The following is a 144,179-nucleotide window of genomic DNA, read 5'->3' on the forward strand; positions in this document are numbered from 1 at the left end:
GAGAAACCTGTCGATGCCTGAGGCACCTCCCTGTAAGCAAAAAGCAGAAAGGGTAACCACTTATCCCAGTCTTTACCAGTGTCAGCCACAAACTTCCTCAGCATGTTCTTGAGCGTTTGATTGAATCTCTCTACGAGCCCATCCGTTTGGGGATGGTAGGGAGTAGTTCTCAAGCCTTTAATGCCCAGCTGTCGGTGGAGTTGAACCATCAGTCGCGAGGTGAAGTTTGTCCCTTGGTCCGTCAGGATTTCATCTGGGATTCCTACACGAGAGAAGAGCTGAACAAGAGCACTGATTATCTTTGGAGTGGTTATGGAACGGAGTGGGAAGGCTTCTGGGAACCGGGTGGCATAGTCACAGATCACCAATATATACTTGTAACCTGCACTACTCTTCTCCAAGGGTCCAACAATGTCCATTGCAATTCTCTTGAATGGGGTAGAGATAACTGGCAGTGAACATAGAGGAGCCCGTTCAGACCTACGGACAGCACTGGTTTTCTGGCACGTGGGGCATGATTTGCAGTATTTTTGTACATCAGTATACATGGAGGGCCAAAAGAAACGGGAGCCTAGCCTAAGATAGGTCTTATGTTGCCCTAAATGGCCTGCCCATGGAACTGTATGTGCAAGGTTGAGAACAAGTGGTCTACAGGTAGATGGCACCACCAACTTCCTGCTATCTGCCTCTGACCCAAGGTAGAGTATGTGGTTGTCTACTGTGTAAATCCCCCCACATGAAGATTGACTGTCCCCAGCTAAGGCCTTGTCAAACAAACATTTCAAGGTTGCGTCAGACTTCTGCAGTGTAGCAAAATTTTGTGGAACATCCCATTGCACCTCTAACCCAGACACATCAGCAACAGGTACAGGGGTTCCCACATACTTCTCAAGACGCCGCTGGCGGCGTGACTTTCTGGGCCCTTTGGTTCCCCCCTCGCACAGACTATCACACAAGTCAGGCAGAGGTTGTAAACCAGCTTTGGCCTGGGCACGAGTGACAACTGAACATGCCATCTGAACATCAGACTGGCAAACTGACTGCTCATATAGCTGACTCCCCACACTTCCCAACAGATCAGAGAGTACAGGCACATACTCCCCAAAATCATCTCAAAAGGTAGCTTCTCCATTACCCCAACTTTGAGGAGGTATTTCTGACCCTGAATCTCAACTGTGAGCTCAGCTGTGGGCTGCTGTGACTGGTCACCATGGACACATTGGATCAGTGTCTGATGACCATAATCAATGTCATTAACAGATACATTACCTTTTCTGATCAATGACAGGGAACTGCCGGTGTCAATCATTGCAGTAAGACTTTTACCATTCACTTTTACAGGTACCAAGCATGACCCTTCCCGAGTCTGTCTATTCTGAACACCATCCCCCTCTCTGGGTACATAACAGTAACCTGAGAGCTTGGATTTACGTAGCGGACACATTGAAGCTTTGTGCCCTGCTGCCGGCAGTAAAAACAGGTCAGACCCCTCCCATCAGAGCGAACTGCATGATCCCTTACCTCCCTCCCAGACACATAACCCCCAGAGTTACCTCCATCATCTCTGGCGTTTCTGATGTCCCTTGTGTCTCTGAGACTCCTTGGAGCGGGTGCTGCAGGTTGTGGTGGGCCCCCTTTACGTGCATTAAGATACTGCAGTGCAAGCTTGGCCGCCATAAGCCCGTCCTTGGGCTCGTGCTCTCGGACCCAGGTTCGAATGTCGTGTGGTAGAACTTGTAGAAGTTGCTCGAGGATAATGACCTCCCCGATTTCGTCCTGTGTCTTCTCCCCCGGTCGAACCCATCGTCGGTAGAGACCCTTGAGGCGGTGGTACGTCTCTGTCGGCGACTCACCCGATGGCGTTGATGCAGCTCTGAAGCGTTGACGGTAGGTTTCCGGTGAGATGTCAAACTTCACCAGCAGAGCTTCCTTCAAGCCCTTGTAGACATTGGCCAACCCCTCATCCATTGCTGTGTAAGCCTCTAAGGCCTTGCCCGTGAGCAATGGGACAAGCCTGCAGGCCCACTCTACCTCAGGCCACTGCCACGTCTTAGCCATGCGCTCAAACCTCAGCAGGTAGTTTTCAATGTCCTCCCCCTGCTGGTATGAGGGCATCTTTGGCTCCTTCCTCAGGAATGCTGGAAGATGGACATTCACACTGCTGGACTGGTCTCCTGGTGCTGGCCTCATTACTGCTTGGGGTGCCTGCTGTGGAGTTGAAGTCCCTGCTGCATCGAGCCTTTGTCGTCCTGGTGTTGGAAGACCCAATCTTGGGCTCTCACTGACGAGTTCCGCCTGGTGGGGAGCTGTGAGGATAGATTGGCGTAGGCCACGTAACTCCTGCTTGAGGTCCTCGTCCCTCCTCTCAAGGCAGGTGAAAAGTTGCTGAAAAAAGGTTACCATGGTTGGGTGTGGTTCTGGTCCCCCAACTGCTCCTTCAGTCAGCAGCTCACCCAGTTCTGGTTGTCTTTGGCCCTGCGGTCGGGCTCCTAGTTTCTCATAGTTGACCTCTTCTTCACCAGACGATTCCATGGTATTCCACCCCGGTTCAACTTCAGGTACCTTTTCTGACAGTTGATGCTGTTGCTGAGAACGCAATCCTGTACGCATTCCTTTACCTCTCTTGTTGGAATTCACTGATTTGCGGTACGCCATCCCACCACTGCCACCATATGTCACGTAGAGTAGGCCAGAAGGCTAAACTCAAATGTAAATAAGTGTGGGAAACAAACTTGGGTGAAAAAATTGTTTGTGCGTTATTTTATATAGGTATTGTTATTATTATTACTATTATTATTATTATTGGACTTTAGGAATGGTTTAAGAATGATTTACTAAACGATTCCCAGATATCTATGCTCCTGACGGTTTGCACTTCAAATTAGCAGACCTGCAGGATGGCAGATATCCAGGAAGATGGATGGACTACCCCGGTGTAAATACAGTACAAACCAAGTTGGTCCGATGACACAGATCAGGTCAAATAAAGGTTTACTAGGGAGATAAACAAGAATACAAGGTAGTCTCTAATCTCAAAATAACAGTGTAAGGAAAACATTCTGATGAAGTACTAAACTGGTAAAGGGGGATACCTAGTCAGTTGAACAACTGAATGCCTTCAACTGAAATGTGTCTTCCGCATTTAACCCAACCCATCTGAATCAGAGAGGTGCGGGGGGGCTGCCTTAAAATCAACATCTTCAGCGCCCTTGACTCAGGGGCAGGACAGATTTTTACCATGTCAGCTCAGGGATTCGATCTAGCTACCTTTCAGTTACTGGCCCAATGCTCTACCCACTAGAGTACTGAACTGATACCACCAAAATCTGTTAAATAACCTACATTAAAACCATGTGTTTAGGATCTGAACAGTACTTTTGTTTTTAAATAAACAAGCCAAGACTAACTAAACACGTTATGTTTCTTAAACGCGGCTAGGCATTTAGAATTTCAATGAAAACATGTTTAGATAGTAAACACCAAAACGTGTTTATTACCGCATAAAGCCAAGTGCTGCAGATGAAGGATCTTGAGGGGTTGACTCTAGGGTTTGGATTGGAGTCTCAGGTAGACCTTCAGTATTTAGGCTAGTGTGGTAGACACTGCAATGGAGATGTAACCAGACAGAATGTCGAGTTTGATGGTGGCGAGGGGGTGGTGGACTTATGTGCATTGGAGACCCTTAAGGAGAAGGGAGAATTGCACGTGAGAGGAGGAAGAACATGGAGACCCAGTAAGCAACTTGAAAAACTTAATCACAGCCAGGTACGTCCGGATGGAGGATGTCCACATGGAAAGGGATGAGCTGGCATGGGTGACAAAGGCAGACATGGTGACCAAGTCATTGGAGGGAAAAGGTAGTTGATAAAATGGTATGGAATTCCTGGAAGCATCTCCAGGTTGTCCAGTAAGAGAACAGGGACTTGGTGTAACGTGAATGGATGAAGTGGCGTAACGTGAATGGCAGGAATGGATGGTTCACAGGAAGGTTGTCATGGAATAAGGAGGAATCAGCGATAGCATTAAATTGGCCAGGTACTTGTGCAGCTCTGAGAAGGAACAAATGGGTGACTGATAGCCAGTTTATAAGTCTTAGAAAAGTCATATGGAGGGAGGCAGATTGTACACATCATTAACAAGGGCCATAAGGGTCGTATAGACCATTCACGCCCCCAGAGAGGCTGCTACGACATTTGGGTACAACTCATTAAAGGTTGAAGGAGGGGGCCGCAGGAGAGGAGGAGAGTTCGGGAGGCCATGTGGCAGCAAACCAACAACTGCTGTAGGAACCCCAGTAGCCGATGGAAGGGGCAGCATCGGTAAACAGCTGTAACTATTTAGGAGAAGAAACCGTCATCATAGAAAAAGGTGATACCGTTCCAATGACTGAGGAGAAAGCCTGTGCCAAAGCCGTAGCTCCGAGAGGCATGAGGGGTTGAAGACCACAGTGTGAAGCAAGGAAGGCACGGAGGAGGCCAGAGAGAGAAGGTAGGACAGGAAGGAGCGGCCTTAAGGGATGATCCTGATGGCATAACTCAGGTGGCCCAGCAGTGAAAGCAGTTGACGTTTAGTGCAGGGGGGAGATTCCAAGTAATTTGACAGGAGGGAAATGCACTGAAAGTTTGGTGAGAGGCAGGGAGCCCTGAAAGGAGACTGTGTCCAGCATGATCCCGAGAAATTTGAGGCGAGTGAAGGGGCCTTCTGTCTTCTTCTCAGTGAAAAGGTATGCCAAGATGGCTGAAGGTGGAGAGGCTCAGGGCAGGAGTGGATAAAGGGGAGCCAATAGTGAGAAAACCATCATTGAGCAAGATCCAACAGAGTGCCTCAGCTAAGGTGTCGAATATTTGAGGGCTGCTCTTGGATCTAAAAGTCAGGCGGACAGAGAAGTAGTACCGGCCCTCCCAGCAGACCCCAGAGAGATGTCGGCATTGAGGGGAAGCACCATGAAGGTGGATATAATGTCAGCCTTGGTAAGCCAGGCTACGGATAGCACGTTTCATGAAAATGATGGCATGATTGACAGTGTCATACTGCAAAAAGTCAGTACTTGGGATAAGGCTGTTGACACTGGAGACTGAAGATTTGTGGGGGGTTGGAGAGATGGATGATATGCTTCTTGCCAGAATTCTTAGGGAGGAGATGATTTCAGGCTTGTCATGTGCAGAACAAAGGTTGGAGCAGAAATAAGAAGTAGAGATGAGGCCGTGAGAAAAAAAACCAAATTCAGGGCATCATGCAAATATTGGACAAATTAGTGATCAGGGTGAAGATCCAAGTCCGCAGCCATGGCAGTGACGTTGATGGGGAGGTTGGCCAGCAATAATTTATTTTTAGGTGTTGAGTTGCGGGTGTGGGCACCTCTACAAAATGTGCTGAGCTTGCATGTGGAAGCAATGCATACGTAGTTATGGAAATGGTTGCAGATCATACATTCTCTGACGAAAAGCATAGATTGACTATGGCAGTCCTTCCTCCCGGGGGAGGTAGAACATTGTCTAGAGGGAGGACGTGGTGAGTGCGGAACAGCAAGCAGAGGCAGGGCAGATGAAGCTTCACGGGCCGCGGAGCACAGGGCAGACATGGTGCAGGGTGGGCAGCCACAGAAGTCGCAGGAGTGGGACACTTTGCCAGCGAAGATGCGACAGTAAGCTCCAAGTCTAGGGCGGCTACCGAGAACCTACGATGCTAGTCGTAAAAGATGTGTCCCTGAAACAGACAGCCAGATCCATGATGATGGATTGCTAGTCATCCAACTCCTGAAGGCGAGAAGGACGGGCTGACCAAATTATGTCTCTGTAGTGAGAGAAAGCCGAGCAAAATTCTGGGACAGTGAAAACCTTGGAGTGGTGAGGGTCAGTGGAGAGCAGGGGCACCTGGGAGAAGCCACAGTTGATGATGCGGTGTAATGCCTGTGGAGAAGAAGTAGTGAGGAGAACAGCAAGATTTACATCTGCACCTTGTAGGATCTGCTGACAGAGAGGGGAAGAGAAGGGAGGCAGATTGAAGATCCGGGCATTGGGTGGAGGATGAGCAGGGGTGGCCGTAGAGAGGGAGTGGTGGGCCGGAGGGCAGGGCTAGGATACCGTCGGCAGTGAAGACTGGGACAGGGTTGCAGCTTGGAGGGCAGCGGTCCCGTGGGAATGCTGTAGGTGGGAATGCTGGCAAAGAGACAAGGTGACATGAGAGAAAGAGTGGTGGCAGCGGGACCTGAAAGAGAGAGGTTGACACTGGCAGAGAGAGAGGGTGAGCTGCTACTGGACCAGTGGTCATGGGGCCAGCGGGATCTGTAGTGGGGAGGAGAACCAGAGGCTGTGAAGATAATGCAGGCAAGGTAGCCAGGAGGCCAGAGCGGGCATCCGGAAAATGAGTTGCGACGCTGGCAGAGACAGAGCGTGAGAGGTCGGGGGGGTATGCAGTTTACTGAGAGAGAGGTGGTGTCTGGCATAGAGAGTGGTTGAGACACTACCTAAGCAGTGGTCACAAGGCCAGTGAGGCTGGAGAGAAAAGTAGGAGCAAGAGGCAAGGAAGCCCAAGGGCCAGAGCAAACAAACAATGTGGGGATGGCACTACTGGCAGAGGAGGAGACAAGGGCAGGGAGGGAGGGAGGGGTGGAAAGTGGGAAAAGCTGACAATAAGGTAGAAAAGGAGATGACAAAGTGAGAGATGGAAGGCCAGAGCCACGACATCCAGGAGTTTACTGGCTGCTTCTGGGTGGAAGCCGTGTGCTTACCCCCCAAGGAACCCACATACCGGCGGAACAGCTCAGCCTTGTTGTCGTTACTTCTTCTGTAACCTGGAAATGGTACAGTATGACAGCACTGGACAACTGGATTTGGATGCCTTAGTGGTAGTAGCGGAAGCAGAGGGGAGAGCTTTTGTAGATGGGTAGGATGGTGGACGACCAAGCCTTCAACGCATGCAGAAAGGCTGGTGAGTTCCGGTGAGTAGGCAGTGGAGAGATCAGCCTGGCCACGGCATTTTCGTTCTTCGTGAGGCCTGGAACGGTGACGGAGGACTGAGACAACGGATCTCAACAATCTGGTTTGAGATTGTGTGTCCCTGATAATGGAGAATGTTGAACTTCGTCTGAAAACATCTCAGAATCTGAGGCAGTGAGCTCAAGTAAGTAAGCAAACTAAGTGAACTTTGAGTATACTTTGTTAAACTTCTTGGCGCACCGATCCCTTTAGCGGGATAATTTGTCAACATCCGCTGAATTGCAGAGCGCCAAATTCAAAATAAATTACTACAAATATTTAATTTTCATGAAATCACAAGTACAATATATACCAAAACACAGCTTAGCTTGTTAATAATCAAGCGATGCTTGACACACACACACACACACACACACACACACACACACACACACACACACACACACACACACACACACACAAACTTTCCAGCATGCCTTTCAAGTGAATGTGAGAGATACCCACCGCTGACTGAGACATGATTGTTGCATTCAATAATTTCTATTTCTGAATTCTTCACCAAGTGACTGCCTAAGTCACCTGTCAAACTCATGCCACGGAGGACCGAGTGTCTGCGCGTTTCCACTCTTCCCTTGTACCTGATTAAGGAATTAAGGTCACTGATTAGTAAGGAACACCCCTCACCTGGTTGTGTAGGTGTAAACTGAAAGGAGAAACCAAAAACCGCTAGAAACTAGGCATTGAATGAGTTTGACACCCACCTATTAATTGAATGTGTTTAAATTTAAAGTGCACCCTTTACGACCACATATTATGAACTCAGCAAAAAAGAAATGTCCCTTTTTCAGGACCCTGTCTTTCAAAGATAATTTGTAAAAATCCAAATAACTTCACAGGTCTTCATTGTAAAGGGTTTAAACACTGTTTCCCATGCTTGTTCAATGGGTGGGCCTATGCCGTCCCAGGCCCACCCATGGATGCCCGCCTGCCCAGTCATGTGAGATCCATAGATTAGGGCCTAATTAATTCATTTAAATTGACTGATTTCCTTCTATGAACTGTAACTCAGTGAAATCTTTGAAATTGTTGCATGTTGCGTTAATATTTTTGTTCAGTTTATGATTCAATGTCAACAGTTTTATTTGATTATTAACAACAATATTTCAAGTTGTAACCTATTTCATTCAACACTCAACTTACTTTTCCCCTTTAGTTAAACCTAATAAATACCATTAATTCAAACTAAACTCAGCAAAAAATAAATGTCCCTTTTTCAGGACCCTGTCTTTCAAAGATAATTCGTAAATATCCAAATAACTTCACAGATCATTGTAAAGGGTTGTTTCCCATGCTTGTTCAATGAACCATAACCCATTAATGAACATGCACCTGTGGAACGGTCGTTAAGACACTAACAGCTTACAGACGGTAGGCAATTAAGGTCACAGCTATGAAAACTTAGGCCAGTAAAGAGGCCTTTCAACTGAAAGATGCCCAGGGTCCCTGCTCATCTGCGTGAACGTGGCTTAGGCATGCTGCAAGGAGGCATGAGGACTGCAGATGTGGCCAGGGCAATAAATTGCAATGTCCGTACTGTGAGAAGCCTAAGACAGCGCGACAGGACGGCAGCTGATCATCCTTGCAGTGGCAGACCACGTGTAACAACACCTGCAGGACAGGTAAAGGATGGGAACAACAACTGCCCGAGTTACTTATTTTCATTCAACTTTTTCACTCCGGATGTTTTATCTGAACATCGTTCGTCAGGGATTCCAACAGCCGAAGCTAAGTAGTAACATTAACATGATGCCTTCCAATTGCAGTCGCTGTACCAATAATATACAGGAGAACGATCTTCTTACGGTGAGGAAGCTGTGCTGCAAGCCCAGCTTCAAATGCAATCGTTAGGCAAGGGTAATTTCAGTGTAGGAAAGGATGAAACAGCGTCTGTGCCACCAGTAATACAGATAGTAAAGTTAGTATAAATCCCCTCGCAAGGTCCCCGCAGCCGGACAACTTTCTCATGGCTTCTGGAGGGAAATGCTGTAGGAATGCTCAACCGGTGTCACTCATTCAGCCCGACAAACTTTCAACCGGTTCTCCCCATTTATGCAGCGGGTCTGAATCAGAGGCCGAGCCTTCTCTGGTCTCTACTCCTCCCGTTACGGGGTCTGAGACGCCGAAGGCTCCCACCATTAGCTCTGACAAATTGGCAGCTCATCACCCGCAGTATTAGACTTAAAACGAATCATCCAGCGATCATACACTGTTTACCAGTGGGCAGGGCTACAGACGTTAAGGCTAATCTGAAGATGATGCTGGCTAAAGATAAAACTGGCGAGTTTAGAGAGTATAGAGATATTGTTATCCACGTCGGCACCAACGATTTTAGGATGAAACAGTCAGAGATCACCAAGCGCAACATAGTTTCAGCGTGTAAATCAGCTAGAGAGATGTGTTGGCATCGAGTAATTGTCTCTGGCCCCCTCCCAGTTAGGGGAGTGATGAGCTCTACAGCAAAGTCTCACAACTCAATCGCTGGTTGAAAACTGTTTTCTGCCCCTCCCAAAAGATAGAATTTGTAGATAATTGGCCCTCTTTCTGGGATTCACCCACAAACAGGACCAAGCCTGGCCTGTTGAGGAGTGACAGACTCCATCCTAGCTGGAGGGGTGCTCTCATCTTATCTACGAACATAGACAGGCCTCTAACTACCCTATATACACAATGAAATAGGGTGCAGGCCAGGCAGCAGGCTGTTAGCCTGCCAGCTTAGTGGAGTCTGCCCCTAGCACAGTCAGTGTAGTCAGCTCAACTATCCCCATTGAGACCATATCTGTACCACGACCTAGGTTGGGCAAAACTAAACATGGTGGTGTTCGCCTTAGCATTCTCACTAGAATAAAGACCTCCTCCATTCCTGCCATTATTGAAAGAGATCGTGATACCTCACATCTCAAAATAGGGCTACTTAATGTTAGATCCTTCACTTAAAAGGCAGATCATAATCTTGATGTGATTGGCCTGACTGAAACATGGCTTAAGCCGGATGAGTTTACTGTGTTAAATGAGGCCTCAACTCCTGGTTACACTAGTGACCATATCCCCCGTGCATCCCGCAAAGGCGGAGGTGTTGCTAACATATAAGATAGCAAATTTCAATTTACAAAAAAAACAACGTATTCGTCTTTTGAGCTTCTAGTCATAAAATCTATGCAGCCTACCTAATGTCTCTAGACCTACTCACTGCCACAGTCATCTTAATCTTTTTACGGCTGCTAGAATCCTGACTAGAACCAAAAAATGTGATCATATTACTCCAGTGCTAGCCTCCCTACACTGGCTTCCTGTTAAGGCAAGGGCTGATTTAAAGTTTTACTGCTAACCTACAAAGCATTACATGGGTTTGCTCCTACCTATCTTTCTGATTTGGTCCTGCCGTACGTACCTATACGTACGCTACGGTCACAAGACGCAGGCCTCCTAATTGTCCTTAGAATTTCTAAGCAAACAGCTGGAGGCAGGGCTTTCTCCTATACAGCTCAATTTTTATGGAATGGTCTGCCTACTCATGTGAGAGATGGAAACTTTAAGTCTTTACTGAAGACTCATCTCTTCAGTAAGTCATATGATTGAGTGTAGTCTGGCCCAGGAGTGTGAAGGTGAACGGAAAGGCTCTGGAGCAACGAACCGCCCTTGCTGTCTGTGCCTGGCCGGTTCACCTCTCCACTGGGATTCTCTGCCTCTAACCCTATTACAATAGCTGAGTCACTGGCTTACTTGCGCTTTTCCATGCTGTCCATAGGAGGGGTGCGTCACTTGAGTGGGATGAGTCGGTGACGTGGTCTTCCTGCCCCCCCCTTGCCCCCTTGCCCCCTTGGGTTGTGCCGTGGCGGAGATCTTTGTGGGCTATACTCGGCCTCATCTCAGGATGGTTAGTTGGTGGTTGAAGATATCCCTCTAGTGGTGTGGGGACGTGCTTTGGCAAAGTGGGTGGGGTTATATCCTGCCTGTTTGGCCCTGTCCGGGGGTATCATCGGATGGGGCCACAGTGTCTCCTGACCCCTCCTGTCTCAGTCTCCGGTATTTATGCTGCAGTAGTTTATGTGTCGGGGGGCTAGGGTCAGTCTGTAATATCTGGAGTATTTCTCCTGTCTTATCCAGTGTCCTGTGTGAACTTAACCTCTAATGACTCCCCATCCCGCATGAGGGAGCGTAATCATCGACTGACACTAATTAGCATAACGCAACAGACATAAATATTCCTAGAAAATATTCATATTCATGAAAAGCACAAGTGAAATATATTGAGACACAGCTTAGCCTTTTGTTAATCACCCTGTCATCTCAGATTTTCAAAATATGCTTTACAGCCAAAGCTAGACAAGCATTTGTGTAAGTAAGCATTTTGTCCATTTAGCAGCAGGTAACTTGGTCACGGAAATCAGAAAAGCAATCAAATTAAATCGTTTACCTTTGATGCGCTTCGGATATTTTCACTCACGAGACTCCCAGTTAGATAGCCAATGTTCCTTTTTTCCAAAAATATTAATTTTGTAGGCGAAATAGCTCCGTTTGTTCTTCATGTTTGGCTGAGAAATCGCCCGGAAATTGCAGTCACGAAAACGCCGAAAAATATTCCAAATTAGCTCCGTAATATCGACAGAAACATGGCAAATGTTTATAATCAATCCTGAAGGTGTTTTTCAAATATCTATTCGATAATATATCCACCGGGACAATTGGTTTTTCAGTAGGACCGATTGGAATAATGGCTACCTCTGTATTTTACGCGAGAATCACTCTGGGAGCCATCAGGTGACCAGTTGCGCAATGTAGCAATTTACGGGCATTCTTCAACATAAATGCGTAAAACTACGTCACAATGCTGTAGACACCTTGGGGAATACGGAGAATAAGTAATCTGGTTGATAGCCCATTCACTGCTCAATAGGGACGCATTGGAACGCAGCACTTTCAAAACATGAGGCACTTCCGGATTGGATTTTTCTCAGGCTTTCGCCTGCAATATCAGTTCTGTTATACTCACAGACAATATTTTTACAGTTTTGAAAACTTTAGAGTGTTTTCTATCCTAAGCTGTCAATTATATGCATATTCTAGCATCTTGTCCTGACAAAATATCCCGTTTACTATGGTAACGTTATTTTTCCAAAAATGAAAATACTGCCCCCTAGTCACAAGGTTAGGTATGCTCTCTCTAATTCTCTCTTTCTTTCTTTCTCTCTCTCGGAGGACCTGAGCCCTAGGACCGTGCCTCAGGACTACCTGGCCTGATGACTCCTTGCTGTCCCCAGTCCACCTGGCCGTGCTGCTGCTCCAGTTCCAACTGTTCTTTCTGCAGCTATGGAACCCTGTCCTGTTCACTGGACATGCTACCTGTCCCAGACCTGCTGTTTTCAACTCTCTAGAGACAGCAGGAGCGGTAGAGATACTGTCAATCATTTGCTATGAAAAGCCAACTGACATTTACTCCTGAGGTGCTGACCTGTTGCACCCTCGACAACTACTGTGATTATTGTTATTTGACCATGCTGGACATTTATGAACATTTGAACATCTTGGCCATGTTCTGTTATAATCTCAACCCGGCACAGCCAAAAGAGGACTGGCCATCCCTCATAGCCTGTTTCCTCTCTAGGTTTCTTCCTAGGTTTTGGCCTTTCTAGGGAGTTTTTCCTAGCCATCGTGCCTCTACACCTGCATTGCTTGCTGTTTGGGGTTTTAGGCTGGGTTTCTGTACAGCACTTTGATATATCAGCCGGTGTAAGAATGGCTATATAAATACATTTGATTTGTTTTGAACGCACAATCCCTCCATCAGTGCTCAGACTGTCCGCAATAGGCTGAGAGAGGCTGGACTGAGAGCTTGTAGGCCTATTGTAACGCAGGTTCTCACCAGACCTCACCGGCAACAATGTCACCTATGGGCACAAACCAACTGTCTCTGGACCAGACAGGACTGGTAAAAGTGTTCTTCACTGACGAGTCGTGGTTTTGTCTCACGAGGTGTGATAGTCGGATTCACATTTATTGTTGAAGGAATGAGCGTTACACCGTGGCCTGTACTCTGGAGTGGGATTGATTTGGACGTGGAGGGTCCGTCATGGTCTGGGGTGGTGTGTTACAGCATCATCGGACTGAGCTTTTTGACATTGCAGGCAATCTCAACGCTGTACATTACAGGGAAGAATTCCTCCTACCTCATGTGGCACCCTTCCTGCAGGCTCATCCTTACATGACCCTCCAGTTTGACAATGCCACCAGCCATACAGCTCGTTCTGTGCTTGATTTCCTGCAAGACAGGAATACCAGTGTTCTGCCATGGCCAGCGAAGAGCCCGGATCGCAATCCCATTGAGGACGTCTGGGACCTGTTGGATCGGAGGGTGAAGGATAGGGCCATTCCCCCCAGAAATATCTGCAAACTTGCAGGTCCCTAGGTGGAAGAGAGTGGTAACATATCACAGCAAGAATTGGCAAATCTGGTGCAGTCCATGAGGAGGAGATGCACTGCAGTACTTAATGCAGCTGGTGGCCACACCAGATACTGACTGTTACTTTTGATTTTGACCCCTCCTTTTTTCAGGGACACATTATTCAATTTCTTTTAGTCACATGTTTGTAGAACTTGTTCAGTTTATGGCTCAGTTGTTGAATCTTGCTATGTTCATACAAATATTTACACATGTTAAATTTCCTGAAAATAAAAGCAGTTGACAGTGAGAGGACATTTAATTTATTTGCTGAGTTCAGAATTCATAATAACTTCAGTCATGGCATAGTTGTCCTCAACATTATAGTCTGAAAGTCCTGGTTCATGGGAAACAAACCTGCAAGTGATATTACAACTGGTACATGCAGTGAATAGTAATTCCTATCAGAACCCAGCCATTGGGAGGCTAGCCAACAATTTAAATAATTTATCTCCAACAGCACATACAATGCTTGGCTATTATGTTGAATTAATAAAATATGAGACTATCTTATCCACCTAAACTGGAACAACCATCAGTAACGGGTACAATAAATCCAACCCCTCGCAGATTGGATTAGTTTGCAATGACAAAAATATGATCAATTAATCTACCAATGTCTATAAGGAAAAATAGATATTAAAACAAACTATTCAAAAAATCTACTTGTGACACAGCATGCTGGGAAATACGATAATTTAGCCTCTCCCACATCCTTTTCACTCTATGAGGGTTAACGGAAATGAACTCTGCAAATCATATTGTGTGTTGTAAGGTGCGTGTGTTTTGGGATTTGTATTTAGCAGTCTCAACAGTTTAGAAGCAACATCATGGATTAAAAAGCTTTCATGAATTATATGTCCTGTTCATTTGTGCTGAAATGTAGGTAAGGTGACAAACGTTCCTAATGCTGATCTGAATAAAAGGCATGGAAAGTCACATACATTTCTAATAATTAAATGCACTCTAAAAAGGATGATGGGGAAGTAAACAAGTTTAAAATCTGAACATAGGAGATATATCGTAGGTGTTGTCCTGGTTGGAAACGGACTGGATAAAGATGACTTTCATGTGTAATCTTATAATCTTAAACACAGGTGTTTAGAATACATCACTTAATTGGCAAACCTAAATGCCTAAAGTTTAAGTTTTAAAACAATGACATTTGTTTAGGTTATAAAGATGTCACGTTTTATGGTTTTACAGTGTACTTACAAATGTCACGTTGGCATGAAGGATCGGGAGACAGACGCAGGAATGCATAATATTTAATTTTATTTCGCTCAAATTACAGTGTGCCGGGGACGAAGACCAAACAATCACTTAACAATAACACAGGGTTGAAACCCAAACAAAGGAGCGAGGAGTACCTTGAATAAATAACACACGCGCACGTTGATTAACACACGGGACGAGACCGTAATCATATACGCAATCCACAAGGGCACAAAATCCCAAAACATACATCACAGGTACTCACACACACCAACGGACATAGTAACGATAATCAACAGCACCATGGGGAACAAAGGGCACATACAGTGGGGCAAAAAAGTATTTAGTCAGCCACCAATTGTGCAAGTTCTCCCACTTAAAAAGATGAGAGAGGCCTGTAATTTCATCATATGTACACTTCAACTATGACAGACAAAATGAGGAAAAAAATCCTGAAAATCACATTGTAGGATTTTTAATGAATTTATTTGCAAATTATGGTGGAAAATAAGTATTTGGTCAATAACAATTGTTTATCTGAATACTGTTATATACCCTTTGTTGGCAATGACAGAGGTCAAACGTTTTCTATAAGTCTTCACAAGGTTTTCACACTGTTGCTGGTATTTTGGCCCATTCCTCCATGCAGATCTCCTCTAGAGCAGTGATGTTTTGGGGCTGTTGCTGGGCAACATGGAGTTTCAACTCCCTCCAAAGATTTTCTATGGGGTTGAGATCTGGAGACTGGCTAGGCCACTCCAGGACCTTGAAATGCTTCTTACAAAGCCACTCCTTCGTTGCTCGGGCGGTGTGTTTGGGATCATTGTCATGCTGAAAGACCCAGCCACATTTCATCTTCAATGCCCTTGCTGATGGAAGGAGGTTTTCACTCAAAATCTCACGATACATGCTCCCATTCATTTTTTCCTTTACACGGATCAGTTGCCTGGTCCCTTTGGAGAAAAACAGCCCCAAAGCATGATGTTTCCACCCCCATGCTTCACAGTAGGTATGGTGTTCTTTGGATGCAACTCAGCATTCTTTGTCCTCCAAACACGACGAGTTGAGTTTTTACCAAAAAGTTATATTTTGGTTTCATCTGACCATATGACATTCTCCCAATCTTCTTCTGGATCATCCAAATGTTCCCTAGCAATCTTCAGACGGGCCTGGACAGGGGGACACGTCTGGCACTGCAGGATTTGAGTCCCTGGCAGCGTAGTGTGTTACTGATGGTAGGCTTTGTTACTTTGGTCCCAGCTCTCTGCAGGTCATTCACTAGGTCCCCCCGTGTGGTTCTGGGATATTTGCTCACTCTTCTTGTGATCATTTTGACCCCATCTTGCGTGGAGCCCCAAATCGAGGGAGATTATCAGTGGTCTTGTATGTCTTCCATTTCCTAATAATTGCTCCCAATGTTGATTTCTTCAAACCACGCTTACCTATTGCAGATTGTCTTCCCAGTCCTGGTGCAGGTCTACAATTGTGTTTCTGGTGTCCTTTGACAGCTCTTTGGTCTTGGCCATAGTGGAGTTTGGAGTGTGACTGTTTGAGGTTGTGGACAGGTGTCTTTTATACTGATAACAAGTTCAAACAGGTGCCATTAATACAGGTAACGAGTGGAGGACAGACGAGCCTCTTAAAGAAGAAGTTACAGGTCTGTGAGAGCCAGAAATCTTGCTTGTTTGTAGGTGACCAAATACTTATTTTCCACCATAATTTGCAAATAAATTCATAAAAAATGCTACAATGTTATTTTCTGGATTATTTTTCCTAATTTTGTCTGTCATAGTTGAAGTGTACCTATGATGAAAATTACAGGCGGGAGAACTTGCACAATTGGTGGCTGACTAAATACTTTTTTGCCCCACTGTATATATAAATACAATCAGTGGGAATGGGGGCCAGATGTGTGCAATGAAAGTTCCAGAGGGATCCGTGACAACCAAATTGAATATTTTTTTCCTAATTGGGATCCGAATGAAGAATAAAGTACAGTGTAGTCATGGAAAGTCTTCAACTGTTATGTAAATGTACTTGGTGGTGAAATGGCAGCAGAACTTGGAGCTGTCTCTGGTGGTCCTGCTGGAAAGTAAATGCTATTGTCCATGTTGTTATAAGCTTTCTTGTGAAAGTGCCAGAAGTTATTTTTATTGCCACATACAGCAGATAGCTGCAGTGAAATGTGTTATTTCACAGGTTCAATCAAACTAGTATCCCTGGAGCAAATTGGGGTTAAGCGCTTTGCTCAAGGCCACATCGACTGATTTTTCACCTTGTCAGCTCGGGTATTTGAAAAAGTGACCTTTCGGGTACTGGCCCAAAGCTCTAACCGCTAGGCTACCTGCCACCCTATACTGTGCTGTGCTGTCTTCTATGCTGTACTGTGCTGTCATCTGGAGTGAGGACATCAGAGCTCTACAGCCTATTAGGAATGAAGCCTTTGTATTGCCCTACAGGATCTGGATACTTGTCTCGAACGTGCCAGTCACAACAGATAGGAATCACCACTCTGTTCTTGTGCCAGTGTTCCATACTGCCAACCAACATACTGTCTTTATGCTGCATGGCTGTACTCCTTGTGATCGGTGCCTGGATCCTGCAGATCAGCCAAACGCCAAAATGTCATTTCTGGTAGACCGGACAAGCTGCAAGATTCCTTCCTACCAGCAAAAAGTTTCCATGCACCTCAGCACTTCCTCTCAAGGTCAGTGGCCATCTCCTGGCAATTCAGGCAGGTGCACCAATGGGGCTGTCCTCGGTCTGGGATGTCTGGAGATCCTGTGATAGCTTCCCCTGAATGAGGACTGCGACTCTTCAAAACTGGAATCCTACAGTGAATACACATGTAAACAACATTGTTACTTAGGAATGTAATTGTAATTTTCTGTCCATGGTCTATTAGAGAATGTATGACTGATAATGGTTTTCATGCAGAAGGGTCAAGTATTGTACTTCTACAATCAATAGGCTACATAACATCTTGATAAACAATGGAGCTAATGAAATAACCACTTGTATATACCAAATAAAATCCAGTACTTGTTGACAAATATAAAACAAAATCTAATGTTGTCTATGATTAGGCTACATCATACTCATACCATTGTTGCACATTTATCAAAGATTGTCTATTTCACAAAGGTCTTGTCCGTACTCTCACATTTCTCGCAGCCTAGACTGTTCGGAGAGGATGTTGAAGTACTACTTAATTCCCAGCCGACGACTCATGAGAGCCGTGGTTTATGGGAAATCATGTTCAAATCTTGAAAAAATACTGCATTCTTGCCAGAGGGGTCTTCAAAAAACCCTGTACACACATAGTTATGTAGTTCAGCTTTAACTTGCTCCATTGCGTTATATGTGAAAGGCCCTCTCCGTGCCACTCTAAGCAGTGGACATGATTAGGGGCTAACACACTCTACTCTCGCTGTCTTTTTCTCGCTTTCTTTCTCCCTTTTTCTGCCTCTCCCTCTGAGGGAAAGAGCTATTTGAATGGAACAAATGGAGGTGGTTAATTACCTTCCTGACAGAACATCAATAAATATTTGAGGTGAAAAGAACAGAAAATGGAAGGATGTGAGCCAAGAAAAACATACTAATCAGACCTGTTTGTTGCACTAATTTGAATCCATAGTAAATAGCTAGTATATTTCATTTTTCTTGGTTAAATTCAGAGAGAAAGGGGGGGTTGTTAAAATATAAGACCAGCTAGGCCAGCTCGACCGCCATACTGGAAATGTAGGCTGCATGTTAAATACTCCTTGGATCTACAATGTAATTGGTCATTAATCTAAAACATCTAGGGTGTGTTGTATGGTTTTCAGCTTTTAACAAATTAATTGTGTTGAAAAATGTATACAAATCATGTTGTGCCAACAAGGTGATTGTGTTAAAAGTAACACAACTTGCGTCGTCCCTAACTAGAAACAGGGATGTGTTAAAAAAACATTTTTGATATATTTTCTGAGTGTAGAAATGGGCGGGCTTTATGACTTTGTGGGTATAGAACAGATTGTTATAGAAGCTAGTTACGACCCTGAATGATTACAGAACACAAACGTGCACCGGGAAGAAGAGTGCATCTCTTCTATGAATGTAGTAGTGTGTCTAGAGTTGTGATGATTTGAGTTTGCCCCCAAAAGTATTGTTTGTTTTCTCGTCCTGTCCAGCCTGGCCTCAAAGACATAACATAGTAAACGTACATCTATGAAACTCAAATTAGTATGATATGTTACGTTTGGTACAGAGCAAGGATCTTCATTTAAGCCAGTTTGCTACAGCAGGTAACAATCCTACAGCAACAGGAAATGTGAATTATTATGTGAATTATAATTAACCTGGACATTTCTTGAAGGTTGATCCATTTTTTGTTATGGCAAATCAAGTCTAACATTTTAATGTGGAAATTACAAACTTTAGAAGCCTTTTTAAACCTTGAATATACCACAAGTTTGCATTTACTGCTGTGCAGGAAAATCCTCATGTCACGCCCTGGCCTTAGTTATCTTTGTTTTCTTTATTATTTTGGTTAGGCCATGGTTTGACATGTGTGATTTACGTGTTTTGTCTTGTCTAGGTTTTTGTAGATTTATGGGGTTGTGTTCTTTTAGGTGTCTAGGTAAGTCTATGGTTGCCTGGATTGGTTCTCAATCAGAGGCAGGTGTTTATCGTTGTCTCTGATTGGGAGCCATATTTAGGCAGCCATATTCTTTGGGTATTGTGTGGGTGATCGTTTCCTGTGTCAGTGTTTGCGCCACATTGGACTGTTTCGGGTTTTCATGGTTTGTAGTTGTGTTCATGTTAAATGTCTCTTATTAAAGAACCATGAACTATAACCACGCTGCGTTTTTGTCCGCCTCTCCTTCCCAGGAAGAAAGCCGTGACACCTCAGCAATAAAAATGAGATGAAATGAAGATCCTACATCTGTATGGTTACAGAAGACAGAAGGTTACTTAAGTCAAACATGAAAGGGGGGAGGTTGGTCGGGTGTATAACGCAAGTGTCGAGCAACCCAAAGGTTGTGTGTTCCAATCTCATCACAGACAACTTTAGCATTTTAGCTAATTAGCAACTTTGCCACTACTTACAACTTTTTACCTATTTTGCAACTCCCTAGCATTTTAGCTAACCCTAACCTTAACCCCTAACCCTAACCTTAAGCCCTAACACTAACCCCCTAGCCAGGGTTGGGGAGTAAGGGATTCCAAAAAAACTGTTACCGTAATGCAACACGTTACCAGCAAAAATACTGCAATCAGATTACAGAACCTTTTGAAAAACTAGATGATTACTTCTAGGATTATTCAGAAATTCTGTTTGCAATTTTTTTTGATACCTTTCTTTTTTCTCATTAACATTCAAATCATCTTTGAAAAAAAGGCGCAAGTTTAAGTTTGTTCCACCTGAGCGAGTCTGAGCACAAGTCAGAGACCACTATGTTGACACACCAAAAGCATTTGATGGATAGCGGGAAAAGAGCAGTAATAGGCTTTTGTAGGCTACAGTCCAAGTTATGTCTTCCAATGGTTTGACTGCTGTCAGCAGCATCCAAAGATGATCAAATTAAAATAAACGCTTGGAGGTAAGGATGACAGTAGTGGTGTATCCTACAAGCTATACGGATATCCCTTTTATTGATATCTAATCAGCAGTGAATCACACTGCTGCTCTCTCAATTAGCTATTTGCGGCTTAAGGATTGTGGTTGTTGTGGATGGCTGTTCACAAATGTATGTGTATTTTAACCCAATAATGGTTTAATTGAAGCAGTTTGAAAAAGTGAACAATAGGCCTATAGCAAATGCAGCACATGGCATGCATTTTTCACGTAATAAAAACACTTTCTGGTCGTGCTCAAAGCATGCCACTCCATGAGAGCAGAATTTATATTTCAACTTGAAGCAATGAACCCAATCAGTCCTCCATGCTAATAAATCCTTAGATTTTTGATTATGCCCGGGTAAAACTATTTGGCGAATGTATATTTTCATATTTCCAAGTCCTATTCTTGAAGATCAAGGGGCATTCAATTAATTGGAGTGACTGGACATCTGACAGACTGGTTTTTAATGTAAAGATACTGTATAGCCTAATCATATTATTATCTATAATAGAAAGCAATAGGTTACAAGAAGCCTAACCAACCCATAAAGTAAAATGTAACTTAGCTAGCTAACGTTAACAACATACGGATTGCAAACTCGTCACATATTGTACCAAGAGCAAATATGTGAAGAGACACACACAGGCACAGTCACATGCATACACACACATGATAACATACACACTACAGACATATGTATACATAGATTTTGTGTTGTAGATATATGGTATCTATGGTGAAATGGATATATGGTGAAACGGTGGATGAACATCCACAAATGAATACATACCAATGTGAAACGTAACATATCATATTGATATTAAATGGAGGGAGACAGACTTATATTTACTATGTTACGTCTATCCCTAAGTTGAGGTTGCACTCTCACATGTAACTAAAGTTGCATATTTATTCATGTTCAGATAAGAACTCACATGTGTATTTGTTAGCAATAGTACTTCTTTATATTCATGCTTGGATTGGTTCATTAAGTTCCTTAGTTTGCCCAAAAACCAGTTTGTAACATTTATACTGCAACTTAACATCTTGAGGGTCTCACATTGGGTGTTCTAAAGCAGTGGTTCCCAAACTTTTTATAGTCCCGTACCCCTTCAAACGTTCAACCTCCAGATGCGTACCCCCTCCAGTGCACTCTCAAATGTTGTTTTTTGCCATCATTGTAAGCCTGCCACACACACACACTATATGATACATTTATTAAACATAAGAATGAGAATTATGTCACAACCCGGCTCGTGGGAAGTGACACAGGCTAGGATCTATTTATCTCCACTTCCTGTCTGACTGATGTGCCCAAAGTAAAATGCCTGTTACTCAGGCCCAGAAGCCAGGATTTGCATATAATTGGTATCATTGGATAGAAAACACTTTTACGTTTGTGGAAATGTTAAATAATGTACGAGAATATAACACAATTGATATGGTAGGAGAAAATCCAAAGAAAAACCAACCGGAATTATTTTTGTTTTGTGAGAGCCCATGCTCTTTCAATGGAAAGCTATGGGTCCTATGCAATTCCAGCTAGCAGATTGCTATTTTTATGGCTTCCACTAGATGTCAGAAGTCGTTGTTAAAAGTTTCAGGCTTTTTCTTCCCAAACAAGGAAGAATTTTGAGTTTTGGTTCTGGGAGTCAGAGTTGGAAATCAGTCTGTGCGCGCGTGACGAAAGAGGATGCGCACTTACAAATTTTACTTTTCTATTGAACATACTTCTTTCTGTATGAAATATTATAGTTTAATTATATTTTTAGGGTAGCTGAGGATTAACTAGAAATGTATTTTGACTTGTTTTAACAAAGTTTAGCAGGAGCTTTTTGGATTTCTTTCTCTGCATGCTGAACGAGTGGATTACTCAAATCAATGGCGCCATCTAAACATACTTTTTGGGATATAAAGAAGGATTTTATCCAACAAAACGACCATGCATGTTCTATCTGGGCCCCTGTGATTGCAAATCAGAGGAATATTTTCAAACGGTAAGTGAATATTTAATCGCTATTTGTGATTTTACGAAGACTGTGCTCTTTGAAAAATATTTTGATGTGGGGCGCCATCCTCAAACAATTGCATGGCATGCTCTCGATGTAATGCCTATTGTAAATCAGACGATGCAGTTAGATTAACAAGAATTTAAGACACTTGTATGTACCTAGATGTTTAATATTCATAATTTTTATGATTATTTATTTGAATTGCCGCCCTCCAATTTCACTGGAAGTTGTTGACAGGTGTCCCGCTAACGGGATGTCTAGCCCTATAGGACCAGTGAACAAATAATAACATTATAATAATGAATAAATATTATAAGAGAGTCCCTGTAATTCTAGATTCAGATCATTCATACAAGAAAAAACATCACCCAGACAGGCCAGTCGTGTGAGAAACTCTTCATCATGTAAGCGGTCAGACAAGTGAAAATTAATGTCAGTAATGAAAACTTTAAGCTTGTCTCTCAATTAAAAAAACAAAAAACATGTCAACATTATCCCTTGATAACCAGTGCACTTCTGTATGTTGTAAAAGCGTTACATGGTCACTAGCCATATCATTGCATAATGCAGAAAATATACAATACTTTAACAAAATTATCCATTTTCACTGTAGTGTTCAAAATGCCTTTCAAGCTGTCAGGCATTCCCTAGGCAGCAGGAGCATCTCGGTGGATTCTGCAGTTTACCCAAGTGGCGTCGGGAGCAACTGCTTGCACGTGCGTTACAACTCCACTATGTCTCCCTGTCATGGCTTTAGCGCCATCAGCACAGATACCAACACATATTGACCACCAAAGTCCATTTGATGTCACAAAGCTGTCCAGTACTTAAAAAATATCCTCTCATGTTGTCCTGGTTTCCAGTGGTTTGCAGAAGAGAATGTCTTCCTTAATTGACCCCTCATAAACGTAACGGACATATACCAGGAGCTGTGCCAGGCACGCCACATCTGTTGACTCATCCAGCTGTAAGGCATATAATTCACTGGCTTGTATGCGAAGCGGTAATTGGTTCAAAACATATCCTGCCATGTCTCTCATGTGTCGTGAACAGTGTTGTTTGATGAAGCCATTGTCTCTAAAGTTCTTTTGGCCTTTCCCCCCAGCATTGTCCCAGCCATATCCGTGGCAGCAGGAAGAATGAAGTCCTCCACAATAGTATGGGGCTTGCCTGTCCTAGCCACTCGGTAGCTCACCATATAAGACGCTTCTAGACCCTTTTTATTAATGTTATCTGTTGCTTTTATACATGTCTTACTACTCGAAAGTCGTCTTTATTCTTGCTCATTTATTCTTGCTCCTGTGGCTTATTTTTCAAATTGTCATGTTTCATTTCTAAATGTCTGTGCAAGAGTGAAGGTTTCCCAAGAGAGTGTAACGGTTAATGTGATTGGATGTTAATTATTTGACTCGGCTACCTGTATTTGACATTGTGTTGTTATTTCACTGAACACTAGATGGTTAAAAAGAAAATTGGCCAGTGAAACGTGGCTACTCAGCCAAGAAAATAAAACTCACCCAAATGTATAACCCCGTTGGAAAATATAAATGTACTGTTTGAAAAAAGTGTGGAGATTGTTTGGGATAATCCATTCTAAAATGTCAGTGACATAGTATTACATTTTGTGATCATTAAAATTCATTACACTATTTCCAATGACTATTACGTTTGTTGACTTGAAATAAATGTTTATTTTATCTAGCTTTGAGGTGCATTTGTTTCATGTGTGGATCCACTTGGGGTACGTTCAGTTCAATGCTTGCTAAGTGGCTTGACTGTGTGTACTGAATGACACGTTCCCCCAAAACGTCTTTCAAAGTTCTTGAACAGACTTTGAGGTACGTTTGCTCTATTTGTTGGGTGTGGCTTGAAGCAATGAGTGACATATTTAAAGGGCAAAGGTGCATTTTGAACACACAACCCAACCCCTCCCCGTTTTTCAACTGGTTGTTCAGAACAGAATTGAATGTTGCACACTTTTTTTTTGTACTCAACAGCCCTGCCATTGGTAGGCCTACGTAACCATTTCCGCTTTCAGGCTATTTAACCCATTTGATTCTGGTTAGTCGAGAGGGCTGGACGTATTTAGACAACGTGCTGCTGTTGCTTTAGCTTTCAGGTATTAGACTTGAGTCTTTCTGCAGTGTTTGGGCGTTTTAACTTTGTATCCGTTATCTTGCTACAGTAGCCTAAGTATGTTGGATCATTTTTGTAAATGTATAATTTTTTTGTCAATACATTTTGTTTTTAATTTACAACCCTTTTTCAGTCATCACTTTTATTTTTCACTCTACTCCGTCCACTCTCCAACTGTATGCTCCCCAACTGTATGCTCTCCAACTGTATGCTCTCCAACTGTATGCTCCCCAACTGTATGCTCCCCAACTGTATGCTCCCAACTGTATGCTCTCCAACTGTATGCTCCAAAACCCAACTAACTAGGTTGCTGGGTCTGTTATTCTAAACAAGAGTATTATTTGGTTTGAAATAACAAGTATTTCTTGAAAAAATAAATGATTCAATAAGACTGCAGGTGATTTTCAGACAGTTTATTTAATAGATCACTGAAACAGCTGTGTGTGTCTGTCGAACCTGACACAAACAGAAACTACTACTGGAACTTTACATCACTAACTGACAAACACACAGGCACAGACTTGACAACCCTTGGTCTTCTTCTCTCTGTGTCATACACACTCATACATAACATGTGTTCTAGAGATAGAAAGGTGAATGTGTTGCAAATGGCACTGTATTTTCTATATAGTGAGCTATATAGGGAATAGGGTGCCATTTGGGACGCACTTTGCGTTTCTGACATAGGAGCAGCAGGCATGACTGGATGGGAACAAAAACATTCCCTGTTAGTCTTCTTACCAAATTACCCATATTCAAATGCCACTTGGTGTGTCAGTTAAGGAAAATAGAGGGCGCTTCAAATGATCAGAGCCATGAAATAAACACTGGAATAAAAAAAGTATCCTATCCAACGTTACGCTGGTATTCAATTTGATTGCTAATTTTGTCAATGAGACAATTTATACGTCATTTCTGATTGAGCCGACATATGCAGTGTTTACCGTGAATGTGGTGTCCACGAACGGGGAACATTGCCTTAAAAATGTGCATTGCCGAAAAAGGATGATCGGATTGAATCGCAGCATAGCCCTTTCCTGCGGTCAAATGAGTTAGTGGCCTCATGGGTGGAATGTTATTCATATTTTTTTATAATTTCATAATTAATAAACAATGATTTTTTAAACTCCGAAAATCCAATGTTTCTATGTCAAACGTTTAAAAATATATATATTTTCAGTCTTCTGTGATGTATATGAAGTGTAATAATGTGATACAAACTCAAAATGTAATACATTTAAACTCTATATCTGACATGGTACCGATGCCTTCTTGTTTAAGCCCAGAACCATGTGTGTGAGGTGTATTCCTTTGTTTCAAAGTACATTTGTTTAAGACTACGAAGAAACACTCGGTGTGACCCTGATTTAGCCCACTGCAGTAAAAGGTTAAGGCTACAGGATGTAGTCCTTGGCTTTGTACATGGACTGTTGTTGAAAGTAAACAGTGTCCTCTGAAAATTATTCCAGTTTTAAAAACAGGCTTTACTCTAGCATGGAAAGAAACATCTTGGTGCTGTACTTAATAGCACCCGCTATTCCTATGGGCCCTGGTCAAAAGTATTGCACGAAATACGGAATAGGGGTCAATTCGGGAAACACGATAGATCTACCCAGGGACGCGGTGCAAAAATCCCCAAATCCCCATTCTAATGTTTCATAGCTTCATTGTGCACAGACACCTTTTAAACTATTACTATTTGACATTCCTCTGTACCTTCATTTGCATATAAAACCATATCCTCTACTGACTCCATCCAAGCAAAATCACATCATGCATCTTTTAACAATGGATCTATTCGCAGTACAACAGGGGTTTCAAACACATTGAGTCCATCGGTTCAAATCATTTTACTGGCTGTATGTATTAATAAATAAAATAACACTGACCTAAAGCAGTGGTGGCTGGTGCCACTTTAAACCGGAGGACGGGCTCATTGTAATGGCTGGAATGGAATAAATTGAACGGCATCATACACATACCGTTCTAATAAATTCCTTTCCAGTGTATGTGCCGTCCTCCCCTCACCACCTACCACTGACCTAAAGAAACCCTTTAGGGCCAGACTCCTGCTTCCCAAATGGCACCCTATTTTGTAAATAGTGCACTACTTTTGACCAGGGCCCATAGGACTCTGGTCAAAGGTAGTGCACTATAACATTATAGGGAATAGGCTATTTTGGGTTGCATCCCTATTAACTACTGTTATTGTTGTTTACTGTGGTATCTATCTACAGACAATGTAACTAAACTAGTCTGGTTTATTGGCACCATAAATTTACATCATTAAAAAAAAATGAAATCTTCAGTATTTGTCTAAGATAACAATACACAGCGTGGCATATATACTTTTAGATCATTCCCTGGTTTTCAAGAAATCCTGGTTGGAACCATTCACAGCCAGAGAGGAAAAGGTTGTAGAAATGAGACACTCCAGTTGTCCTGGGGATTGGTTGTTTAGCTCTTACCTAAGGATAATTGTGGCTATCAAACTGAGATTTCTCACTCACTGACTGCCTTTTTAAGGAGTCCAATATTGAGTTACATTGGGGCCAATCACAATGGCAGCCCAGCAGGTCTGTTCGATTTTTTACAGGGTAGTGGGGATAGAGACAGCCTGTGACCAATGGCAACCTATTTTCTATATCGTGTACTATTGGGATGCATACAGAATGCTTGGGCAGAGGTTCCATCTTGGCCGTTGGTGGTTCCAGCACCAGATTGATAGCAGCCAGACCCAGTAGAATTATCTGTAGGTAAGCGCTGATCAGCCAATCCCCACAAAACCTGGAATCTCTTATTTCTACAACATCCTCCTCTCTGGCTGTGATTGGTTCCAACCAGGATTCCTGGACATTTTGGGGAATATTGGAAAAATTTACAGAATTCTGCAACCGTAACAAAGAGCCTAACAAACCCACTGTCTTGAGCACTGATCCTAGACCAGTCCGAACGAATGTTCACACTGTCCACCAAGGTTTCTAACTTGCTGCAATAAGAACTGATTCTAGACCAGGCTACTATTACAGACAGACTGAAGTAAACATGTAAACACAAATAGAAAGAAGGACAACAAGGAAAAATACAATCATTCTGTACATGGCTGCTATACAAAACAGTTCACACTGTTTGTTTGTGATTACACTCAATTGCTTTAATACAGTAGATACCGGATCATAATACTTTTGTCAACAACAACAAAGATATTGTGTTCCACATTGCACCCTACTCTCTATATTGTGCACTATGTTTGACCAGGTCACTATGGGCCCTGGTCAAAAGCAGTGCACTAGACAGGTAATAATGTGCCATTTGAGACACAAACATGAAGAAGAAGAAAATATTTATAACTCTTCATAAATCAATGCGATTAGCATTAAGACTTGGACCCTCAAGCCCGCCCACTCTTAACCCCTCCCAGCACCTTACTCTGACCCCACAGCCCCACATGAAGATCAAAGACAGTATTAGCATGAAGGGAGATCAGTGTGAGAGAGAGAGAATGTGACTTGACTTGCCTATGACTTGAGACCTGGTTATCACGGATGCCCACGCCACGTGCTCTCTCTCTCGCACTGATCTCCCTTCATGTTAATACTGACCAGAGACCTCAATATTAAAAGCAATGACCATCTGTTCTCAGTGAAGGGCATTTGGGATAGACAAATCATTGCAACACTACATCAATCATTATTACTTTAGGCTGGCTGGCTACTGAAGACATGTAGTATGTGCTTTCTATCAAATATAGGCTGGTTTATAAGTATATAATACAACACAGAGATCACATACTTCCCTGTTTTTGTTTTTAAAACATCATTGATCAAAATACCACCACATACATACAGTACTGAATTATATATTGGAGCAACATTAAGTAAGCATTCTGTTTTTAGACCATTAGAGAGATTCTGACAAAATTTGAAACACAGCAAGCGCTTCCCCAAAATGTCACCCTATTCCTACATAGTGCACTATATAATAAATAGGGTGCCCTTTGGGACACAACCACAGCAAACAACCACCACCAGTATTGATTGATCAGTCCCTCTAGGAACAACCCTTGGCTAGAGGTGGTTTAGTGGATTCCACATACAGTAATTACTGGATTCACTGTCTGTTTCGCCTCAGTACTGAGGACAGAAATAAAGAAAGCAGACCTGGGTTTCAAATACTTGGAAAATCAATTGAAATACCTATCTGTTTAAAATTGCCTTACTTATTAATAAACCAATAGAAAAGTCCCAAAACGTCATACCCCACCCATCTGGCATGCCAGGCAGACTTAACCAAACACTCAAAGTATTTGAAAAGATTCACATTTTTGTATTTGATCCCAGGTCTACCAAGAGGTCCAAACACTGTATATTGCAGCTCCAGCTGGAGACACTGTATGTGCTCAGTACTGACACCACCAGTCCCCAGGGGTCCCCAAATTAGGTCCCCGGGTCCATAGGTCCACAAGGATACCTCAAATTTCCACGAGAATTCCATGAGGCTGAGGCCCTCCTTCTGATGGGGGGGGGCAGTGTAATTGGGTTTGGGGAGTAGAGGGGTGTGTGTTTTGTGTCTTCAGAATATCTCCAAATCAATAATAGGAGAAAATGAGTTTCAGTCCCCAGTTTATTTGTAGCAACCCCCTCTCTCTCTGTCTCGGTCTGTTTGTTGTTTTCTTGACCATCTATGATAGGTATAAAATCCTTTATCCTCATCATAATCCAGGCTGAGGAGGGTGGTGGAGCTACAGCAGGGGGGAGTGGGAGGAAACATGGTGATTGACATAATGTCTGGCCCCTCCCCTCAGCCACAGGAGATGACAGTAAAACGTTTGGAGATGCAGGACATGTTGTGGAGCACGATACCCAGGAGAAAGAGCAGGACACAGGCTACCAGGATCACTGTACATACCCCGGACCACGTGGAGCCCTTCCCCCCTCCACCACCTCCTCCCCCGGCTCCCCTCCTCTCTGCCTCCTCCAGGCCGTCGAGAGTCATCCCCAGGGGCTGCAGCTCAGGCATGGCCACCACCGCCACATCCACCTTCTGCTGCCCGCTGCCACCTGGCAGGAACCGGCAGCCCAGTTCGCCAGGCAGCAGCGCCCTCTCCTTAGCGGCGGGCAGGGGCAGCATGTAGCAGCCATTGCTAGGCAGGCGGATGAAGACGGGCGTGTGCTCGGAGGCGTGCGGGATGGTGATGACGGTAATGATGTCAGGGTCATCGGGGAGCTGGGAGACGGAGAGGCCGGCGGGGAGTTTGGTGACGCCACGGCACCAGGGGCAGCGGATCTCTTTCTGGCTGGACCGCATCTGGGTCAGGCACACAGAGCAGCACGTGTGTCTGCAGTCCAGCAGCTTGGGCCTCCTTCGCGGGCTGTAGTAGTTAAAACAGATCTGACACTCCAAGATGGAGTCCTGCGAGAGAGATCGAGTCTCCATTTTGTTATGGATTGTTATTATGGGTCCTTTATAGTAGCAATCACGAGCAATCACGAGAATAGGCTGGTTTCACAAGGCTAGGTGCTTATAGTTTCAGGAGAAGGGAGAGAATGTGCTCAATTATTATCCTCTTGCATAAACAAGTGAAACGGTGCTTGTAACCCTTTGATGTAACTGGCTGTTTTTGTGTACTGCAACACAAACCAGGATGACAAAGAAGAATGCCTCTTATTATTTGACTGTAGTAGCAGGAAGCTAAATGAAATCCAGATCATCTACAAGGCACTTGATTCCTCCTCAGAGCAAAGCTGTGCTGTTTGAGTTCATAGCCCCTGCTCGGTGTCCTTCCACCCACCTGACCGTCTCAGTGTTGGTTTGATGTCTCAGTGTCGGTGTGATGTCACAGGATGATTGAGGTCACACGGTGGTTCATCTGTGAAACAAGAGAGAAGAACGCAGTGTTAACGGGCTGAAGAGATTCACGGAGCAGAGAGAGTGTGTGTGTGTGTGTGTGTGTGTGTGTGTGTGTGTGTGTGTGTGTGTGTGTGTGTGTGTGTATATACACTGATTGTGGAGCAGAAATAGGAGCACGGGCATGGCATGGGCAGTGTAGCGGGCAGCCAGGCATGTAGGCTTTTGTGTGTCCCGAATGGCACCCCATTCCCTATACAGTGCACTTCTATTGACCAGAGCCCTATGGGGATTAGGGTGTAGCCTGTGTCCCCCTCAATCCCCCTGGGGCTGGCTCATCAGCCTGGATCTCTTGCATTCATTTTCACACAGATAAATCAGTTAGCTGCCCTGCCCCTATCAATGCTCTGCTTCTCTGCCTGGCTTTAACATCAAAAGGAATCACACACGCACACACACACACACACACACACACACACACACACACACACAAATAACTAACATTACAGAAACGTGTGAGGAAGCTCATACATGCCACATCATACAGAGCAAAGAGAAGGGAGGGAGGTCGTCATGCCACAACCACACGTGATGGAAAGTGACATTATCATCCGTGACATATCCACATCAGACACAATAGGGTAACTCGGGGCACTAAGGCCAGCAGAGGAGATCTGATAGTGGGTGGGATATAAGCATTTTTCATAATATTGCTAATTACTTTTTATCTTCAGCCACAGCCGGAAATTAATTTGGTCATCACACTACACAGAATACATCAAAATCAACATACGCATTAGTTAGCCACAGGCTCTGTGAAAGTTTGTTCTCCCACTCTTCTTCTTACATAATCATATCAGCCATGTTAGTTAGGGCAATTCCATGGGAACAGAATTACGCCCAGACTCAAAATGTTTCACTTCAAATGTAAACCAAACAAAAAATACTGATGTCTAAGCTTAACAAACCACACAGCTCTATGCACAAGGACTACTTTAACAAGATGTTACCGTAATTCTGTTGCCAAACGTTGCACACTTTTTCCAGATTTTTTTGTTTATTTACTATTTACTCCTTTTTCTAAGTAGTCATTGTGCATAGAGTACGGTAGTAAGCACATGTCTTAGTAACTGACTGACAGAGGGACAGTGACATGGAACAACCGTGAAACCTTTTAATTTCAAGGTGACCATAGATACTATTAATGTCAACAGTATAGTCAAATTATACCTTGTCAATTAAACTCCTCAGCTCTAACAGCTGTTTGCTCACACGTTGTAATGGAATTACAGCCATAGAGAAGACATCCATGTGACATAGCGGTTGTGTCCCAAATGGCTCCCTATTATCTATGGGTCTTGGCCAAAAGTACTGCACTACTTAGGGAACAGGGTACCATGTCACTGTCCCTCCACCTTTTGGGACTGAAACATCTATTTCTTGTGTTAGGTTTCTAAATCCACTGTAAATGCAACACATTTGCAGCGGTTAGCGTCTCCACCACACACATCCGAACCTCACCCACTTCCTCCCTTCCCCTCTTTTCCTCTCCCTCTATCCCTACCCAGGCAAAATGTATCTTTCTGTTTTGGTTCTGATGTGATACCCCCTTCACTCCTCACTCTCCGCTTGACCTAGTTTCTCTAAACCCTTCTGCATTCTCTACCACCATTTCAAAGTCAAGTAAAATGCAGAAAATGCAGTAATTTTAGTTACGGGGATGAGAGAGAGAGAGAGGGGGGAAGATACAGAGGGAGAAAGTAAGGGAGATGAAGAGAGAAAAGGAGAGCGAGAGAGAGACCTGCCTGATGGGTAAGACAACCAGGGGTATTAGTAAAAACCCTTCATAAGATAAGGATTAGCTTTGATCTGACAAAAATGCTTTGTGGCTCAATATTCCCATACACTCATTATTTCATGCTCCTCTCCTTCCCTCCTTCATAATTTACTCTCTTCCCCTCCATCCTCTTATTTACTCTCTCTAAATACATTACTCGACTTTTAGTCTGTCTACCTTTCTTTAGGTTACTCCTCTCTCTCTCTCGCTCTTTCACATTATAGTTTTGTGACCCATTTTCACATTTCACCTAGTGTGGGAGAGAAAACACACCTCACTGTCACTGAGCATAACTATAGGAGGTACGGCAAATCTAATTTCTGAACATCCTCTGTGAATTAATTCAAAAAAGTCTTAATACAAGGTTTGGTCCGTCATATCATATGACTGTAGGAAGGGAATATGATTAAGTAATGATGGTGAGTTCCCTACTGGAACCCCTATCCCTGTCCAGAGCCCCTTTGGCCCCCTGGGACCATCCAAAAGGACAGACACACTCCCTTCGCTGAGCATAACTGGAACACACACACAAACACTCTGTCCCTCCAGTCTCCCCTGCCTCGCTCCACAGCACACACAATCAGCTGAAGGAAAAAGCTCACTCCTCCTTAAAGACAGCGGCTAAAAATAACCAAGGAAAGGACACACACACACTCCCAAAAATGATAAACTGGTTGGAGCAAGTCAGAGAGGGGGGTAACAAGTAGCAGGGGATTTGGAAGACAAAGGAGGAGAGGAGAGAAAGGGCACAGAAACACAGGTTAACACCTGTCATTGTAAATAAGAATTTGATCTAAACTAACCTCCCTAGTTAAATAAATAAAATCCCAAATGGCACCCTATTTCCTTATATGCTCCAGTCAAAAGTAGTGCACTAAATAGGAAATAGGGTGTCATTTGGGATGTGTCATAGACATTAGACATGCATCAAAACTAAATAGTTCACTTTTCTGAAAGAAAGGCTGGCCATCCAACTAAATAACATACACTTTCACAAAAAGTCATTACTATGTACATGTTACACCACTTACACGGGTGGCCACTTACCAGTACTAAGACTAAAAACTCTGGCACAGTCAGAAACAGTTACTCTGTAAATTGAAACTAGGGGTTAATTGACATTACATGGCATGAGGCTAGGTCTAGGACAAACCCTTGGCTAAGTTGCCAAGTACTTTTACGCTCCACACTCACTCCTAGTTAATCCTCCACTCAGCAATTAATCTCAATAAGACAAAAAATGTATTATACATCGCAAGTGAAGCTCACAAGCGAACAGAGAAGACCACATTTGCCCTTGAGAAAGGTGTATCTCGATGATGAAAAGTGTGTGTGTGTGTGTGTGTCCAGAGGCCTGTGCAGCAGACTGCTGCAGGACACATTATGGCAATTTCCATCTTAAGGACCTAGTCCCCATCAGCAAACGCACACACACACACACACACACACACACACACACACACACACACGCCCACAGTCCCTATCCACAGACGTGCCTGCCAGGCAGCAGTACTATAAACTCACACACCCACATGAGCGTGACCAACAAACACACAATCCACTACCTCTCGGATACATCAGTAACACAGCTGAGGGGGAGGTGTGTGAGTATGTGTGTCCATGTGTGTGTATGACCTGGAGAGGGAGGCGATCATACATCTCTTGAGGAGCTTGCATCTCATTCTCCAAAGCCAATATTTGACCACGTCCTTGGCTACCTTTCCTTTCTTATCAACAAACCCTAGTGGAAAACTGGAGAGAATAGATACAACACTAGGACCAGACTTACTGATTGAATTTCCCTGATCCAGAAACACAGACACCTCACATTGTTCTGTCTTAATCAATGTCTATCTAGCAGCTGGCTACATTATCAGAGATACAGGTAACTGCCAAAATAAAGGAAACACAAACATAAAGTGTTGTAGCCCTTTATACTTGTACCTGTATACAGGTTGAAAATGGTCGATTTGAACAATGATAAGTGCATAAAATGGAACGCAGTGGCTGTACAGTAACATGCTATACATGACCTCAGGCTCTGTCTGTATGGGTTTTGACAAGAAGGAGGGATGGGGGAACAAGAAGATCCCCCATGCTTTCAGCTAATTGGGCAACTTTTGCAACTGTTTTGTTGTCTTGAGTGAGAGAAATGCTGTACATGTATTTTGAAAGATGAGACTTAGAGGATTATAGTAAATACCGCGTTGATGTCATATAGGGGGAAGCCAAACATCCAGTCCAAATGTGCACTTCACATTTCCATCTCATAAAAATCATATCTATCGTCAAAGTGGAGGATCATTATGTTTGATGTACAGTACCAGTCAAAAGTTCGGACACACCTACTCCTTCAAGGGTTGTTCTTTATTTCTACTATTTTCTACACTGTAGAATAACAGTGAAGACTCTGAAATAACACATATGGAATCATGTAAGTAACCAAAAAAGTGTTAAACAAATCAAAATATACTTTCTATTTGAGATTCTTCAAAGTAGACACCCTTTGCCTTGATGACAGCTTTGCACACTCTTGGCAATTAACATCCCCCTACGCACCTTTGAGACCCCTCTTTCAAAGTCTCTGGGATCTCTTCTGCTAGCCATGGTAGCCAAAATAATGGGCAACTGGGCATTTTTATACATGACCCTAAGCATGATCGGATGTTAATTGCTTAATTAACTCATGAACCACACCAGTGAGGAAGCATCAGCTTTCAATATACTTTGTAGCCCTCATTTACTCAAGTGTTCCTTTATTTGGCAGCCTCTTATTTTTTAAACTTCATTGCTGGTTAGGACTTGTAAGTAAGCATTTCACTGTAATGACCACACCTGTTGTATTCGGGTGCATGTGACAAATACAATTTAATTTGATTTGGGATATACACTGATTGCACACGACATTAGGAACACCTTGCTAATATTGAGTTGCACCCCCTTCTGCCCTAAGAACAGCCTAAATGTGTCAGGGCATGTGCTGTTAAAAGCATTCCACAGGAAGGCTGGCCCATGTTGACTCCGATGCTTCCCACAGTTGTGTCAAGTGGGCTGGATGTTCCTTGGGTGGTGGACCATTCTTGATACACACGGGAAACTGTTGAGTGTGAAAAACCCAGCAGAATTGCAGTTAAACTGGCGCACCTGGCACCTACTATCATACCCTGTTGAAAGGCACATACATATTTTTACTTGCCCATTCACGCTCTGAATGGCACACATACACAATCCATGTCGCAATTGTCTCAAGGCTTAAAAATCCTTCTTTAACCTGACTGATTTCATGGGGATTCCTTTATTATGCTAATTTGATTTCAGCGGGGGCGCGGACATCGGCTCTAAGGGTGTAACCTTTCTCTTCCCCTTCATCAGTCGTGGCTGAACGACGACAACACTAACATACAACTGGCGGGTTGTACGATGTACCGGCAGGATAGAACAGTGGCGTCTGGTAAGACAAGGGGCAGCGGTCTCTGTATTTTTGTAAACAACAGCTGGTGCACAATATCTAAGGAAGTCTCGAACTATTGCTCGCCTGAGGTAGAGTATCTCATGATAAGCTGTAGACCACACTATCTACCGAGAGAGCTTTCATCTGTATTCTTTGTAGCTATTTAGAGACTGGCACTAAGACAGCATTGAATGAGCTGTATTCCGCCATAAGCAAACAAGAAATCGCTCACCCAGAGGAGGCACTCCTAGTAGCTGGGGACTTTAATGCAGGGAAACTTAAATCCATTTGACCATATTTCTATCAGCAGGTTACATGTACAAACAGAGGAAAATGAACTCTGGACCACCTATATCCCACACACAGAGATGCATAGGCTGGTCACAAAGCTCTCCCTCGCCCTCCATTTGGCAAATCTGACCATAATTCTATCCTCCTGATTTCTGCTTACAAGCAAAAATCAAAGCAGCAAGCACCAGTGACTAGATCAATACAAAAGTGGTCAGAGGAAGCAGATGCTAAGCTACAGGAGTGTTTTGCTAGCACAGACTGGAATATGTTTCGGGATTCCTCCGATGGCATTGAGGAGTACACCACATCAGTTATTGGCTTCATCAATAAGTGCATTGATGACGTTGTCCCCATGCCATGGATTACAGGCAGCATCCACACTGAGCTAAAGGCTAGAGCTGCCACTTTCAAGGAGCGGGACTTATAAGAAATCATGCTATGCCCTCTGACGAACCATCAAAGGGGCAAAGCGTCAATACAGGGCTAAGATCGAATCTTACTATACTGGCTCTGGCGCTCGTCGGATGTGGCAGGGCTTGCAACCCATTACAGACAACAAAGGGAAGCACAGCCGAGAGCAGCCCAGTGACATGAGCCTAACAGATGAGCAAAACTACTTCGCTTCAAGGCAAATAACACTGAAACATGCATGAGAGCACCAGCTGTTCCGGAAGACTGTGATCACGCTCTCTGCAGCCGATGTGGGTAAGACCTTTAAACAGGTCAACATTCAAAAGGATGTAGGGAAACACGGAATACCAGGACTTGTACTGCGAGCATGCGCTGACGAACTGGCAAGTGTCTTCACTGACATTTTCAACCTCTCCCTGTCCGAGTCTGTAATACTAACATGTTTTAAGCAGACCACCATAGTCCCTGTGCCCAAGAACAGTAAGGTAACCTGCCTAAATGACTACCGACCCGTAGCACTCGCATCTGTAGCCATGAAGTGCCTGGGCTGGTCATGGCTCACATCAACACCATCATCCCAGAAACCACTTCAATTTGCATGCTGATCCAACAGACCCACAGATGATGCAATCTCCATTGCACTCCACACTGCCCTTTCCCATCTAGACAAAAGGAAAACCTATATGAGAATGCTATTCATTGACTACAGCTCAGCGTTCAACACCATAGTGCCTTAAAAGCTCATCAATAAGCTAAGGTCCCTAGGACTGAACACCTCCCGCTGCAACTGGATCCTGGACTTCCTAATGAGCCGACCCCAGGTGGTAAGGGTAGGTAACACCACATTCGCCACACTGATCCTCAACACAGGGGCCCCTCAGGGGTGCGTGCTCAGTCCCCTCCTGTACTCCCTGTTCACTCATGACCTCACGGCCAGGCGTGACTTCAACACCATCATTCAATATGCCGATGACACAACAGTGGTAGGCCTGATCACCGACAATGACAAGACAGCCTATAGGGAGGAGGTCAGAGACCTGGCCGTGTGGTACCAAGAGAACATCTTCTCCCTCAATGTGATTAAGATAATGGAGATGATTGTGGTCTACAGGAAAAGGAGGACCGAGCACGCCCCCATTCTCATCGAAGGGCTGCAGTGGAGCAGGTTGAGAACTTCAAGTTCCTTGGTATCCACATCACCAACAAACTAACATGGTCCAAGCACACCAATACAGTCATGAAGAGGGCACGACAAAACCTATTGCCCCTCAGGAGACTGAAAATATTTGGCATGGGTCCTCAGATCCTCAAATGGTTCTACAGCTGCACCATCGAGAGCATCCTGACTGGTTGCATCACTGCCTGGTATGGCAACTGCTCGGCCTCCGACCACAAGGCACTACAGAAGGTAGTGCAAATGGCCCAGTACATCACTAGGGCCAAGCTTCCTGCCATTCAGGACCTCTATACCAGGCGGTGTCAGAGGAAGGCCCTCAAAGACTCCAGCCACCCGTGTCATAGACGGTTCTCTCTGCTACCACACGGCAAGCGGTACCGGAGCGCTAAGTCTAGGTCCAAGAGGTTTCTAAACAGCTTCTACCCCCAAGCCATAAGACTCCTGAACATCGAGTCAAATGGCTACCCAGACTATTTGGAGCGGAATCAGTAGAATGGTATCAAATATATCAAACACATGGTTGCCAGGTATTTGATGCCATTCCATTTTATCCATTCCTGCCCTCAGAAGCCCCTACTGATCTACACTGAATGAAGTGGATATAACACGTGACATCAATAAGGAAGGGTCATGGAAAGACCAGGTGTTCCTACTGTTTTGTACACTCAATGTCGATACAGATATCATGACAGGAAGAAATACTGATGAAGTGACATCAATCAATTGAGAGAAGGGTCTTTCTGTGTTGTCTATGCATCCAAGAGCATACTAAATGTTATCAACTGTGCTGTCCAAACAAATATCTTTATGTTTTGTTAAATCAGACCAATTCAAAGCCCTTTATGGTATTATGTCTATTCATGTCTACTCAGAATTGTAGCCTGCTGACTGTTCAAAATGCTTTCAGTCATGACAGTGAGCTGGGTTGTGTGTTGTGCAGAGAAGTGAAACAAGGCAAGCTGGAGTCTAAATCTCCAAATAAAAAAAAATACTCATCTTTCTTCTCAAGGTCTCTCAGGTCAGGATTAAATCCGATCAGCGGTAGATCCGCGTTGTAGCAGGTTTGACATTTAAAGGTAATTTCCAAGATATGCAACATTCACTGTGAATGAGGTCTCCACGAACGTGGGAACATTGCCTGTGACAGGTGCATAGCTGACAAAGCATATCCGGATTGAATCCCAGCCTTAATGTTGTGAACTCTGTGAAATACATCCAGGGTTAGTATCCATTCCTTGATGTCAGTCATGTCTTACAAGCAATCAAGATTGCCATTTTTTGTATATCTTTGAAACTGAAATTATAATAGTAATATCTAACCAGATCCAACGGATGATACAATGTTTCTATCTTCTACACGCAATGGCATCCACCTGTTCTATGATGCAATTACAGTGCAAAGCATCCTAATTATCAACAGCATTGCAATCCCTTTGTCTGATGATGAAAGGCGAGTTCAGACAGCACTGATGAGAAGTAGAGATAGTAGGACTACTATCTCTGTGATTAAAGGAACAGTTGAAAGGAGAGGATGGGTGACTCTATCTACTATCTGCCAGACATATTTACTGATAGTGGAGATGTGAAGGAAACCACAACTGAACCAGACAGCTTGGAAAAAGTTGATCCTATTAGAAATTAACTCACAGTTTTTGACTCAAATTTAGCTGACCGTTAAGCATCAATCATATCTGTTAAAAATGTGTATAAGGGTTGTAGTTTCCTCGCGTGTACACCACCATTTTTAAAAAAGTGCATACATTCTGCTGCTAACCAGCGGGTATTCCACACACACACACACACACACACACACACACACACACACACACACACACACACACACACACACACACACACACACACACACAGACACACAGACACACACACACACACTGGGAATGACATCATTCACACATCGGCAGGCAACGCAGCAATAGTGTATGTCAATGGGAACAGGAAGGGGATACCTAGTCAGTTGCACAACTGAATGCATTCAACCAAAATATGTCTTCCGCATTTAACCCAATCCCTCTGAATCAGGTGTGTGTGCCTGTGCGTGTGCGCACATGCAAGCTTACAAACTCTGAAAGAGACGGCTTGAGCTTCTTACCCCAAGCACAGCACTACAGCGTGAGAAGACTACATACACTTGATGTTCTACTAATGCTTGATCTCTCAATGTCTTTCTGACGCACTCTGCTATCAGACAGTTCTCAAACACACACCGCTTTTAACACACACGCAAACTTTAGTCTTCAAACACACACCCCCTTCAAAACTTGTTTACTTAACAGATCATCTATTATAGTGTTCAATAACATCCCCGAGAGGCAAAACCTTCCTCAGCAAGTCAGTCAAACAGATGATATCTAGAAACAGAGGGAAGCGAGAGGAGATCTAACTCATTGCTCAAAGACAAGAACTGTCACATTACTTGAGTGTAATGTTGCTGGCGGTTCTTGGAAAGGAGTGAAGATATATTATCAAGAGAGAGAATGGATATTGTAGCACATTTTTAGAGTTGCCTGCCCTGAAACTGTTTCTTGTCACCTTATCAAGATCAACACCAGCTACATTGTCACTTTGTCATTATAATCATAGTAACAGTAACACATACTACAACTCTTAACCCTTCAAGTCCCTCGTCAGTGTAAAACTATCATAGTGGGCAGAACTGGTTGGAAGATGCCATTTCATCCAGGTTCTGAAGCTGAAAAGGTGCCATTTCAAACAGTTTTGCCCACAAGGATATATCAAGATCATACCATTGTTAGATCATCTTTGCAATAACACTGACAGAGATATCAAGATTATACATGTTGTCAAGGGACATGTATGGTGAAAGTAGAGGGCGTCCACTTAAACAATCACATCAAATACGTATATTTCCCTTCAGGTCTCTCTATAACGCGCGCGCACGCGCACACGCACACACACACACACACACACACACACACACACACACACACACACACACACACACACACACACACACACACACACACACACACACACACACACACACACACCTCTGTTGCCAGGCAGTGGAAAAGAAAAACAGACAAACCTAGGCAGGCCTGAGAGTTTTAGTATAATCTCATATTAGAACCTTACCTGAGCCGCTTAGCTCTTCCCCTGGGCTGTAGAGCTGGTTTAAACAGCACCATGCATACGCTGACTACAGTTATATAACTGTATCATGTAGACCCTGACTACTCCCACTATACACTGTACTGTGTATACCCTGAATACCGCTATATGCAGTGCTGATACTGTATTATATATGTATACTGTACTGTCTACTGTGCTATAATACTCTCTCTCTCTTTACTGTAGCACAGCGACAGCAAAAGCACCATAGATCCTTGTGTTGTGAAACTGATGCAGAGGTAGCTAGCTACTAGAGATAAAAATCCATGCTCTGTGTACCAAATACTGAGCCTCCTATCATGTAAAGGGAGCCACCCATAGACATTATTTACTTAACAACTAGCCAGTTTACTAACCAATCAACAGCCAACCACCCAGAGATAATATAGTCAAAGGATATGTCCCAAATGGCACCCTATATTCATAGAGCCCCATAGGCCTCTGGTCAAAAGTAGTGTACTACATAGAGCATAGATAGTGTCGCAGACAATTTGGGATTCAGACAAAGGCTTATCTTAGCTCAGAGGCAAACACAATGGTAGGCTACAGCTATATCCCCTGTCGTTAGTTACTAAGGCAGGGCCTTACCGTGGGCTTTAAAGACTTACACCTGCGTTCCAAATGGCAATTTTTGTAGGGGTTGATAAAAAAATTTGTAATAGAAAATCAAGTGTGACTTTTCAAAGCGGAAATAACAAACATCAGAAGCCTTTTTAAACATTAAATACACGACGAGTTTTACATTTCCTGCATTGCAGGAAAGTTCTCTTGCAAGAGGGTGATCAAATTAAGCACTGACCAGATGTACTACACTATAAAGGGAATAGGGCGCCATTTAGGACCCAGCTACACCAATGGGGATCAACGGAATAGCAGCATTGATTGTTCATTAATCAGTCAATGCGACCGGATTGTTAGCTCACTGAGTGGATTATAAATGGCTATTTCAGTAGGAACATATCCCAGCTTGTCCCTGTGTGTGTGTGCATGCAGACAAATCAATTCTAAAAGAGTCCTTAATTTCAAGGGAAACAATGTGTCTATACTAGAGTAGATTTGTTATTCTAAGTTAAAATAGCTGATAATTCTTTGAGTATAAACCAATTATAAACCCTAATTCAACAGGGTAATTTTCTCAGTAAGGCTATCTTGACAAACATGAATCAAATCATGAGCTAACAACATTCAGCTTTCGCGCATGCATTCTGCCTTTACTTGCTCCCACAAAAATATATTTAAAGAGCACTGCTACTGTATATGGAATAGATTTGATAACAGTAACTCTCTGCTCATAGATCTATTCATGTCCAGTATGAAATTATGAGTGGATCATAGTTTTGACTAGATAGCTGTGAGGGAGTTGTCCCCAATTGGAACAAAATCAGTGTGTGACAAATTATAAACCTGATCTGAGGAATGGGCCAGATTCTCAATCCCAGTAGGCCGTCATGACTCCTGCTGCCCTGGGACTGAATTTGAGGGATTACTGTTCTGTTGTCTGCCAGTCTCTCTCTCTCTCCCTCTCTCTCTCGTTGAGGTGAAGAAAGGAGAGAGATATTTCATCTGACTGGTTGGCGTGCAGTGGTGGACAGCTCTGGCTGGTGAAAACACAAACAGATCGATGAGATGATTGGCACCACACAACAATCCCGGCCCTTGGGGAGCCCAGACACTCAACTTTCGTCCCAAATGGCATCATATTCCCTATGTAGTGCACTACTTGTGACCAGAGCCCTTTGGGAATAGGGTGCCATTTGGGATGCAAGCAACACACTCATGCCCCCCACCCCCACCCCCCTCTCTCATCTCAATCAACTTCACACAAGACCATTATGTAGGCCAACTCACACAAACACTATCAAACACACACATGCTATTTAACACCCTGCTAGATCCTTGGGTACACATTATATCCACCCTAGTACACCCATGAAAATACAGTGATGAAAGTTACTAAAATCACTTCTATCTTTCCAGAGGGAACGTCCTCTGTTAGTGAAATGGAAAAACGTAGAAAAAGGCTAACATTGATATATAGTGACAATAAATTAGCTTTGCTAGCGCTTTAAATCCTCCACCCTCTGGGTCCCTGCAGCTATTAATTCCTTTTTGAGGACAGTCAGCTATCAGGCGTTTTTCTTCCTTTTCATTCCCACTGAAAACGTTCCCAGATGTTGGCAAATCAACAGCCTTTAATATTCCTCTACCCCCTCATCTCATCTTGTATCCCCCCTCGTTTCTGGCAAACTCAAACGCTGAAAAATGAGCGCTGTCATTATTCTTCTCGTCTGACAGATGAGGTGGCCTTTGTGATGCACGTGATTTCTCCAAACTGCACGACAACGGGCACAAAGCAACAACGTCAAAGCAATGACCATCCTGACAGATATCCCAGCAAAACTCTGAAGAAATGACCAACCCAAACAGGTAAGAAATTCAAACTCTCGTGAACAATAGTGATTCGGTTCTACACAAACATCATCAAGTCCATCCTCACCTCCTCGTTAGGGAATGAGTAGGCCTGCTCTAAGGGCAAACTGCAGCAGATTGTCCTCTCTGCTAAGAGGTTCATCAGCCGCCACCTGCCCTCCATCGAGGTCCTGCACGACTCCAGGGAAAGGAAGCGTACGGGAAAGATCATTGCTGACCCCTTCAACCCCCTCTTCCAAAAACTCCCCTCAGGGAAAGAGTTCAGGGCCCAGTTTCCCAAAAGCATAATAAGGCTAAGTTCATTGTTAGATGAAGTATTCTATACGCAGCCAAGACAGAAAGATAAATGTGGTCAGAGACCCACTAAAGCAGCACCGCACCCTCAAGATTTTGAGACTGCCTGGCAGAGTTGGTTCTAACAGAGCCAAAGCCCCCAGATGGGTGAGCATAATATACAAGGAATTTCTCAAAGCTGCTAATGAGAACCTTGACTACCTTAAACCTAGCCGGTGGGGATTCCAGTGGGGTGCCCCAACCCAGGTAGTGGCAGTGCTGGCAACACTAGCTGCACTAACCCATGGGGAGGGGGTCACACTCTGACAAGGGGGCAAATTATTGTGGCCCTGGTGGCACAACATAATTAAAGGTCTGACTGCACAGAGATGCTTGGGAAAATGGTCACAACGGGGGACCAGCGTGTGTGTGTTTCAGGGGAAAGGGATGTCGGAGCTCCATCAGATAGGACATTGGTTAATCAAATCTCCCCATTCTTGCTCAATTTTGCATGCCTTCTCAAACAGCTACAACTGAATAGGCATTCGCACATCAAGTCCTACAGGCTCGGGGTTAGAACAACTGTTGAACATCTGAGCTTGTGGTTGTTTGTGGAGGAAGGGTGGGGAGTGTGTGTGTGTGTGTGTGTGTGTGTGTGTGTGTGTGTGTGTGTGTGTGTGTGTGTGTGTGTGTGTGTGTGTGTGTGTATGGGGTAAAGATGTTAGGGACAATATAGGATGAATCACAATAATTGTTTTCAAAAATGTAATTTTTGTAATGACAATCCTGGTTGTAGGTAACAATCCTTCGCATTAACTGCCTACATTATTACGTATATTGTTCATTAGTTGTGGGAATTAAGAATAGCAAGATTTTTGTTATGTATACTAGCAGTCAAAAGTTTTAAGAGCACCTACTCATTCAAGGGTTTTTCTTTATTTGTACTATTTTCTAAATTGTAGAATAATATTGAAGACATCAAAACTATGAAATGTCACATATGGAATCATATAGTAACCAAAAAAGTGTTAAACAAATCAAAATATATTTTATACTTGAGATTCTTCAAAGTAGACACCCTTTGCCTTGATGACAGCTTTGCCCACACTTTGCATTCTTTCTTTCAACCAGCTTCACCTGGAACGCTTTTCCAATAGTCTTGAAGGAGTTCCCACATATGCTTAGCACTTGTTGGCTGCTTTTCCTTCACTCTGCTGTCCGACTCATCCCAAATCTCAATTTGGTTGAGGTCGGGGGATTGTGGATGCCAGGTCATCTGATACAGCACTCCATTGCCAAGTTAGATAAAGATTCAATAAAATAAAAATAAACTATCATTTTTGGTAAAAAAGCCCTTGCACAACCTGGAGGTGTGTTGGGTCATTGTCCTGTTGACAAACAAATGATAGTCCCACTATGTCCAAACCAGAATTTACACTTAACCTTAACCTTCATGGCTACCACAGCATTCTGCAGCGATATGCCATCAAGGTTAAGTGTAAATTCTAAATAAATCACAGACAGTGTCAACAGCAAAGCACCCCCACACCATAACGCCTCCTCCTCCATGCTTTATGGTGGGAAAAACACATGCAGAGATCATCCGTTCACCCACACCGCGTCTCACAAATACACAGTTGTTGGAACCAAAAGTCTCAAATTTGGACTCCAGACCAAAAGGACATATTTCCACCGGTCTAATGTCCATTGCTCGTGTTTCTTCCGAATTTAATCCTAGTAAACAATCCCTGTTTTAGGTCAGTTAGGATCACCACTTTTTATTAAGAATGTGAAATGTCAGAATAAAAGTAGAGAGAATGATTTATTTTAGCTGTTATTTCTTTCATCACATTCCCAGTGGGTCAGAAGTTTACACTCAATTAGTATTTGCTAGCATTGCCTTTAAATTGCTTAACTTGGGTAAAACATTTCAGGTAGCCTTCCACAAGCTTCCCACAATAAGCTCCTGACAGAGCTGATGTAACTGAATCAGGTTTGTAGGCCTCCTTGCTCACACACGCTTTAACAGATCTACCCACATATTTTCTACAGGATTGAGGTTACGGCTTCATGATGGCCACTCCAATACCTTGCCTTTGTTGTTCTTAACCCATTTTGCCACAACTTTGTAAGTATGCTTGGGGTTATAGTCCATTTGGAAGACCCATTCCATGATGTCTTGAGATGTTGCTTCAATATATTCACATAATTTTCCATCCTTATGATACCATCTATTTTGTGAAGTGCACCAGTCTCTCCTGTAGCAAAGCACCCCCACAACATGATGCTGCCACCCCGTGCTTCACGGTTGGGATGGTGTTCTTCAGCTTGCAGGCCTCCCCTTTTTCCTCCAAACCTAACGATGGTCATTATGGCCAAACAGTTCTATTTTTGTTTCATCAGACCAGAGGACATTCGTTGGTATGATCTTTGTCCCCATGTGCCGTGGCAAACCGTAGTCTGGCTTTTTTATGACGGTTTTGGAGCACTGGCTTCTTCCTTGCTGAGTGGCCTTTCAGGTTATGTCTATATAGGACTTGTTTTACTGTGGATATAGATACTTTTGTATCTGTTTCCTCCAGCATAATCACATGTTCCTTTGCTGTTGTTCTGGGATTGATTTGCACTTTTCGCACCAAAGTACGTTCATCTCTAGGAGACAGAACGTGTCTTCTTCCTGAGCGGTATGACAGCTACGTGGTCCCATGGTGTTTATACTTGCGTACTATTGTTTGTACAGATGAACATGGTACCTTCAGGCACTTTGAAATTGCTCCCAGGGATGAACTAGACTTTCAAGGATCTACAATTTTTTTCTGAGGTATTGGCTGATTTCTTTTGATTTTCCCATGATGTCAAGCAAAGAGGCACTGAGTTTGGAGGTAGGCCTTGAAATAGATCCATGTCAATTAGCCTATCAGAAGCTTCTAAAGCCAATCAATTGTTGGAAAAATTGCTTGTGTCATGCACAAAGTAGATGTCCTAACCGACTTGCCAAAACTATAGTTTGTTAACAAGAAATTTGTGGAGTGGTTGAAAAATTAGTTTTAGTTGACTCCAACCTAAGTGTATGTACACTTCTGACTTCAACAGTAGGTACATGGTTGCAAAGGGCATCAGTGTCTTAACAGCGTGATTTGCCAAGGCAGGATACTCTGAGCGCAGCCCAATACAGAAATCTGGCAGTGGCTTGTGATGAATTTTTTTTTTTTCAAAGAAACGCTTAGTGCAATTTTCATGAGGCTCTCTTGTTCAGATATCAGTAAGTGGACTGGAGGCAGGGCATGAACGAGATAATGAATCCAGTTGTTTGTGTCATCCGTTTTGGGAAAGTACCTAAGTGATTGAGCAGCCATCTCACTCAGGTGCTTCGCTATTGCACATTTGACATTGTCCGTAAGCCTGTGTTCATTTGCACACAACAAATCATACAATGATGTAAAGACCTGTCTGTTGTCCTTGTTAATGCAGACAGAGAACAGCTCCAACTTCTTAATCACAGCCTCAATTATTTCCAGCACATTGAACATAGTTGCGGAGAGCCATCAGGTGAGAAAAAAGATCACCCAGATAGGCAAGTCACGTGAGAAACTCGGGTATCATGCAAGCGGTCAGACGAGTGAAAATGATGGTCAGTCAAGGAAACTTTAAGTTCGTCTCTTTGCACCTTGATAACCAGCACACTTCTGTATGTTGTAAAAGCGGTACATAGGTCGCTGCCCATATCATTGCATAGCGCATAAAATACAGGAGAGTTCAGGGGCCTTGCTTTAACAAAGTTAACCATTTTCACTGTAGTGTCCAAAAAGTCAGGCATTCCCTTAGCACCAAGAGCTTCGGGAGCAACTGCTTGCATGCGCGTTACCACTCCACTATGTCTACATGTCATGGCCATCAGTACAGATATCAACACATCTTGACCACCAAATTCAATTTGATGTCACAAAGCTGTCCAGTACTTTAAAAATATCCTCTCATGTTGTCCTGGTTTCCAGTGAGTTTGCAGAAGAGGATGTCTTCCTTAATTGACCTCCCATAAACGTAACGGACATATACCAGGAGCTGTGCCCACCACGCCTGTTGACTCATCCAGCTGTAACACATAGAATTCACTGGCTTGTATGTGAAGCATTAATTGTTTCAAAACATATCCTGCTATGTCACTGATGCACCATGAAACAGTGTTGTTTGATGAAGGCATTGTCTGTATAGTTTTTTGGGCCTTTTCCCCCTGCATTGTCCCAGCCATATCTGCGGCAGCAGAAATAATTAAGTCCTCCACAATAGTATGGGTTTGCCTGTCTTAGCCACTCGGTAGCTCACCATATCAGATTCTTCTTGACCCTTCTTTTTAATGGTATCTGTTGCTTTTTATACATGTCTTACTACTCGAAAGTCGTCTTAATTCTCACTCAAAAAACTCCAGCGGCTTATTTTTGTTTCTATACATCGTTTCTAAATGTCTGCGCAAGTGTGAAGGTTTCATCGAGTTGTGAGATAGTACCTTTGCACATATAACACACTATGGCTAAGGAAAGGCACTACTCCCAATATAAGTTAACCCCAAATCAATGTAGTTCTAATCATATTTGTGCCTCTTCGATGGTCCAACATCCCTGTCTGTTGTTTGATGCTTTCCAGGGCAAGGGGGCAATAGCTCTTCTGCTGCATCAGATTCACAACTGTCAGTGTCCATGCCAGCTGGGCTAACAACAAATGTAAAATTACTGATGCTAGCATTGGATGTGCTTGTGGAAGCAGAACAACTTGTGTCGTCGACAGGTGCAGGTGTAGTACTGCTGGTAGTAGCAGTACTACCAGTAGAGCTGTTATGTGTCTATGGACGTGGGCCTTACTTTTTTTAACCATTAATCCATCTTTGAGCAAACGGAAAGAGCAGCAGCTACGTCTGGCTACATATGGACCGGTAGTGTAATTCCCGCGAGAGAGTAACGGTTAATGTGATTGGATGTTAATTATTCGACTAGGCTACCTGTATTAACATTGTATTTTAATTTTGCTGAACACTATATGGTTTAATTTTTTTATTGGTAGTAAAACAAGGCTACTCAGGCCTTCCCCCAAATGGTTAGCCCTGTTGGAAAACATATATGGAATGTTTGAAAATGTGAAGAATCTTTTTTTTAAACAACCAAAAAAAACACGTGAATCACATTTTTATTTGACGTACCCCCGACCGCATTGTGCATACCCCAGTTTAGGAATACCTGCCTTACACAGACCCCTATGGACCCTGCTCAAAAGCAGTGCACTATATAGAGAATATAGTGCCATTTTGAAAGCAACCACAGCAGCATCAGTCTGAATGGACCCTAATGAATGTAAAGTGCTATCGGCGAATGTTCTGTTTCCACTGTACGCTACCCTTCATTCACACACACACACACTTCCGCAGTGTGAGAGACAGAAATCAGCATAGTAACAAAAGCATTTAGTGAACTAATCAGTGGGAATGACACACTATGAGCTGGTCTTTAAAGAGCCAGGCAAAAACACATTAAGAGAGGAGTCAATAAAACACACACCGCAGCCTACACACAGTCAATGAAAGACACATAGAGGACCTATAGAATGCACAGTCAGCAAAGCCAATCAATGTGGAGCAGCGGCACACACATAGTCAGAGAGGGGGAAGTCATTCTATGTCAGTCAGGTACCGACACACACACACACACACACACACACACACACACACACACACACACACACACACACACACACACACACACACACATCCCAGTCCAGCTGCTGTCTGTCACAATAGAAACACTCCTAATTATATCCTAGCTATGTCTCTCTTGGGGATATAACACAGGAGATATATGTTAAAATCGAAGGTTGAATCTGAAAACTGAACCTGGGGTCAGAGGACTCCAGATAACCTCAATTTCGCCTGTCGTTTGGAGCAGTCGTTGTCATGGTAACAAGACACCCCCAAAATAAATAAATAAAATAAGATTGATCAATTCTATGACTTATTAACCAAAATAAAATAGGTATATCTTCATTAGTAAAAGCCCCATGTACTCCAATGTTTTTTTTTGTAAATTCTGTATGTATTACAAACAGGGTTTTCGAACTTGGATAGAGAGCTGATGGTTATCTGCAGATTCTTTGGGTGGTCAGCTACCACCACAGATGGAGCGGAGCAGGCAGGCTGTTCAAACAAACCTTATTGGACTCACTCACATTGGTTTACTATTTATTCAAACGCAATTGGTAATAGAAATATATACTCACATAGGAAGATGATAAGAAGGAACACCCGGATAGATATGCTATCCTTTGTGAGACAGCGGTGCATCTGTAGCTGTATGATATGAGGCGATGAGACGATGGTGGTTAGTGCTTTGGTGGACGGGAAGGAGGAATAGAGAGATACAAAAAAACACCCTCTCTCCCTTTCTCTCTCACTCTCTCATTCTCTCTCTCAATTCAATGTACAATTCAATTCTCTCTCTCACTCTCCTTTCGCTGTCCCCCAACCTCTCTCTCTCTCTCTCTCTCTCTCTATCTCTCTCTTTCCCTACACCTCCCCCTCCCACCCCTTCATTCTCCCCCTCCCTCTGTCCTTTTTCTCTCTTTCTATCTTTCTGTCTATAAATCCTGATCTATACTATTACTGGTGCCTTACACAATGCCTTCAGAATGTATTCACAACCCTGACTTTTTCAAGACTTTGGTGTGTTACAGCCTGAATTTAAAATGGATTAAATAGAGATGTTTTGTCACTGGCCTACACACCATACCCCATAATGTCAAGCTGTATTATGTTTGAAAAAATGTTTACAAAAGCTGAAATATCTTGTGTTGTATTCAAACCCTTTTTTTGGCAAGCCTAAATAAGTTCAGGAATAAAAACCTGCTTAAAACCTCTTAGGGAAGTTCAGAATTCAAGCAGATTTTCGCAGCTTTTTGTTAAAAATCGCGCAACATTTCAGCGCCCTGCTATTAATGCCAGGAATATAGTATATGCATATGATTAGTGTTTGTGGATAGAAAACACTCAGACGTTTCCAAAACTGTTTAAATCACGCCTGTGGCATTTACGGAACGTGCGTTTCATCGAATAGTGCATGAAAATCTGTTCACTGAAAATGGAAAAATATATTCTTCCGCGACTACAGGCAATTGTTAAAAGCGAACAGAATTACATAGAGCCGAGTTTTCATTGGCTACAGCTTCCCCAGGTTGTTTAGAGTCACGTCATTTGTTGCGCAATTGATTCTTGGTCTAACCGAAACAAGGGAACTCCTTTCCTACTGTCCCCGCCCAGATTTTGGTTCGACTTTTTCAAGACAGCATTTTTTCCACAGACAAGCTAATCTTTTCACATCGCCTCCTAAGGATTTTTATCGCTTATTAACGTGTACTAATACCTAAAGTTGCATTACAAAAGTATTTCGAAGTGTTTTGTGAAAGTTTATCGTCGACTTTTTGAATTTAAAAAAATTACGTTACGTTATGAAATGCTATTTTTTTTTCTTTACTCGCGACGGAGTCGTAGTTCGATATCTAGGCTATTTATGGACCGATTTAATGATTTAATCGAAAAAAGACCCTAAATGATGTTTATGGGACATCTAGGAGTGCCAAGAAAGAAGCTCGTCAAAGGTAATGAATGTTTTATATTTTATTTCAGCGTTTTCGTTTGCGACGGATAACGCAAAATCTGTCGTTTTTGGTGACGGTGGAGTATTTTGAGGGTGCATGGTATCAGATAATAGCTTCTCATGCGTTCCCCGAAAAGCATTTGACAAATCTGACTTGGTCGATAGATTCACAACGAGTGTAGCTTTAATTCAGTATATTGTATGTCAATTTTAATGAAAGTTTGAGGTTTATCAACCTCTATGGTGGTATTGAGCATTTCTGCTGATTGTGGTCCCCACTTCGGTACCACGTCCTCAACAAGTTAACAAGTCACATGCATGGACTCTGTGTGCAATAATAGTGTTTAACATGATTTTGACCCTGTAAGGTCCCAGAGATTCTATACGGTCTCCTCAGTCGAGCAGGTAACTTCAAACACAGATTCAACCAAAGAAGGGCACCTATTGGTAGATTGGTAATTATGTTGCCGGAGTGGAAGGAAACTGTTCAGGGATTCCAACATTGAGAGCAATGGTGACTTTAAAACAGTTACAAAGTATAAAGGCTGTGATAGGAGAAAACTGAGGACGGATCCACAATATTATAGTTACTCCACAATACTAACCTAATTGAGTGAAAAGAAGGAAGCCTATACAGAATAAAACATATTCCAAAACATGCATCCTGTTTGCCACAAGGCAATAAAGTAATACTGCAAAGAATGTGTCCATAAAGACCAATCTGAAAGCCACACCCCCAATAGACCACACCTCCTGAAAATAACCTATGGATTATATAAAAAAAGACCCATATGCTGGGTCAACCCAGCATGAAAGTGAATAAAACCCCAATTGTTTGGATAATCCAAATGCGTGACTTGTTGGGGGTGTGGCTTTCATATAGTTCATTTTTGGCCAAACGTGAGAGTAAATGTCATTCATGTTCATCATGTTTAATTTGGTTCACTACAATTCTTAATTTTCCTTCAAAAGTTCTGCACATTAAATTTCTTAACACAAAATGAATAACACTTAAATATTAAAACTATCCCAACATTGGGCTAAGTCTTTTATTAGCATGATATGACCATTCACTACTGTTGCACATTCAGTTTGAATGTTTTGGCACCAGTAATAGTGTACCACATTATATTACACTGTGCATTGATACTGCATGTATATTCACACAGCCATTCTTACTGTTCTCCACCTTTCTAAAATGTTTTAGTAAAAACATTGAGTTATTTCAGAAGAAAAACATGACAAATAAGTCCAACAGGACATTTGTGCACACTCACAAATGTATACCCTCATGGTACAAAGAGAACATTAATTAAATCAGTAAACTATCTAATTGTCATTATGGGCCAAATTCTTACTGACATGCACATAGCCTTAATTGTTCTCTCACATTTTAAAATGTTGTAAACTGTTCTTGTACTGTAAACAAACAAAAAAATACATAAACATAATGAAATGCAAGCATTGTAGGTCAAATTGACAAATATCTCTGGTGCACACATATTTTGTGAATCTTCAAGTGTGATGTGTGAACTGAACTACTCAAGGAATTTTTTTCCAGCAATTCTCTTTTTGTGATGAAGAAGCCCATGCCGGCCAGTGCGAGCCAGGACAGCTCAGCCGCAAGGTCCTCTGCTAGGGGACTCTACTAGGCAAAGTCCTGAGGAGTTACCATGGGTTTCACTGGACAACTTGAAGTAGACACCAAATGCAGCAGTGCTTAGGCACATAGAAACTCCTGAGAGGATGAGAAGCTTTCTTCCAGCGCAGTCCATGACCAATGCTGCTACAGCAGTGACCACTACCTGGATTGCTGCTACTACCACCATAGCAACATTGCTGTTCTTAAAATGTGCTTCCTAAAAGATATTCTCAGCATAGAACATGATGGCATTGATACTAGTGAACTTTTGGAATATGACCAACATATTGCCCACTCCCAGGTCCTTAAGCTCATGCCTACAAAGAAGTGTTAGGGTCAATTTTAACATGGGTTGACAACAGAACAGATTAACCAGAATGACATTTACTCTCATGGTTGGCCAAAAAAATAACTGTCTGAAAGCCACACCCCTACTAAGTATTCTGATCTGACCTGGGGATCATAGCTCAATAACCCAGAATCAACAACCCAATTTAAAGAAAACAATGGGTTGTTGTGACCCAACTGGCTGGGTCAAAATAACCCAATGTGTGTTCTGTCCAATATTTACTCAAATTGGGTTGTTTTTAACCCAGCGTTTTTTTACCCAGCAGTTTATTTGCAAACAAGTTAGCTAGCTTGTTGGCTTCGGCTCCTCTGTTTTTGTTAATGGCAGCTATAATGTTAGCATAAAAGTGACTTTCACTTCTTCTCCAGCTCCGGTGCAGCAGGGTCATTCGATTAGGTGGGATTTAACGCAAAGACAAACATTGCCCAGGAGGTCAGCTCAAGGTGGCTCAGGGCTCAACCCCCTTGTTTTCGTTCAAAGTGAAAACACTAGTGATGTTACGTTTGATAACAGAGCTCTGAGGCATGCGTCGAAGTCGCTAAGCAGTTTCCTTCGAAGAAGTGTGACGATTCCTGTATCACTTTAACAATGACTTTTGAAGCTTTGTTTCGTTGAATAACCAACTGATTGGTTTAGTAGAGGAAAAAAAGGCTACTCCGCGCACACGCTACAGCGTGTGGGACGTCATCAATAATAAGTTGGCTTCTCAAAATTATTTTGACCAGCAGGTGCCACTAGTGTATACTGTGTGGATTGAAGTCATGAGTAATGAACCAATTTTCAAGACAATTGGCTGGAAAGCCTCAATGCTTCAGGACGCTTCATTTCCCCATCACTAGAAAACCCTACAGAAAAAAGTATGGCAACATAGGGCTGCAAACAACCTGTGGATTCCTGCTTTAACTACAACAACATCCTCAGTAACGGTTACAGAGACTGTGAGATATGTTATTTTTTTTTTTTTATTATATTTTTTATCAACCTTAGATTAATGCTGACTGTAAATAGCTCTGGACAAAATTTACATTTTGCTAAATGCCCAAAATATAAATGTGAACATGAACACTTGCGAAGCACACTGCTGGGTATTATTCTAGTGAGCCCCACCCTCAAATGACTTGTATTTTGATCAAATTTGGCCTTGTTTCGGCAGACGCTCATATTCAAAGCAACTTACAGTCAGTGAATTGAACTAAGGTATATAAACAAGAACATATAACAGTCATAGCAAGTAAAAAGATCATATTACTGTTACCAAGAATGTTAGTGTAGTTAAGCGGGCTACTTAGAAAATACCAAATAAATGTATTCTAATAAAACATTTACAAAATAGATTAATTGTGCTTCAGGCCAGTGAATTACAATTTAAAAAATAGGTATTGAAACTATTGAAATACCTATATCAAATATATGTAACAGAAATACTGCCCATCGCCTGCAATGTAAATCTGAAACAGTATATTAACCACTGTGCTTCCAGTAATGCACTGTAAATTCTAGATATATAGTATGTTGCATTAGTCAGGCATTACAGTAATATGCTGTAAATTTGTGTTTCAGTAAAGGTCCTGTAAATCTACAGAAATGTACTGGCTTCTGTGCTGCAAGTATTTTACTGTAAATTTACAATAACCTACTGGCTACTGTGCTGCCAGTAAATTACTGTAAAAATTACAGGAAATCTTTTACAGTGTATGTAGGGAATGGGGTGTCATTTGGGACACAGATATGTTAAGACAAGCCAGACATGGCTTATTCCACGTCCCTGGCCTTCTCCTTTCCACAGCTAATTTTCTCCCTTTCTCTCAGCTCTCCCTTTCTGCTGCACTCTTTCTCTTTCATTCATTTCCTCTCTCTCTTGCTCCATCTCTTTCTTGTCATCTGCATTGTCTAATAGGCTTTGGTTCTACAGCCCAGCTGTCTGTAGTGATTAGAGGGAATGACGAGGGGAGGGAGAGAAGACAGAGAAAGAGACCCTGTTGCAGAATGACTGTTGGACTTGGGATCTGTGGGAAGGAATTCTATCACACAACCAAGGTACATTTGATTTCCCTATCCTGCTAGATCTAGGCCTATTTGTGCCCCAGCCAACTCCTCAATCGTCTTTGTCTTTCTGGCTACATGTTCGGAATGACAATCAACACCAGAAGAGTTAGCTGACAAACATAGGTCGTGTCGACACTTGACACTAACATGCGACATCTACTATCAGAATATCACATTGAAAAGATGGGTCTCGATGCACAACAGTCCGTTTGTGGTCTGATTGCGTTCAGATCTGGCTGACCTCTTCAGGACAGGTTCGGGGGTGCTGTGTGTGAGGATTTCTCCTCAGTCTGGATGCTAACAGGCTACCGAAAGATCATACAGTGGACGACATCTTCAGCACTCCTCCCACAAGTCTCCAGAAAACTTGTGTTTTGGGACTGAGAGGCACCTTTTCATTATAACGTTGGAGGTAAAACAATCCTAGTGTGTGAGGAACATGTTTGCTGGCCTCAAACTCTAGCCAGCTAGCTAATATTTAGAAAAATAATTTGGGGATTGGCTAGAGTTATGCTAACCCGTTTGCAATCCCTTTAGCGTTGCTTGTTAGCTTGCTGGCAGACGTTTGCTGGCTTGTAAGCTACAGCAGTTAGCTACTGCCATCAATTGTTGTTGTGTTATTATCATATTTTACCTCTTCCACCATTTGTAGAATGTATACTGGCATTTGAATACAACACGGGAAAAGGGAATCCGGACACACTGTGGACACGGTAGACACATTTAAATGCACAGTTGAAGTCGGAAGTTTACATACACCTTAGCCAAATACATTTAAACTCAGTTTTTCACAATTCCTGACATTTAATCATAGTAAAAATTCATTGTCTTAGGTCAGTTAGGATCAAAAATGTATTTTAAGAATGTGAAATGTCAGAATAATAGTAGAGAGAATGATTTATTTCAGCTTTTATTTCTTTCATCACATTCCCAGTGGGCCAGAAGTTTACATACACTCAATTAGTATTTGGTAGCATTGCCTTTAAATTGTTTAACTTGGGTCAAAAATTACGGGTAGCCTTCCACAAGCTTCCCACAATAAGTTGGGTGAATTGTAGCTCATTCCCCCTGACAGACCTGGTGTAACGGAGTCAAGTTTGCAGGCCTCCTGGCTCGCACACACTTTTTCAGTTCTGCCCACAAAATGTCTATAGGATTGAGGTCAGGGCATTGTGATGGCCACTGCAATACTTTGACTTTGTTTTTCTTAAGCCATTTTGCTCCGACTTTGGAAGTATGCTTGGGGTCATTGTCCATTTGGAAGACCAATTTGCTACAAAGCTTTAACTTCCTGACTGATGTCTTGAGATGTTGCTTCAATATATCTACATGAATTTTCGTCCTCATGATGCCATCTATTTTGTCAAGTGCAACAGACCCTCCTGCAGCAAAGCACCCCCACAACATGATGCTGCCACCCCCGTGCTTCACGGTTGGGATGGTGTTTTTCGGCTTGCAAGCCTCCCCCTTTTTCCTCCGAACCTAACAATGGTCATTATGGCCAAACAGTTCTATTTTTGTTTCCCCAGACCAGAGGACATTTCTCCAAATAGTACAATCTCCGTCCCCATGTGCAGTTGCAAACCGTAGTCTGGCCTTTTTTTATGGCGGTTTTGGAGCAGGAGCTTCTTCCTTGCGCTGAGCAGCCTTTCAGGTTATGTTGATATAGGTCTCGTTTTACTGTGGATATAGACACTTTTGTACCTGTTTCCTCCAGCATCTTCACAAGGTCCTTTGCTGTTGTTCTTGGATTTATTTGCACTTTTCTCACCAAAGTACGTTCATCTCTAGCAGACAGAACACGTCTTCTTCCTGAGCGGTATGATGGCTGCGTGGTCCCATGGTGTTTATACTTGTGTACTATTGTTTGTACAGATGAACGTGGTACCTTAAGGCATTTGGAAATTGCTCCCAAGGATGAACCAGACTTGTGAAAGTCTACAATTGTTTTCTGAGGTCTTGGCTGATTTCTTTTGATTTTCCCATGATGTCAAACAAAATGGCACTGATTCTGAAGGTAGGCCTTGAAATACATCAACAGGTGCACCTCAGATGATGTCAATTAGCCTATCAGAAGCTTCTAAAGCCATGACATCATTTTCTAGGCTTTTCCAAGCTGTGTCAAGGCACAGTCAACTAAGTGTACGTAAACTTCTGACCCACTGGAATTGTGATACAATGAATGATAACTGAAATAATCTGTCTGTAAACAATTGTTGGAAAATTACTTGTGTCATGCACTAAGTAGATGTCCTACCCGACTTGCTAAAACTATAGTTTGTTAACAAGATATTTGTGGAGTGGTTGATAACTAGTTTTAATGACTACAACCTAAGTGTATGTAAACTTCCGACTTCAACTGTAGGTGTAGATGTAGATGCATGACGCATTCAGAATTCCATGATCAGAACTCTATGATCAGATTACTAAAGCTTCATGAACTGTCAAGTCCAGACACAGCCAGACAGGTTTGGCTAGCCTCAATCTAACATTTCCCGGCTCTTGCTACCTAGAGCCCCATGATTTTACCAAAGCTTCTGTGAAGTGCAGTTGGAATTTTTGAATTTTGTCATCCCCTACTGATCGTCTCTCTGGAGGTAGGTAAATAGAGAAGGGGGGGGTAGATAAATAGAGAGAGAGAGAGAAAAAGAGAGAGCCAGAGAGAGATAGAAAAAGGACACCGCACACACACCTTGTACATACAGGTAAGCCTAATTGTTAATCTCCAAAACCATTACAGTGCTGTCCAGGCACTAAAGTAATTCATTACTGAATTATACCACTCTAGTTGCTGCCTGCTGCACAATGAATGCAATAGGCCCTGGGGTGCTCTCCTCATTACCAGGTATACACTTTCCCAGGATGTGTCCCAAATGGCACCCTATTTCCTATGTAGTGCATTATTTTTCACCGGGGCCCATAGTACTATGGTCAAAAGTAGGGCACTATGTAGAGAATAAGGTGCCATTTGGGACACAGTCCCTGTCCTGTACCAGGGAGGGAAGGAAAAGCTTTTAATAATAACATTTAGTATTCAGATTAAACTGCTATATCAATTTATATGCAGCTGTAGCCAGAATGACAGGGGTTGTGTCTCAAATGACACCCTACTCACTATATACTGCAGAATATAGGGAATGTAGTGCCATTTGGGATAGAGATATGTGTTAGGTATTAGATTACAGTCCACTTAATTCTAATTGTGTGTGTGCATGGCTCTTTACTGCACGCTTTACTGCACACTCTTAGAAAAGGGTTTCCAAAAGGGTTCCTTTTTGGTTCCAGATAGAACTCTTTTGGGTTCCATGTAGAACCCTCTGGGGAAAGATTTTTTTCCAAAGAACCCAAAAGGGTTCTACCTCGAGCCAATAAAGGTATCTTCAAAGGCTTCTCCTAAGAGGATAGCCGGAGAACCCTTTTAGGTTTTAGATGGCAATATCTTTCCAAGAGTGTACATACAAATAAAGGAAACATCACCATAAAGTATCTTAAAGGGCGTTGGTCTACCAGGCGTTGGTCTACCACGAGCCAACAGAACAGAATAGCTTCAATGCGCCTTGGCATAGATTATACAGCGCATTGGGAAAGTATTCAGACCCCTCGATTTTTCCCACATTTTGTTACGTTACAGCCTTATCCTAATCAATCTACACACAATGCCTCATAATGATGAAGCCATTTCTTTTGCAAATGTATTACAAAACACAGAAAAACCTTATGTACATATGTATTCAGAACCTTTGCTCTGAGACTCAAAATTGAGGTGAGGTGCATCCTGTTTCCATTGACCATGCTTGAGATGTTTCTACAACATGATTGCATCCACCTGTGGTAAATTATATTGACTGGACATAATGTGGAAAGGCACACACCCCTCTATACAAGATCCCACAGATGACTTTGCATGTCAGAGCAAAAACCAAGCCATGAGGTCAAAGGAATTGTCTGTAGAGCTTTGAGACACGATTGTGAAGAGACACAGATCTGGGAAGGGTACCAAAACATTTCTGCAGCATTTAAGATCCCCAAGAACACAGTGACCTCCATTGATTAAATGGAAGAAGTATGTAACTTCTAAGACTCTCCAGAATTGCTGTGTTGAGATGGGAGAATCTTCCAGAAGGACAACCATCTCTGCAGCAATCCACAAATCAGGCCTTTATGGTACAATGGCCAGATGGAAGCCACTACTCAGTAAAAGGCAGATGACAGCCCGCTTGGAGTTTGCCAAAAGGCAACTAAAGGACTCTCAGACCATGATAAACAAGATTCTCTGGTCTAATGAAACCGAGATTGAACTCTTTGGCCTGAATGCCAAGCGTCACTTCTGGATAAAACCTGGCACCATCCCTACGGTGAAGCATGGTGGTGGCAGCATCATGCTGTGGGGATGTTTTTCAGCGGCAGGGACTGGGAAACTAGTTAGGATCGAAGGAAAGATGAACAGACCAAAGTACAGCGAGGGATCCTTGATGAATACTTGCTCTAGAGCGCTCAGGACCTCAGACTGTGAAGAAGAATCACCTTCCAACAGGACAACGACCTTAAGCACACTACCAAGACAATGCAGTGGCTTTGGGACAAGTCTTTAAATGTCCTTGAGTGGTCCAGCCAAAGCCCGGACTTGAACCCAATTGAACATCTCTAGAGATACCTGAAAATAGCTGTGCAGCGACACTGCCCATCTAACTTGACAGAGCTTAAGAGGATCTGAAGAGAAGAATACAGGTGTGCCAAGCAGAAGATGAGACAGTAATCTCTGCCAAAGGTGCTTCAACAAAGTAAGTGTCTGAATGCTTATGCACAGTTGAAGTCGAAGGTTTGCATACACCTTAAAAAGATTTAAACTCAGTTTTTCATAATTCCTGACATTTAATCCTAGTAAAAAATCCTTGTTTTAGGTCAGTTAAGATCACCACTTTATTTTAAGAATGTGAAATGTCACATTATAGGAGAGAGAATTATTTATTTCAGCTTTTATTTCACATTCCCAGTGGGTCAGAAGGTTACATACACTCAATTCGTATTTGGTAGCATTGCCTTTAAATTGTTTAACTTGGGTCAAACATTTCGGGTAGCCTTCCACAAGCTCCCCACAATAAATTGGATGGATTTTGGCCCATTCCTCATGACAGAGTTGGAGTAACTGAGTCAGGTTTGTAGGCCTCTTTGCTCGCTCATATTTTCCATAGGGTTGAGGTCAGGGCATTGTGATGGCCACTCCACGCCATTTTGCCACAACTATGGAAGAATGCTTGGGGTCATTGTCCATTTGGAAAAAACCTTTGCTACCAAGCTTTAACTTCCTGACTGATGGCTTGAGATGTTACTTCAATATATCCACATCAATTTCTGTCCTCATGATGCCATCAATTTTGTGAAGTGCACCACACCCTCCTGCAGCAAAGCACCCCCACAACATTCCTCCTGACAGTGCTGGTGTAGGACTCCTTGCTCACACACGCTTTTTCAGTTCTGCCCACAAATGTTCTATAGGATTGAGGTCAGGGCTCGTGATGCCATCTATTTTGTGAAGTGCAACAGTCTCTCCTGCAGCAAAGCACCCCCACAACATGATGCTGCCACCACCGTGCTTCACGGTTAGGATGATGTTCTTTGGCTTGAAAGCCTCCCCTTTTTCCTCCAAATATAACGATGGTCATTATGTCCAAACATTTCTATTTTTGTTTCATCTGTGATTTCTCCAAAAAGTACGATCTTTGTCTCCATGTGCAGTTGCAAACCGTAGTCTGGCCTTTTTTATGGCGTTTTGGAGCAGTGGCTTCTTCCTTGCTGAGCAGCCAAATCAAATCAAATCAAATCAAATTTATTTGTCACATACACATGGTTAGCAGATGTTAATGCGAGTGTAGCGAAATGCTTGTGCTTCTAGTTCCAACAATGCAGTGATAACCAACAAGTAATCTAACTAACAATTCTAAAACTACTGTCTTATACACAGTGTTAGGGGATAAAGAATATGTACATAAGGATATATGAGTGAGTGATGGTACAGAGCAGCATACAGTAGATGGTATCGAGTACAGTATATACATATGAGATGAGTATGTAGACAAAGTAAACAAAGTGGCATAGTTAAAGTGGCTAGTGATACATGTATTACATAAGGATGCAGTCGATGATGTAGAGTACAGTATATACGTATGCATATGAGATGAATAATGTAGGGTAAGTAACATTATATAAGGTAGCATTGTTTAAAGTGGCTAGTGATATATTTACATCATTTCCCATCAATTCCCATTATTAAAGTGGCTGGAGTTGGGTCAGTGTCAATGACAGTGTGTTGGCAGCAGCCACTCAATGGTGGCTGTTTAACAGTCTGATAGCCTTGAGATAGAAGCTGTTTTTCAGTCTCTCAGTCCCAGCTTTGATGCACCTGTACTGACCTCGCCTTCTGGATGATAGCGGGGTGAACAGGCAGTGGTTCGGGTGGTTGATGTCCTTGATGATCTTTATGGCCTTCCTGTAACATCGGGTGGTGTAGGTGTCCTGGAGGGCAGGTAGTTTGCCCCGGTGATGCGTTGTGCAGACCTCACTACCCTCTGGAGAGCCTTACGGTTGAGGCGGAGCAGTTGCCGTACCAGGCGGTGATACAGCCCGCCAGGATGCTCTCGATTGTGCATCAGTTCGTGAGTGCTTTTGGTGACAAGCCGAATTTCTTCAGCCTCCTGAGGTTGAAGAGGCGCTGCTGCGCCTTCTTCACACGCTGTCAGTGTGAGTGGACCAATTCAGTTTGTCTGTGATGTGTATGCCGAGGAACTTAAAACTTGCTACCCTCTCCACTACTGTTCCATCGATGTGGATAGGGGGTGTTCCCTCTGCTGTTTCCTGAAGTCCACAATCATCTCCTTAGTTTTGTTGACGTTGAGTGTGAGGTTATTTTCCTGACACCACACTCCGAGGGCCCTCACCTCCTCCCTGTAGGCCGTCTCCGTTGTTGGTAATCAAGCCTACCAGTCCGCAAACTTGATGATTGAGTTAGGCGTGCGTGGCCACGCAGTCGTGGGTGAACAGGGAGTACAGGAGAGGGCTCAGAACGCACCCCTTGTGGGGCCCCGTGTTGAGGATCAGCGGGGAGGATGCCTACCCTCACCACCTGGGCGGCCCGTCAGGAAGTCCAGTACCCAGTTGCACAGGGCGGGGTCGAGACCCAGGGTCTTGGAGGGTACTATGGTGTTGAATGCCGAGCTGTAGTCGATGAACAGCATTCTCACATAGGTATTCCTCTTGTCCAGGTGGGTTAGGGCAGTGTGCAGTGTGGTTGAGATTGCATCGTCTGTGGACCTATTTGGGCGGTAAGCAAATTGGAGTGGGTCTAGGGTGTCAGGTAGGGTGGAGGTGATATGGTCCTTGACTAGTCTCTCAAAGCACTTCATGATGACGGAAGTTGGAAGTGATTTAGTGCCATTCGCTCATTTATGGCTTAGCTAGCTTGGGAACAGGAACAATGGTGGCCCTCTTGAAGCATGTGGGAACAGCAGACTGGTATAGGGATTGATTGAATATGTCCGTAAACACACCGGCCAGCTGGTCTGCGCATGCTCTGAGGGCGCGGCTGGGGATGCCGTCTGGGCCTGCAGCCTTGCGAGGGTTAACACGTTTAAATGTCTTACTCACCTCGGCTGCAGTGAAGGAGAGACCGCATGTTTTCGTTGCAGGCCGTGTCAGTGGCACTGTATTGTCCTCAAAGCGGGCAAAAAAGTTATTTAGTCTGCCTGGGAGCAAGACATCCTGGTCCGTGACTGGGCTGGGTTTCTTCTTGTAGTCCGTGATTGACTGTAGACCCTGCCACATGCCTCTTGTGTCTGAGCCATTGAATTGAGATTCCACTTTGTCCCTGTACTGACGCTTAGCTTGTTTAATAGCCTTGCGGAGGGAATAGCTGCATTGTTTATATTCGGACATGTTACCAGACACCTTGCCCTGATTAAAAGCAGTGGTTCGCGCTTTCAGTTTCACGCGAATGCTGCCATCAATCCACGGTTTCTGGTTTGGGAATGTTTTTATCGTTGCTATGGGAACGACATCTTCGACGCACGTTCTAATGAACTCGCACACCGAATCAGCGTATTCGTCAATATTTTCATCTGACGCAATACGAAACATGTCCCAGTCCACGTGATGGAAGCAGTCTTGGAGTGTGGAGTCAGCTTGGTCTGACCAGCGTTGGACAGACCTCAGCGTGGGAGCCTCTTGTTTAAGTTTCTGCCTGTAGGCAGGGATCAACAAAATGGAGTCGTGGTCAGCTTTTCCGAAAGGGGGGCGGGGCAGGGCCTTATATGCGTCGCGGAAGTTAGAGTAACAATGATCCAAGGTTTTACCACCCCTGGTTGCGCAATCGATATGCTGATAAAATTTAGGGAGTCTTGTTTTCAGATTAGCTTTGTTAAAATCCCCAGCTACAATGAGCCTTTCAGGTTATGTCGCTATAGGACTCATTTTACTGTGGATATAGATACTTTTGTACCTGTTTTCTCCAGCATCTTCACATGTTCCATTGCTGTTGTTCTGGGATTGTTTTGCACTTTTCACACCAAAGTACGTTAATCTCTAGGAGACAGAACGCGTCTCCTTCCTCAGCGGTATGGCGGCTACATGGTCCCATGGTGTTTATACTTGTATACTATTGTTTGTACAGATGAACGTGGTACCTTCAGGCATTTGGAAATTGCTCCCAAGGATGAACCAGATTTGTGGAGGTCTACCATTTGTTTTCTGAGGTCTTGGCTGATTTCTTTTGATTTTCCCATGATGTCAAGCAAAGAGGCACTGCGTTTGAAGGTAGGCCTTGAAATACATCCACAGGTACAACTCCAATTGACTCAAATGATGTCCATTAGCCTATCAGAAGCTTCTAAAGCCATGACATCATTTTCTGGAATTTTCCAAGCTGTTTAAAGGCACAGTTGCTCTTAGTGTATGTAAGCTTCTGACCCACTGGATACAGTGTATTAGAAGTGAAATATTCTGTCTGTAAACAGTTGTTGGAAAAATTACTTGCACAAAGTAGATGTCCTAACTGAACCAAAACTATAGTTTGTTAACATGAACATATTTGTGGAGTGGTTGAAAAAAAGAGTTTTTATGACTCCAACCTAAGTGTATGTAAACTTCCAACTTCAACTGTAAATGCTATATTTCCGTAATTCTTTTACCTGTTTTTGCTTTGTCATTATGGGGTATTGTGTGTAGATTGATGAGGGAAACAGTTTTTAAATTACATTTTAGAATAAGGCTGTAACCTACTAAAATTTGGAAAAAGTCAAGTGGTCTGAATAATTTCCAAAGGCATTGTACATGTGTCTGGAATTCTATTGGAAGGATGATACATCATTCTTCCACCAGATATTTCATAATTTGGTATTTTGATGATGGTGCTGGAAAACTCTAAAATACACTGTGGTAGGTATTAGATTCCAGTCCAAATCATTATAAATGCATTTGTACATGGCTCACAAGCCTTACATAAAAATGTACGACGTACAGTTAACTGCCCAAAGAAACTAAAAACAATCAAAATGTCAACTTTTATTGTCATGAGTCTTTGTCTGGAGGCAGAACTGAGTGATTTCCGCTAGCTAGGCTGGCTGCAAAGTCAAAATTAGCTATATTGTAAAATTCATGAAAACAAACAAAATTTTCTTTTTGGTCTTTATTGAAGGTTAGAGTAAGGCATTACGACTAGAAGTGTGGCTTAGTTTAAGGTTAGGTTTAAAAATCTAATTTTAGGACTTTGTGGCCGTGCCAGAGAGTGACCACTGTGCCGAGCTGCCTCCAGAGCAAGATTTATGACGAAAAACGCTAACCTGTCTCTTCATAGAGTGTTGGGTTGCCAGAGCAGCTTCATTGTAGCTTGGAAAATATTCTACAAGTGTCTGGAACTTTATTAGAAGTATTTGACACCATTCTTCCACCAAAAATGTCATAATTTGGTGTTTTGTTGATGGAGGTGAAAAATACTGGGTGTTTCTCAAAATGCATACTATCGTACTCCGAAGACACAAAAATGGAGCCCAGGAGGGTCGGAGTATGAGTCCTGATCAAAGTCTGCAAAACTGAGCACAGAGGGCACTTCTCGAATGCGTACTCCGTTTGTAGATATTTTGAAGCAAGCTTCAACGAAAAGTATGCACAGAAATATGACGCAACATTTCTTGAAATCAATGCATGCTGTGTACATGCTGTATTAATTTTGGCATGTTTACCTGCCTATGTTGGCCATGGGGCGGCAGGGTAGCCTATTGGTGAGAGCGTTGGACTAGTAACCGGAAGGTTGCAAGTTCAAATCCCTGAACTGACAAGGTACAAATCTGTCGTTCTAACCCCTGATCAGGCGGTTTCCAGACAGTCATTGAAAATAAGAATTTGTTCTTAACTGACTTGCCTAGTTAAATAAAGGTCAAATAAAACATTCCTATTGGAGATATTAAATGGGGAAAATAATTGGGTTTTGAGATATATATCGAAAATAAGGTCTGAGGTTAACACAGGCTTGGGATATCTCATATGTTTTATTCTTTGAGATATTATCCGTCAGTTAACATCCTTTAGGAATTATGAAGCCTTTGTGTGCTCAAAATACAGTGCCCTCATTTCTTCTTCTTTTGACTCTATACTCCAAAAGTTTGGATTTTAAATTCAAGAATGACTATGAGGTTTAAGAGCAGATTGTCAGCTTTAATGAGGGTATTTTCATCCATATCAGGTTAACCGTTTAGAAATTACAACACTTTTAATATATAATCCCCCCATTTTAGGGGACCACCAGTATTGGGACAAATTCACATACAGTACCAGTCAAAAGTTTGGACACAGAGAATACCAAGGGTGTGCAAAGCTGTCATCAAGGCAAAGGGTGGCTACTTTGGGTGGCTACTTTGAAAAAGTTGGGTTACTACATGATTCCATATGTGCTATTTCATACAGTTGATGTCTTCACAATTATTTTACAATGTAGAAAATTGTCAAAATAAAGAAAAATCCTTTGATTGAGTAGGTGTACAGTACCACTCAAAAGTTTGGACACATGTACACATGCATGCATACACACACACAGGCACACACTTCCCTCTCGGGATAACAACCTGTTCACAACTCCCCTAACCCCACCCCTCGTTTCTAGCCTCACAGACTCAGTCAGTCCTACCCAGCAAGAAACCCTACCCTGTTTGACTCCAGCTCAACCATGCCACCACCACAGCAAGACAATTCTTCGGTAGGGGAAATAACATTCAGATTCATTCCCCGAATCAAATCTGAAAGTAAAATGAGATGCCTATGGCTAGGCAGGCAGAGGATGAAAGAGAGGGAGAATAAAATATCTAGCTACCTGGCCAGCGAACAGAGGGCAGGAGGGAGAAACAAAACAGGACCCCACTTACATACCAATTTATAAATCCCTCCTTCATGCATAAGTTTGTTGACATCCCAACTGGCACCCTATTTCCTATTTGTTTTCTTTGGTCAAAAGCAGTGCACTTACTCTGGTTAAAAGCAGAGCACTTTATAGGGAATAGTGTGCATTTTTGGAAGGGCCCCTAACCTCCAGGAGATTATATGCTAAATGTACTGTGCACTCTTAGAAGTAAAGGTGCCTGGAATAACCTTTTGGGTTGCCACACCGGCATAACTTTTCCAATTGAAAAGGATCCTTGAGGAACCCCGGTGTAAAGGTTCAAACTGCAAACTAGCCGACAACAAAAGCTAGCTAGTTAGACCGTGGGAAAACTACGGCTCGCTCTTGCGCAGTGACCTGTTGGCCTTCAAGAAGGCAGAATTTTGTTAAAATGGTCCCACTCATTAAGTCAAAATGTGATTGGTTGATTCCACTGTCACTCCCAAAATGTTGCCCTAATACAGTTGAATGGCAGATGCCTTTATCTGGCTTCTGATGGCCTAGCCAATGGCTGACATTGCTAGCCAGATTTATCTCCCCTGAGACCAGCAATGAAAATTCCTGATTGGTTACTATTTTTATCTTTTGTGTTAACCCTTTCCAACAAAAACTGAAGAGATTAAATCAGAACATAATTTAAAATTAAATAAGAATATAATCATAATTGATATAAATCCTTAGCCCTTCTCTGAAGGTGTAGGAGGCCCATTGTTCCCCACTGTGCTCTATATTTACCTTAGCATGAATATTATTTTTTTTTTTCAAAATGTCTAAAGAATCCATAAGTTGTTCTGAAATGTGAAGACAGAAATACTGGACAGTTTTTACTTTTTTAATGGTGGGGATTTGACAAAATTACAATCATGTCTTGAATTGGACTCACATTTTTCTGGTCTCGGTCTTGACTCGGACTCGATATGTTCCTGTCTTGGTCTTGAATCTGTCTTGGTTTAGGTGGTCTCAAACACACCACTGCTATGAAGCAAGTGACAAATAACATTTGATTTGATGTGAGAGTGAGTGCCTGTCACGCAGACTGAGTCTGCATCCAAAATGGCACCCTACTCCCTACCTAGTGCACTAGAAAGATAGAAAGAAAGAAGGAGAGAGAGCAAGGGTGAAAAAAATAAGCCATTGTGAACTATGGTTGATGAGTCTATTGGCTGCAGTTCATCATCTGGTCAATAAAAAGGTCATGGGTCGACATCTGCAGTGTCACATTAACGACTGTACCCAGTAAACGACACTCTATGAGTGCCAAATGCCATCCTATTACCTTTAATAGTGCACTAGTTTTGACCAGGGCCCTATGAGTCCTGGTAAAAAATAGTGACCTATAATGGAATTAGGGTGCCATTTGGGAAGCAATAAATTATGCTCTCTGAGGGGTCATATCTCTCTTCTCTGTCACAACATCATTCTATAGTTTGATGCTCTAGAGATATTACACTGTAACCATCAATCTTACTCTGACAGGCATTTATCACCCTCTCTCTGTCTTTCTCATTTCTCTCGCTCATCTCTCTCTCTCTCTCTCTCTCTGTGCTTCAAATATCTCTTCTTACTTTTCAGTTTCTCTTTGGCATATACTGTAATCAACAGTGACCCTTCAGAAGTGAAATATTTTCCAGTCAACATGAACATTCAATTATCATATGACAAATTCCTCATTGACAGCTATGTACTAGCTTCAAGGTCTGTTTCTCCAACCGTTGTATGTTAACCGTCCTCCTTACATCATACACTCCATCCATCAATCATTACTGGATCATTTGAAAAATAATGTTTCCCACATAAAAATATAAGCCTCTTCCTTCTAGGTAATGATGATGATCATTAGAGCAACCAATCAACGCTAAAGTTCTTCCATTTTGAGTCCTTTATACTGGTTTCCTAACCTGGTCCCAGATATGTTTGTTCTCTTGCCAACTCCATTGTTTGGCATGAAAAGAAGTGACAATGGGTTGGCATGATGGTACACACAGATTTTCCCATATGGCCCAAATACAGATGTGGATGACAGGACAGCATTGATTTCTACCACTGTCCGCCCTGAGAGTTGTCCGGACTTTTCAGAGTAAAGTGTTAAAACAAGCAGGAAACACTATCCTGAGGCGTTTACTATTGATAAGAACGATGAGCTGTGTCAGTGGCCAGACTGACTGACTGACTGACTGGTCTGACGAAGGAGGAAAATAAGTCACCCCTGAAAGAGCCTGGAGAGCTCCAGGGAACCACTCATTTCACCACACACACTGTTCACCTCTGTACCTTCTACACACTCAGTTGGAGCTCACCATTAATCTACCAAACACACAGTAGAAGCTGGTAAGGGGGAGATGGCCCCTAGTAGTGGCTGAAGTGAAATTAATGGAACGCTATCAAACCATTCCATTCATTCACCAGCCACAACTGCCACCGTGTTTTCTCACACACACTGGCTAACTACCCACTCATCAGCAATCCCTCAAGGTCGAAGATGATCTCTTCTTCACAGGTCTTTTAGGTGGCTTGATTCTGGGGGGGTCATACACACTCTGAAAACAACAAGGTCTGTTCAATACAAAGCAACATGTAACAGTGCTGTGAAGCCATGCTGTGCTCTGTGCTGAAACTTTTCTATGAAAACAACCGTGAGTGTGGTTATGCGTTCTTTCACCTTTCAATGTTGTGATGGGTTAGTTGCAGCTAAATGCTCAAATAATCACTGCCACCCCTGACGATGCTACATCTACCTTCTCTCGTTGTCTTAAAGTGGCAATATGTAACGTTTTGGGAGACTTGAACAAATTCTCCTAGATATGTGAGTTATAGATCTATCATTCTACTTGAAAGCAAGTCTAAGAATTGGTAGATCTGTTCTATGTGTGCTATTTCTATGCTTCACGTTCTCAAGTTTAGATTTTTCATCTTTTACCTTCGTTTTTTTTTACACCAGCTTCAAACAGCTGAAACAACTAAATTTTTGGTAATGGAAAAAATATTTCACAGCGGATTAGATGGTAAAATGATTCTCTACACTATACTTGCTTATTTTGTCACGTAAACTGAAATTAGGCAAACTATTAGCTTTTTAGCAACCAGGAAATGGCGGAGCCATTTCTGCATAGTGTAACTTTAATGGCTGGTTTGAAGCATAGTAAATCACTTTCATCTGACAAAAAAAGGATGCATTCACCATCGCCATTAGACACTGTCTACATCCCAAATTGCACCATATTCCCACTGTAGTGCACTACATTTGATCAGGTCCCATTGGGTTCACATAGGGCTCTAGACAAAAGTAGTGCACCATGTAGGGAATACATTTCAAACACAGCCCCGATTTAGAATACATCCAGGAAGCTAGAAATAACATAATTTATCAACAGGAAGAGATGTTGTCTAAAACAAGAACACCCGGAAGATGGTGAGTGATCTAATTAGAAGTCATTGCAGCAAAACTAGTAGGTGAACTAAAGAAAAACAGCTATTAAATACTGGAAATCAAGGAAGGCCTCGAAAATGTATTAAAACCTGTCATTAAGGACAGATGGCCAAGTCAGTGGGTAAATGCTAGTAAATGAAGGGTTGCTGGTTCGGGAAAAAAATCTATCAATGTGCCCTTGAGCCAGGCACTTAACCCTAATTTGTTCCAAGTGTGCCGTACTACAATGGCTGACCCTGATAAACAACACATTTCACTGCACTTATCTGGTGTATGTGACTAGAGCCTGGGATCTGGTTAAAAGTAGTGCACTATATAGGGAATAGGGTGCCATTTTGGAATGCAACCAGTGTAGCAATATGCCTGTGTGTTTGTATGCATGGAAAGCTCATTTTAGATTGGGCAGGAAAACAAAATGAATGTCGGGGAGAGACCCAAAGAATCAAACACATATACATCAATATCTGCTCACTAACAGGTTGTGGACTTGGACTATCACTTCTAAAAAGGTGCCTAAATTCCTCAATATCACCTAAATTCAAATAAGTGCCAAAAAGTACACGAAGGAAAACATCAAACGACACCAGTACAGTCCCCTGGGCCATTCAGCCTCAATTTGTGTCTCGATTCTCAAAACCGGGCGGGTAACCTTGTGGTCTCTTACTTTGAAAGTTCTCCCTCACTCTCTCCATCTCGATATCACAATTGAAATCTTCACTTCTGTCTTTATTAATTTTGTGCTGAGAAAGGAGATGTAACATAACAGGGCCAAATATCTTACACCCTGTTTCATTCCGCCTGTTCACCCTACCTCGGCAAAATAAATTTCACTCATTTTTCAGAGGGAAGATACAAAGACGTTCCATCATCATAGAAGGTCATTGCTGGCACCCCATCAATTGTCTGATTTTTTTTTTTATATGCATAAAACACATTTATTACAAACAGCTCCCACAGAGGGGAAGGAGATGAGAACCATGATGAATCAAAGTCATCAGGTATAGAGAGAGAAAGAGAGAAGGAGGGGGGAGAGAGAATGAAAAGAGAGGGAGAGCAAGAGAGAGATGGGTCCGCATGATGTGGAAGATAAAGTGACAGGGTTTATGTGTCAACTCCGACATCTAGACTGGTAACGGTCCATAGTATCCCAGGCTAAATACAATTATAGCATGAAAAAAGCAGAACACACAAACTATCTATCTTTCAGATTCACATATGACTGGTACAAACACATTTTCAAACAGGTTGCATTTGTTTGATTTTACAAGAGAACCCGAGAGAGTCATAATATGCATTAATAAGAACAGAACATAAATGAAAGCCAAACACAGCACATGGTCTTATTGAACATTCAAGAGTTGCAGTGTGATAAGTTGTGCACAGTGGCGAAGATCCAATAGACTGCCTCTGCACTGAGTAAACTACCAATATAATACCCGTAGGTAGGTAGCCTATAGCACCAACTTTACTGCATCCCAAATGTCACCCTATTCCCTTTATAGTCCACTACTTTTGACCAGGGCCCTTTTGGACACAGGCTATCCCCTCTATTTTACCTGTTAGAAGTGTTAACTCTTTGGTTAAAAGAGACAGGCATTTCTCTCATGCTCTTGTGAACAGGCACCTTTGTGTTGTGTCTTTTGGGTTCCTCTTTAAGTTCTTGTTTTTAAGGGTGCTAGCATGCCAACTGCAGATCATCACCAGGCTGAAGACCTTACCACTTCCTCAGTACTGCGGGTAGTTTGCATCCTGCTTCTGAGCTGCTGAGGCTTGATGCAATCAGTGTGAGATTAAAGGCAGTGCAGAGAGCATGTGGGAGGAAGTACTGTATGTTTGGTTTTTACTTGGTCAGAACAGAACAGGAACAATAACTTAGCAAGAACACAGCCATGATGAATCCTTTATCTGTAAGCGCCTCAGCCTAGTCCTTATGTAATGTGGCTCATGTTGCTTGTTTAAAATAACAGTATAGCTTCCTCAATCACAAACACACTATTGGGATTGATCTTGCGTCTTCTGCCTCGCACACACACATCACCGCCCTCTTGACAACGTCTTACCCAGGTTTAGGTTACCAACACCACTCGTCGTTACACCTTCAAAATATTAGCGTACAGAATGGGAGATGGAAGGAGTATTATTCGGAACATTTATGCCCAGTCAGTATATGGCACAGAGTCCATGAGCAACTACAAAAAAATTATTATAATTAGGTGTTTCTGTGAGTCTAAGACCACCGAAACGGTGAACATGGTGCCATTGGCCCAGCAGAACTCAGTCAATATGGTAAAAATCCAGACACAAATTAGCCTGGATTCGGCACAGACCTCTCTCTCTCCCAACAGATGGGACCCAATTAGCCAGCTGACTCCAGGAGAAATACTTGGGCAGCCAGCCACATGGAGCGTAGAGCCAGGATGCAAATGAATAGAGGGGGGAGGGGATGAAGGGAGGAGGAAAGAGAGGACCTGCCATCTTGGGAAAGTAGAAATTAATTAGGGGGACAGCAGAGGTGGAGGAGCAGTTTTGGAAAACGTAACAAAGAGAAATAGAGCGAGAGAGCGAGAGAGAGAGGGAGGTGGGTGATGAGAAAGAGAGAGGTGAAAGTGTTGTATTGAAGACAGGAGAGGAGAAGCAAGAGGAGGAGAGAAAGTGAGGATGGATGGATCCCAGGAGATCTTAGACAAACACACACCTGAAGGGTGTGAATGTAGAAGGATGTATGATTGTAATAACTCCCGGCATTGAATCTTTCTCTATTTATTCATAAGATTATCCAACTGTAAAATCAACAGAGGCGTATTCATTTTGAAACCCATATGTAGTTAGTATTCTATAATTGTCATATTTCCTCCTTCCAACCCATTGATTAAATTAGTGTGGGTGTCAATCACTGATCAATCATTTATAGTGGAGAAAAATACAAAAAAGTACTCCCACTGCTTCAGCTACTATGTATTGTCATGTTTTCACGCAAAACGTATAGCTGCATCTTGCAAAGGCCACTAGGCAAAAACATTGACCAAATTGCCATGTCCACTTTTGTGAACATACACAAACACAGACCAGCATGCATCCCTCTTGCCTCACAGCCTTGAAATGTTTCATTTGGAAAATACTTGCAAACACAGTTAAGAAAGATGCATGCCTATTCATGGTTTACCTAAAGAAAGTAGGTTGAACTAAAAATTCCACATCCTTGCGTTTTCAGCGACACCTCCAGAACTGGATCCTCAAACACCTGTCAGGTGGATCCAGCTTCAGTCACCTCTAGAGGAAAGCTTGAGCCTTTCCTGACGCCACAATCACAGCTCTCAGACTGATTTCAAATGTCTCTCCCACTCACCTTAAAAGCAGGTAGAAAGCCTCCCCAAAATAACCTGCCACAGAGCATTAAACTCCAAATGACTATTTTCAAAGCCTCAGATCGGTCAAAAGCTTTCCGCTCTCGTCCTCTGTCTCTCTTCTTATTTCCCTCCTCTCTCTCTCTCAACTTCAAGGCTGTATTAACTTTGCTGCTATCCCCAGAATCATTCTCCGAAAGCGACACAAAACCTTACTTAAAATAGAACATTGACAAATCACAGATGAAATAAAACACAACAAAAACACAACTATAGCTACATTTGTTGAATCTTAACCAAGCTACCGGGTGATCATTCACAGAAAACTGTGGTTTACATGAAAGGGAGAGACTTAAAGAAACATATACTGTATCTTCACCTAATACCTAACTGGAGTGGATCTTTAGAGGTGCAATCTGCGATTTGAAATACAACAAAATGGTCATCACACCCATTGTTTTGATAAACAGCCGAGGGTTGTTTAATTTTGAAACTGAAATTCTCCACAAACATGTGGCCTCTCTCTGCCATGTATGGGTCTCTAAGACATCTGGTTTTGAAAACCACCTCTTGTTCTGCTGTCCCTGTCACTTCTGATTATGCTTACAAGTCAATTCCCTCCATGGCTCTTATAGTATAGTTTGTAGGAGTATCCTTTACTGTTTAACCTCTATTTTAGAACCCTTTTAGGTATCAAAAAAATATATTTAAAAAATGATTTGATGAAATATAGAAACACATTGAATAGCACGTTCATAAATGGCAGAAACACATAAGGAATAAGGTTTTGAAGTGTCTGTCCTATATCCAGGAGATATTACACATATTTAACAGCCTTTTGGGGGGGGCACAAAATGACTTCCATACTTCCATTCATTTTTTAAACCTGTACTGAGTTACCTTCAGACAAGTCGTGGAACAAAACGGAGAACACCATCGTGTTCGTGTGAGTCTCATCTTTCCATAGAGGGGTCATATTAGTTTGGACGCTACAGACGTTTTCGTTAAAAGACAGATTTTCAGGATGTCTCCGGGTCTGACTTTCAGCCCTGTAGCTCTGCCACTTTCCACCGCAGATGTGAAAGGCCGACATAGGTGGATGGGGTGGATTGAGCCCATACAAAAATACAGATATCTCTAGCTTAAACAGGCTTTCAATTATTCAGTACTATTTTTTAAAAGCAGTTCAGACTAAAAGCCATGAAAGCCAAGCTCAAGGCTGCCTAAATAGGGAATGGGACATTCCCTCTGGTCCATACAGAAGGCTAGAATACAACCAATCCCAAACCACAGTATTCCTGCTATTTACAATATAATGTTAAAGTATCTTTTACCTCAAAATGCACATATCACTCAGTATGCATATCAATAAATGATAGGAAAATAAAAACTGTGTGTGCGGGTGTGGTTTTACTATCCTTGCGGGTACCAGAGGTCCTAAAGAAGTGGTTACAACTAGCATTAGGGGTTTGGAGTTAAGGTTAGGTTATGGGTTAGGGTAAATAGGATTTTTAATGGGAATAAATGTTTGTCTCCAAAAGGATAACAAAACAGATATGATGATGAGATGCAGGAGATACAGGAGAACAGACTCGATAAGGTAGCCATTTATTCTTTGTCAGGAGGTAAACATTAAAAATCTATCATACACCAGGTAAAATGGTAAAACACTTCCACTGACAGGAGGCCAAAAATATCTAACTGAAAGCCACGCCACCACACCTCCAATTTAATAAACCTCCATAGACCAGTTAAACTGGTACTCATAGGTGGCCAAGAAGCGATAACTGAAAGCCAAGCCCCCACTAAGCCATACCTCCAATATCATTTCCCAGTGTGCCTTGCCTTTTCGAGGGAATTGTAGTATTACCACCCATGACTATATTTGTTAGTGATACAGACATGGTTATTGAATTTGTTTCTGATCAAGCCTGTGGTTATCATCCAATTGAGATTCTAGGTGAGTGGTTTCATTCAAATCTTGTAAGGCCTTACTTTGAAAACAAGATTAGTTTACATAGTGGCCTGAAACTATTGGTTTTACAGAACACATCTGGTCTGCAAGTAGCATTGGAAAACTCAAGTATCTTTCCTGGGAAATGTGGTTAAAGGAGTCCAGGCTTCCTGAATATTCCCTCCAGTTTCCATTTCAAGTGGGATATCTGAAAATCCTGGGAACTTTGGGAACATTACCAGATTTTTTGCAAACCTGCCTGCAAGTCACATTATGCAAAGTGATCTGTAATTCCTATTGGAATCCAGCCAGCATTAGAACAGCCAACAATTGGGATTTTTATTCCCCTGCAACCTGCATTCAGAATGACTGCCAGGGTTAGGAACATTGGGAGGAGACTACGCATTCCATTTAGACTGGAACAATGATTTCAGTAACAAATGCAAAAACTAACTGATTGGATTAGTTTAGAAAAATGTATTTTATTTATCTTAGTGTAGCATAAGATTAATGACGCAAACAATGTACATGCAAAAGCACAGATATAAAAAACTATTTTTCTAAATCAACCTGCAGTAGAACATGCTGGGAAATATGATAATGATAACGGTTATGGTAAAAATTTGCCTAAATGTCCTAACTTCTTGAAAACTCATCTGAGACACCTTATATTTTTATAAATCAAGGCTAAAAATTTGCCGTGTCCGCTCTGCATTAGCCTCAAATGTACACCTTATTCAGATAAAGAGTACATTTACCTTGTTTCATGTTTCATATTTCTTGTGCTGGCAGGCTGAGGCCCACTGCAGGTTGTCAGTTGTCACTTCCCTTTTCAAGATGTCTGAAGGCCAGGGTGTGAGGCCACAGCGTAGATGCATGATGACTTCGGATCCACAATTCGATTGGTCAATAATATAACATCTAGGGTGTGTTGTATGTTTTTCAGCTTTTAACACATTATTTGCAGGAATTGACACAAATTGTGTTGAAAAATGTACATGAAATGTACACAAATCACAGTGATTGTGTTTAAAGTAACACATACCGTCCAAAGCTAGACATAAGGATGTGTTAAAAAATGTCATACAAATTCTAAGAGTGTATGTTATGTGTGATGATTGTGAGGCATTGTGCAAATTAGACAGTCACAAGACACGACTTCAAATAGGCCTATGGCATGGCAAGTGAACTGTAGCCTACTGTTCAGATGGGTTAAATGGAAACTGACTGTAGGTCTATAACCTATTGCATTTTCTCTCCAATCCCTAAACGTCTTTGCTCCCCGAAATAAGCAGACCACAGAGAAAACTTAACTGATGTCAACTAAATTGAAGCATTAATTCTATAATTTATGACATTATTCTGGTGAACAAGGGTTCATTTAGTTTTCTATGGCAACATATGACAGAAGAGAACCTGTATGTATCTAATTGTAGACAAGTTGACTAACAAATAGCCTCCAAAAATGTCAGAGATTATAAGCAGAAACATCTAAATTAGGGAAAATCCTCCAATTTTCACTTTATCACATACAGTGCATTCAGAAAGTATTCAGACCCCTTGACTTTTTCCACATTTTGTTACGATGCAGCCTTACTCTAAAATGTATTAACAAAATATATATATAATCAATCTACACACAAGACCCCATAATAACAAATCAAAAACAGGTTTTTAGACATTTTAGCACATTTATTAAAAAGAAAAAACACAGAAATACCAGAAATAGTATTCAAACACTTTGCTATGAGACTCGAAACTGAGCGCAGTTACCCGTTTCCATTGAACATCCTTGAGATGTTTCTACAACTTGATTGGAGTCCATCTGTGTTACATTCAATTGATTGGACATGATTTGGAAAGGCACACATGTGTATGTATATATAAGGTCTAACAGTTGACAGTGCATGTCATAGCAAAAACCAAGGCATGAGGTCAAAGGAATTGTCCGTAGAGCTCGGAGACAGGCTTGTGTCGAGGGTATTAGAAATGTAGGGTACTAAAAATGTTCTGCAGCATTGAAGGTCCCCAAGAACACAGTGGCCGCCATAATTCTTAAATTGAAGAAGTTTGGAACCACCAAGACTCTTCCTAGAGCTGGCCACCCGGCCAAACTGAGCAATCGGGGGAGGAGGGCCTTTGTCAGGGAGGGGAACAAAAACCCAATGGTCACTCTAACAGAGCTCCAGAGTTAATCCGTGGAGATAGGAGAACCTTCCAGAAGGACAACCATCTCTGCAGCACTCCACCAATCAGGCCTTTATAGTAGAGTGGCCAGACGGAAGCCACTCCTCAGTAAAAGGCACATGACAGCCCGCTTGGAGTTTGCCAAAAGGCACCTAAAGGACTCTCAGACCATGATAAACAAGATTCTCTGGTCTGATGAAACCAAGATTTAACTCTTTAGCCTGAATGCCAAGCGTCACATCTGGAGGAAACCTGGCACCATCCCTATGGTGAAGCACGGTGGTCGCAGCATCATGCTGTGGGGATGTTTTTCAGTGGCAGGGATTGGGAGACTAGTTAGGATCAGGGGACAGATGAACAGACCAAAGTACAGAGAGTTCCTTGATGAAAACCTGCTCCTGAGCACTCAGGACAGACTGGGGCGAAGGTTCACCTTCCAACAGAACAATGACCCTAAGCACACGGCCACACACGCATGAGTGGCTTTGGGACAAGTCTCTGAATGTCCTTGAGTGTCCCAACCAGAGCCCAGACTTGGACCCGATATAACATTTCTGGAGAGACCTGAACATAGCTGTGCAGCGACGCTCCCCATCCAACCTGGCAGAGCTTGAGAGGATCTGCAGAGAAGAATGGGAGAAACTCCCCAAATACAGGTGTGCCAAGCTTGTAGGGTCATACTCAAGAAGACTCAAGGCTGTAATCGCTCCCAACAGTGCTTCAAGAAGTACTGAGTAAAGGGAACTGTATACTTATGTAAATGTTTATTTTCAGTTTGCATTTCAACATTTCTAAAAACCTGCTTTCACTTTGGTATTATGGGTATTGTGTGTAGATTGATGAGAAAAAAAACGATTTAATACATTTTAGAAGAAGGCTGTAACATAACAATATGTGGAAATCAATGGGTTCTGAATACTTTTCAAATACACTGTATAGGCCTAGTCAGGCGGTTGCAGATGGGTTATTAGCAATTGCGGGTGGGTGCTGGTGAACAAACAGCTGACCTGCGCACCATTAGTGTGTCTGACTAGATACAAGTTAGACTAGATACAAGTTAGAAACACATAGGTCTACACATTGCAAGGGACAACATTCTTTCTCTTTTCTCTCTGTCTGCGAAATGAGGATATAGAGCGGAGTGGGCTCTGAAGTCAAATAGCCTACGCGCAACTACAAAAAGACTGTAAATCAAACTGCATAACACAATTATTACATCAAATTATGAACAGGGTAGAACATTCGAATTAGTTGTTAACGTTCTAAAAAAAACTATTGATTTAGTTTCATTTTGACCTCACCTATCAATGCATTGCATTATAAATGTATTTGTAAACTAAATTGAAATATACGCAAAAACACGTAAAGTTTGAAGTCTAGGCTAAGTTATTTGTGTAAAAAAATAAATATGTCTGTCCATCAGAGAGCAATCAATGTTTTATTTTCGCAATCGGTCTGATAACGCATGGTTAACATTTCCTTTAACATGGTTATCGGAGAAAGGACAACGCACCAAGCCAACAGAGCGCTGCAGGCTCGAGACAGAGCGTATGATATTTCTTCCTAACATTGTCTCACCTAGTCTAATGTTGACAGCCTACGCATTGCAACATTTGTAGACATATCCGATAAATAAGTTTATATTGTTTACAGAATCAATATAGCCTACCATACATTACAATTTGCACGATAACAATATAATCTCAATCTCACCTTTAATGTCCGCTGTTTGTCATGTATGCATTTAGTAGCCTACAGCAGCAATCCACATTCGGCTTCAGTGTCTGTTTGATAGTTTTTTCTGTCTGTACCTGGGCTCTGTCTCCTCCGAACGAGCATAGACTAGACTGGACTGGCAGCGATTGCGAAATTCTGGCTCCGCGTTCCCCCCTGATCAAGGTGGACTGGGCGACTTCACGGAGTGGTGACAGCAAAGACCGTTTAGTATGTGGTTACCCAGCTAGCAGATTTGGTTCCTTAGAAGTTGTGGGAACGTATGTTTTGGTCTTACATTGTTTGTGGGAACGAAGCCATATGTTTCCTGACCGGTTAAACTGAATCTTTTTTTTAACTTATAATTTTTTTATGTTCTGGGAACAGAAGTGAAAAATGCACCTTTTCTGGGTATGTTTCTTTTTAGGATACAGGGTGGTTCCTTGAGCGTTTTCCTGGGAGGTTTGAGAACGGAAATTATAAGCTATTTGGAAGTTTTTTAAATAACTTCCATAAAACTTTCACTGAATGTTTCAAAAAAACTTTGAAAAACACTGCTAGCTTATTTTGAGTTAACTCTTTTTAACTTCAAGCACAGATTGAACACATGCAATTACATTTTCTTAGGCATTAATAATGCCTAACACATTTGTTTTGACACAGTATCTGTGAGATTCAAACCTGTAATCTTCTGTTTTCTAGCCATGGAATTAATCCACTGATCCACCAGGATGGAGCAGGCATGCCATGTAAGTTTAGTCTAACCCTATTCAAACAGACCCCATTTCAGAGGAAACATGCACTCAGGTGTGGCCAATTAGTGGGCGTGGCAAACATACCTGAACACACAACAAAATAGATGACAGAGAGAGTTTTGTTCATACTGAGAACAGAATGTATGTTTTTAAATAACATTTTTAGAATATTATTTGAACATTACTACATTTTTCTTGTGGTTTTTATAGAAACTTTTCTTAACTTTCTCAGAACAGGTTGAGGACTTGACTTTATATAGAACCATGAGGGAAGCTGTAGGAAACGTTTAGCTAAAGTACTGAAATTCCCACAGAAGAACATTGTTTCTTAATGTTCTTGGAGCAATTTGAGAACATGACTTTAAACAGAACCATGAAGAAAACGTATGGGAAATGGTATGCGAAAGTACCCTACTGAAATTCCCACAGAAGAACGTTGTTTCTTAATGTTCTCTGAACTATTTGAGACCATTCCCAATGTCAAACCAGATGCAAAACGTTCCTAGATCATTACCAAATGATAAATACATGTATCCATGTTTGAACTTTTAGGAAACGTTATGTGAAAGTAATGAAATACAAAGAAAATATTTCAAATTCCTTAAATGTGCTGGGAATGTTCCAAAGCATTCCCAGAATGCTGTAGGAAGCTTGTATGCAAAACAGTGGCTGCTGGTGTGGAGGAGCTATAAGAGGACAGGCTGCAATAAATGGAACAGAGTCAAACATTCCATTAATTCCATTCCAGCAATTACAATAAGCCCATCCTCCTGTAGCCCCTCCCACCAGCTTCCACTGATGTAAAATAACCATAGGTCAACCACGCTCTCACCAAGCTCTAAGAAACATATTGTTCTCAGAACGTTATGTGCTAGCTGGGAACAATGTGACCGTAGTCTTCTTATTAAACCAAATGCAACCCTCCCACCGCGCTATTTTCAGTTTTAATAGATCGATCAATCTTCTGAAAGATTGATACGCCCTCTGATAGCCAATTTCTGCTACTCGATCTACTTTATGACCAATACCGTTCTGTTTAATTCTTAGGTAATGTGAAAAAATACAATTTATTTCAGCACTTCCGGTGTGTAGCGAGAGCCACCTTGTGTGACACAGGGTAGGTGGTCCTTTGCTCTGGTCCTTTGGTCCTTCATTCTTCCCATTTGTCAGTTGCTTGTTTACAATTAATTTCTTTATTCTTGACTTCACTTTTTTATTTTAAATTATAATACGACCTTCATCTAAGTGAGACAATGGTTTAGTCAGAGCTTATGTTATATTTCCTGCATAGGCATACATTACATTCCTAGTAGTGAAACACTGTTACTCTGGGTTGAGTGGGGAAAATGGTTTTAATTGGTATTCATTGTTAATAAAAAAACATTACAGCTGTGGGAATGAATGCCTGATGTGTCTGGGAAATTAACCAACAAACATCTCTGTGAGGTCCACTGCTGAACCCATGACATCACTTCTTCTGGACTTTTCTGTTCTTAACCCTGCAGTGGAAAGCTGTTGTTTGATAAATTTGCTTAAAATGATGAAGGATAATCCAATTTTAATGCATTGTGCATCAATCAAGGCTATGTAATGGACATCTACCCTGGAGCCTGTAAATGAGTGATGTTGTTGAAGGGGCTAAGGGAGTTTGGGACATATAATGGAAGATTGGCTTGTGTCCCAAATGGTATCTTATGCCTTATTTAGTGCATTATTTTCAGTCCAATGGGCCCTGGTTAAAATTTGTGCACTATAAAGGAAATAGGGTACCATTTGGGATGCGACGCTTATGGAAGATTGAGTGAATGAAAATGGATAGTGCTCTGAAATGATAATATTGACTTTGTTACTCAAATTTAGTGGCTCCATAGGGATACCTAGCAGCAGTGGTTCACTAGATTACATACTTGGCTTGGATAGGGCATGAGAAGGTGTGTGTGTGTGTCAGTGGAGGCTCCTCAGTTGTGGAAGGGGAGGACCATCCTCCTCTGTGAATTAAAAAAGTTATAATTTTTAGATAAAACTATACAAAAGAAGTTCACATGTTACCACATGCTTGATTAAAACACAATGTTTTGCAATGAAGGTCTACAGTAGCTTCAGCAGCACTCTGTAGCGTAGCACAATGGTGTAGCCAGAGGACAGCTACCTTCTGTTCTCCTCTGGGTACATTGACTTTAATACAACACTTAGGAGGCTCACGGTTCTCACCCCCTTCCACAGACGTACAAAGTAATTACGACAACTTTCGGAGGACGTCCTCCAACCTATCAGAGCTCTTGCAGAATGAACTGACATGTTGTCCACCCAATCAAAAGATCAGAGAATGATTTTAGTACTGAAAGCGTAAGCTACAGCTAGCTAGCACTGCAGTGTATAAAATGTGGTGAGAAGACTGAAAGAGAGAGAAAGGCAATAGTTAATTTATTAAAAAATGAAGAGATATATATTTGGTCGTATATTTTTTTTAACTTTCACTTTCACTTAGCTAGTGAATGTGCTAGCTAGTTCAGCCTACTCAAACACCTGGGTCAAACAGAGAGGGATGCTAAGTTAGCTAACTATCTATGGCTATCTAACACCGGAACTCTTCCAAATCAAGGTAACCTTTTGGTTTTATTAATTTATTGCCACCGGGACCTTCCGGTGTAACTGCTAAACTGCTTTCTGACTGTACACTGTACTGCATGATTGTAGTGGGTTTACTAACGTGTTAGTTCTAGTAGCTATGTTGACTATGACGAGTCCGCAATGTAGGCTGTGTGTAGCAGTTATCGTCATGATATGAAGGTTTGGCTTGGAAAGGATTTTTGCCTGGTCACAGACAGGTGATGTGTTGTGCACTGAAGTCCACAAGCGAAGGAAAAAGGTGAGAGGAGGAGAGTGAGTAGATAGTTGCAAGAAGCAATTACATATACAATGAGCAAAGTGATCATCCATCCTAGCTGGAGGGGTGCTCTCATTTTATCTACCAACATAGACAGGGCTCTAACTCCTCTTGCTCCACAATGAAATGGGGTGCAGGCCAGGCAGCAGGCTGTTAGCCAGCCTGCCAGCTTAGTGGAGTCTGCCACTAGCACATTCAGTGTAGTCAGCTCAGCTATCCCCATTGAGACCGTGTCTGTGCCTCGACCTAGGTTGGGCAAAACTAAACATGGCAGTGTTCGCCTTAGCAATCTCACTAGGTTAAAGACCTCCTCCATTCCTGCCATTATTGAAAGAGATCGTGATACCTCACATCTCAAAATAGGGCTACTAAATGTTAGATCTCTCACTGTTAGATCTCTCACGTCTTTTGAGCTTCCAGTCATGAAATCTATGCAGCCTACTCAATAACTTTTTATAGCTACTGTTTACAGACCTCCTGGGCCATATACAGCGTTCCTCACTGAGTTCCCTGAATTCCTATCTGACCCTGTAGTCATAGCAGGTAATATTCTAATTTTTGGTGATTTTAATATTCACATGGAAAAGTCCACAAACCCACTCCAAAAGGCTTTCGGAGCCATCATCGACTCAGTGGGTTTTGTCCAACATGTCTCTGGACCTACTCACTGTCACAGTCATACTCTGGACCTAGTTTTGTCCCATGGAATACATGTTGTGGATCTCAATGTTTTTCCTCATAATCCTGGACTATCGGACCACCATTTTATTACGTTTGCAATCGCAACAAATAATCTGCTCAGACCCCAACCAAGGAGCATCAAAAGTCGTTCTATAAATTCTCAGACAACACAAAGAATCCTCGATGCCCTTCCTGACTACCTCTGCCTGCCCAAGGACGTCAGAGGACAAAAATCAGTTAACCACCTAACTGAGGAACTCAATTTAACCTTGCGCAGTACCCTAGATGAGGTTGCACCCCTAAAAACTAAAAACATTTGTCACAAGAAACTATCTCCCTGGTATACAGAAAATACCCGAGCTCTGAAGCAAGCTTCCAGAAAATTGTAACGGAAATGGCGCCACAGCAAACTGGAAGACTTCCGACTAGCTTGGAAAGACAGTACCGTGCAGTATCGAAGAGCCCTCACTGCTGCTCGATCATCCTATTTTTCCAACTTAATTGGAAATTCTTTTTGATACTGTCGCAAAGCTAACTAAAAAGCAGCATTCCCTAAGTGAGGATGGCTTTCACTTCAGCAGTAATACATTCATGAACTTCTTTGAGGAAAAGATCATGATCATTAGAAAGCAAATTACGGACCCCTCTTTAAATCTGCGTATTCCTCCAAAGCTCAGTTGTCCTGAGTCTGCACAACTCTGCCTGGACCTGGGATCAACAGAGACCCTCAAGTGTTTTAGTACTATATCTCTTGACACAATGATGAAAATAATCATGGCCTCTAAACCTTCAAGCTACATACTGGACCCTATTCAAACTCAACTACTGAAAGAGTTGCTTCCTGTGCTTGGCCCTCCTATGTTGAACATAATAAACGGCTCTCTATCCACCGGATCTGTACCAAACTCACTAAAAGTGGCAGTTATAAAGCCTCTCTTGAAAAAGCCAAACCTTGACCCAGAAAATATAAAGAACTATCGGCCTATATTGAATCTTTCATTCCTCTCAAAAATGTTAGAAAAAGCTGTTGTACAGCAACTTACTGCCTTCCTGAAGACATACAATGTATACAAAATGCTTCAGTCTGGTTTTAGACCCCATCATAGCACTGAGACTGTGCTTTTGAAGGTGGTAAATGACCTTTTAATGGCGTCAGACCGAGGCTCTGCATCTGTCCTTGTACTCCTAGACCGTAGTGCTGCTTTTGATACCATCGATCACCACATTCTTTTGGAGTGATTGGAAACCCAAATTGGTCTACACGGACAAGTCGCGGCCTGGTTTAGATCTTATCTGTCGGAAAGATGTCAGTTTGTCTCTGTGAATGGTTTGTCCTCTGACAAATCAACTGTAAATTTCGGTGTTCCTCAAGGTTACGTTTTACGACCACTATTGTTTTCACTATATATTTTACCTCTTGGGGATGACATTCGAAAACATAATGTTAACTTTCACTGGTATGCGGATGACACACAGCTGTACATTTCATTGAAACATGGTGAAGCCCCAAAATTGCCCTCGCTAGAAGCCTGTGGTTCAGACATAAGGAAGTGGATGGCTGCAAACTTTCTACTTTTAAACTCGGACAAAACAGAGATGCATGTTTTAGGTCCCAAGAAACAATGAGATCTTCAGTTGAATCTGACAATTAATCTTGATGGTTGTACAGTCGTCTCAAATAAAACTGCGTTAGTCTGCCCCCTATTCTCTCTTTTGACAAACAAATCAAGACTGTTTCAAGGACAGCTTTTTTCTATCTACGTAACATTGCAGAAATCAGAAACTTTCTGTCCAAAAATGATGCAGAAAAATTAATCCATGCTTTTCTTACTTCTAGGTTAGACTATGCAATGATTTACATTCCTGCTACCTGGATAAAGCACTAAATAAACTTTAGTTAGTGCTAAATATGGCTGCTAGAATCCTGACTAGAACTAAAAATATGGATCATATTACTGCAGTGCTAGCCTCCCTACACTGGCTTCCTGTTAACCCCCCCCTTGGGTTGTGCCGTGGCGGAGATCTTTGTGGGCCATACTCGGCCTTGTCTCAGGATGGTAAGTTGGTGGTTGAAGATATCCCTCTGGTGGTGTGGGGGCTGTGCTTTGGCAAAGTGGGTGGGGTTATATCCTTCCTGTTTGGCCCTGTCCGGGGGTATCATTGGATCGGGCCACAGTGTCTCCTGACCCCTCCTGTCTCAGCCTCCAGTATTTATTCTGCAGTAGTTTATGTGTTCGGGGGGCCAGGGTCAGTTTGGTATATCTGGAGTACTACTCCTGTCTTGTCCTGTGTGAATTTAAGTATGCTCTCTCTAATTCTCTTTCTTTCTCTCTCTTGGAGGACCTGAGCCCTAGGACCATGCCTCAGGACTACCTGGCATGATGACTCCTTGCAGTCCCCAGTCCACCTGGCCGTGCTGCTGCTCCAGTTTCAACTGTTCTGCCTGCGGCTATGGAACCCTGACCTGTTCACCGGACGTGCTACCTGTTCCAGACCTGCTGGTTTCAACTCTCTAGAGACAGCAGGAGCAGTAGAGATACTCCTGACATTTGCTCCTGAGGTGCTGACTTGTTGCAACCTCGACAACTACTGTGATTATTATTATTTGACCATGCTGGTTATTTATAAACATTTGAACATCTTGGCCATGTTCTGTTATAATCTCCACCTGGCACAGCCAGAATAGGACTGGCCACCCCTCATAGCCTGATTCCTCTCTAGGTTTCTTCCTAGGTTTTGGCCTTTCTAGGGAGTCTTTCCTAGCCACTGTGCTTCTACACCTGCATTGCTTGCTGTTTGGGGTTTTAGGCTGGGTTTCTGTACAGCACTTTGAGATATCAGCTTATGTAAGAAGGGCTATATAAATACATTTGATTTGATTTGATCATGCTGTTTTTATGTGGCTGCTATGAAAGTGAACTGTTTGCATGTGATCAGGTGTGTATTCATTCCACCGATTCTGTAGAAAAAAGTTTCTTAAACGCAAGCAAACAGAACTAAACCTGGATAAAAATACCTGAATTTATCCAATAGAAACTCACATTTGCAACTGTTGGACTAATGATTACACCCTACATCAGCTAGATTCAGGCAAGAGTGTGCAAGGCAATATTGAATGTGTCGCTGTCTTTTACCTTGATTACTAAAAATTATTTCGACCTGTGAGCCTTCTTGTAAACTTTCATTCATAGGCTAGGTTGTAGCAACCTCATGATGGGTACAGGGAAAATTAAACCTATCGATAATACATTGACCTAGGTGAATGGGATATGAAAGAAAGGAATCCAATATGCTTTAATAGAAATAAGGCCATGCTCAAAGCATTTTCTTTATCATCCTCCCTCATCTTAAATGGCACTGACCACTACTGGTGAATGTGTGTTTTGTGAATGCCTTTCGTGAACTAACACTCGCACTTTACTTTTTTTCCCCCTTAACTAGCTCAGATTTTTCTGATAGCACCTTTATTTATTTCCACCATCATTTCTCATGTAATACATTTTTTCAAAACAAAACGATCCCACCATGTCAAACGAACAAATTATCTGTCGGCATTTATACAATTGTACCGAAACTTCCTGTTTCCATCACAGCTGTCGTGATTTTATATGGTATGACTTTACTCGCATAAAAACTGTGAATGAAAACGTGGTTTATAACTGAGATATGTGAAATTCCCACCTTTCTTTCTTAAGATGAATGCACTAACTGTATGTCACTCTGGATAAGAATGTCTGTTAAATGACTCAAATCTATATTTGCTAGCAGTAATTTTCACGATTCAGTTCCATCTTTTACACTCAAATTTCGCTACAGAGACTCGTGGCACCCATATATATAAATCAACTTAATTTTTCCGCAAATAACTGAAAGCACTGAAGCAATTCTTTATTCCAATCTCTCTTCCTTTGTCTCCCCTGTCTGTACCACAAAATAACACAACAACGTTGAGATGCAAGCAACCACAAATGTGTTCAGGTTCATCCACACAACCCAATCCTTGTTTGCATCCTAAATGGCACCCTATTCCCTGTATATTGCACTTTGGGCCCTGGTAAAAAGTAGTGCACTACATAGGGAATATGGTGCCATTTAGGACGCAAGCCTCCTCATCCACCAACATGCTCTAGTTGTGCCGATGGTGGTGAATTATTATTTTAATAACTTATTTTAGGAACAAAACATTTAGTACAGATTATTTTATGGGACAATATACAAATGTTTCTGAGAAAGATCATTAAAAAAATATATGGTATTGAGTAAATGTATTTATAGGTTTCTTGAAATGAAATGAAGGTTATTTGTTGATGAAAAAATTGAAAAGTCAAAATTCAGGAAAAATAAATTGGAATCAACGCTGAAAAATGGAACGCCGCACACTGTCCTATACACTGAGGGTACAACACATCAGGAACACTTTCCTAATGTTGAGTTGCACCCCCTTTTGCCCTCAGAACAGCCTCAATCCATTGGGGGCTTGGACTCTACAAGGTGTCGAAAGCATTCCACAGTGCCAATTTGATTGGGTGTCTTTTGGGTGGTGGACCATTAATGATACACACAGGAAACTGTTGAGGGTGAAAAACTCAGCAGCGTTGCATTTCTTGACACTCAAATCTGTGCACCTGGCACCTACTACCATACCCCGTTCAAAGGCACTTAAATATTTTGTCTTGCCCATTCACCGTCTGAATGACACACACACAATTCAGGTTTCAATTGCCTCAAGGCTTAAAAATGAGTCTCCTCCTATTAATCTACACCAGTTATTCCCAAACTGGGGAAAGTGAAATGGCGTCGGGTATGCCAAATAAATCTGTGATTCACATTTTGTTTTAAATATATATACAGTTGAAGTCGGAAGTTTACATACACCACATTTAGTCTAAGTAAAAATGCCCTGTCTTAGGTCAGTTAGAATCACCACTTTATTTTAAGAATGTGAAATGTCAGAATAATAGTAGAGAGAATGATTTATTTCAGCTTTTATTTCTTTCATCACACTCCCAGTTAACTTGGGTCAAACGTTTCGTGTAGCCTTCCATAAACTTCCCACAATAAGTTGGGTGAATTTTGGCCCATCCTGACAGACCTGGTGTAACGGAGTCAGGTTTGTAGGCCTCCTTGCTCGCACACACTTTTTCAGTTCTGCCCACAAATGTTCTATGGGATTTAGGTCAGGGCTTTGTGATGGCCACTCCAATACCTTGACATTGTTGCCCTTAAGCCATTTTGCCACAACCTTGAAAGTAAGCTTGGGGTCATTGTCCATTTGGAAGACCCATTTGCGACCAGGTTTTAACTTCATGACTGATGTCTTGAGATGTTGCTTCAATATATCTACATGATTTTCCATCCTCATGAAGCCATCTATTTTGTGAAGTACACCAGTCCCTCCTGCAGAAAAGTACCCCCACAACATGATGCTGCCACCCCCGTGCTTCACGGTTGGGATGGTGTTCTTCGGCTTGCAAGCCTCCCCCTTTTTCTTCCAAACATAATGATGGGCATTATGGCCAAACAGTTCTATTTTTGTTTCATCAGACCAGAGGACATTTCCCCAAAAAGTACGATCTTTGTCCCCATGTGCAGTTGCAAACCATAATCTGTCTTTTTTTGTGGCGGTTTTGGAGCAGTGGCTTCTCCCTTGCTGAGTGGTCTTTCAGGTTATGTCAATATAGGACTCGTTTTTCTGTGGATATAGATACTTTTGTACCCGTTTCCTCCAGCATCTTCACAAGGTCTTTTGCTGTTGTTCTGGGATTGATTTGCACTTTTCGCACCAAAGTACATTCATCTCTAGGAGACAGAACGTGTCTCCTTCCTGAGCAGTATGACAGCTGCGTTGTCCCATGGTGTTTATACTTGCGTACTATTGTTTGTACAGATGAACGTGGTACCTTCAGGAGTTTGGAAATTGCTCCCAAGGATGAACCAGACTTGTGGAGGTCTACCATTTGTTTTCTGAGGTCTTGGCTGATTTATTTTGATTTTCCCATGATGTCAAGCAAAGAGGCATTGAGTTTGAAGGTAGGACTTTAAATACATCCACAGGTACACCTCCAATTGGCTGAAATAGCCTATCAGAAGAATTCAATTAGCCTATCAGAAGCTTCTAAAACCATGACTTTATTTTCTGGAATTTTCCAAGCTGTTTAAAGGCATGTGTATGTAAAGTGTATGTAAAGCTTCTGACCCACTGGAATTGTGATACAGTGAATTATAAGTGAAATAATCTGTCTGTAAACAGTTGTTGGAAATATGACTTGTGTCATGCACAAAGTAGATGTCCTAACCGAATACTAATCAGTCCTCCAGCAAGGACCCTCTCAACTCATTTAATACATTACTGAAGCACACTCCATCAGTGTAGGAGTTGAACCTGGGTCATGTTCAGCGAGGAGAAAATGTTTTGAAACGTTTTGAAACGGAGAGTTACTACTACCTGAACTTGTCCAAAAAGAACACAGATATTAATTTCTGAGTAAAAACTTTTTTTACAGGTTGCCCTATTGAACACGATCCTGGTGATGGACAGTCAGGATGACTGAGAGCTCTGATGAGGGCTGTGTTGTGGGAGTGGCAGGGAGTAGGGCTCCCGAGTGGCACAGTGGTCTAAGGCACTGCATCTCAGTGCAAGAGGCGTCACTACAGTCCCTGGTTTGAATCCAGGCTGTATCACATTCGGCCGTGATTGGGAGTCCCATATGGTGGTGCACAATTGTCCCAGCGTTGTCCGGGTTTGGCCGGGGTAGCCAGTCATTGTAAATAAACATTTGTTCTTAACTGACTTGCCTGGTTAAATAAAGGTTACATTTTTAAAAACTATGACAATAAAACAATAAAAAAGATGGGGACATGACAGATCTTTCAGAAACAGCACTCTGAGAGGTTCACTGATTAGTCTAATTTAATGGATGAGCTGAGCTTCACTGTAGTCTTTTCTGTCTGCTTGATTCTCAGAACCAGGGGAACTGAATTGTGGTTGTAATACTTCTTCTCTCTCTTTGGGACTGTTTCCCAAATGGCCATACAGCTCTGGTCAGAAGTAGTGCACTATATACGGAATAGGGTGCAATTTGGGATGCATGCTCACGCCACTAGCTAGCTGCCTGTGCGAAGTAGGTTAAATCCTGACCCCCTGTTCAAATCTCTGGGGGGTGGACATGTTGTAAGAGCAGGTAGGGACATATTTTTTTTCTTTAAATTGGTCATTGTCCATGTTGACTATGAACATAATATCTGGATATTCAGTCTGGCTTATGATTTGAGGCAACTCATGTGGATGAGAGGATGAGATGAGGACACTGATTGACAAATACATAACTTTATAATTACACTGCTACATATGGACATTACATCTAGACATATACTATTACCAGGGAGAGAGAGAGATGGAAAGAGAGAGAGAGGAAAACAACTGTAAAATGGCTGAGTTCCCTGTGGAACCTCTGAAGTAGGCTACACATCACTTGAGGATGTTGGTTGACTGGTTGTCAGTACGCATCATCCAGACAGTACAGCTACAGAACAATAGGCAATTAGAACGCTCCTTTGGAACCAAACTCAGAGAGATAGAGAGCGACAGACAGACACAGACAGACACAGAGCTCTGACTATTTATAGAGGAGTCACAGAGTTTTAAGATTCAAACTGTAGGATTCGGTTAAAATAATCCTTAAAATTGGTCTTCCTCATCCCTTCTCAGTCAGTGTAACAGTGTAGTTGTGATGGTGGCATTTCTTTTTAGATATTCTATATGAATCTTTTAGTCTCATTTGCTCCAATTACATATTGGGGTTTGTCCCATTGGCAGCCTAATGGCATGCGTCTGCTGTCTTGATTCATCCATGCCTAAATGAAGAAAAGAAGGGGGAAAAGCCATCTACTATCCATCACTTCCTACTAGTATCCCTCACTACAATGGATTTTCTGTAGACAGCCTTGGCCCTGGCCCGAGTGACACAATGCACACTGACAGACGTCTGCTCCAGTCAAAGAGACGTTCGGAGACGCGAGCTGCCACTGACTGATCTTTGTCAGTTCACACACACACACACACACACACACACACACACACACACACACACACACACACACACACACACACACACACACACACACACACACACACACAGCGACTCTGTACTGATACCCCGTGTATTTAGCCTATTTATAATTACTCATTGTGTATTTATTACTTGTGTTATTATTTTTCTACTGTTTCTACATTTTTCTCTCTGCATCGTTGTGAAGGACCCGTAAGTACACATTTCACTGTTAGTCTACACCTGTTTGTTTATGAAGCATTAGACAAATAAAGGTTTATTTGATTTTATTAAATTTGACACACACACACACACACACAACACACACACACACACACACACACACACACACACACACACACACACACACACACACACACACACACACACACACACACACAAACACACACACGGCAACTTTACATTTCCAACAGAGCTTCTGACTCCTCACTACCTCTTTACCACTACTGACCACAGTCTTCTTTTCCCAATTGTCCCAAATGGCACCCTATTCCCTACATAGTGCACTACTTTTGACCAGTCCCCTGTGGGCTCTGTGCCCTGGTTAAAAGTAGTGCACTTTGTAGGGAGCATAGTGCCATTTGGCAAGCAACCTTCTCACCTCAATCACTTCCCTCCCTCTCCTGTTTGTCCCTCCCTATACCCCCTCTCAATTGAATCGCCTAGATGAGGAGGAGATAAGATCCAAGGTGACCCTGCTCTGAATCATCCTGCTGGCACGGCTGTATCATTGGAGACACATTGTGACATGGGTTGCGTCCCTCATGGCACCATATTCCCCACATTGTGCACTACTTTTGACCAGAGCCCTACAAACCCTCATCATAGGAAGTGCACTATGTAGGGAATAGGGTGTCTTTGGGAGTTCGCCATGGAGATTGCCCTAAGTGGTGGTCCGGCTGAGCTCTGCTCTCAAATGGATGTTTGTCAATGAGAGGTAATCGTGTTAAGGAAAGAGCCTTCCCTCGGATACAGAGCTATACGGAGAGCCTCAATCAGGTTACAGGTTATACCATAGCCTCTGTGGATGTAGGGGGTACCATGAATTTGACAGTAATTTACAGGCAGCTCAAGTCAAGTCAAATTCTGCATGTAATATTACAGTACACCTACTGTAATATAAATATGGTATCAAAGCAAGTACTAGGTAATGACACACAGTACAGTACCGTAAAATTGACAGTATTATACTGTAAAAAAGTCAATGCTACCGTGATCGGGATAAATTCAAGAATGGATGCGGAGGGGCTTGTATTTCAGATTTTACTGTAATTCAAGGGATTGGTGCATGCAGGTTGGCTGCTGGGTAAAGTGTTTACACATTACAGCATATGAATGAATATTTGGTGTTTGATGTCACTTGCACTTCTAGAGGCCTTAATTACTCACCGGCAGCGACTACAGGGCAAAACAGACCAAACGTACATGGAAAAATGCTCAACCAAGGTTTACCAAGGTGCTGCCTCTCCAGTCTGTCTCTTATATATTTTTAAATTGATGTGGCACTATAACCATATAGGAGTTAAATTGGTACAGCATTCTCACACAAGGATGTAACAAATATAGCCTCTTACAAAAAAATATGTTCATGAGCCAGAAACAACAATACTATGCATCCACTAGTGAGCAAAAGGTTTTTTCAGCTCCAAAGATATGGTACGGTACTGTATTCTATGGGGTGTAATTTCAGTACCATTTCAAATACAGCAATTTTCCCACAATGCGTCATCATTTAATTTATGCTGCAGTAACACGTTTCATCGTTTTTTACTGTCGATAATACCTTTTCCTTCACAGTGTAGCTATATGGATGTGTCTACCAAACAGCACTGTTTTCCATATATAATGCACTACTTTTGACCACAGCCCATAGGTCTCTGGTCAAAACTAGTGCACTAACTTGTATCGGGAATAGAGTGCCATTGTTTTATTTTATTTTATTTATTTCACCTTTATTTAACCAGGTAAGCAAGTTGAGAACAAGTTCTCATTTACAATTGCGACCTGGCCAAGATAAAGCAAAGCAGTTCGACACATACAACGACACAGAGTTACACATGGAGTAAAACAAACATACAGTCAATAATACAGTAAAAAAAACAAGTCTATATACAATGTGAGCAAATTAGGTGAGAAGGGAGGTAAAGGCAAAAAAGGCCATGGTGGCAAAGTAAATACAATATAGCAAGTAGAACACTGGAATGGTAGTTTTGCAATGGAAGAATGTGCAAAGTAGAAATAAAAATAATGGGGTGCAAAGGAGCAAAATAAATAAATAAATTAAATACAGTTGGGAAAGAGGTAGTTGTTTGGGCTAAATTATAGGTGGGCTATGTACAGGTGCAGTAATCTGTAAGATGCTCTGACAGTTGGTGCTTAAAGCTAGTGAGGGAGATAAGTGTTTCCAATTTAAGAGATTTTTGTAGTTTGTTCCAGTCATTGGCAGCAGAGAACTGGAAGGAGAGGCGGCCAAAGAAAGAATTGGTTTTGGGGGTGACTAGAGAGATATACCTGCTGGAGCGTGTGCTACAGGTGGGAGATGCTATGGTGACCAGCGAGCTGAGATAAGGGGGGACTTTACCTAGCAGGGTCTTGTAGATGAATTGTCACGCCTTGGTCTTAGTATTTTGTGTTTTCTTTAGTTATTTGGTCAGGCCAGGGTGTGACATGGGTTTATTGTGTTGTCGTATTGGGGTTTTAGTAGGCATTGGGATTGTGGCTGAGTATGGGGTGTCTAGCATAGGCTTGGCTGCCTGAGGCGGTTCTCAATCAGAGTCAGGTGATTCTCGTTGTCTCTGATTGGGAACCATATTTAGGTAGCCTGGGTTTCACTGTGTGTTTTGTGGGTGATTGTTCCTGTCTTTGTGTTAGTTAGCACCAGACAGGCTGTATAGGTTTTCACGTTCCGTTTGTTGTCTTGTATATTTATTTAGTTAATTCATGTATCGTTCTATTTAATTAAAGAACATGAGTAACCACCACTCTGCATTTTGGTCCGACTCTCTTTCAACAGACGAACGCCGTTACAGAATCACCCACCACACCCGGACCGAGTGGCGTGGTAACAGGCAACAGCGACAGAAGAGGCAGCGAAAGGAGGAACGGACATGGGAGGATGAATTGTTCGGAAAAGGACCCTGGGATCAGCCTGGAGAATATTGCCGCCCCAAAGAAGAACTGGAGGCGGCGAGAGCTGAGAGGCGCTGGTATGAGGAGAAGCAACAGTGGCAGCAGGAGCAACAATATCGGGACTACACTACTTGGGAGGAAATAGACAGGTGGGCGGTCGACCCAGAGAGAGTGCCGGAGCCCGCCTGGGATTCGCTGGAGCAGTGCGAAGCAGGTTATAGGAGAATGGAGTTGGAGAGACAAGCACGTCAGCGCAGAAGAATGCCCGAGAGTCAGGGGGGGGGAGGGGGCTCAGGGAGAGTGTGGCAGAGTCAGGAGTCAGACCTGAGCCAACTCTCCCTGTTTATCGTGAGGAGCCAAGGAGGAGGCCAGAACCAGAGCCGGTGTTAGAGGTGAGCGAAGCAGAGACTGTGAAGGAGTTAACGGGGAAAGTGGAGGAGAGAGTAATGAGGGAGTTGCTAGTTTGGTGCTTTAGGTACGATATTCGTCCGACGGAGCGTGTCGGGGATTTGATGGCACCTGGGTCAGCGCTCCATACTCGTCCTGAGGTGCGTGTTAGTCGGCTGGTGAAATTGGTGCCAGCCTCACGCATCAGGCCTCCTGTGCACATCCCTAGCCTTGCACGTCCTGTGCCAGCACTGCTCTCAAGATCTCCAGTACGCCTTCACGGTCTAGCTCATCCTGTGCCACCTCCACACACCAGTCCTCCGGTGGCAGCTCCCCGCAACAGGCTTCCTGTGCGTGTTTTCGGCCTACAGTGCGCCTCGCCTCTACAGCGCTGCTGGAGTCTCCCGCCTGTTTAGCGCAGCCAGAGCCTTCCTCCTCTACAGCGCTGCCGGAGCCTCCCGCCTGTTCAGTGCAGCCAGAGCCTTCCTCCTCTACAGCGCTGCCGGAGCCTCCCGCCTGTTCAGCGCAGCCAGAGCCTGTCTCCTCTCCTGCGCTGCCGGAGCCTCCTGCCTGTTCAGCGCAGCCAGAGCTGTCAGCCTGCATGGAGCAGCCAGAGCTGTCAGCCTGCATGGAGCAGCCAGAGCTGTCAGCCTGCATGGAGCAGCCAGAGCTGCCAGTTTGCATGGAGCAGCCAGAGCTGCCAGCCTGCATGGAGCAGCCAGAGCTGCCAGTTTGCATGGAGCAGCCAGAGCTGCCAGTCTGCATAGAGCTGCCAGTCTGCATGGAGCAGCCAGAGCTGCCAGTCTGCATAGAGCTGCCAGTCTGCATGGAGCTGCCAGTCTGCATGGAGCAGCCTGAGCTGCCAGTCTGCATGGAGCAGCCAGAGCAGCTAGATCCGCCAGTCAGCCAGACTCTTCCAGATCTGCCAGTCAGCCAGACTCTTCCAGATCTGCCAGTCAACCAGAATCTTCCTGAGCTGCCCCTCAGTCCCGAGCTTCCCCTCAGTCCCGAGCTTCCCCTCAGTCCCGAGCTTCCCCAGTCCCGAGCTGTCCCTCAGTCCCGAGCTGTCCCTCAGTCCCGAGCTGCCCCTCAGTCCAGTGGGGTTCTGGGTGAGGACTACTAGGACATGGTCGGCGGCGAGAGTGGATTATCCTAGGACGCGAGGGGGAGGAACTATGACATTTATGGAGTGGGGTCCACGTCCCGAGCCGGAGCCGCCACCATGGACAGACGCCCACCCGGACCCTCCCTATGGTTTTGATGTGCGTCCGGGAGTCCGCACCTTAGGGGAAGGGGTTCTGTCACGCCTTGGTCTTAGTATTTTGTGTTTTCTTTAGTTATTTGGTCAGGTCAGGGTGTGACATGGGTTTATTGTGTTGTCGTATTGGGGGTTTAGTAGGCATTGGGATTGTGGCTGAGTAGGGGTGTCTAGCATAGGCTTGTCTGCCTGAGGCGGTTCTCAATCAGAGTCAGGTGATTCTCGTTGTCTCTGATTTGGGAACCATATTTAGGTAGCCTGGGTTTCACTGCGTGTTTTGTGGGTGTGTGTCTTTGTGTTAGTTAGCACCAGACAGGCTGTATAGGTTTTCACGTTCCGTTTGTTGTTTTGTATATTTATTTCGTTATTTCATGTATCGTTCTATTTCATTAAAGAACATGAGTAACCACCACGCTGCATTTTGGTCCGACTCTCTTTCAACAGACGAACGTCGTTGGAGCCATTTGGGACGAAGCCTATAGCCTCTGTAGACAAAGCAGATGTACTTAGCTAGCTATACTATTGGTCTTATATTGTTGGGGAGGCCAACTTCTGTATCTTTAGGGAAGGAAGATGCCCATTTGGTTGTAAATTTAAGGACATGTTGACATATATTCAGAATGGCATTATTACATTATCAACTGATTGTAGTTCTTCACTACAATTTCTATATGCTATAGAGGAGGCTCCTATAGCGTTATGTCAGATGAGCTTTAATCCAGTTCCTAACACCCCTTGGAGTGTCATTGGGTGTCACATCCATGTGTACTTTAAATGTCCCTTGCCAAAGCGAGGGAGAGTGATGATCAGAGAGGCAACATCCTTGATGGAAATCTTGTAGTTGAGCTTAAAAACTACCAGCCTATGTCACACCCTGATCTGTTTCACCTGTCTTTGTGCTTGTCTCCCCACCCATCCAGGTGTCGCCCATCTTCCCCATAATCCCCAGTGTATTTATAACTGTATTCTCTGTTTGTCTGTTGCCAGTTTCACCCTTTGAGAGTTCCCTGGGTTATCAGCCCCCACTCTTCCCTGAGCAAGAGGTCGGCATTCCTTCGGCCCAGATGTTTTTCCGCTGCGTTCGTTGTACCTGGAAGAGAGCCCGGCCGGTCCTTCTCAAAACCACCACCAGATATCGACGTCAAGCAGGCCGCCACCGGATCCCGGCTCCCCGGTATTGTCTCGGGCAGAAGGTATGGCTGTCCACCCGGGATCTGCCTCTCGGGTGGAGTCCCGCAAACTTTCCCCCTGTTTTATTGACCCTTTCACCGTCTCTAAGGTCATTAGCCCCTCAGCTGTTCGTCTTCTGTTGCCCGGTACCCTCCGTATACATCCCACTTTTCATGTGTCTAGAATCAAACACGTTTTACAGCCCTTTGTCTCCTGTTTCCAGGCCCACCTCTTTCCCCCGTCTCATCGACGGCCAACTGGTGTAGACAGTGAGACATCTCCTGGAGGTTCGACATCCGAAGGGAATTCCAGTACCTGATTGACTGGGAAGGTTATGGCCCGGGGGAGAGGTGCTGGGTCCCCGCTAGGGACAGCCTGGACCCAGGCCTCATCGCTGATTTCCAACGCCGGCACTCCAGTCAACCAGGTATGCTCCCAGGTAGGACGCCAGGTGGCGCCCCTGGAGGGGGCTTACTGTCACACCCTGATCTGTTTCACCTGTCTTTGTGCTCGTCTCCACCCCCTCCAGGTGTCACCCATCTTCCCCATTATCCCCATTGTATTTATACCTGTGTTCTCTGTTTTGTCTGGTGCCAGTTCGTTCTGTTCATCAAGCCTACCAGCGTTGTCCCCATTGCACCTGTCTGTTTCTCGCTACTGTTTTCTAGTTTTGACCATTCTGCCTGCCTGCCATTCTGTGCTTTGATACTCCACACTGGATTATTGACATCCGCCTTCCCTGACCCTGAGACTGCCTGAAATTCTGTACCTTTTTGATTCTGCCTGCCCTTGACCTGTTGTTTTTCCTGCCCCCTGTTTTAGTAATAAACATATGTTACTTTGACACTGTCTGCATCTGGGTCTTCCCTAAACGTGATACCTAAAGCTATTAATGTACCTAGTACGCTAAAGTATCTAGCTAGCACTCATGTCAGGTAGCTAGCTACAGTTACCCATAGCTGGCTAGCTAGTTTTATAGTTTGGTAATTTATTCCAATACATATTTGCAAAAAATATGTTTATGAATCTAGCAATGTTTTATAGGCTAAGACTAAAACAATTTGCCAAAACTCAATGAATATATATATATTGTTTAGCAACCTAGCTTCATATTTTTTTCTGACATGCAGCCTTGTTGATTGCATTTGACACTTCAAAGCTACCAGAGTTTGACATGTGACTACAGTTTGCATTGAATTGTGCGTCATATCAACCTTGCAAGTGACCAAAGTTGTTCACTTGCTCCCTCAAGCTAAATTGTGGGCCGAGGGGGCAACATTAGTGAATTGGACCTCCACTTAAGATGGCAATCAAACTGCATTCGGTTTCGACGGGGATTCCCCAGAGGGAAAGTGGATTGTGCAAGTGGGGTAAAACGATGGGGTAAAACGTGTATGGACTGCACCCTCTCTCTCTCACCAGGCTCAACCGTCTTAACTAATTATCTCTGCTTAGGCTGGACCTAATCCTAAACCATAAAATAACAGTTACCGTAAGCTTTACCCCAAACTAAACCTAACCATTAAGCTTAAAATTGTATTTTTCCTTGTGGGGACAGGCAAAATGTCCCCACTTGTGAGGACTTCTGGTCCCCACATGGTCCCCACATGGATAGTAAAAACAAACACACACACACCACCAGCTCCCTACATTAACCTATCTATTACCATTACAGGCATTCCACAACAACGATGTTGTGTTTCTCTGCAAATCGCATTCTGGTACAGTACATCTGGTTTAGGTTTTTAGCAATTTACAGGGGTACAAGGTCGTTTTTATACCTTTTGAAGCTCCTCAATTACATGTGTTTGTAATCTCACTCTTCCTGAATTTGGTGATCATTGACATTCCTCCCTGCTGTGTTTCTTTGGATAAAAATCCCTTTACGCTGATTCCCAAAATGTACCCTACTCCCTAATAGTGCACTACTATTGGCCAGAGCTCATATCAGAGCCCTGTGGGTCCTGGTCAAAAGAAATGCACTACAGTATATACAGAACAGGGTGCCATTTGGAAGTTACACCAAACCATTGGCTGAGCTAAGGCTGGAAAACCTCAGCTATGCTAACTACCTCTAGGTGAGGTGTATGTGTGTGTGTGCACACATGCCTGTGATTACCTATGGGTAGGGGTAAGCTGATCCTAAAGCAGCACTGAGCAGAGACAGAGCAGAAAAAACGATCAACCCACTCAACCAAAGGTAGCTTTTATTTTCACTAAAAAGGAAATGTATCTTTCTAACCAACAGGAAAATATGTTATCACTACACAGTACATTATTTGTTTGGCTGATTTCCCAGAGAGACCTAGTATGCTCCAGTAAACATCCAGCAGAGAGTATACAGATATATGCAGTATTACTCTATGTATGTACAGTGATGACCCGTAAGTCAGGGCAATTTTGAGCCCCATATTTTTCGCAAAAAATAAATAAATAAATAAATATACGTGTATATATATTATATATATATATATTTTTTGCCTTTACCTCCGTTATCTCACCTCATTTGCTCACATTGTATATAGACTTATTTTTCTATTGTATTATTGACTGTATGTTTGTTTTACTCCATGTGTAACTCTGTGTTGTTGTGTCAAACTGCTTTGCTTTATCTTGGCCAGGTCGCAATTGTAAATGAGAACTTGTTCTCAACTTGTTCTCAACTTGCCTACCTGGTTATATAATGGTGAAATAAATAAATAAAATAAATAAAAAATATATACAGTACCAATCAAAAGTTTGGACACACCTACTCATTCAAGGGTTTTTCTATATTTTTACTATTCTCTACATTGTAAAATAATAGTGAAGACGTCAAAACTATGAAATAGCACATATGGAATCAAGTAGTAACCAAAAAAGTGTAAAACAAATAAATATATTTTATATTTTAGGTTCTTGAATGTAGCCACCCTTTGCCTTGACAGCTTTGCATACTCTTGGCATTCTCTCAACCAGTTTCACCTGGAATGCTTTTCCAACAGTCTTGAAAGAGTGCCCACATATGCTGAGCAGTTGTTGGCTGCTTTTTCTTCACTCCAACTCATCCCAAGCCATCTCATTTGGGTGGAGATCGGGTGATTGTGGAGGCCAGGTCATCTGATGCAGCAGTGTCACCAGCAAAGCACCCCCACACCATCACACCTCCTCCTCCATGCTTCACGGTGGGAAACACACATGTGGAGGTCATCTGTTCACCCACACGGCGTCTCACAAAGAAAACTCAAATTTGGACTCTTCAGTCCAAAAGGAAAGATTTCAACAGGTCTAATGTTCATTGCTTGTGTTTCTTGGCCTAAGAAAGTCCCTTCTTATTATTGGTGTCCTATAGTAGTGGTTTCTTTGCAGCAATTCGACCACAAAGGCCTGATTGACGCAGTCCCCTCTGAACAGTTGATGTTGAGATGTGTCTGTTACTTGAACTCTGTGAAGGATTTATGTGGGCTACAATTTCTGAGGATGGTAACTCTAATGAACTTATTCTCCGCAGCAGAGGTAACTCTGGGTTTTCCTTTCATGTGGCGGTCCTCACGAGAGGACCATCATATCGCTTGATGTTTTTTTGCTACTGCACTTGAAGAAACTTTCAGTTATTGGCATTTTTTGTATTGACTGACCATGTCTTAAATAAAATATGGACTGTTGTTTATCTTTCCTTATTTGTTCTTTCCATAATATGAACTTGGACTTTTACCAAAAAGCGCTCTCTTCTGTATACCACCCTACCTTGTCACAACACAAATGATTGGCTCAAATTAAGAGCGAAAGAAAGAAATTCCACAAATTAACTTTTAAGAAGGCGTACCTTAACAAGGCACAATTTAAATGCATTCCAGTTGACTACCTGGTTGAGCTGGTTGAGAGAAAGGGTGGCTACCTTGAGGAATCTCAAATATAAAATATATTTTCATTTGTTTAATTAACACTTTTTTTGGTTACTACATGATTCCATATGTGTTATTTCATAGTTTTGATGTCTTCACTATTATTCCACAATGTAGAAAATAGTAAAACATAAAGAAAAACCCTTGAATGAGTAGGTGTGTCCTAACGTTTGACTGGTACTGTTTATTTTTTTGGGGTGGGCTTGCCTGTTTTGCATGTTATTTTGGCATTAATACGTGTCACATATCAGTTTGCAAACAATATAAAACATATATATCACTGAGTTAATAAAGCTGCATAAAAAAATGCAAGTGTTTCAGCCTAGCTCAGTGCTTTCTGTGGTGATGGGGCAAGCCAGCAGAAAAGATGAGTGTTGCGCCGTGATTGGCTCAGTATTCTGTCACTCATGGGGACACTACATTGCCACCAAGTCTAAGGGTAGACCTAGACAATTCTAGCCTCTTGGGTGCTGCCTTAGAGTTACAGATGTGCCCATCCAAGAAGGCTCAAGGTCATCGGCCACAGATAAAATAAAATTATCTACAGTAGCTTTGATTGGACTCAAAATCTTAGCTAGCAGTCATCATCATGAATCAAGTCGACAATCTACTGGCAAATCCTTTTTAATCCATGTCATATGAAGAGAAATAATGAAGAGAAATTATAGATAAAACTTATCGGTGTTCATCGGCCATTGGACATAAACTGTCACGCCCTGATCTGTTTCACCTGTCGCCCATCTTCCCCATTATCCCTGGGTACTTATATCTGTGTTTTCTGTTTGTCTGTTGCCAGATCATCTTGTTTGTCAAGTCAACCAGCGGTTTGTCTTAGCTCCTGCTTTTCCGCAGTCTCTTTTTTTCTTGCTTTCCTGGTTTTGACCTTTGCCTGTCCTGACTATGACCCCGCCTGCCTGACCACTCAGCCTGCCCCTGACCCTGAGCCTGCCTTCTGTCCTGTGTCTTTGCCCCTACTCTGGATTACTGACCTCTGCCTGACCGGAGCCTGCCTGCCATCCTGTGCCTTTGCAATTACTCTGGATTATCGACCCCTGCCTGCCTTGACCTGCCGGTTGCCTGCCCCTGTTGCTGTAATAAACGTTGTTACTTCAACACAGTCTGCATTTGGGTCTTACCTAAAACATGATAATAAGCATTACAAGACAAGTTGTAAATCACAAATTCAATAATGAGTGGTTTGGAAGTAATCAGTGACAGTGTTTAACTGCAAGCATTGCAAAGCAATCACTAGCCTGCTATTCAGTGGAGTGGCTGTGTGGTCCCAAATCTGTGATTAAGGGGTTCTTTTCCAAATTTAATGAAGCATGATTTGTGCCTCGCTCAAAACAACTGTTAACTCGGAACTGCGAAAACTTGTCTTCAGTGAGTTCAAGACAACTGGGAAGTTGGGAATAAACAACTGGGAAAATACGTTTTGAACGGTCATCCAACTCGGAATTGTAAATCCGGCCTCTTTCTAGAGCTACGACCTGATGATCAATGACGTCATCATGATTCAACCTTGTTTTTTTCAGAGTTCTCAGTTGTTTTGAAAGCACCATAAATCCAGGGAATGCCAGACTTTGAAGACAAAATATGCCCACGAAGGACTACAGCACCACCTTCCTGTTCAAGTGAGCGCAGCACAACAAGGTGAGTCCATAATGTATTGTATGCTGCTGCATAAATGATGTAACATGCCAGGGAGATATGTATACTGTGTCTAAGAAAGTAATACTAAGTGTATGTTGTGTAGTAAGATGTTAGTAACCCATGTTTCTCACCCAAATAATTTGGTCTATTTACCCCTATTCTTTTCGCCTACTGTTCGGACTGTTCTACTGTAGCCTATAACCTGTTTTAAAGAAATGTAAGAAAAATGTAAGAAATTGTCTGCTTATATGCCCCCTTTATTCATCCTACGGTTCTTACGTTCTGAATTATGTCGCTGTACATTTCAAAAGTGCTATACAAATAGTTATATTGACTATGTCCGTCCTAGCTCGCTCACTACATTTACATTACATTTAAGTCATTTAGCAGACGCTCTTATCCAGAGCGACTTACAAATTGGTGCTTTCACCTTATGACATCCACTAATGTCTTAATCGAAATTACGGATTGCCTCTTATCGGCTTGTCGTCCCCTTATGCCATAGTTTGTACATCTGAATTGTCATTAGAAACAGCATTTGTTTAAGCAAGTCAGCCAAATCATGTATGTTTTTTTTTTTAAAGAAGTAAATGAGGCTGAATGAACTGTTTCGCTGCCAGACAAGGCTCCGCTGATAGCCTGGTGTAACAGTGATAAGATGTTGGGACTGCTGTTGAGACAGCATTATGTAGGCCCTAACAGTTTGTGGGCACCATTTGTCACTGTTATAGTGCAATTAATTTATTGTTTAGTGTTGTGTAGTGGCTTTGCTGGCATGCATCCCACTTTTTTTTCTTCTCACCAAGATTGACATGCCTCAAATTAAATTGCCATTGTGTATGTATCCTGTAATACAATGTCTCCTTCTGAAGGTAGGTAATACATTGTAACATGAAATACATTTAAAAACCCAGCAGGACCTTGTTTCCCAGTTGTGATGCCACTTAAGCATTATGATACAGTAATCATACCAGAAGCATCGGCATTTACTGGCCAACTGAGTGATTCCCAAACAAACACCTAAAGATAGCGTTTGCTACGCTCATTGTGTGTCGATACTGATAGGATCGAAAGAAAGGTAGCGATGCTTTTGGATCAGGTTTCTCCCTTCAAATCGTACCATAGCATTATACCACACATTTTATTCTAAATGCATACCCTATAATAATGCACTAAATCAAGATTTGGCATTCCCACCATTGCACACATGTTGTTGCACATCATGAAATATATTGAGGCAAAAATTACAGTAGCCTAGAATTAGCAAAATAGAATTTAATTGAATGAACATAAAATCTATTTTATTTTCATTCAATTGAATTCTATCTCCATGCCTACATAGCCCATAATGTATTTATCTTTTGCTGTTTTCATTTATAGCATTGTTGTTTTTTTCTTTGCTTCTTTGTGACAATTTAAAAGACATTTGCAACTTTGCGTTTATTGTCAACTTCTGTTTGAGGTTATCGTCACAAAGAGACAGATAAACCTGTTGTTTCTTTGTTTAGCAGAGATCTTCTGTATTTAAAGTGACATGGAAGGGCAAAATAAACACTAACGATGCACTTAGCTGTTCAACGAGTGGTCTGAGGTCGTTGGTAAATAACAAGCTTTTTCAAGTGCAACTTTGGGTAACGATGATTTTGGGAAAAAGCTTGGCTAGTAAAGACACGTTGTAAGATGGTTATAACGATTATCGTAATGCTACGAAGGCTCTGCGAAACGAGGCAGAGAGCATTTCTCTCCCTCTCTGTCTCTCTATCTCGCTCTCTCTCTCCATCTCGCTCTCTCTCTCCATCTCTTTACACCTTTCTCCCCCCCCATCTCTCCGTTACTGACCAATCCTGACTGAGTTATAACTCTGCAGGTCTGAGAGGGACAGAGGAACACTTCATTTAAACATGGGTCATTTGTTAAACAAAAGAGGAATGGGAATGGGACACTTTCAAGGAATGGGACACTAATCCGTATGCTTTTAAGAAATCCCGCTATGCCCTCAGACAAACCATCAAACAGGCAAAGCGTAAATGCAGGACTAAGATTGAATCCTACTACACCGGCTTTGACGCCCGTCGGATGTGGCAGGGTTTGCAAACTATTACGGGCTACAAAGGGAAACCCAGCCGTGAGCTGCCCAGTGACACGTGCCTACCAGACGAGCTGAATGACTTTTATGCTCTCTTTGAGGCAAGCACCACTGAAGCATGCATGAGAGCACCAGCTGTCCCGGACGACTCTGTGATCACACTCTGCATAGCCGGTGTGAGCAAGAACTTTAGACAAGTCAACATTCACAAGGCCTCGTGGCCAGACAGATTACCAGGGCATATACTCCGGAGGTCAACCACACTGCCAGGTCTCTGACCTCCTCCCTATAGGCTGTCTCATCGTTGTCAGTAACCACTGTTGTGTCATCAGCAAACTTAATGATAGTGTTGGTGTTGTGTTTGACCAAGCAGTCGTGGGTGAACAGAAGATACAGGAGGGGCCTAAGTACACACTCCTGAGGGGTCAGCATGGCAGGTGTGTTGTTGCCTACCCTTACCACCTGTGGGCGGCCCATCAGGAAGTCCAGAATCCAGTTGCATAGGGAGGTGTTTAGTCCCAGGGTCCTTAGCTTAGTGATGAGCTTTGTGGGCACTATGGTGTTGAAAGCTGAGCTGTAGTCAATGAACAGCATTCTCACATAGGTGTTCCTTTTGTTCAGGTGGGAAAGGGCAGTGTGGAGTGTGAATGAGATTGTGTCATCTGTGGATAAAATAAAATAAAATGTTATTTGTCACATACACATGGTTAGCAGATGTTAATGCGAGTGTAGCAAAATGCTTGTGCTTCTAGTTCTGACAGTGGAGTAATATCTAACAAGTAATCTAACAATTCCCCAACAACTACCTAATACACACAAATCTAAAGAGGTGAATGAGAATATGTATATGTAAGTATATGGATGAGCGATGGCCGAGCGGCATAGGCAAGGTGCAATAGATGGTATAAAATACGATATATACGTACATGTAATGTAAGATAAGTAAAGTAAACATTATTAAAGTGGAATTTTTTAGAATGCATTGTATGAAGTGACTAGTGATCCTTTTATTAAAGTGGCCAGTGATTGGGTCTCAATGTAGGCAGCAGCTGCTCTGAGTTAGTGATGGCTGTTTAGCAGTCTGATGGCCTTGAGATAGAAGCTGTTTTTCAGTTTCTCGGTCCCAGTTTTGATGCAACTGTACTGACCTCGCCTTCCGGATGGTAGAGTTGTGAACAGGCAGTGCCTCGGGTGGTTGATGTCCTTGATGATATTTTGGCCTCCTGTGACATCGGGTGCTGTAGGTGTCATGAAGGGCAGGTAGTTTGACCCCTGGTGATGTGTTGTGCAGACCGCACCACCCTCTGGAGAGCCTTGCGGTTGAGGGCGGTGCAGTTGCCGTATCCGGCTGTGATACAGCATCTGTAAAAATGGGTCAGTGTTTTGGGTGACAAGCCACAACCTCAGGAGGCTGAAGAGGCACTGTTGCATCTTATTCACCACACTGTCTGTGTGAGTGGACCATTTCAATTTGTTTGTGATGTGTACGCTGGGGAACTTAAAACTTTCCATGTTCTCCACTGCTGTCCCTTCGAGGTAGATCGGGGGATGCTCCCTCTGCTGTTTCCTGAAGTCCATGATCATCACCTTTGTTATGTTGAGTGAGAGGTTGTTTTCCTCACACCACATTCCGAGCGCCCTCACCTCCTCCCTGTTGGGGAGGATCTGTTGGGGCGGTTTGCGAAATGGAGTGTGTCTAGGGTATCCGGGAGGATGCTGTTGATTTGAGCCATGACCAGCCTTTCAAAGCACTTATGGCTACCGACATGAGTGCTAGGGGGCAGTAATCATTTAGGCAGGTTACCTTTGCTTCCTTGGGCACAGGGACTATGGTGGTGTGCTTGAAACATGTAGGTATTACAGACTCAGTCAGGGAGAGGTTGAACATGTCAGTGAAGACAATTGCCAGTTGGTCCGCGCATGCTTTGAGTATACGTCTTGGTAATCCATCTGGCCCTGCGGATTTGTGAATGTTGATCTGTTTAAAGGTCTTGCTCACACCAGCTACCGAGAGCTTTATCACACAGTCATCCAGAACAGCTGGTGCTCTCGTGCATGCTTCAGTGTTGCTTGCCTCGATGCGAGTATATTAGTAATTTAGCTCATCTGGTAGGCTTGCATCACTGGGAAGCTCGCGTCTGGTTTTCCCTTTGTTGTCCGTAATAGTTTGCAAGCCCTGCCACATCCGACGAGCATCAGAGCCAGTGTAGTAGGACTCAATCTTAATCCTGTATTGACGCTTTGCTTGTTTTATCATTTGTCTGAGGGCATAGCAGGATTTCCTTTAAGAGTCCGGATTAGTGTCCCGCTCTTTGAAAGTGGCAGTTCTAGCCTTTAGCTCTATGCGGATGTTGCCTGTAATCCATGGCTTCTGGTTGGGACGCTGTCGTCGATGCAATTATTGATGAAGCCGATGACTGAGGTTGTATACTCCTCAATGCAATTGGCCGAATCCCGGAACATATTCCAGTCTGTACTAGCAAAATAGTCCTATAGCGTAGCGTCCACGTCATCTGACCACTTCCATATTGAGCGAGTCACTGGTACTTCCTGCTTTAGTTTTTGCTTGTAAGGATGATTCTGGTGGATATAATTATGGTCAGATTTGCCAAATAGAGGGCGGGGAAGAGCTTTGTATGCATCTCTGTGTGTGGAGTAAAGGTGGTCTAGAGTTGTTTTTCCCTTTGGTTGCACATGTGACATGTTGGTAAAAATTGGTCAAACTGATTTAAGTTTGCCTACATCAAAGTCCCCGGCCACTAGAAGCGCCACTTCTGGAAGAGCATTTAAAAAAAAATGAATTATGGCCTTATAGAGTTGGTTGAGTGCAGTCTTAGTGCCAGCATCGTTCTGTGTAGGTAAATGTACAGCTACGAATAATATAGATGAGAACTCTCTAGGTAGATAGTGTGGTCTACAGCTTATTATAAAGTACTCTAACTCAGGCGAGCAATGATGGACCATCATTTCTCTTTCCTTATTTGAGCTGTTCTTGTCATAATATGGACTTGGTATTTTACCAAATAGGGCTATCTTCTGTATAACACAAGTGAATGGCTCAAATGCATGAAGAAGGAAAGAAATTCCACAAGTTAACTTTTAAGAAGGCACACCTGTTCAATTAAATGCATTCCAGGTGACTAACTCATGAAGCTGGTTGAGAGAATGCCAAGAGTGTGCAAAGCTGTCATCAATTTGTTTAACACTTTTTTGGTTACTACATGATTCCATACATGTTATTTCATAGTTTTGATGTCTTCACTATTATTTTACAATGTAGAAAATAGTGAAAATAAAGAAAAACCCTTGAATGAGTAGATGTTCTAAAACTTAAGTGTTTAATATATTTTTATTTATTTTTATTATAGAAGAAGTTTAAACGGCAGTAATTATTTGTGTATTTGACTTTTTTGTCCAACACAAAATGCTATTTGATATTGCATAACCTCTGATACAAAAAATATGAACGCAACATGCAACAATTTCAAAGATTTTACCGAGTTACAGTTCATATAAGGAAATCAGTCAATTTGAAAAAAATCATTAGGCCCTAATCTATGGATTTCACATGACTGGTCATGACTGGTCACAGATAACTTTAAAAAAGTTAGGGGCGTGGGTCAGATAACCAGTCAGTATCTGGTGTGACCACCATTTGCTTCATGCAGCCTGACACATCTCCTTCGCATAGAGTTGATCATGCTGTTGATTGTGGCCTGTGGAATATTGTCCCACTCCTCTTCAATGGCTGTGCGAAGATGCTAGATATTGGTGGGAATTGGAACACACTGTTGTACATGTCGATCTAGAGCATCCCAAACAAGCTCAATGGGTGGCATGTCAGGTGAGTATGCAGACCATGGAAGAACTGCGACAGTACCATACACAAAAAATAGTGATTAATCAACAATACAGTGGTTTTATTCATCCTAAAAGTTGTCATTTTCAAGTTCCATCCATTAAATATTGGAAGGTGGAAAAAAGTTTACAGTAAGGTTTGAACGATAGTCCTTTAAATCTTCCCTAATCCTCACTAATCATAGAACTGTATGACAATGGTCAGGTCTTTGTGAACCGTGCTCCAGGCTCCAGGTTTAACCTGCTAAGTGTGGTTTGAGTTCCATAATGTTTCAAATAGGCTACATGTCCCAAATTATTGCACAACGTTAGCATAATTAGCATAACGTTAGCACTAATCATGGATCTATTGACCCTCAGGAACAACTACATACGTGACAGAGAAAAGAAAGGTTAACAGAATGGAGTGGAATGATGCAAAATGTAAGTTACAAATTGATGAAAACTAACACTAAAGTGACAGTTAAAAGTTATTTTGGTATTACTGACTGTGGCTCTCAATTGTGGCTAATATTTAACCACAAAGGACATTTTATTCCTCATTTAATTAGCCACTGTCATTTATTGGTGTTCCTTTGTGGGCCAGAAACTGGTTGTTGTTGTGTGTGCATGCTACTGTATGTAGTTGGGATGGGTGAAAAATGTCCATTATCTCAGTATAATAGATAAATAAAGAACAAGCCTATTCTCTTCTTTTGCAGGGTCCTGGCTGGCCCATTTGCCACAATGATACTGGGAGGCCTGGGTGCTGAGCTTAGAGACCAGACAAATTCAGTGTTACATTCTGTGAGTTTTTGGAAAAAGCTCAATTGTTGTCGGGGAAAAACAAAGGGGGCTCACTTGCAACGTGATAGAATACAGTATTTTTTTAAGTTGTCAGTGGCTCTGGCCTTCAGCAGCCACATGGTGTCACTGCTGTGTAAAACGAATATGAACCTACTTGAAGGTTTGTGAACAGTCTAAATGCCCTGTTTGAATGCACTTACATTGACAATGCATCCTTCCTTGAAGTAATCACCAATCGAACATAATTTGATAGGTGTGAGCAACGCTTCCACTTCATTGTTTTCATCAATCATGTTATGTCAGATCAGGGACTACCTCAAAGAAAGGAGGGAGGAACCTAGTACCGGGAAGTAGTTTGGGGGTGGGGTGCTGCAATCGGCGTGACAAATTCCCCCCACAGAAAATGAAATACTTTATTGATGAAAAAGCGCACTGCAGGTGTGTAGTGCTGGGGGAGCCCGAGGGATTTCACTTTTTTCAATTTGAGAATACACTGAAAATTATTCTGAGCATTTCTAAATTAATAATATTTAATCACCACAAAAATTCCATGAAAAACGATAGAATTTCAAACCAATTAAATATGGAGTTTACAGCAGCCTAGAGGTAGGTGAATTGTGGTTTCTTCACTGGCTTCTCTCTGATGAATGATTAAGAACTCTAGGCTACTGCAGAGGCCCGTTGGAGCCTTGACAACTTCAGAACAAAAATAATTTCGCAATTTCTGCCTTGATGTTCATAAAACTCCACCTACTCGCTGTTGCACAGTGGAACCCAGAACAATATGTGAAAAGAACGACACCGTTCTGCCTAGGACACCCAAACCAGAGGGGCCACAGCAAAGCCCAATATCCTGACCCCCTCTGGAAGTTGCTTTAGCCCTGCTTTGGATATTTAGCCTATATTTGCTATTGATTTAGTTTTAGCTTGGTAGGCTATGTCAGGGTGGGAATGCTTGATATTATGCACATTTCCTGCAAATCTAGTGATTTATGTTCACTACTTGGTCAGTTGATTTGCTGATTTAATTTATACAAATAAATTAACTGAACAAAAATATAAACACAACATGTAGTGTTGGTCCGATGTTTCATGAGCTGAAAAAAAATCCCAGAATTGTTCCATGAGCACAAAACCTTATTTCTCTTAAATTAAAATGCACAAATTTGTTTACATCCCTGTTAGTGAGCATTTCTCCTTTGCCAAGATAATCCTTCCACCTGACAGCATGATCAGTACACTGGTGCACCTTGTGCTGGGGACAATAAAAGGCCACTCTAAAATGTGCAGTTTTGTCACTCAACATAATGCCACAGACGTTTTGAGGGAGTGTGGAATTGGTATGCTTTTGCCAGATAATTTAATGTTAATTTCTCTACCATTTGCCGCCTCCAACGTCGACTTCTTCACCTGCGGGATTGTCTGAGACAAGCCACCCGGACAGCTGATGAAGCTGAGAAGAATTTCTGTTTGTAATATAGTCCTTTTGTGGAGAAAAACTCATTCTGATTTGCTGGGCCTGACTCCCAAGTGGGTGGGCCAATGCCCTCCCAGGCCCATGCCACCTTTGAATATCACCGAAGGTGGCTCCCCTTCCTGTTCGGGTGGCTTTTCCCTTTTTGTTTGTTTTGGTCTAATTTGTTTCACCTGTTCCTTGTTGGGGTTTTGGGGTGGGTATTATTTAAGTTTGTTTAGCCCGCTTGTGTTTTTGCGGGCTTGTTGTTATTGTACGTAGGTGGTATATTGTTGATTTTGGGTTTTCGCTGTCCGGTTTATGTAACAGTGGTCTTTGGGTTGTGTTGCGCCTGTGTTTTGGCTTCACCCATTTTTGTACCTGTTCCTGTTTACTGTGGACATTAAAGCTTTTTTTTCCCGTGAAACTTCTGCTCTCTGTGCCTGACTCCACACCCATCACTCTCCTGACGTTACAGTTGCCTATACGCCTAATAGTCTTACTCATCACTTATTATTATTATAAAAAATTGAAGATGAACACTTCTCACAATGGTGCTCGTTTAGTAAAGTTGGATCAAAGCTGAATCAATGTCACACAAGATCACAGAACGATTCATTGGCATTTTACAGAACCAAATATAATACCATAGCATAGTAGGCCTATAAAGTTACTGTTACACCAAAAACACCTTCTAATTTCTAATAAGATTTTAGGATGGTTAGCTGAACCTGAATAGTAATATATATGTATATATATAATAATGCACCAAAACTAGGATATATGCAGGATAAATGCTTTGACTGAAAAAAAATACAAAAAAAGGCTAATAGTGTGTTAACATCATCTGCTCTAACTGGCACACGAAACAGTGAAACGGATTTAATACGAAACAAATTGAGATCAATCAAATGTTTGGCATGCAGATGCAGTTCCAATAATTATCATTCAGGATTGACAGTGATGAAGGCGTATAGCTTAAATTGGTGTTTGAGGGTATTAAAAATATAACATATTCCTGATACAATATGTGTGGGTAAAGGCAGACTTTGTAATTGGAGGATACATTTGATGCATATTTTATAACAGGGATCTGCAGAGCAGTGGAGGCTGCTGAGGGGAGAACGGCATATAATAATCGCTGGAACGGAGCCAATGGAATGGCAATGGAATGGCAAGTGTTTGATGCCATTCCACATATTCCGCTCCAGCCATTACCTCGAGCCCGTCCTCCCCAATTAAACTGCCACCAACTTCCTGGCTGGAGAGCTACCATCCTGTAGGTTTTCATTCCAACCCTAATCTAGCGCACCTGATTATAACTATAACTACCTCTTTCCCTAAGGTATTTATTTATTTTATTTATTTATTTTGCTCCTTTGCACCTCATTATTTTTATTTATACTTTGCACATTCTTCCACTGCAAATCTACCATTCCAGTGTTTTACTTGCTATATTGTATTTATTTTGCCACCTTGGCCTTTTTTTGCCTTTACCTCCCTTATCTCACCTCATTAGCTCGCATCGTATATAGACTTGTTTATACTGTATTATTGACTGTATGTTTGTTTTACTCCATGTGTCATTGTATGCGTCGAACTGCTTTGCTTTATCTTGGCCAGGTCGCAATTGTAAATGAGAACTTGTTCTCAGCTTGCCTACCTGGTTAAATAAAGGTGAAATAAAAAAATAAAAATAATGACCTAGTTTTAGGGTTTGGCTGGGGCAGGCCGTCATTGTAAATAAGATTTAGTTTTTAACTGACTTGCCTAGTTAAATAAATGTAATTAAATATAAAATGAATGGGATTAGTTACAACTGGGGTTGGAGTGAAACACTACATGACGGTAGTGCTCCAGGAACAGGGTTGGAGAGTTTGTAATGATAAGCTATTGAATAGGGTACAAGCCTTGATTGAGGAAATAATTATGTAAGTGTACGTATTTTTGTGGAGCTCCCTCATCTAAAAAAATAGCACCACACCACTGCAAGTAAGATCTGTCTGTAGGCCGTGGTGTTTGTATAAGTGGTGGAAAAAGTACTCAATTGTAATTCCACCACTTTACTTTTACTTGAGTAAAAGTATAATTAAAATTGAGTCACCCATTAAAATAATACTTGAGTAAAAGTCTAAAAGCATTTTTGTATTTTTAATTTTTTCTCCCCAATTTCGTGGTATCCAATTGTTTAGTAGCTACTATCTTGTCTCATCGCTACAACTCCCGTACGGGCTCGGGAGAGACGAAGGTTGAAAGTCATGGGTCCTCCAATATACAACCCAACCAAGCCGCACTGCTTCTTAACACAGCGCGCATCCAACCCGGAAGCCAGCCGCACCAATGTGTCGGAGGAAACACCGTGCACCTGGCAACCTTGGTTAGAGTGCACTGCGCCTGGCCCGCCACAGGAGTTGCTGGTGCGCGATGAGACAAGGATATGCTGGTTGCGACAGACCCTGGGCACGAACCCAGAGTCTCTGGTGGCACAGCGCCCTTAACCACTGCGGATTGCTAAAATGTACTTAGGTATCAACCATTTAAAATTCCTTATATTAAGCAAACCAGATGGCACAATTTTCTTGTTTTTTATTTATTTACGGACAGCCAGGTGCACACTCCGACACTCAGACACCATTTACAAATTAAGAATTTGTGTTTAGTGAGTCCGCCAGATCACAGGCAGTAGAGATGACCAGAGATGTTCTCTTAATACATGTGTGAATTGGACCATTTTCCTGTCAAAATGTAAAGAGTACTTTTGGGTGTCAGGGAAAATGTATGGAGTAAAAAGTAAATTATTTTCTTTAAGAATATAGTGAAGTAAAAGTTGACAAAAATATAATTAGTAAAGTAGAGATACCCCAAAAAACAACTTAAGTAGTACTTTAAAGTATTTTTACTTCAGTACTTTACACCACTATACTGCATTTGTTCCCCGCTGGCTTCATCCATCTGAGCAGAAGCCAAAATTGCACCAATTACAAAAAGGGTAAATAAAGGACCTTGAATGACAGCACCATGGATAGCTCTCCCATTCACCTGGAGACTTCATGCCGCTATTTTGATCTGTCGCTGACCACGTTTTAGCCGCCTTCTCCATTTACGTTGTGTCATAGCCTACACTTGAATTAGTCAACACTGCAATTAATTTAACTGGACATAATTATTTTCCGCACCAGCATTGCAATCCAATGCGTGCACGATTTATGCAATAAACTGAGATATATTGCAGCTCTGTATTTATTTGTGGGCTGCGCTACAGAAGGCCATATCAGTCTGCAAATACAGCACTAGTAAAAACCCAGTGAACTACTTATGTGAACATTGTTCCTGTGACTATGGGGAGGAAGGAAGGATCCATTTTCAGTTGGAGAAGGATTTTCAACTTTCCTCAGCATGGGCAATGGTGACCATTGGCCAATATTTCACAGAAATCTTAATAATGTAATTATACTGATATCCAGCAGACCGGTGTACAATTCAGTTTTGAAGCGATTATTCTGTTGGTTCCATTGTACCAGGCAACCTCGATCAAGTGAAAATATTTGAACCTAGTATTAGGGATAATTTCTGGAAGGTGCTGAGGATGACCCTAGATCATGGAGTCCTCCGTTTGTTGGTGATGAGAATGTTTATTTTCTCAGTGTCAACAGAAACAAAAAGATACATATTCTATGCATATATAAAGAGTGAGTTCCATCCCAAACTTCTTGACCCAGGACGCGAACCTGTCACTCTCTACACAGTTACATATCGTTACTGACTCAAAGTCAACTCTGCTACCTGTAAGGGATCTCAGCATGGTAAATGTCCATAATTTAATTAAGCAAAATGAACACTGAACAAAAACAATAAACAACAAACAAATAGTCCCGCAAGGTGAATGACAAAACACTAAACAGGAAATAAACACCCACAAAACCCAGGTGGAAAAAGGGTACCTAAGTATGATTCTCAATCAGAGACAACTAACGACACCTGCCTCTGATTGAGAACCATACTAGGCTGAACACAAAAACCAGCATAGACTGCCCACCCCAACTCACTCCCTGACCATACTAAAACAAAGAATAAAATAACAGAACTATGGTCAGAACGTGACACTAACTGATGGACCAAGATAATAAATAACATTTTATTTTGTGAGTGACAATTGACTTCTGATCTCTGGGTGGGTGACATCACTGCATGATGACTACTAGAGCACACAGCTCACTAGCTTACATCAGTTACTGGTACAAGTAGCAGTGTCTGTCCTGTATTATAACAAGTTGCTATTTTTTTCTTTACTTTACCATTTGCTTTATCCAATGTATTTGAATTTGGCCTGAAAAATCTTAGGACAACTAGACAAATACACAAAGTTGTGTATCCTGTCATCAATATACAACAGTTGTTTAAGTTTAACAATGTGTTCTTTTTGCATGGATTTTATTTGAAGAGCATTGCTTTAAATTTCAAAGACCCTAAGAGTGAAATGGAATGTGATGGTAATTCTAGCATGATTTCATGTATACACATTTAAAGTGGAGAATAGAAAAGTATAGGCACTCTTTAGTCTCTCCCAAGTATGTGTGTGCATTGACATTTTGAATAAAGATTTGGATGAACATATACAGCACAGTAGAAACAGATGAAACGGGCTGCATTCCTCAGCTTGCAGGGATGTGTGGTGTCCTTGTGGAAAATGATCTATCTAGAAAACTTGATCAGATGGGCCTTGACTACAACCATGTACACAAAGCAGCCCCTAGACTGGTGTATTGCTCCATCTCTGGCTCTGTCCTCATTTGTCCACACACAACTTTCAACTAACTCCACCATTAGATTGAACCATTAGATACACCCTTCTGTAACTCAATTTATGTGATCTACATGTACAAAATACTTAGCGTCAGAAAACCTGGCAACACTTTACATTGTTGCCCCTATTACTAAGTAACTACACAGTAGTAACTGTAGTAAAATAGTTACTATGCAATTACAAGGTAATAGGGTTGTAGCGGTGTCAGTTATTATACAATTGGAACAAGGACTGTGTAATTACACATCAACTTGCTGAAGGTTATTCCACATGTGTAATAACATCTGCATATGCACTTTTCTTTTTCCACTATGTGACTGTTTTGTTATTACACATTTGAAAGTAATCTGTTGCAGCTCTGTGGGGGTAATATTTACTGACAATTTTGATACGTTCTGGAAACAAAGCTTGTTTAATAAGGAGGATGGGATCAACCCAAGTCATTTGGATTCTTGGATTTTTTTCACATCATTATAAGGCTCTGTTGAGACAATGACTTGTCAATGACCCAAACCCAGCTCAGCTAATCCCTACCATTGTGTCGCTGAAAGAATACCATGCTATTGTTTGAGGAGAGTACACAATTTTTAACATAAAAAGTTAATAACCAAATTAGGCATATTTTGGCAGTCTTGATACAACATTTTGAACATAAATTAAATGGTTAATTGGATCAGTCTAAAACACATATAAATCTATATTGCACCTGGGCTGGAATAATACATTATGGCCTTTCTCTTGTATTTCAAAGATGATGGTACAAAACACTTACAAAACAACAACTGTTTTTTTCTTTGTATTATCTTTTACCAGATCTATTGTGTTATATTCTCCTACATTCCTTTCACATTTCCACAAACTTCAAAGTGTTTCCTTTCATATGGCACCAAGAAAATGCATATCCTTGCTTCAGGGCCTGAGCTACAGGCAGTTAGATTTGGGTATGTCATTTTAGGCGAAAATTGAATTAAAGGGGCGGATCCTTAAGTTGCAAAACACCAGTCTTAACGTCATCCGTGAAGAGATGCGACTCCAGGATGCTGGCCTTCTAGGCAGAGTTGCAAAGTAAAATCCATATCTCAGACTGGCCAATAAAAATAAAGTTTAAGATGGGCAAAAGAACGCAGACACTGGACAGAGGAACACTGCCTAGAAGGCCAGCATCCCAGAATCGCCTCTTCACTGTTGACATTGAGACTGGTGTTTTGTGGGTACAATTTAATGAAGCTGCCAGTTGAGGACTTGTGAGGCGTCTGTTTCTCAAACTAGACACTCTAATGTACTTGACCACTTGCTAAGTTGTGCATCGGGGCCTCCCACTGCTCTTTCTATTCTGGTTAGAGCCTGTGAAGGGAGTAATACACAGCGTTGTATGAGATCGTAAGTTTATTGGCAATTTCGCACATGGATTAGCCTTCATTTCTCAGAACAAAAATAGATTGACGAGTTTCAGAAGAAAGTTATTTGTTACTTGCCATTTTGAGCCTGTAATCAAACCCACAAATGCTGATGCTCCAGATACTCAACTAGTCTAAAGAAGGCCAGTTGTATTGCTTCTTTAATCAAAACAACAGTTTTCAGCTGTGCTAACATAATTGCAAAAGGCTTTTCTAATGATCAATTAGACTTTTAAAATTATAAACTTGGATACACAACGTGCCATTGGAACACAGGAGTGATGGTTGCTGATAATGGGCCTCTGTACGCCTAGGTATATATTCCATTAAAAATCTGCCAGTTCCAGCTACAATAGGCATTTACAAAAATAACAATGTCAACACTGTATTTCTGATCAATATGATGTTATTTTAACGGACAAAAATATGCTTTTCTTTAAAAGAAAGGACATTTCTAAGCGACCCCAAACTTTTGAACGGTAATGTATATGTGTGTATGTAAACTCAGCAAAAAAAGAAACGTCCTCTCCCTGTCAACTGCGTTTATTTTCAGGAAACTTAAAATGTGTAAATATTTGTATGAACATAGCAAGATTCAACAACTGAGACATAAACTCAACAAGTTCCACAGACATGTGACTAACAGATTTTGAATAATGTGTCCCTGAACAAAGGGGGGGTCAAAATCAAAAGTAACAGTCAGTATCTGGTGTGGCCACTAGCTACATTAAGTACTGCTGTGCATCTCCTCCTCATGGACTGCATCAGATTTGTCAGTTCTTGCTGTGAGATGTTACCCCACTCTTCCAACAAGGCACCTGCAAGTTGCTGGACATTTCTGGGAGAAATGGCCCTCACCCTCCCTAGCCCTCACCCCCTGATCCAACAGGTCCCAGACATGCTCAATTGGATTGAGATCTGGGCTCTTCGCTGGCCATGGCAGAACACCTCCACCTCCAAATCAATCCCGCCTCGGTCTTAACACTCATTCCTTCGACAATAAACACAAATCCAACCATCACCCCTGGTGAGACAAGAACGCAACTCGTCAGCGAAGAATTTTTCTTTCATGTCCTGTCTGGTCCAGCGGCAGTGGGTTAGTGCCCATAGGCGACGTTGTTGCCGGTGATGTCTGGTGAGGACCTGCCTTACAACAGGCCTACAAGCCCTCAGGACAGCCTCTCTCAGCCTATTGCGGACAGACTGAATTCTGATGGAGGGATTGTCCGTTCATGGTGTAACTCGGGGAGTTGTTGTTGCCATCCTGTACCTGTCCCTCAGGTATGATGTTCATATGTACCGACCCTGTGCAGGTGTTGTTACACATGGTCTGCCACGGCGAGGATGATCAGCTGTCCATCCTGTCTCCCTGTAGCACTGTCTTTGGCATCTCACAGTATGGACATTGCAATTTATTGCCCTGGCCACATCTGCAGTCCTCATGCCTCCTTGCAGCATGCCTAAGACACGTTTTACGCAGATGAGCAGGGACCCTGGGCATCTTTCTTTTTGTGTTTTTCAGAGTCAGGTGAAAGGCCTCTTTAGTGTTCTACATTTTCATAACTGTGACCTTAATTGCCTACCGTCTGTAAGCTGTTAGTGTCTTAACGACCGTTCCACTGGTGCTTGTTCATTAATTGTTTATGGTTCATTAAACAAGCATGGGAAACAGTGTTTAAACCCTTTACAATAGAGATATGTGAAGTTATTTGGATTTTAATGAATTATCTTTGAAAGAGGGACGCTTCTTTTTTGGTGAGTTTATATATATATATATATGTTTTTAAAAGGAAGATGTATTCATGGGGTCCTGAGTTCACAACACCTGTGGTATGTATATGTGTGGCAGTTGCGGAAAAACATTCATATTTGTGAACTATGATTGATGGTGATGGTTGCCCTTGCTCGCTGTAACTAACAAAGTAATAAGGTCTACTGATGGAAAACGTATGTGTAATGGCTTTACACCCCTGCTATATTGTGGATAAAGAGTTACCTGTCTAAGCCTCTCCAACATAATCCTGGGAGAATCAGGAATTCCCCAGGGCAGCTGCCTAGGCCCCTTACTTTTTCATACTTTACCAATGACATGCCACTGGCCTTGAGTGAAGCCAGTCTGCCTATGTATGCGGATGACTCAACACTATACAGCTACTAAAGCAAGTAAAATCACTGTAACACTTAACAAAGAGTTGCAGTTAATTTCAGAATGGGGAGCAAGGAATAAGTTGGTCCTAAATATTTCAAATATGAAAAGCATTGTATTTGGGACATATTATTCACCCTAAACCTGAACTAAATCTTGAAATGAATAATCTGGAAATTTAGCAAGTTGAGGTGACTAAACTACTTGGATTAACCCTGGAGTGTAAGATGGGGAGAAGTCTGTCCATAATAATGTGCTGCTCTGCCTTCTTAACAACACTATCAACAAAGCAGGTCCTACAGGCTTTAGTTCTGTCGCACTTGGACTACTGTTCAGTCGTGTGGTCAGGTGCCACCGAGGGACCTCGGAAAATTACAATTGGCTCAGAACAGGGCAGCACGGCTGGCCCTTAAATGTACATGGAGAGCTAACATTTATAATATGCATGTAAAGACATTTGGCTTCATCACTACTTGTTTTTGTAAGAAGTGTTGACATGCGAATGCACCATGGTGTCTGTTTTAAACTACTAGCACACAGCTAGGACACCCATGCATACACCACAAGACATGTCACCAAAGGTCTCTTCACAATCCCCAAGTCAAAAACAGACTACTGGAGGAGCACAGTACTACATAGAGCCATTGCTACATGGAACTCTATTCCACATCAGGTAACTGATGCAAGCAGTATAATCAGATTTAAAAACAGATAAAAATACACCTTATGGAAAAGCGGGGACTGTGAAGAGACATACACATAGGCACAGACACACGTACACATGGATGTTGTATTGTAGATATGTAATAGTAGAGTAGTTGCCTGAGGGAACACACTCAATGTGTTGTGAAAAGTGTATGAAATGTAATGTCCTGTAATATCTGTAACTGTATATAACTGCCTTAATATAGCTGGACCCCAGGAAGAGTAGCTGCTGCCTTGGAAGCAGCTAAAGGGAATCCTTAATAAACAGAAAATACCTGTGAGTTACCATGTTAATAACTCAAACGAAACCGACTTCAGACATGTCCCGTGATGCTTGTGGGGGTCATACAGCAAAACGGAGAACAACATTGTGTTTGTGAGAGTCATCTTTCCATAGAGGGTGATCGTATACAAATGTAATGTTTAAAATTATTATATGTTTTACTCAAATATTACTGTATATCTGTTTGGGCTTCTTGTGGTCAATTTTCAGTCTACAAATTATTTGTAATTATGTTCAGGTCCCTTGACCATCCACTCAAGAAAAATATACAGCTCAAATAAGGAAATCGTCATTTGAAAGAAATGAATTAGGCCCTAATCTATGGATTTCATGTGACTGAGCAGAGCCTAGGGGGCCCACCCACTTGGCTGCCAGACTCACCTACTGGGGAGCCAAGCCCAGCCAATCAGAATGAGGCTTTATTACAGACAAAAATATTCTTCAACCCCCGTCCCCCCTCAGACGATCCCGCAGGTAAAGAAGCCGGATATGGAGGTCCTTGCTGGTGTGGTTACATGTGGTCTGCAGTTGTGAGGCCAGTTGGACGTACTGCCAAATTTATAAAAAGACATTGGTGGAAGATTATTTTCTGGCAACAGGTCTGGTGGACATTCATGCTTGAGAGATCTGTGGCATTGTGTTGTCTGACAAAACTGCACATTGAAAATAGGCATTTTATTGTCCCCAGCACAAGGTGCACTTGTGTAATTATCATGCTGTTTAATCAGCTTCTTGATATGCCTCACCTGTCAGGTGGATGAATTATCTTGGCAAAAGTGAAATGTTCATTAACAGGGATGGAAACAAATTTGTTCACAAAATTTGAGAGAAAAAAGTTTTTTTGTGCATATGGAACATACAGCTCATTAAATATGGGACCAACACTTTACATGAGCTGTACAGTTTAATGCAGAAAGTAAACAGCATAGTGGGTCAATGTCCGCAACAACTAAAAGCGTGAAGCACAAGGCTTTTGGTCCCGTGGCTACCACATTGTCACAGCGTGAAGCGAACCTGTGCATATGCTCAGATACTGTGTGAGAGGGAAGTCTTGCAACTTGCTTATCTCAATATCTGCAGTACTGCTTGTGTCAACGTCACTTTGCTGAGTCTACCTTGGCCCATGGTGTTACTTAGCCAGGTTATAACACAGAAATAAACAAATTGAAAATTACTGGGTGTTAAGGACAGGCCTTATTGCTAGTTATCAACCCTGATAATACATGGTAGTGGAACCTTGGTTTGAGTTACTTAACATTGTAATTCACATGTTTTTTTTTATTGATAGTAGTTCCAGTCTTATCCCATCGTTGCAACTCCCATACGGACTCGGGAGAGGCCAAGGTCGAGAGCCATACGTCCTCCAAAACACGACCCTGCCAAGCTGCACTGCTTCTTGACACACTGCTCGCTTAACGACGCCAGCCACACCAACGTGTCGGAAGAAACACATTCAACTGGTGACTGAAGTCAAAGTGCATCCACCACAAGAAACCACTGGGATAAGGACATTTCAGCCGGCCAAACCCTCCCCTAACCCGGATGACGCTCAGCCAAGTGTGCGCCACCTCATGAGTCTCCCGGTCGCAGCTGGCTGCAAACAGCCCTGGATCGAACCCAGATCTGTAGTGATGCCTCTAGCACTGTGAATAAGTGCCTTAGACCGCTGTGCCACTCGGGAGGTCCCTCACAGGTGACTATCGAATATGTAATTACAAAACATTAGTTACATACTGGAACAAGAAAAGCTTAACATTATTAATTACACATGTGAAATAACCTTCAAGTAGATGTGTAATTACATAGTCCTTGTTCCAGTTGTGTAAATACCGGTTCAGCTACAATCCTATTACCATGTAATTACATAGTAATACATATGTATGCTATGTTACTACAGTTATTAATGTGTAATAGGGGGAACTTAATGTAAAGTGAATTTGTTTTGATTAGGATTCCATTTTCACTCCCTGAATTTAAAGTATGTAAGGGAAATTGACCTCAACTCTGTCAAAGTATGTGTGTATGGTGGCGGAGAGCTGTAGTTTATGGCTTGCAAATCTTTAATTAAGGAGATGTAATGACTGAGAGACAATTTCTCCCCCATTTTGCTGAGACAGTTTTGTTTGGCTATGCATGTTGTCAATCTTTACCATCCATGTTTTCAATTAATTTCGGGACTTGTGAAAAGGCACATTTCAGTTTACTGTCTGCATTATTCACTCGTAAAGGAAGTGGGGATTTATACAAAAATGACTCTGTTGCCACACTAATCTGTAACGGATGGCTCATGTCCCCACGCTGGCTCTCCGAGATTGGTTTCACGTGTTGGCAAGCTGTAAATTCTGTAATCGTGTCATGCTCCGTCCAAAAGCCCACGTCACTGTTTCCTGTGAAGTGATATTGTGTCACCATATTGCTATTGATATTGCTTTGGATATTACTATATGTTGTCACGGGCCTTTGCATTAAAACAGATCCGTTTTTGTTGACTTCATGGTTAACTCTCATTATCCACCAACATAATCCTAACCATGTTCAATTCAAGGAAACTGCCATTGCCATTTTCCATGTACAGCAACTTGTTGCTTGCAATAATTAAATATACTGTATGTCCATTCTATAGCTCCTCTTTTGAGCTATATTTACTAATAAATAAATAATTCTTGCACATCACAGGGCCACGCTCAATGTTCCCTCTAATTTTTGGGGGCACAGATCAAATTTTAGGTCTTGTGAGCGGAAACTTGAACAATGTGAGAATTTTGTGCAACTTCCGGAGTACATTTACAGTGAACACTGAGGCTAGGCTGTACACTTACAGTTTTAGACAGTAGCCAATAGGCGATTTGAGCATAATGTAGGCCTACAAACAAACCCAATGGAGCAAATCCCATAACTTTTTTACATGGAAATAGTAGCTTTTGATTTCTATGACGTAGCCTATTTGTGGTGTTCAATGCAGGCCTACATTACATGAGACTTTTGAGACTTGGTCTGTAACACATTGGGCCTCTTTTGGATCGAACCCAGATCTGTAGTGATGCCTCTAGCACTGTGATGCAGTGCCTTAGACCGCTGTGCCACTCAGGAGGTCCCTCACAGGTGACTTTCAAATATGTAATTACAAAACATGAGTTACATACTGGAACAAGAACATCTTAACATTAGTAATTACACATGTGAAATAACCTTCAAGTAGATGTGTAATTACATAGTCCTTGTTCCAGTTGTGTAATTACCGGTACAGCTACAATCCTATTACCATGTAATTACATTGTAATACATATACAGGTGACTGAATTGCATTGTATGATGCAATAAACCACTTTACAAAATACAATGAATTATTATTAACATACAGAGAATTCGACAATGTATCCTACCTGTCTGACTATTTGCTTATTTACATGTTCAAGACCGTCTCAAAATACAACATTGCCCCTTTAATTAAGACCTAAGCTTTTAACTCGCAATAGCTGACCTATACGTATCTATAACTGTACTAATAACTCGCCAACTACAGCAAAGAAGATCAACAAATGTGCACACGTGCCCGCTCTGATCTAAATTGATCTGAAAAGCGCGTTCACTCGCGGGTGATTGAAAGAATGCTTGTTGGCAACACCCGCCAATTGAATTCTACTCTGTTGTGCTCTGGCTCTGCCTACAACAAAATCAGACTCAATATGCAAATTTAGATTTGTTTTGGTTTGTTGCCTTGTAAAGGGGCTGATATAATGTTGATTCGATCACAGAAAAAAACGTTGATCTATATAGTGCCAACTAATGGGGCGAACTCAATGAAGTTCAATCTCTTGCGTCTCTGCGGGGCATGGCATGGCGCAGTTTACAGGGAACATTGGCCACGCCATCGCTTGACTTTTTCCTGGTGCCTACGCTATCTACCCCTGTCCAAAGCACAGGCCTAAAGTTCTCATACATGGTCACTAGAGGGCGCCTAACACCCTAGTGAACATGCATGTCTATACCCCTGAATTCCTAGTTTCTTCCACCGCCAGAGTCAAGACACCAGTGATGCTAAACGATCAATCAATGAATTACTGTAACAGGGTTATCTTTATTTATATGCATTTTTTATGTTGTTTACAGGGCTCACTTGAAAAAGAGACCTGGGTCTCAATGTTAATTCTCTGTGTAAATAAGGATATATAAATTCAATTAATAAATACCAGCCTGATAAAAAAAAAAATCTAATTCTTCACGGGTGTGCCTCTTTTTAAATTTTGAGAAGCGTCTCTTGTCTAAGTAAGATGTCAACCATGAGTTTATACCTCTTGTCTTCGTACCTCGATACATCAGATGTGGTGGGTTGGTTTCAGGTTTGCCATTGCATTTCCAATGGTAAGGAAACCAATGAATTGCAGACAGTTTTAATTTCCCAAAGTCTTTTCGGGAAGATTACTTTCTGTTGCTAAATTCCCAACCTTGCTTTCTTTTAAAAGCCAAAAGGCATTGCCCACGAGGCCTTAATAAATTGTGGATGGTAAACACTACAGTGAAATTGGAAAGATTTATAACGCTCATGCTGAGAATTTGCTGGATTTTGACAGCTTCCTTGTGTGAATCTGTAACTAATGTGCTTTGATTAGCTTCATTTAGTCTTTGCCTCATAAACCATTTTAGTTGTTTTATGTACTGATATTTATAGAATAGCCTTTTCAACCTTTTTATTCATATACAGGAGTTCAATTACATCATTTTTTAAAGTTCTCTCATCTTTAGTCTCAGCTGATCACCTAGCTATTAAGAAAAGTAAGCTCCAGGACACACTTCTAGGAAAATATACCTTTTATCCAATGCTATTTTAGATTTATTTGAGCTTTATGCTGCAAACAAGTGGAAAAGGAAACCATTGATATTCCTGTGACAGTTTGAAAGACATTTTAGCTCAAGTAATGAGGCTGCTTGATTTGTGTGCAGTTGGCCTCAAAAGAATGTCATGTGATTTATATTTGCTTATAGATTAATTTCCTTGGACTTGCAGGCAAATTCAGTGACCTTGTGGTAATTTGGAGGAGACATTTTTTTCTGACCCCATGTTTTTTACTAAGCAATAATTGCATGGAGCAATCTTTCAGATCCTAGTGGGGGCGCATATTAGCAGTCACACACATAGAAACAATTTAAGAGATGGGGCATAAATAGCCTACTTTTCTAAAGCTTCCATCATTCTCATGGAATGAATAATCCAAAGTCATGGTCATTATCTGCAGCTCATTCAACACTGAGTTCTACTCTTATTACTGATTGTGTCTTTTTTTAATCAAATGTATTGCGGCCTCCCGAGTGGTGCAGCGGTCTAAGGCACTGCATTACAGTGCTAGCTGCATCACTACAGAGCCTGATTTGATTCCAGGCTGTGTCGCAGCTGGCCGCGACCGGGAGACCTATGAGGCGGCGCACCATTGGCCCAGAGTCGTCTGGGTTAGGGGAGCGTTTGGCCGGCCGGGTTGTCCTTGTGCCATCACTCTCTAGCGACTCCTGTGGGGGGCCATGCGCAGTGCACGCTGACACGGTAGCCAGGTGTACGGTGTATCCTCTGACACATTGGTGTGGCTGGCTTCCGGGTTAATCAACCGTTGTGTCAAGAAGCAGTGCGGCTTGGCGGGTTCGTGTTTCGGAAGACGCATGGCTCTTGACCGTAAGCATGTCACTGTACTGTTCATACCATGTATCCTGTGCATGAGACCAATAAACTCTGTTTCAGTTAGCCACAGTCCATTTTTTAAACTTGCTGAGCTTTTAAATCCAATTCCGCACAAGGTGAGGAAGGATAAAAAGTGAGTCTGTCATTGTTCTTCAGCTGACGGCATGCCCTTCTCCTTGAGCTCTATATAGAGTGAGTGGGTTTGGTTGTCGTGAGCCTCTCCCCACACACCCTGGGGATATTAAAGAGCACTTAATGCGGTGTTTGATCATTAATCTGAGGAGTGAGGATAGTAAATAGAGCATTCATCTGAGGAGTGAGGATAGTAGTTAGAGCATTCATCTGAGGAGTGAGGAGAGTCACACATTTTTGGTTGCTCTTATACTTTGGTAGGTTTTTGTATGTATTTCTTCTGCTGTGACACATATTTGAGCCTTTGGCTATTTGTACACACCAGCCTGGGAAGATGGTTATGATTTCACACTGCTTTACAGATACAGTAAACCCATCTGGTATTGCCTCTTTAGATTTATAAGGAGATATTGGTGTCTCTCTATATTGGAGAGACACACACCACCAAGATGTATTCACTTGGAACTAAACAACCTTCTTTAACACGTAAAGTTACCAGAGAATTTGTGGAATGGAAGTTTTGGGCAGGAATGGAAAGCAGATGCACTCAGGCACCGAGGGAGGATTTTAGAATATTTGAGGTACAGAGGGACTAGGGTCCTCGCTCCACAGAAGGATGAAACGTTTGAAATGTTATCATTGGTGTTTAATTTCTTTGCAGCAAATGAAAGCTGATTTTAAGTGCCATCTGAGAATGCAAGTAATCGTCAACATGTGCCCTTCATTAGTAGGGCCCTCCGTACTGAAAGTGTTGAGGTTTCTAGGAAAATTCCATTCTTGTTGTGTTGAAGTTACCCAAGCTAATTTGAAGTGTGAAATATAGTTATTTCTTTCCCCTGGAGTGCTTATTTTGATTGGGCTGCAGTGGCTATAGCTCAGTACACGTTAACACTTCTGAGTTTCTGCTGCAACGTCCTCATTTTGGGCCTAATCAAACAAAACCAGTATTCATTTTCTGTTTTAGTTAGTTAGTGCAGAGTTATGGAACATATGTTTTCAATTTATTTCTTAAAATAACTCTTTCTGCATGAGGTGGGAACTTGTAAGCAAAAAGTCACTTGTTATTATTCAATTGGCCCAGTGTTGACATGCACAACAGTTGCAGCTGTGGTCAATGGTTTTGTGGGTTAATGTCATGCTGCTATTGCATAGTACAGTGGGGTTGGATGGTTTGTGTGTGTCTCATGTTGGAGTATATTTTCTGTTGCCATGGTATAGAGACGGAAATGTTTTGTGCTGAGACTACAAAGTGAATATCCCCATCACATGTTAGTGTGCTTCTGACTTATACTCTCTCACGTGCACACACACACACACACACACACACACACACACACACACACACACACACACACACACACACACACACACACACACACTATCCCAGCGACCAGGGTATGGCTCCATTGCCTCTGCTGTCTCTGGCATGATGCACATCACTCGCCCTGAGGTTAGTATGTTTTCTCTCCCCAATAAATACATCTTCACAGGTCAATAAAGATACATCATTTGTGCCAAAATGTACACATGAGATCACAATTCATTATTAGACTCATGAATAGGGCCTTCTACATCAAACTTCTCGAGCCACAATGTTAAACAATCATCTTTTCATATAAACACTACAAATAAAGTTTAAGGATGTGAATTGTCTATGTTCTCCCATTAATTGGACCTGTGTGGTCCTGTGGGGCTCAGTTAGTAGGGTTTGGGTTTGATTCCCGCTGGGTTCACCCATACGAAAATGTCTATGCACCACTGTAAGTTTCTTAGTGTAATAGTGTCTGCTAAATGCATATGCGATATATCATCATTTCTATGACTTCTGAATTATACTAATGATTGCTGGACTTGAAATAAACAGTTAACGATGTCGGTAAAGTTGTCAAAAATGTCTTAAGTTTCCTTCTTTTTTTACTTGCTTTGTTGTCCAGGATGGGGACCCAGTCAGGCCTGGTGTAACAATGACTGACCTGGCCACAGGACTCTTACGGGTCCATCATGGCAGCCCTGCTGCAGAGACACAGGACAGGATGAGGTGTTCACATCGATTGCAACCTGCTTTTCACCCACAGCAACTGCAACCTGATTTCCACTTGAGTCCGGTCCCTTAATTGTAATTGATCCTCTTCCCCTGGAAATGTGAAGGTGCTCAAAACAACGCTGTGTTAAATGATCAGTCCCAAAATGCATGAACCATGTTTACGCTAATCTGTTCAAGAGCGCAAGCCCAATGAATATTTCTGACATCAGTGGTTTACTTTTGTATGGTGTTATTGTACTGGATGTCCTCTTAGAACTAAGACAACAATGTTTCCAATTGAACTGCTGGTTTCTCACGGTGTAAAGAATCCATTCCCACTAAGCGTATAATTTGAGCCATACAATCCTCAAGACCAAATAAAAAAGTGATACTTGAGAACATAGAGAAATAATCTCTCCATGCATAAAAATGTTTTTTTTTTTTTAAAGTGTTTACCATCTGACCACATTGCTTTATTTCCTTGGATGTTTAAGAGATCTGTCTGACACTTTCTATATGCCAAACTGTTGGTTGCTCTTAACCCTCAGTTAAACTTTTCAGTTATGAAATGATGGTGTATTCCATATTTTGCAAGAATATTTTTGTTGTTGTTGTAGTGAATAAATCCATCATATTTAATGGTCTTATAGAAAATGAATAACCTTTTTCTCCCCACAGTCAACTCTTATGCAGCTAATCAGTAAGAATTGGCCATGACCAACCATTGATCAACTGTGTTTTTTAGCGCCAACAAGATTTCTGTTCTTATAGTTGCTGTGGTTTTGCTTTTAGGAGCACACTCCATTAGACCCAGTCGCCACAGTGCCTGAGACTTGAATACACTCTGCATACACGAGACCTGATTCAGGGGCTATCAATAGTGATTCTGTCACCTTTTAAGAGTGGAGACCAGACGGTTGCGGCGCCAAGAAAGTCATTCCATTGAAATCAATGGAGTGCGAAGAACGGCACGTTTACATATCGGCCCAGCACTTGTGTCTCTCCTGACATCATGTTGCCATGTTCCCTCAGACAGGGCGAGTTCAAAGCTGGATCAAGTTAGGCTCTTTGGCTGCGTATTAATCAGAGGGATGACACTGTTGCTTTTGGAGAATGGTTTATGTCATGCTATTCGTTTCGCTTACGTCGTAACATGGGACCCAAGCCCCGCTTGGGTAAATTGACAAGGCATGCAGAGTAATGTGTCTAAGACGCAGGCCTTGTTGAAATAGAACGTGGTTCTTTTTTTAAATTCCAAAAGAAGGGTGGATTCAATTTAGGCCTAAACTGGCAGGCACTCATTGAACAAATTATTCAACTGGCTTGCCATTGCCTCAGGGCATCGTTACAACACACATTTTGATGGCAATGGTTCCTGAACTCAGGAGGCCCCACTGAACTTAAGGACCCCAATCCTTTGAATGCGAGCAGCCTAACTTGCACTTTGAGGTAAAGAGGACATTTGAGAAAAAATACAAACTTTAGGGGTCCTTCAAAATCTCTTTATATGAACCGACCCTAATTCACCCCTTTATCACACCAGATCTGATGCCCTTGTTCTGTGCCAAACATTACTTGGCCAGAAACGGTTAAGTCCTACATCTCTACATCAACGGTAGGTTTTCCACATACACACTTCTCAGAGGTAAGAGATGGGGTATAAACATGGAGGCACGTATCACATTATGTTAACAAATGTATGTTGGAAAGCTTTGAAACGATCAGATGCTAGAGCCAATGTATGATCTACCCAAAGTATAAAAACTGCAGTATGCCTCATACAGGTCATTAAAATGTATAGTATTCTTTTATAAAAAATGCTTTATAAATATATCATTTAATTTAATTTACGCACAATATTGCATAATGTCAAAGTGGAATTTTGTTTGTAGACATGTTTTTAAATTGAAATGTCTTAAGTCAATAAGCATTGTTATTAAGCTGGCGCCGAAGAGGATTGCTGACGTTTTACATACCCATAACCAATTGTGCTATTTTGTTCGTTTTTTCGTGTTGTTTGGAACATATTTTGTAAATCATTTTGCTGATACTGTCTCTTATGACCTAAAATAACTTCTGGAAATCAGAACTGGGATTACTCATCACGAACTAGAAGAAACTTTTTCTTTTAACGAGTACTACGAGAAAAATATACTGCTCTCCCCAGATCCCTGTAATTGCATGAAGTAAACTCCCATTACCATCAATTCTACTTGCTAACATGCAATCACTGGAAAATGAAAATTGATGACCTATGATTACGATTATCCTACCAACGGGACATTAAGAACTGTAATATATTGTGTTTTACCAAGTTGTGGCTGACCGACGACATGGATAATATAAAGATGGAGGGATTTTTAATTAAGCAGAACAGAGAAGCTACGTCTGGTAAGATGAGGGGTGGGGGTGTGTGTATTTTTGTCAATAACAGCCGGTGCCCGATAGACTTCTTTAATATTAGACTCAAGGTATTGCTCACCTGAGGTAGAATACCTTATGATAAGCTGTAGACCACACTATCTACCAAGAGAGTTCTCATCTGTGTTATTTGTAGCCGTCTATTTACCACCACAGACCGATGCTGGCGCTAAGACCCCACTCAACTAACTTTGTAAGGCCAATAGTAAATAAGAAAATGCTCACCCAGAAGCAGCACTCCTAGTGGCCAGGGACTTTAATGCAGGCAAACTTAAATCAGTTTGACAATTGTTTTACCAGCATGTCACATGTGCAACCAGAGGGAAAAAACACACACAGCGATGCATACAAAGCTCTCCCCCTCCCTCCATTTGGCAAATCTGACCATAATACTATCCTCCTGATTCCTGCTTACAAGCAAAAACTAAAGCAGGAAGTACCAGTGAGTCGCTCAATACAGAAGTGGTCAGATGGTGCGGATGCTACTCCGTTTTGCTAACACAGAAAGGACTATGTTCCGGGATTCATCCAATGGCATTGAGGAGTATACCACCTCATTCATCGGCTTCATCAAAAAGTGCATTGACAACGTGGTTCCACAGTGACCGTACGTACCCCAACCAGAAGCCATGGATTACAGGCAACAGCCGCACTGAGCTAAAGGCTAGAGCTGCCACTTTCAAGGAGCGGGACACTAATCCGGACGCTTGTAAGAAATCCCACTATGCCCTCAGACGAACCATCAAACAAGGAAATTGTCAATACAGGATTAAGATTGAGGCCTACAGGGCTTGAAAACTATTAAGGCCTACAAAAGGAAAACCCAGACACAACCTGCCCAGTGACGCGATCCTACCAGATGAGCTGAAACCTTATATGCTCGCTTCGAGGCTTGCAATACTGAAGCATGCACGAGCGCACGAGCTGTTCTGGATGACAATGTTATAACGCTCTCGGTAGCCGATGTGAGCAACATGCCTAGCACTTTGAAGATGTCAAATATTTTTATTTGTCAAACAAACAAGAAATATGACAAAAAAACTGAAAACTTGGGGGGGTGAATAGTTAAGTACCCTCAAGTCAATACTTCGTAGAGCCACCTTTAACAGCAATTAAAGCTGTATGTCTCTATAAGCTTGGCACATCTAGCCACTGGGACTGTTACCCATTGAAGGCAAAACTGCTCCAGCTCCTTCAAGTTGGATGGGTTCCACTGGTGTACAGCAATCTAAGTCATACCACAGACTCTCAATTGGATTGAGTATTGACTAGGCCATTTCAAGACAATTATATTTTCCTCTTAAACCACGCGAATGTTACTTTATCAGTATGCTTAGGGTTATTGTCCTACTGGAGGGTGAACCCCCATCCCTGTCTCAGATCTCTGGAAGACAAACAGGTTTCCCTCAAGAATTTCCCTTTATTTAGCGCCATCCATCATTCTTTCAATTCTGACCAGTTTCCCAGTGCCTGCCGATGAAAAACATCCGCACAGCATGATGCTGCCACCACCTTGCTTCACTGTGGGGATGGTGTTCTCGGGGTTATGAGAGGTGTTGGGTTTGCGTCAGACATAGAATTTTCCTTGATGTCTAAAAAGCTACATTTTAGTCTCATCTGACCTTTCATATGTACCTTCCATATGTTTGGGGCTCTTGGCGATAACCAAACATGTTTGCTTATTTTTTTCTTTAATTAAGCCATGGCTTTTTTTCTGGCCACTCTTCCGTAAAGCCCAGCTCTGTGGAGTGTACGCCTGGACACATACGTCAATCTCCACTGTGGAGCTTTGCAGCTCCTTTAGGGTTATCTTTGGTCTCTTTGTTGCCTCTGATTAATGCCCGCCTTGCCTTGGCTGTGAGTGTTGGTGGGCAGCCCTCTCTTGGCAGGTTTGTTGTGGTGCCATATTCTTTCCATTTTTTCATAATGGATTTAAATGGTGCTCTGTGGGATGTTCAAAAATGGCCAATGGTGATTTTAAAACAGTTATAGAATTGAGTTGCTGTGATATGAGAATGGAGCAACAACATTTTAGTTACTCCACCTTACTAACCTAATTGACAGAGTGAAAAGAAGGAAGCCTGTACAGAATTGATAAAATATTCCAAAAACATGTATCCTGTTTGCAACAAGGCACTTAATTACTTTTAAAAAAATGGGCAAAGAATATATATTGTTTTGTCCTGAATACAAAGTGTTATGTTTGGGACAAATGCAACACAACACATCATAGAGTACTACTCTTCAAATGTTCAAGCATGGTGGTGGCTGCATCATGTTATGGGTATTCTTGTTGTCAGCAAAGACTAGGGATATTTTTAGGATAAAATAAATTAAATACCGCTATAAGCACGGGCAAAACCCTAGAGGAAAACATGGTTCAGTCTGCTTTCCAACAGACACTGGGAGACTAACTCACCTTTCAGCAGGACAATAACCTCCAACACAAGAAAAATGCTATTGTAGAATCAAGGTGTGCAAAGCTATTAGAGGTACCCAAAAATCCCTCTGGTACTTACATTGCGCACACCTGGCCCCTATTCCCACTGATTATATTTGTAAGCTATAAACAGTGGTTCCTCCTTTGAAAGTTACGAGCTTGCACCTCGGGACTTAAAGGTATCCAGGGCCATGGCTTCATTGCTCCAGACCACCACAAGGTGGAGTTAGAGCACTCATTATGCATTTGGGTCCCAAGGTTTTTATATGACCAATCATATTGAGTGGTTCCAATGATGAATTTTGACGCGAGCCACCCTTGTCTTGTGGCGTTCTCCAACAAAGATGGCTGACAAAACATTACGGTGGAACCAGATGTAAGTTGTTATAACATCATAACGAGTCAAGCAAAAAAAATACAATTGAGAGGAATATGTTAGTTAATGTAGAGACAAACGTTTGTACATATTATTTGTCATAAAGTTAATTTACAAAAATTGCAACTAACTAACTAACATTAGCTAGCTAGCTAGTGTTATGAGAATACATTTGTAATTCATGTTGTTTAATGTTTTAGGGACACCTGAGAAAACCAGCAAACCAGGCTGTCGTCTTGTGAAACAGTGGATGTAAGTAATCTAGCTAGCTAAAGCATTTACTGCAAATTGAATGTACATGTCACGCCCTGACCTTAGAGATCCTTGTTATTCTCTGTTTGGTTAGGTCAGGGTGTGATTTGATTTGGGTGGGCATTCTATGTTCTCTATTTCTTTGTTTTTGGCCGAGTGTGGTTCCCAATCAGAGGCAGCTGTCTATCGTTGTCTCTGATTGGGGATCATACTTAGGTAGCCCTTAACCCCACTTTGAGTTGTGGGTTCTTATTTTCTGTTTAGTGTCTGTGCCTGACAGAACTGTTCGCTTTCGTTTTTTGTCGTTGTTATTTTGCTTTTTGGTTTCATCAATAAAAAGATGATGTACGCCTACCATGCGCTCCTTGGTCTCCTTCTCCCAATGAGAGCCATAAGAGAAGATCCCACCACCAATGGACCAAGCAGTGTGGTCAGGAGGACTGGACCTGGGAGGAAATCCTGGAGGGAGAAGGACCCTGCACAAGGGCCGGGAGTATCGCTGTCCAAAGGAACAGATGGAGGCAGCGAAAGCGGAACGGCGATGATACGAGGAATTAATTCAACAAAGCAAGCACGAGAGGCAGCCCCAAAATATTGTTCCCAGTGCTTACCACGGGGAGCAAGTGGTTCTGTGCACCATTCCTTCAGTGCGCATCCACAGCCCGGTGTGCTCTGTGCAAGCTCCCAGCAGTTGCCGTTCTAGAGTAGGTATTCAGCCAGGACCTATTGTGCCGGCTCAGCGCTCCTGACCTCCCGATATCCTGCGCCAGTTCTACGCACTATGCCTCCAGTGCGCCTTCATATCCCAGTGTGTCCCGCACCAGCTCTCCACACTCACCGAGCTAAAGTGGGTATCCAGCCAGGACGTGTTGTGGCAGCTAGCCAGCACAACCCAGTGCGGCCTGTGCCAGCTCCCCGCACTTGCCGTGCTACAGGTGGTATTGTTGCAGCTTCCCACACCAGGCTCTTCCTTGGCAAATAAAGGTGCAGTTCAGGTATGAATCTCTGAGAAATTATTTTTCAGTCATATCAAACTCCATTATTTGAAAGATGCTGTGTCTGCATGTATGTATTACAATTATTTTCTTCAACAGTGTTTACCACTCCTGCTCCCGGGACATCCAATACTTACACATTGTATCTATGCAATAGACTAGAAACATGATTGATTTGTAATTCATATATACAGAAAAAAATATGCATTTCTAACTCCCTTCATCTGCATTAATCTGATGACACAGGATAGTTTATTTTTTAGATTTTTTTACCTTCATTTAACTAGGCAAGTCAGTTAAGAACACATTCTTATTTTCAATGATGGCCTCGGCACTGCCTTGTTCAGGGGTAGAACAACAGATTTTTACATTGTCAGCTCAGGGATTACGATCTTGCAACCTTTCGGTTACCTGCAATGAGATACTTAATTTCAACCAGTGGGGAATGTCAAACGCTTTATTGAAAGAAGTTCATTATCCAGGTGTTATAAATACATAAATGCATTATAGTTAATAATTGTAATATTATAAGTACAAGTTCAATCTGTACTTCAATGCACATATGGTGTGCATTATAAAACGAGGAAGAAAGTAAAATACTAAAGAATCGTCTAATATCCGATCTAGGTGTGAAAACCCCCCCTCCTATCACAGATAGGCCCTAACTGTAACGGGATTCTTCCGTCGAAGGAGAGGAGGACCAAAATGCAGCGTGGTTAAAATTCATGTTTTGTTTTTAATAAGAAAACTATAGATGAATAAACTACAAAAACAACAAACGTGTAAACCCGAAACACTGACACAGGAGACAACCACCCACAAGAGACCTAAACAATATGGTTGCCTAAATATGGTTCCCAATCAGAGACAACGATAAATACCCGCCTCTGATTGAGAACCACTCTAGGCAACCATAGACTTTCCTAGACAACTCTAATAAACACAACCCCATAAATCGAATAAACCCCTAGACAAGACACATAAATCACCCATGTCACACCCTGGCCTAAACCAAAATAATAAAGAAAACACAGAATACTAAGGCCAGGGCGTGACACTAACGACCAAAGGGTAGCTTGCTACTTAATGTAATAAAGTACTAACTTTTCAAATAAGTTACCTTACACGTTATGTTGGCTGACAATTTGTTAGCTGTCCTTACGGACCACATAGCATATCATTACAGCAGTATGTTAGCTAGCTACTTAATGTTAGTAGTTATACTTTTATTTTATTTTTTATTTCACCTTTATTTAACCAGGTAGGCTAGTTGAGAACAAGTTCTCATTTGCAATTGCGACCTGGCCAAGATAAAGCATAGCAGTGTGAACAGACAACAACACAGAGTTACACATGGAGTAAAAAATAAACAAGTTAATAACACAGTAGAAAAAAAGAGAGTCTATATACATTGTGTGCAAAAGGCATGAGGAGGTAGGCGAATAATTACAATTTTGCAGATTAACACTGGAGTGATAAATGATCAGATGGTCATGTACAGGTAGAGATATTGGTGTGCAAAAGAGCAGAAAAGCAAATAAATATAAACAGTATGGGGATGAGGTAGGTAAAATTGAGTGGGCTATTTACCGATAGACTATGTACAGCTGCAGCGATCGGTTAGCTGCTCAGATAGCAGATGTTTGAAGTTGGTGAGGGAGATAAGTCTCCAACTACAGCGATTTTTGCAATTCGTTCCAGTCACAGGCAGCAGAGAATTGGAACGAAAGGCGGCCAAATGAGGTGTTGGCTTTAGGGATGATCAGTGAGATACACCTGCTGGAGCGCGTGCTACGGGTGGGTGTTGCCATCGTGACCAGTGAACTGAGATAAGGCGGAGCTTTACCTAGCATGGACTTGTAGATGACCTGGAGGCAGTGGGTCTGGCGACGAATATGTAGCGAGGGCCAGCGGACTAGAGCATACAGGTCGCAGTGGTGGGTGGTATAAGGTGCTTTAGTAACAAAACGGATGACACTGTGATAAACTGCATCCAGTTTGCTGAGTAGAGTATTGGAAGCTATTTTGTAGATGACATCGCCAAAGTCGAGGATCGGTAGGATAGTCAGTTTTACTAGGGTAAGTTTGGCGGCGTGAGTGAAGGAGGCTTTGTTGCGGAATCGAAAGCAGACTCTATATTTGATTTTAGATTGGAGATGTTTGATATGAGTCTGGAAGGAGAGTTTACAGTCTAGCCAGACACCTAGGTACTTATAGATGTCCACATTTTCCAGGTCGGAACCAGCCAGCAAGAGCAACATCATTGATATATACAGAGAAAAGAGTCGGCCCGAGAATCTGTCTGCAAAGTAGTTGGTGAACCAGGCAAGGCAGTCATTAGAAAAACCGAGGCTACTGAGTCTGCCGATAAGAATATAGTGATTGACAGAGTCGAAAGCCTTGGCAAGATCGATGAAGACGGCTGCACAGTACTGTCTTTTATCGATGGCGGTTATGATATCGTTTAGTACCTTGAGCGTGGCTGAGGTGCACCCGTGACCGGCTCGGAAACCAGATTGCACAGCGGAGAAGGTACGGTGGGATTCGAGATGGTCAGTGACCTGTTTGTTGACTTGGCTTTCGAAGACCTTGGATAGTCAGGGCAGGATGGATATAGGTCTGTAACAGTTTGGGTCCAGAGTGTCTCCCCCTTTGAAGAGGGGGATGACTGCGGCAGCTTTCCAATCCTTGGGGATCTCAGACGATATTAAAGAGAGGTTGAACAGGCTGGTAATAGTATATAATAGTATAGTATATTAACTATAGGCTATCTAACTACCCAGCGTTTATTGACTTGATTATTCTCGTCATTCTTAGCTTAGATAAATGGTATAGTCGGTGTGCTTTCTCAATAGACATTTGGGTGCTTTTGTAAATTCGCTCTGGCTATCTATAGGCTGGACAATAGAATGAGTCAAAATTCACCCAAGGTTGAAAAATGGCTTAAGAACGTTGGCTAAAATGGAACACGATTACGAGCCCATAGCAAATTAATGGAATTGAACGTTCACAGAGCCTGTTTTGACTGGAGTGATGCTTAGAATTCCATTAAAAATGTATCTCTTTATTTACCACTACAATCTGTTCATCGGACGAAACTGGAAAAAAACAACTTGTGTAGAAAGTAAACATCCGCACCTCGATGGTGTCAACTGTGTTTATGTCTCCGTAATGAAAAAGTAGGGGGAAAATAAAAACTTCAGAATATTTCTGGTCTACCTATCGATGACAAACGAGCTCACTGCCCAGACTTACATAATTACAAAGGGGAGATTCTCGTGATTAAAATGGTGCCTGTGTACCAGTTTTGCTTCTTTCCCTCTCTTCGCCCCTACCTGGGCTCAAACCAGGGACCCTCTGCACACATAAACAACAGCCACCCTTGAAGCATCGTTACCCATCGCTCCACAAAAGCCGCATCCCTTGCATAGCAAGGGGAACAACTACTTCAAGGTCTCAGAGTGAGTGAAGTCACCGATTGAAAAGATATTAGCGCGCACCCTGCTAACTAGCTACACCCGACTTGAGAAAAAAATCTAAATATACACATTATGAGATATTTGGCGAAATAGAAAACAAAGGGAAGACCGCAGAGTTCCAATATTATTTTAGTTTTTTTACATTTTGTTGTTTACATTTGAACTATAAAACAACGTGAGCAGGTCTCATTTCCAACAATAGCGAAGCAGACATCGTGACGTTGAACAATAAGCTGGGAATAGAACATTCGGAAGGCGAGTTGGTGCCACAGTGCTCAATAGAACTAATAGTAGCTGGTAGGGTGAAAAATGCACTAAAATAAGGCCTGTTTTTTCACTATTACTCCAAAATGATGACAAACAGCTGGGAAATGTGGTCATATTTTGAAACTGGGCTCCACGGCGGATGCAATGAACCAGTTTTTATCAGAAAAGAGGTGTCCAGACTACTATCTACACAGATTTCAGAGCACTCTCGTCTGAGTGAACCAGAGCGCAGAATAATTACTTTAGGAGGCTCAACACCCGTTGAATATGGCTGGAGTCAGTAAATCTCGTTAAAAAAGCGTAATTACATTGTTTCCAGCTGCACATTTACAGTCACCAATGCTCTGGTTAACACAAAAACTGCCTTACCACCTTTGTTAGGTCGAGTAAAATGTTTAGAGTGGTCTCATTTGTGTCTGGAAGTAGCTAGCCAACATTAGCTTGGGTGCATGACTGCCGCTATAAGGCCAGAATGCTCAAATCAACTCTACTCCTCGGCCCGAACGTCCAGTGTGCGCTCCGAGGGCGAAACGGTCTGAATTGACAATGACAAATTTTCTCTGAATGGAAACACCAAGTATTAATCTAATTAATCAAGCAAAATGTATTAGTATCAATCCCATATACTATGCTATTTCAAAAAAGGTTTGAAATTCTCTGGTAATGCCAATATGGAATACTATCAAATGCTTCTAAAAGATGCCCTCTGGTGGTCAAACTAGCAATCACTCACGGTAACAGAAGACATGGCTGAGAATTAAATGACATGCCACAGAATGCTGCAGCAGCACGGAGGGTGTGCCGCAGTATGATGTAACTTTTAAAGGAGGAACCACTGTACGGTGCTGTCGATTATTGTTACAATGTGCGTGTGAGTACCTGTGCTGTGTGTTTTGGCTTTCGTGCTATTGTGGATTGCGCAGATGATTACAGTCTCGTCCCGTGTGTTAATCATTGTGCGCTTGTGTTATTTTATTTCAGGTACTCTCGCTCTTTTGTCTTGGGTTTCTACCCTATATTTTGTCACATGTTTGTTTGGTCCTCGTCCCCGTGACTTTACACGGCACGCCGTAATTTGGGCTTAATAAAAAACTATATTACACATTCCTGCGCCTGTCTCCCGATCCTTCATAGTAACGTCATAGAATACTTATGTAAATTAGATATTTTTGTATATAATTTTCAATCCATTTACAAAAATGCCTAAAAACATGTCAGTTTGTCATTATGGGGCATTGTCTGTAAATAGATTAAATATATTTAATCCATTTTGATTTCAGGTTGTAACACAACAAAATGTGGAATAAAGGGTAAAAATATAATTATATGTGGTTTTAATGGAACTTTCTCTCTTCTGATTGTTTAAACATTTCAATCAAACTTCAACAAAACCTTTTTCCAGCATTTCCATCCATTTCTGAATTTCCTTCACTCACTTGTTATCATTTCCACACTGTACCACAATTGTTTTGTCTTTGTATGCCTCTATTTTGTGAAAAAGTCACTTTTCCTTTATCAGTATAATTATTCTGCTTTATGACCATGCATTTTCACTGGATTCATTTTCAGCAGTTCTTACTTTCACCACAAGGGCCCTCGTACCGATTTCTCGGGTGCTTTTGGCACCAGCACAGCCTCACAGGAACTGTTCATGGCACAAAATTACATGTGAACAAGTTCTTGCTAGGTCATTAGCAGCTCTCATACTGGCGGTAAGAACAGATGATTGCCATACTTTTTTGAGTTTCATCACTCAGTTATGAAATTTTAACAAACCAAATATTGAAATATCATTAGTAAAAATCTAAACTGCTCTGTGCATCAATACCCGTATATAGTAAAATATGGTTTACTGCCCAGTCTTAGACTCTGTGTCCCTTGGATGATACCAATTCGCACATAGGATGTGGTTTTGGGAGGTAGCTCCAATTACACAATTGTTTATAGCCCTTTGTTGTGATTCAGGGAATTCTTTCTTGGAATTTTTTTTTCTTCTAAACCTCATACATTGCTAATTGCATTCAGGAATCGGACAAGGGAATGCCTATGCTCATTTCTCTCACTCTGGAATATTGATGTACTGCTATTCTTCCCATAGAGAGTTGTGGCATATTTGTGTCCCTGTCCCCTAATATCTTGGGGCGGTGTTATGTGTGGCTTGTGGTCGGTACTGTGTTCGACCCCTGGGCTGCCTGAGATGAATATATTCACCCCGAGTACCCCTCCCCTCCATATCCCAGTATGCATTCCTCCCTGATCTATTGTGGCCACAGTTATCTAACCCCAGAGGAATTTGATGGTGGCTCGATACAAACAAGAGCATAAAGGCATGAGATGGCCAATCCAGATGAGCATTTCTTCCCAGTACTTTGGCCAAAAGAGTTGCCAGATGCAAAATTATCAGACTAATATAAATCACATGTTGACCTAGGCAAGTCAGTTAAGAACAAATTCTTATTTACAATGACAGCCTAGGAACAGTGGGTTAACTGCCTAGTTTAGAACAGATTTTTACCTTGTCTGCGCGGGGTTTTGATCTAGCAACCTTTCAGTTACTGGCCCAATGCTCTAACCCCTAGGGTACCTGCCACCCCTTTCCCTGGAGATGGGTTGCCTGATTCAGAACGTCCAATACAGTCATTAGCTAATAGTAAGTTACATTTACACCTGCAACTAGCTCCCAATGTAAATTACATACCAGTAGTAGCAAAGGGAAATAAATACATGAGAGAACATTTTAGAAAGCAGCGTGGTGCAGAAAATGTGCTTGTACTAGTACTAAGACATTTCATGTGTTCCTAAGCAGTCCTTAGAAAAACAGACAAAGATATCAAAATTATGGCTAAAATAATTGTTACTTTAATATTTATGCATTTTAGGTATTTCCATGAGTGATGTGATCGACAAATTCTAATTTGAAATGAGACGTTTCTGCAATTGGCTGTTAAAGATCAATGCGTATACACCAGTGGGCAGAATTGCCTTAATTATGTCATTGTACGGTTCTAAACATGTTTTCTGGCTGAGAACGTTTAACATTTAAGTAATTTAGCAGATGCTTTTATCCAGAGCAACTTACAGTAGTGAGTGCATACATTTTCACACTTTCGAAGAGGTCATATTACCAGATTAAATCCAACAGATCTCTTTTTACAACTAGGTAAAGACCGACAACCCTAAAAATACCCCACCAAATACAAAAAATCATTATACAACAAGTGTACAACCCAGGGGAGAACAACTGCCCCCTCTCTTATTCTTGGATCCCGGTCGGTAGGAGAGGGTGAAGTTAAACCGGGTGAAAAGCAGGGCCCACCTAGCTTGCCTGGAATTGAGATGCATGGCGGTGCGGAGATATTCCAGGTTCTTGAGATCCGTCCACATATTGAACGAATGTTCCGCCCCCTCCAACCAGTGTTTCCACTCCTCCAAAGCCATCTTCACCGCGAGAAGTTCACGATTTCCCACGTGGTAATTCCTCTCCATGGCATTGAGGCGATGGGAGAAGAAGGCGCAGGGATGTAACTTGAGGTCCAGGGCAGAAGGTGGGACAGGAAAGCCCCCACTCTGACATCCGAAGCATCTGCCTCCACCAACGTAAAACAAATCTGACATTAGTTTTCAATCGATCATCTCTGACCCTTCCCCACGTTCTTATGTCAAAAATATTGTTCCAGTCTTCGCTTTTTTGAACGTGTTAGAGTATCGTCGGGAAAAAGTCTGTTAACAAAGAACATTCTCTGGAGGATTTTGGAGAGGGAGATCTCCCTGGAGCCCCTCTCCTTTAATTTACGACAGGGTGTTAGTTGTCAAACAAGCCCAGTTCCCTCCTCCCCTCTTCTGTGGGTGAGAGAGGTCTGATTATTATCATCTATTGCCAAGCTGATCTGACCCATTCTGATCCTCACAGGACAGTCATGACAATGTAAACAGTAAAAATTACAGAACCCAGATTCGACCCCTGCGGGACACCTTTCGTAATATCCAGGAAACCTGATTTAACACTATCAATAGATATACATTATGTTCTAACTGTCAAGTACTTTTTTAACCAGTTCAATTGGTCTAGGCCTCTGAATTAGCAATGAGTGATCGAAAGCCTTTGCCAGGTCAATGAAGAGGGCAGCACAATTTTGCTTTTTATCCATACAGTTAACCACATCATTTATAACTAGGGATGCAGCAGAGATAGTGCTATGACCTGGTCTAAAACCCGACTGATGTACATTTACAATACATTTCATAGCTGAGAATTAATCAAGGATTATAATATTTTAGCTAGACAAGACGGTTTAGAAATAGGCCAATGTTTTTATTATTTAGGTCACAGTGAATTGACTGACCAGGGTCAACTACATCACCATTTCACTCAAAATCCGTCTGAGATTATAAAATTATGACAAAAAGCATTGCTTATCCTACTCATCTTAGTTTTGACGCCAGAATCAGACAGAACTTGTTTAACCAGGGGAGAAGTGGACGCTTTAGTGCATTTACTGTTTTCCAAAATTTTGAAAGATCAGAGTCAGAGATAGAGCTTAAAAAGTAGCTTGATTTAGCTTTCTTAATTGAGATAAAGTATGTGGACACAGCTTAAAATTAGTGGATTCGGCTATTTCAGCCACACCCGTTGCTGGCAGGTGTATAAAATCGAGCACACTGCCATGCAATCTCCATAGACAAACATTGGTAATAGAATGGCCTTACTGAAGAGCTCAGTGACTTTCAATGTGACACCATCACAGGATGCCACCTTTCCAACAAGTCAGTTTGTCAAATTTCTGCCCTGCTAGAGCTGCCTTGGTCAACTGTAAGTGCTGTTATTGTGAAGTGGAAAGGTCTAGGAGCAACAAAGGTTCAGCCGCCAAGTGATAGGCCTCACAAGCTCATTCCCATAAGACTAACAAGTATAGGGTCATCTGCAGCTATTTGTTCAGTGAGCTGAGACTTTGCCACGGTCCTTCGCCAACCACGTGAGAAAGCAGAGCAGACTGAACATTTGACAGGCCTCCCTCAAGTCGCTGGATGCAGGGGCTGGGGCGAGAACTGGAGCAGAGCTCAGTACACCCAGATGGAGCTCCCGTCAAATGGTTGCTGCCAATTCTGGGTGTGCACAGGAGGTCTTGGTGTGGCTCCTGTTTTTGGGTTTGGGCTGCCATGGGGGCAGAAGTGTCCCATGCTAGTCCTGGGGATGGGAGTAGGGAGGTTAACGAAAACTAGCATAGGAATGAGCTTGTCAGGGGAATTGAGGAGGGTGGTGTGGGGGAAGCATGGCTGGTGAAGCTCCAAACTCTCAGCATATGTAGGCTGATGATGTGACTGATATATAGTGTGGACTGCATTATGTGGTGCGCTACCCACAACAGTGTTTTGCCAGACCCTAGGGTAGTGGTCGGTGCTGTGTAGAGCTGGGCTAAGTTGAGGTGGGCCTGGTCTGGTAGAGCTGTGCTGAGGCAGGCCGGGTCTGGATGAGCTACAATGTGATGGGACGGATCTGGTAGAGATGTGCTGTGATATACCAGGTCTGGTTGAGCTCTGCTGTTATGAGCCAGGTCTGGTAGTGCTGTGCTGAGGCAGGCCGGGTCTAGCAGAGCTGTGCTGTGATGGTCTGGGTCTGTTTGTGCTGTGTTGTGATGGGCCGGGTCTGGTTGAGCAATGCTGAGGTGGGCCTGGTCTGGTAGCATGGTAGGAAGGTTTTAAGGGAAATGAAGAGGGTGGTGTGGAGGGCAGCGTGGCGGGCAATGCTCCAAA

The 144,179-nt window shown here is 42.3% G+C and overlaps 1 protein-coding gene across 4 annotated transcripts; it reads right to left on the minus strand.

Moving 5' to 3' along the window:
• Nucleotides 1-14,692: 14,692 nt before the first annotated feature.
• LOC115105123 (E3 ubiquitin-protein ligase RNF152-like) lies at nucleotides 14,693-79,192 on the minus strand. 4 transcript variants are annotated; one of them, XR_003859835.2, is made up of 3 exons: nucleotides 78,985-79,192; nucleotides 30,194-30,271; nucleotides 14,693-17,480 (listed from the first exon to the last, which is right to left on the minus strand). XR_003859835.2 is itself a non-coding variant. In XM_029626757.2 (2 exons), the coding sequence occupies exon 2, from the start codon at nucleotides 29,836-29,838 to the stop codon at nucleotides 29,203-29,205; it is 636 nt and encodes a 211-aa protein (XP_029482617.1). In that variant the 5' UTR covers nucleotides 29,839-30,271; nucleotides 78,985-79,192; the 3' UTR covers nucleotides 28,926-29,202. The 4 variants fall into 4 exon arrangements, 3 of the variants coding, with proteins under 3 accessions (XP_029482617.1, XP_029482618.1, XP_064863209.1); XM_029626757.2 differs by lacking the exon at nucleotides 14,693-17,480 and having other exon boundaries at nucleotides 28,926-30,271; XM_029626758.2 differs by lacking the exons at nucleotides 14,693-17,480; nucleotides 78,985-79,192 and adding an exon at nucleotides 75,843-78,978 and having other exon boundaries at nucleotides 28,926-30,271.
• Nucleotides 79,193-144,179: the final 64,987 nt, after the last annotated feature.

This window comes from Oncorhynchus nerka, linkage group LG22 (assembly GCF_034236695.1).
Source record: "Oncorhynchus nerka isolate Pitt River linkage group LG22, Oner_Uvic_2.0, whole genome shotgun sequence".
NCBI lineage: Eukaryota > Metazoa > Chordata > Actinopteri > Salmoniformes > Salmonidae > Oncorhynchus > Oncorhynchus nerka.

What these genes read in the sequence shown, in the direction of transcription:
- LOC115105123 (XM_029626757.2), bottom strand. Translation starts at nt 29,838, where the DNA reads ATGGAGACTCGATCTCTCTCGCAGGACTCCATCTTGGAGTGTCAGATC.